Genomic DNA, 144,179 nt, shown 5'->3' with positions numbered 1-144,179 from the left:
TGCCAGCAGATCAAGGGAAGTGATTATGCCCCTCTATTCAGCACTGGTGAGGCCACATCTGGAGTACTGTGTTCAGTTTTGGGCCCCCCACTACAGAAGGGATGTGGACAAATTGGAAAGAGTCCAGCAGAGGGGAAAAATAGGGGACTGGGAAACATGTCTTCGGAGGATAGGCTGCGGAAGCTGGATTTACTGAGTCTGGAGAAGAGAAGACTGAGGGGGGATTTAATAACAGACTTCAAATACCTGAAGTCAGGGTTCCAGAGAGGATGGAGCTAGACTGTTCTCAGTGGTGGCAGATAACAGGACAAGGAGCAATGAACTCAAGTTGCAGCAAGGGAAGTTTAGGTTAGATCATAGGAAAAAGTCTCTCACCAGGAGGGTAGTAAAGCACTGGAACAGGTTATTCAGAGACGTTGTGGAATCTCCATCCTTGGAGGTTTTCAAGACTGGACTAAACAAAGCTTTGGCTGGGATAATTTAATTGTGGATGGTCCTCCTTTGAGCAGGGGGTTGGACTAGATGACTTTCTGAGGTTCCTGCCAACCCTTATTTTCTATGATTCTCTGGTTCTGGAACATTAATCAGGGTGGCTTTGCTTGATCACTCGTAGTGTGACCTTGTGGGTGGAACACTGGATTGGGGCTCAGAAGACCTGGATTTTAGTCCTTGTCCCTTAGTCAACTGGTTGACTTTAGGCAAGTTCTTTCCCATCTCTGTATCTCATTTCCCTTACTTATAATATGGGGTAAGATGCTGATTCCTTTGCAATGTGCTTTGAGGCTTAAAGTTAAAATGTGCTGCATAAAAGCTAGAGCTGCTAGTACTTTAGTTGGTGAATATGGCTCAGTATCAGACCCAGAACTTCCGCTTGCTTGGTGCATTCCTGTTCCTTAAGAGAGACCTGCCATATATTTCTTATACTCCTGTAAGCCTCTGAGTATTTTAATGCTCTGCTACTTTAATGCTCTGCTACATCTGGAGGTAACACTGGAAAAACTGACAGACTGGGAAGAAAACAGCTGAGATTGATCCAGGCATTGGCTGGAGATGTTTGAACATAAAAGTATCAAGGGCACTGCCACGTACTTCTAATAAAGCATACAGGTTTCAGTCTTACAAGCTAATTCTACATGTGTTTGTCTGAGTGTGGGCACACAATGGAATGGCAGTGCCTGACTCAAAGAACTCGCAATTTTAAGTTTACAAAATGTCCAGGTTATTCATGTTCCTAACCAGAGCATACTAGTACAACTTTCTGGCTGGCTCGCAATATGGGGGGAGGAGGGGGCAGACCAAGGAAGAAATGCAGCTTTATTTCAATGATTACATCTTCATTCCACTAAATGTCTGGCATATGGGCAAGAGTATTTAAATAAGCTCTCAACAGCTGCATGTTTTCAGGACTGAATAATCCCACCTCTCACAAAATAAACCCAGCCAGTAACTCCCTGCTGTGCTGTGTGCATGCGTGTGTTTGTTTATTTACCATTCACCTAAAATCCAGCTCTGTTAGCACCGAAATCCAAGGATTCCCTTGGGAGTCCCACACAAAGGGAGCCTGTTTGCTGACCAAGCCTGTGCCTGAGTTAGACAAGCAAGCAGGCTCCTCAGTATGTTAATTCTTGTGTGCACAAGTGTTCATTCTCATTCCAGCCCCCCAAGATTGACAGTTTCTTTCTGACACGGTCACTACCCCCAGGGCATCAGCTACATGCCTGCCTCCCACACTTACAAGCTATCACTGGATTTGGCCCAGACCCCACAGGAGACTCATTAATAACTTCTAAGGCACTGAAAGCCTGAGAGGTGGAAAGACAAACAGCGCTTGGAGGGGCAGCTTCCATGATGCAGCTTGTAACCAGGAGGGGAAAGAGGCAAATTCTATCCTATGCTACTGAACTAAATTGTCCCACTTCTTTGAACTCAAGGGCCATGTCCACATGACAGTGGATGTTTGGTTTCCTGGGCACAACTAGCAGTAGGGTACCTCATGCCACTGCTAGTTGTCCCCAGGGAACGCCCTGCCACACACTTCCTGGCGTGTGGCAGATTATCCTGGGTGGGGTAGGGGAAGCTGGGGCCAGTGCTCTGCTGGCCCCAGCAGCCCTGCCTGGGGGCCCTCTGGGGCTGCAGCAGCACTAATCCTGCTGCTCAGAGCCTGGTCAGCAGTTGCAGTGCAGCTCCAGCTGGTCAGGCTCCAGTTTTGAGTGGTATGTGCTGCCCTTGCGTGTGCCACTTTGCCTTTTTTGTGTGTTTGTGGGGTTTTTTGACCCCTGGATATCCTGGGCAGACAATCGTAGCACAGTGATATTTACTGGTATAATTATACCAGGCCCCTGGATGGGCCTGCTTATTCAGGATAGCAATTAGACATTCTGTCAGCATAGCTCCAGCAGTATATTTACACCTGTGAAGTAACACCAGGAAATTTCCCTGTGTAGACAAGCTCCTAAAAGTAAACTTGTGACCAGTTTCACAGAAGCTGTAAATCTCCCCTCTGTGCCCAGGGAAAGGGCAAGCACTGTTGCTATCTCTCTCCTTGAAGAAAATGTACAAGTAGTCACTGGGGTCAGGGCCACTGCCTGTGCCTTGTGATGGGCACAATAACCTTTGTAATTCCAACTCACACCAAGTGCCTATGGCCAGAGGAGAAGGATCAGGCTCTTGCCCACACTCCCTATCCTATTTACATAGCCAATTCAGCAGCTCAGCCTTTTAGAGGAAAAACATAGGGCTGTAGCTTGTGCTGTCTTGAACAAGCTTCTGTGCCTTGCTTTCTCTGGGCATACTGGGAATAATCCTCCTCACTCCACACATACAGTAGGAGGCAGGGAAGTTGAGAGGCAAAGCTAATTAAAATGGAGCTCCCAATGCAAAGTGCTCATATTATTGCTCATTGTCCTTTGCAGGTGCCCATTAAGAGGTCTAAAAGCCTAATTAGAAATTGATGCCAGGAGTAAATAGCAGAGCGTTTCTCATTTGGAGATTTGCATGGGGATTAAGTTTTATAATCTGTTCTCATCTCACACTGAGCTTTCAACTAGGAAACATGCCAGCAAGGATTCCTATGAGGATACAAGAAAAGGCCTGTTCTGGGTATTCGTACTTCCCCATGAGCTGGCACAAAACCCCAGCTCCTACTGACCAAGAATAAATTGCCAGGCATTGGCCTACAAGACTGCAACCAGAGCAGAAGATTGCATCAAGCAACTATCAGTCCCTACGGGCATGCCACCTCGGCTGTATCCTTTTGCAATACTGGTTGTGTAATATAACCTATCTGATGGATGTAAACTGCCCAACAGAAAGTCTGGCCTCACCACAGCTCGGCAGTGGATCAAAGAAACATTTATAACTAAGACATGTGTGATCACACTGTGATCAGAGACACCAGCTGTCCTGGAAGAGGACCACGCTGTCAGTGTCAGCCCATTTTATACCTCCCACCCTGTGTTAGTCTTATACTGAATCAGATTCCACTGCTTGCATCAGTGTTGGAAAAAGGTGTAAATCAACTCTCCCTGCAACATTATGGGTGTAGATATTCTTTTACATGGAGATAATCAGCAGGGTAAGCATCTATCTATTCACAATCAGTGAAAAAGAAAAAAGGAAGTAACATGATATTAGTAAGTGTGAACCTATGGAAACAAGGGGCAGAAGCATAATGGTTGGGCTCTGTTGAATCTTACAGTCATGATGGGTACGAGACAGGGTGGTTCTCTCTATTATTTTCCTTAGGGTCCTCCACCTGACTTGCCGTGGGAGATTATTAATATAAACATAAGGGAGTCTTTCTCTCCTTTGTCTTGTCTCCCCCCGAGTTGCTTTAGTCATAGCTGGACCTTCTACCTTTTTAGTTGGACCTGCCGTCTGGGTTTGGCACGGTTCCTTTTGCTTCACAGAGCTGGGTAGCTCTGCTCTAGGGTAGAGCTTGGGATGCACCTCTCCTTCCCCCTTAGCTTCCTTGGGGTTTCGGTTTCTCTGGTCCTCTTCAGGCCTCTGGACTCTTCTCTCACCAGGAGATTCTATCGCCTTCTCCCCTATAGCAGCCGCCCCTTGTCTGCTATACACCTGAATCTGAGCTGTCTCCGGCCCCTGGTCTAGTTTCTTCTGTTGCTTTTGTTTTAGGGCTGCCAATCTTGCAGCATCACCCCCACTAGCAACTTTTCCCAGCTTTTCCCGGAGGTCACTTATCTCAGTAGTGTATTGGACCACCCACTGACTCCATCTCTGATTGAGACCCTCCATAACTGCAGTGGTGATCTCTTCTTTCAAATTGATGGGGTTCACCCATAAGACTGCTTCCACCTTTGCATTCTTTTCTCGCTGCTCAGGATCCTTTCCTTCTCTAAGGATCTCTAAACTTTCTGTTCTAGGTGGCTCCTGACTCTTTGCCTCTTTCAGGAGCATGGGCTGCACTGCTTTTAGCATTTTTTCTGCATCTACTAAAACCTCCTTCAGGCCTTTAAGCTCCTGAAGGTGCTCCTCATATCCTGCCTTGACCCTGGAGGCATGTCCCTCCAACTGACTGCTTATTGTGGCTAGTCTTCCGCAAGGTATCTGAGTGGTCTGTGCTGGCTGTTGTACCACCCTCTCTTGCAATGCCAGTTCCCTGGCTATGCTTTCTTTTAACAGAGTCTTTAGGGATTGGATCTCTTCCCCCTTTTGGTTGGTGTCCTTTTCTGCGTCTTGCAATGGAGCTTGCAATTCTACACCCTCCTTGGTGCCGGCTGCTGCCTCTTTAGCCGCACTCTCTTCTAGAAGGGCTTTAAGGCGCTGTACTTGGTCTTCCAGGCAGTCGTTTTCCACCTCTGCGGTCTGCAGCTGAGACTGCAGCTTCATGTGCTCTGCTGCTTTGTCCTCCAGGTGGGTTTTGAGGGCCCGTATCTGTTCTTCACAGAGGTCCTTTTCCACTGCCCCTTTTTCCAACTGGGCCCGCAACTCTTCAGTCTCTCTCACCTTGGCTTCTAATTCTTTCTCTCCCTTTTGACACTGGGCCTGCAGCTTTATATGCTCCTCTATTTTAGCTTTCATCCCGGCCTCAAGGGACTGCTTCTGTGCTTCTAAAGCCTCATAACTAGACATATACTCTTTCACTTTCTCCATTTCTTTTGTTATTGCTTTCCTGGTTTCTTCTGCCTGGGTATGATTCTCTGTAATCTTTTCTCTGAGCTCCACAACCAAGCGTTCAGCCTGTTCAGATCTCTCCCGCCAAATTTCCTCATTCTCATGCATGGTCTCTATCTGCTCCGCTTGGTCGCGGATTTCTTCCTGGAGGGCTGCTATGAGGTTCTTGGATACCTCTAGCCATTGCCTCGCTTCTTTTTGTTCCCCCGTCTGGCCTATATCAGGCTCTGGGGACTTCTTCTCCCATGCTGCTAACCGTTTCTGCATCTCTCGGAGTTTTTCCTCCCGTTGCCTACTTCTCTTAGTCTCCTCTGCCACGAGCCGCTCTATTGCTCGGGTCTTCTCCGCCTCTGCTGCCAATAGGCGCCTAGTTTCTTTGGAGCCTTCCTTTTTCCCGGGTTGTCCCCGCAGTTCCCTGCTGCGCCTTCCCTGGCGCTATGTAGATAATGCACCCTCGTGGCGCTAGGGCACCCCACACTCTCTGGGGTCCCTGTGATTGAGGCCTCCTCCAACCCCTACAGCCTCGCCCAAGCCTCCGGGTGTAATAACACGAACACAAAGCAAAACCACAAGCCCCTAGGCTGTAACACAAATGCAAGCCGCCTGGCCATAACTCCTCATCATAGCTCAAGCCTCCAGGGCTATCATGAGCTGTACTTGCTACTTAGGCTCCTTCCCATATCTCAGCCGAGGGAGCTCCTGCCTCTCTGGCTGCTGGCAGGGAACTGCCAGCCTGGCCTCAGCCCTGAGCTTTATAAGGGCCAGGCCCTGCCCCCTACAGGCAGCTGGCTCCACTTGGTTGCTCCGGCAACCCGCAGCTGCTCTCATTACCTGAGCCAGCCTCAGCTGGGCTCGTTATGTCAGGCCAGGGCACGCTCACTCGCTCCCTGGCAGTTTCTCCTCTATAGGAGCAGGGGCACCGAGGTGCCCTGCGACAGTGGGATTTTTTAAATTTAGGAGTTGGGTATCTAGCTGTCTTAGGTACTTTTAAAAATCCCATTGGGCACTTATTTGCATCTTTTATGGGGGGGGGGTGTTATTATTTACACACACACACATTCACTCACTCACTCACTCACCTGGTGCCTTTAGATGCATATTATATACATTATATGAATCTAACAGCGCCAAATCTGGGATGGTATTGTGCATAATTCCTGCCTTAGGATAACAATGCCTCGGACGGCCAGAGCCGACTTGAGGTGATTTTAGAAATTACTCATTCGCTGGGCAGGCTGGTGAATGGAGAGGCAGACAAAGCTTAATGGTTGCAAAACCTTTACTTACGCCGCTTGTAGCCGCGACGCAGATGATCCGGTCGTTTGAACAACTATGTGAGTTGCTCCAGCTGGCAGGGCTCAGGCCAGCTAATCCGTCCACAAGTTAAGCCGGCGGGGAAAGGGTACGTCGAGGATTGCGCTCGGCGACGGGGAGAAGAATCGATAGGTGATCAGTCTATCGATCAGCTAAGCTGCAAGTCAGATCTCTTTTGAGGCACTCTGCAGCGTGCTCAAAGTTCTCCGACTTGGGCAGAAGTCGCACGAAATTTTAAACGGCCAGCAAGCCAATTACTAGCCGCCACGTAGGAATAATTTAGAACTGGCCAATAGCGGGACACAAATTTGCATTCAAATGGCGGGAACTCTCTTGCACCGAGGTTTTTCTGTTGCAACAAAAACCTTTGCTGTGCAAGAGGCTCTCATGTGGCGGGAAAATTCCATTGTGCCGAGGCACCAAAATCACTGGGTTGTGACATGCCCCCTTGCCGACGGCACAACTGGAATTTTAGACACATGAGCACATCATAAGGCATCTTTGTTTCAGGATTTACTGACCTGGCGAAGCTTAAACAACCTATATATATATATATATATATATATATATATATATATATATATAAACAAACAATTTTATAGACCGGTCTTCTTAACAAACTATAAAATATAATAACTTGAACATGTAACAACAACTATTGATCATCATCTGATTGGAGAACATCTGCTTGGGACTCCCCTCGTTTATTAGTCAGTCCGCCTTCTCCTATAACAGACAATGTCAATTAAAATATTTAATAAAATGAGAGAAAATAGTGTCATAGCAAGTCCTGAGCGAATGGACATTCGCTGTCTCAGTGTGTCCTTTATAGCTGTCACTCTGTTGACGTGAACGAACTGTAGTCTGATGCTCGACGGATCTCACAATCGAGCGGCTGCGGATTACTGCTTTGCTGAGGTTAGACCTGTAAAGAAAAGAAACAACAACACAAAACAAAAGAGACTCATAATTGGATTCACTGTAAGGATACTGGGTGAACGTCAGAGCAGTGAGTCATCCAGTTGTGATGAACGATAATAGGAGGACGATCGGGCTTTTCTTCTAATTGGACAGAATAGGTATTAGGATATTGTCCTGACTGTTGAACAGTTCCTTTGTGAACTTGTGGATGAGACTGATGGGGGTGCGGTATTGAGATCCACACTAACTCATCTGGCTGGAACTTGGGTTCCCAAGGTGGGGGTTTCTGGACATTAGCTTCGTCCCATAACAGTTTAGCGGTGTTCAGTGAGATGAGAACGTCATGATTGAATTTGGTCCAGTTTTTAAATGTCCCTCCTCCTCTGAGGCGAAGTTGTTCTTTGTACAGGCCTATGTGTCTTTCCACAACGCCATTGGACTGCGGGTGATATGGCAGATGGAGATGCCAGGCTACATTGTGAAGACGAGCAAATTTGTCTAGAGCGTTAGAGTTAAAAGGGGGTCCCCCATCAGACTGAATCTCATGAGGAGGTTGCCAGGTGGCAAATACAGCAGTTAAGGCAGAAATAACAGCAGTGGCATTGCTTTTTCGTAAGGGAATAACTTGTAACTGTCTTGTTCCCAAGTCAACAACAACTAATCCTTTATTTGGCGGCTTAGACCCTGGAAGGGGTCCTAGCAGATCTACCTGCCAGACTTTTCCTGCCTGAAAATGTGAAGAATCGAAAGCTCCGAGTCGATGCTTGGTTCTATGGCACTTTTCTTTAGCACATCTCTCACAGGCCTGAGCTACCTTTTCCCAATTGCGCCTAGCTCCGTATGAGGCCAGCTCCGTAATGGTTTGGCACCAACGTTGATGGCAAGCCCATGGTCCTGGGTGACCCCAATTCCCGTGAAGCCACGCAAGGAGTGGATTTACTTCAGGACCGGAGGTAGATGTGATAGGCAAGACTATGTCAGTCCGGAGTGGATCTTCTAAGAGCTTATCAATGACCTCATGTACTGGATCAGTATCCGGATGGTGGGACTTAGTGTGCCTAACCAACGGGAGGCGTGCAAATTTAGTTAACGTTTTCCAGATGTCTTGCCAATCATTCAAATTTTCAGAGGGAAAGGCTGTACCAGTAAGAATTTTATAAATGTATTGCGAATCAATTGCGATGATTGGAATGGGGAGCGAGTCATTATGATGGGTCAGACAATGCTCCAGTACCTTGAGGAATCCTAACAACTCACATTTTTGGGCCGAATTATCATCTGGGTCGGCTTGAAGTATTTCCCTATCGTTACAAGCCTTGCAATAGTACCCATAGCCTCCGCCATGTCAGGAGGTTCCATCTGAAGCCATCCATGCTGGGGCAGAAGTTCCATACAGTATAGGGACCTTCTCCTCATCTTCTGGGCTTGGATCAGGTGCCGTGTCTTTCAACCTCCAGCAATACCAGTAGTAATGGTGGGTAAGCACTAGCGCATTCCAGGTCTTAGACTCCCCCTGAAAATGTGGGTCGACTTTTTCCGCATCCAGCAAGGGTAACAATGTGGCACCGGGAGCGCGTAACGTCCCATGCCCCCTTGCTAATGGCTCCACCAGTTGTTCAGCTAGGAGGATTTTTCCTACAGCTCCATATCGATGTTGTGCCGCTTGAAGCGTCTTATGGGCCATGTATACTAGCTCATCGTGAGGGTTATGCACGACAGCCCACACGTGGTTTGTGGTAAACCCAAGGGTTACGGTTAGTGACTCACCCAGATCGATGGCATGGAGCTGTGTATCTTTAACCGTGGCTAACAGGCGAAGCAGGTTCCGCTGATCTCCTTTCGTCCAGGGCGTGGACTTTCGGGATTTGTTACGGATCTGTCGCTGCAACTTGGTGAGGAATGCCAAATCACTGGGTCCAACATAATGCCGATACCAGTTCAAATGACCCAAAAGTTGTTGGAAATGCCTCTTAGTAACAGGGAGGAATGTTTTTAATGGATCGATGTTAGGACCATCATGCGAGATTCCGTGGCAGATGGAACCGATGTATCGAGTGCCAAGGAACGTGATGTCATCTACAGGATGTAGGCATGACTTTTCCTCGTTGATCATCCATCCCTCACTTTGAAGGTGAGCGACTAGTTGGTTGACTATACTAGTAACTACGGAACTATCACGACCCATGATGGCAATATCATCGACATAACTCCAGATTTTCAATTCTTCCTCTGAGGGAAGAGAGTGTGAGGCTTGAAAATTCTTTAGGGTATTATTCATGGCACCAGTAGCTAGCGACGGAGCATTGCAATATCCTTGTGGACAAACCGTCCACCTGTACATGGTGCCATCAATGCACATATTTAGTATTCCTTCCGGGTCAGTTATCGGGATGGAAAAGAACATGTTTTTTAGATCCAATGTGACTCTGACCCACTTACTTTGTTGAAACTGTGCCATCTCAAACATACATTGTGGCAGAGTAGAAGGATTAGGTTGTTGAAGTACTTGACATCTTTTATTAACCTCTCTATAGTCTACGACTAGCCGGGCTTCGTTAGGCTTTCCAGGTTTCGCAACTCCCCATCCTGATGACAGGTAGGTGCTGGCAGTTACGGTCTTAATACAGCCTCGTTGCTCGAGTCGCCGCAGGAGGTCAGTAAGGGACTTTTTTAGAGAACCTTTGGTTGGGATTGGTCGATATCGCCAGGTGGAGGTGTTACGAAGCGTTGGTCGATGCCAATCCTGTTCTGGGATAATAATGGGTAATGCTTGTAGCACTTGTTCTTTAAGGTCAAGCGCTTTTATCCCCGTGATTCCTAGAATGTTGATGCCCCCCTAGGACAGCCTCTAGGGTGTATCGGTGGCCTTGGACTGAGAATTTGACCTTTGTGGTGATTGCAATAGCGTTAAGCCCTTGTATCTTAATCGTTTTGGTGGTCTTTTGGTGAGGTATCGTTGAGGTAATCACATTGGTTTGAGCTCTAGTATCAAGAAGGAAGAATACTTGTTGTTGGTCATCCGGATTGGTAGGGTTGTAAACAGTGAGTTCGGTGTATGGACGAGGATCAGTGGGGTCAGGTTTGAATTGAAGAAGGCCACCGGCAGAGCCGACGGCCATTATTCATTTTTTGGTGGGTCTTCGAATTTGAATCTTAATACTTCGGCCAGACGACACTGGGCCCTTTCTCCCAAGACTCGCAACTGAGTCTTTGTAAGTCCAGAGCGGGCGAGAAGAAAACCAAACATATTCCTTTCCTTTGTAGTTCTTTCCTTCGGGGTTCTTGGAGGTGACCACCATGGCTCTCGCCTGGGGGTAAACTCTTGACGTCTGGGTCTCAGTGTTTCGGCTGGGTATGCTGAAGGTCAGTCTCTTATGTCATCAGAAATTTCTCCACTCTGTTTCATGAGTGCCTGCAGTTGTGGGAGATGGCCTAAGAGATTTCCCACTGGTTGACCCGCCATCGGGTTCAAAAAGAGTCGGAGTGTAATGGCATTTGCTCCTCCATATACCTCCACGCAGGTATCTATAGCTTCCAGGGGCGTTGGAATTGCCCCAGGGTTCGATAGGTGGCGATGAGCCCATCTCTCTTTGCGTTGGACTGCTGTTAGTCCCATTGGATTCGCTCTCGGACTCCATGAAAGATATGACACCCCGACTATGGCCAGGAGGAGTTGCTCTGCGGTGGCTTTCTGCGGGCGACCCTCATGCCAGGTGTGAAATTTGTGAGTTACCTGTCCCACTACAAGCGCTGGGAGAGGGATGGGCCAGTGGGCACTGTCCGTGACCACATTCAAGTCGGTAGCATGCCCTCCACTCCATGCCGCTTGTCGGGTCAGGGCACTCGCTTCTTCCTTGTCTAAAGTGTCAGATCCAAATTCCACTATTAATCATCCTAACCACATGGCCAAGGTTTCTTCTGGTTTTACTTTAGATTCTCTACAAAGTTCCTGAATTTCTGGTCAGGTGTGTGTGCAAGAGATAACAGTGGTACGCGTAGTACCTTCTTCATCCGCAATATGCTTCATCACAGCTATTGGGTGAGCTGCGGCAGAGAGAGAGTTAAATTCCTCATGTGGGAGTATTGGATACATCCCTCCTTCCATTGCCCCCTCCCCGTGGCAAGGAAGCGGGGCCGTTGGGAACAACGTCACCTCAGGGGGTGGAGTCGTTAGGCAGATCCCTGCCGGGTCTTCTGAAACTCCGTCCCTCTTTTCCGGGTTCCCCGGATGGCTCGCGCTTCTTTCGGCGCCATTTTCTGCTAGCGGCATCATGCGGCCAGTGCTATTGATAAGCGTCGCTCCAGAGCTCTTTGCTGTCCGCTCCAGCGACTCCTTACCCGCCGTATGCATCTGTGCCTCTAAATTTGCATATTCCCTTAGTAGACCCGCTACTGTACGGAACAGCACATTCATCATCTTTCCCTTCTTCCATTTGGTTAGACCCCATTTCGGCACATGACGGCCCTTAGTTTCCAGATCCTCCCGGAGCTGAATGAGGAGCTCATGGCCCCGCGACCCAGGCACCAAATCCGGACAATTGAACCAGTCCGTGGGGGTGGGTTCCCCTCCTTCCCTTAAGTATCGGGTGCATTGAGCGAACTCCTGAGCGGGGGTCAGCTTTTCTGCCTTCCGCGCCTTCACCCCGGCTAGGGATATGGCTGATGTTTCCACCGGGGGCCGATAATAGACCCGGTCACTCCCCATTATGCATCCGAACTCCCCAAGGGATAGCTTAGTTCTCCATTCTTTTACGACTGCTTCTTCTCTCTTTACGGAGAAGTAGCCATCAATATTTCTTTCATCCCCTTCTACCGCCTGGTGGTAAGCAATATGCGCCCACAGGTCGTTTGCATTCTCCACGCAGTGGGTCCCGGTGCGCCAGGGGCAGCACCCGATTAGGTTCATCTCCATCACCGTGCCCTTAGATCCCATCCTCGTTGCCATGTCTCGGACGGCCGGAGCCAACTCGAGGTGATTTTAGAAATTACTTGTTTGCTGGGCGGGCTGGTGAATGGAGAGGCAGACAAAGCTTAATGGTTGCAAAACCTTTACTTACGCCGCTTGTAGCCGCAACGCAGATGATCCGGTCGTTTGAACAACTATGTGAGTTGCTCCAGCTGGCAGGGCTCTGGCCAGCTAATCCGTCCACAAATTAAGCCGGCGGGGAAAGGGTACGTCGAGGATTGCGCTCGGCGACGGGGAGAAGAATCGATAGGTGATCAGTCTATCAATCAGCTAAGCCGCAAGTCAGATCTCTTTTGAGGCACTCTACAGTGTGCTCAAAGTTCTCCAACTTGGGCGGAAGTCGCACGAAATTTTAAACGGCCAGCAAGCCAATTACTAGCCGCCACGTAGGAATAATTTAGAACTGGCTAATAGCGGGACACAAATTTGCATTCAAATGGTGGGAACTCTCTTGCACCGGGGGTTTTCTGTTGCAACAAAAACCTTTGCTGTGCAAGAGACTCTCATGTGGCGGGAAAATTCCATTGTGCCGAGGCACCAAAATCACTGGGTTGTGACAAACAACAGAGACAGAGCTCAGCAATGCCACAGGAATTAACAGTAGAAGCAGGCCAAGCTAACTTTATATATATATACGTATGTATGTGTGTGTATATATAACTGACCCTTTGTAGTATCTCTGGAAAAGATCCTTAAATGTATTTAAGCCCCTGACTCTAGTTTGTCACCTAAATATTTTGAAGAAATTGAGCCTCTGGGCTTTAATTCCCCATCTGTACTATGGAGGTAAAAGCCCTCTGTCCAATAGAGTGTGTTAAGAATATAACATCTCTATTAAAGAGGAACTCAAATAGTAATAAACCAGCTGAGGCCAGTCTCTTAACTGGCCCTTGGCCGCAGTATGTGAACTGCTTGCAGGGAGAAGGCAAGCCCTGTGTGGTCTGCAGAGATTGGGGTGTTTGTGAATACAGCTGCTGCTTAGTAACACTGTAATGAGATGGGCTCAGCCAACAAAGACCCCAGTCCTGGACCTTGTTCTGTCTCAGCAGCCCCACCTGAGCAGCCACAGAGCCTGCCTGTGCCCACTCGAAGATTAAGGACTGAAGTTCTGTCTAAAAATGTTTTGCCCTGGGTCTTGTCCGTTGCTAGAAGTCAGTTGGCCACAAGTTTCCTAGCACACTACTACATTCTTCTTGTAAGCTGAGTTGTTTGGCCTGGAGTTGTCCAGATTTTTGCTGAGTGTTTATGAGCCACAGCAGTGATGACTGACAGGGCTCTGTGCTTGAGTGCAGCTATTCACCCTCCAGCTTAGTTTCTGTGACAACTGATCCCAGAGCATTTCACTTTCATCCCTTGTAACTACAATCTCCCTTTACTGGAATGTTTTCAGATGGAGGTTGGCAGATTTCCAAATGCTAGACTTTTCCATAGATCTCAGCAGCCAGAAGAAATATTTTCTTGCTTTAACGGGACCCTGGTAGCCTTTTTTATCTTACCCCCTTGCAGATGTTTTTAAGGATTTATAGACTTTTTTTTTCAAAATAGACCACTCTTAAAGCAATAATACCTCTGCATTCATGGAGCACTATGTGGTTATATACCATCTTTCACAGACTAGTGCTCATGAGCATATGCTGGATGTACATAGCCATCATAGGAGCAACCCCATTAAACAAACCAGCCCGGTGCTTGCAAGCCTCTGCACAACAACAAATAGGTATCAGGACTCAGGGGCAACCAGAGTGGAATTTAGCCCAGCAGCAATGCTTCCAGAAGTACTGGGAATTGCTGCTGTCAGTGTCCTCACTGGAGTGGAAGTGGAGGTCAGGGAGAAATCAAGGCAAGGGCCCACTGACAGAAAGGAAAATAAGCAGCTTTCTTCAAAGAAGAGAGGGAAAGGGAAACATCACAAGAGGGAGTGGAGCCTAGAGAGACAGGGGCCCTTACAGGGTGCCAGAGGCTCAGGATGCTTTGGACAAGCAACCTAGCTCTATACCTGACCTGGGCCAACACCTGCTTCTTTCTTATGTGTTTGCTTTTCTTTAAAAAAAGCAAATAGGCTATACCAGCATTGGTCAGGCTCTGAAAAATCAACCCCCCTTTCACCTGTTTTGGCAGCCAGGGCTGTTCTTTCCAGGATGTAGACCTGGATTTGTTATGCTGGCAGCTGCCACAGTGGAACCTGCCTATGTAGCCAAGTGGATGTGGCAGGGGATGATGTTATCACACAACCCTGTCCTAAATGTGCAGTGACATGGCTTAGGATTGCTTGTTCACCTGGGTTGTACTCAGGCAAGGGAAATATAGTAGCCAGACCCAGCTGTGTTATTTTACTGTCTAAGCAAAGCTTAAGGTGAATTGGGTTGTAAATCAGGGCAAATAAAGATAGGGGTTGGCCACTGCAGGTCATGAGTGGGATATTTGGTTTGCTCTAAGAGAAACCTTTTCACCTGGCTAACAGGGATCATAGCACTGATCATCCTCACCCCAGATCAGCACTGGACAGTTAGTTCCCCTGTCTTCATGCAGATGAAGCAGAGGGAGCCCACATCAGCCTGGAAATCAAACTATCTATATTCAGCACAGTTGGGGAAAGCTGGGAAGGAGTTGTATTTGACATCTGATATGCGATAAGGACCCTTTCTTCCCAGTTGCCATGCTTTCTCTCCCTCCCTTCCCCTGACCAGGAAGGAGAAGGCTTCTATTTCTACATCAATTAAAGGCTTAATGCAGAATGCATTGGGTGAGGGTGAAAGAGTGAATTTAGGGAAGTCTCAGGAGCTGCATGCAGGAGGTTATAACCACATGTAGTCTTTTCTGGCTTTATAACTAAAGAATCCTTTAAAGAAGCCAGAACTACCCCACAGAGATATCTTCCAGCAATTTCATCAGCTACTATGTGACTCAGATGGGCTCGCAGCATGATTAAACTGAACACTTAAGGTAAGACAGATGGTTAATTATGCATAATAAAAGGACCACATCATCAATCCCAGGTGCCTAACAACAGAAAGCAAATGCCTCAGTAGCAACCTGCTTCTCAAATTTCGAATGAGAGACAACTTATTTTGTATTATTATTAGAAATGTTTAGTACCCAGGACCCCGTGCTATGGACCAAGATCCTACAGAACAAAAAGAGATGGTCTCTGCCCCTAGGAGCTTATAGCATATAAGTAAGAGAGAACAGGTTGCTTGAGTAAAAACAAGCAACTTATTGTTGGTGCTTGAGAAAAGAAGGAGCCACTGGTGGAGGGATGCCATAATCAGAGTACTGAGCACTGAAAATGACCTTGGTAGCAGCATTCTGGATGGAAATGTGCAAATCTAGACTGCATTCATCAAGGCCAGAGGAAAGGATGTCACAATGATCAAGACGAGGTAATGAGAGTGTGAATGGGGGCTTTAGCTGCATGGATGGGTGGGAAAGGCTATGATGGCATGCAGAGATAATCTACAAGGTTTAGACGTTAGTGGATTGAGAGGGAGCTCTAGGCTGATGGTGTCTCCCAGATTATGGGCCTGTGTAACAGGCAGGATGGTGGGGTTATCCACAGTGACTGAAAAGGGGTGGCAGAAAGGGCTTGTTGAGACACCATGGAGAGCTGTGTTTTAGCCAGGCTGAGCCTGAGCTGGTAATTAAATATCCTAAAAGAGATATCAGAGAGACATGCTGTGATTTTAGAAGGGCAAAGGACTGAAGTAGAGTCAAATTCCATGCGAGTTCGGTGCTTAACTACCCTTGAGGATTTGGGCCACAGTCCATGCTGGCTATCCTGCATTACCTTCCAACCCTGTGAACTACCAGCTGATTCTAAATTTGTCCTGTCTGAGGCAAGATTAAAGTACTTCATCTGAGGTGCCCTGACCCACTAATTTCTAGGCTATTAGGTTTGCCTTAACCCACCTGTCTATAAAATCTTGTTCAAACTCCTCTGCAAGCCTATGTCCTGCCTAAAGCCCTATTCCTATGCTGGTTCTACCCTTGACTGGGGCTATGTTTGGACATACTGGGCATGTCTACATGTGCAATTAATGTGACTGAGTATTACTCCAGCTCAGTTGTGAGCCAGAGTAAACTAATCCTGACATCATACCACCATAGTCCTGTATCTGACAAGACTATCCAGCAGTGAAGTAAATTAATCTATTGTGCCCTGATTGTGATGCACATGTAGACGGTGATGCTTTACTGTGCAGCAAATTAGTCTGCTGCATAGTAAAGTGTCTTATGTAGCTCTGCCCACTGTGATACACTAAGTGAAGTGAGAGAAGCCAGCAAAAGAGGAGACAGAGCATGAGAGAGAAATTGGTATGCGCTTGTCTCAATTTTTTTAGTTTGTCGGGGGGTGGTGGCCAAAAGATAGACTGAGACAAGGAGCCTTGGAGTCACTGACTTTTGGGGGGGCACCCAGAGAGGTCAATTTAGTTGGGAGCTAGTGGGTCCAGACACCATGAGTGGGACAGTGAGCAGCTGAAAATCAGGATGGAGGAACAAGGTAGAGTGGATAATGAGCTGAAAGGGAAAACTTGGCTGGCTGAGCAAAGAAATTGGCATTGGGTGTGAGATGAAGAGTTGGACTGGGAATGTGTAGACTTGAAACTTAGGACTTGCTGGGCTATGAGACTGGGTCTGGGAACAGAAACCTGAAGATTGGGGGTAGGGCCTGGGTTGGAGAAGAAAATAAGACTAGGATGGGGAGCCAGGATGCTGGGAAATAGGATTGGGACAGGAATGGGTTAGTGGGGACAGCAAAGTAGGGTAATGCTTCAGGGAGAACAGGCAGAAGAGTTGGTGACCCCTAGAACTCACACTCCTCCAGAGGCTGGACTGCAACCCAGCACTCCTAAGTCTCACCTTTCCTCTGCTGTCAGCACATATCTGTGAAACTCACTGGCAAAACGCCCCACACCCTTTAACGTTGGTCCACAGAGAAGGTGACTACATAGTGCCACTATCAGTTACTCTGTTAGCTCAAGTGGCAGAGGTCTGCAGTAGGTCAGAAGGATCCACCTCAACTGATAACCTGCTTGCATGTCAATATGATGCCAAATTGAGGCAGGTATACTTTGTAGTTTGTTTCTTGTAAAAACCCTAAGAAATTACAGGTGAACACTAAGTTAAAAGGACATAATTAAGGCTGCAAAATCAAGCACTCAGAAATTGGGAAATGCTATCATTAAGCTTGTCTATGCAACCGTAGGTGCACTTACGATCATCATCTTTAATTAAATGGTCACATACTACTTTTTCCACAAGACCCTGCCTCAGGATGGAGATGAAACAGGGTTGGGTAGTAAATGGGCTTGTTGTTTGTAGTACACCTGCCTCTCTGGTAGCTGGGGTTGGAAGATGTGAAGTGTTTAAGGCAGGGAACAGCAGCATGAGAGGGTGATCTTCTGGTTGTAGCAGCTGCCTGGGAACACCGGAGTCCTCTGCCACAGTTTCTGTGTGATGCTGGACAACTTGCTTAAAACTTTTCTGAAGCGGTCATGTGTTGGGTGCTCCTCATAGTCTGGGTGCCTGACTTGAGATCCTGGGACCTGATTTCTAGTGCGGAGCACTCAGCTGCAGCAACTGAGGTCAGCAAAACCTGTGCTGTGAACATATGAAGTGCTTTACAATGCTAAATATTTTCAAAAATCAGTTTCTTTGCATCTGAAAGTGGACATCCAAAATTAGGGACTATTTTGACCTCTTTTTGCTCCAACTCCCCATTTGTAAAATGGGGAGAACGGTACCCTGTCACTTTACTTTGCACATTCTTTGTTGTAAAGCCCTCTGATACTGTACAATGATGAGTAGGGCCTAATGTTTTAAAATTTGGTTGGAGGGATGACGGGTGTTTTGCTGGCAAGTCAGTCCAATGATGACAAAGTTATTTTTCTTGGAATTTCTTGATGGTCTATGGGCTCTGCTAAGCATAAGCAACTTACCCGTGGATTGATAATTCTGCTGACAGGTTCACAAGTGCTAGAGCATAGTTTACTAGATGCTATTTTGATGCTCAGAAAATAGATCAGACATTTATCTGACAGGTGTCTGAGACAAAACTTTGCCAAAAAATGAGGAGGGTGTTGACATTACTCTCACTTTGCTGACAATTCCCAATACTTTGAGAGGAGGAAAGTGAGTACCCACCCCGCCCCATTGCACTCACACTCCCTTGCTCCTAATAGTAAGCACCATAGAACAGCCCATAAAGAGAATAGTATTTCTGCCTTCAGATTAGGATATGAATGTTGGGTAGTAAATAAGGCGTGAAGCCACAACTTGATCAGTGAGGAGGAAGAAAATATTGTCTTGCTGCTCAGCTGAGAAAAAATAATAGGCAGTGAAAATTATATAATATATGTTTCTTGCAAGGTTTTTACAGTATGTTGGATGCTCATACCCCAGCCCCCATTCTCCTGGAGATATTTTTACTTTTTAGCTACGTGCAATCGAAGATGGAAATAGATAAGGGGATATTTGAGGAAGTGGAATATGCAAACTGGTTGGCTGTTTTAGAAGGTGTGAATATTACTATTTCAGAAATATGAGTTTAAATCATTCCTCTGGTGGAAAAAGATATTTTCTGCCTTCCATGTGTCTGTGTAAATGCAATGCAAACCATGCAGAGAGATCCACAAAGTGCTGAGTTTACCAGTGCCATATTATTATCCAGACTTCTCTTAATCCCTGTAGGATTTCACAGGTTTTGTACTTCTCTGACACTACAGTGAGTTTATACTCTTCAGCTGTCTCCATTAATGTCCTTCAAACTTTGTTCAGCTGCAGATAGAAGATGGGCAAGGGAGCTATGCTAGTTCTAACAAAAGCCTTGTTTGTTTGTTTGTTTGTTTTTTCTAACAACCAACCACTTTAATCCTTTTCCTTTTTGCTTTTTTCTCCTCCTCATCTTCCTAGTCCTACCATAAGGTCATATTCTCCCCAATGTAATTCCAGCAAGTTCAGCAGAATTACACCAAGGATGTGATCACAGAGATAAATTGTTGACTTGTGCTTGTGTTCCTCGCTGCCCAGCTAACTCTGTGATTAAGGCAGGTTGTAAATTCCCAGTGGAAAGGCATCATTCGACTGGTCTCCAGCAGTCAACTCTTCTGATCTTGTTCAAATGATGACTGCATTTTCAGAGAGGCTTTAAATGAATTCTTTCACCAGTTCACCTGTACATGAGTACTGAAGTGTTATTTATTCACAGTATAATGAATAATATTGTCGTATCCTTTCACCCTTTTCCCATCTTCCCAGCAAATAAATGCTTATTAGAGACATAGGATATTCTTTCAATGAAAAGACGCATTGTTTTAAGAAAAGCAAATTGCACCATGAGCTTCAAAGCACAGGATCTGATCCTGCAAGTATTGCACTTCCATGTTTACAGGAAGCCCCTTGAAATCAATGGAGATACTTGCATGCTTGGCAAGGTGACTTTGTAAGCTGCTGGTGTGCTTTGGGGTCTGAGCCAGTGACAAAACCAAGTCTTGTTTCACAGCAGGAACATGTGAAACACCAGTGAAAGCAGCTTGTCTTGCACGACAGGGGAAATTGGAACCAGGAGGGCCCCTGTAGTCTGAGGCAGCAAAGGGACCCTGTTTGTTGCCAAGTCACAAGATGCCTGAGGAATGTGGCTCCTAGTAGGAAGAGCCCTGTGGGTTATAGTAACCTGCTTTTCTATTTTTAAATCTCTTCTTTGGAGACAGGAGAATTGAAATTTGGTTAACTTTAGTGCTCATGGAAATGGGAATGTGAAAAACTGATACCTTAGCACTGCCCAATGTACATCAGTTCTGACCCACAACTTCTGCTAGTATTTCAGGCCTACCTCCACCCATCTTTGCCAATGCCCCTCAGTCCTGCCTTTGCTGTACCCTTTCCCATTGGTTCCTGAGCACAGGCACATCTTGTCAAGGGAAATAAGGAAGAGTTTCTGAAATATCACATCTAACTCTTATATAGTGCTTTTTGGACCTCAAAACATTTTGGCAAATGAGGTCACTGTCATTACTCCTATTTTACATCTGGGGAAACTTGAGGCATGGAACTGGATTGTGACTTGTCCAAGGACCATCTAGCAGGCCAGCAACAGAGCTAGATCTGTCTGAGTCCCAGTCTGGTGCTCTATCACCTTCTTTTAGAAAAAGCCTAAAAGAAGGTGAACACATGTTTGTAGTACCTCATGCCTTAGGAAGCTAATCCCCGACTGAGCCCTCTAGAATCTAGAATAAAAATCAACATAATCTAATCAGTGAGGAAGATAAGACTAATGATCCTTCAAAAATGCCCCTTTAAAATTCTCTTGAAAATAGTGTGAACAGCTTTTTGATTTTGTTGGTGTTTTTGTGTTTTTGTTGTTGTTTGTGGGGTTTTTTGAAGAAGTAATTTCCTGTGGGGGGAAAAAAAGAACAGCAAAGCAGTGTGAAGAGTATTTGAAAACCTTGGAATCATATGGGTCATGCCTCCTAGGGTGTTTAAGAGAGTTACCTAATGATCTTACAGACACCCCTGGTACTTATGATAGATAAGTACATCCCTACATCAAAGACACATGGGTGATAATGTCTACAGCTTTGGCTTGAAGTGGTGCATTCTGGGCTATCTCCTGAAGGAGAACTTACTGGAAAGCATTTTAATTACATGTTTAACTTTTTGCCTTTTGAACAAAGCACTTAAGCACATGCTTAACTGTAAGCCCATGATTAAGTTCCATCAATGTCAATGGGCTTTCTGAGAGTGCGGGTGTTCAGAAATCACTCGGGGACCAGGACTCTGACAAGAGCTTGCTCAGTCACGTTCAGCTGGACCTGCAGAACAAGAGCCACTGAGCCACACAACTACCACTTGCAGCCAGTTCTTTACAAGAGCCCCTCTAATGCACCGCTCCCTATACCTTCCTTCTCTAGTTAAAAATAACTCATAGAATCAATAATATAAATTGTCAACACATGTAAACAAGCTACTAACACCATTCATGTAGTCTGCAAGGTGCCCCATGCTGTCATTTGGACCTGGTGATTTTGTTAGAGACTTCAGCACCACTGTTATCAAGTAATGGTATATTGACTAGTTCTGATGGTATCTTGTCCTGGGGCTCATGAATCTCTGTCTGCAAATCTCTCCTGGATTTGTATTCAATTTACATATCAGACATTGGTAATGGAAACAAATCTCCTCTGCATTCTTGGGACTTGGTCATGAGGCCCTGTTGGCAATGGTAATGAGTGGGTTCCAGTCAGTTTCACATCACACAAAAATAAACCCATGAAACTTCTTACACGCACGGGCTAAAGCCAAGCCTCCTCTTTTTGTGCAGAGAAACTTCCAGCTTCTTGTTTGTACCCATGATGTAGAAGACATTGATCTCCAATTTTGACTGTACTATTGTAAGAGAATTGTACTGATTATTCTTCTGAGAGGTTTCTTTTGAGCTTACTGCCATAGTAACTGCAGACTGGGACCTCTTTCTTGGCTCTCAAATGCCTTAATAGGATTACATCCCAAGCCATTGGATGTCTTTGTACAGTAACATTCTCAGATTGCTGGTTCTGGTGTATGGGTTACACACAAATTTCCCTATATAGCTTGCCAAGCCAGGGAATCTGTGGACTCCTCCCCTGCCTGCTGCGGTTACCAGGCTGGGGAAGGTCTCCACCATACTGTGATCTCCCTGTACACCTTGCTGTAGTATGGTATCTCCCAGGTGTGTTCTTTCCATTACATTGTTGTTTGTTTAGCATTAGCCCAACAGCTGTTGCTCTTCCCAGAGCTGCCCCAAACCTCTGTTCATGTCTTTCTACACGTCCTTCCTCAAACCAAAACTTCCTCTAAATAGATAACGTAGCCTCTATACCATCAAAAATGTGTTGTATTTTCCTGAGAAACACCTGTGGTGCCAAACTCAACCCAAAAGTCTGCCTGAGGAAACAGCCTTTCTCAAAAGGAGTGTTGAATGTGCATTAACACATGCTCTGTTTTTGTTGGGGCCTCTGTCAAAAGCTGCTGAGCTAGCCAGCACAGATAAATATCTGGCCTCAGCCCTCTTTTTCACAGAATTTCTTCCCTGGTGGGCAGTGAGAAAATTTGTAATTCATTTGTTTAATAATTTTGGGTCTATACATATGCACAGCACAGGATGCTGCCCTTTTCCCCCTACAAATGACCAGTGAATCCATTGACTTCATTGGTTCTCCTGCTTGATGGTGTCCAGACCACTGAGTCTAGCCAGACTTTTCTTCAGTCCCTGCCTGAGGCAAGAGGGATTTCCCTAAGAACATGAATTGCAGCTTTTGTTGAAACTGCTTTATCCCCTGCAAGATGTTTTTGAGCTCTTTAACTATTTTGGTCCCCCCTTCCTTGCCAAAAAGGACATCTTGATGAGACCAAGAGCGTGATCCATTTTTAATGAAATGATGGTTGCTATTTTTTTGTTGAATAATATTGTAATTGTGCCTTCTCTAATGTGTGGTTTACCCTTACAATTGGTTGTCATACTCCATTAGCAAAGAACTCATTGCCATGTACCCTGCATTTTACCTGTTTATCTTTTACTGCCTGTGGCTTTTCTCCTGGTGCTAATATCACTGGGGCTGGTATAATGACTTCTGCACTGGTGTTCAGCTAACAATGATTAAATGTCCCTTTTACTTTCAAGCTGATATTCCATTTATCCTCTGCAACAATGTCTGTTGTCCCTATCCCAACAACTTTGCTGTCACTTGTAATCTCTTATTAAGTGAATCATCCCAAAGAGCGGGGATTGTCTTGCCTTGTGGTGTTTGCCCTAGTGTTTGCAGGTTTGTGTGCTGAGTTTTATGGACTCTGGCTCTGACATTTATTTTTTGGCAAATTGTAGTTGTTTGGTCAAGGGTTAACTCTGAGTTCTCCCATGGCATCTTTCTCAGTGCTTTGTCCAATGATCTGTTGGTTGTTTTGTTGTTTTTCAGTTGTAAGCCCCCAAAATTGCAAGATTGGCTCTTCAGCCTTAGTTTGTGCTAAACCCATCTGCATGATCACATCTTTTAGTATTCTATTTGGAAATACTCCTCCTTTATATTTCATTTTGCTGTGGAGTACTGTACTCCTCCAGTTTCAGGACTGCTGTTTTGTAATTAGTCTTCTCTGGCTGCGTAACTGAGAACTGTCAGAAACACCCCAGACTTCAGAACCAGCTAATGTCAGAAATAAGGCTCCCTTGTGACTGTTTTGTCATTCAACTGGGACCCCTTGCTTGCTGATGTCAAGCAAATCCTCTTTAAACTTTCCCCAGTTGTTCACATTTCTGGAGATTCAATTCTGATGAGGCTTTTAACTGCTCCACTCTTTCAATCAGGGTATTTTCTTAGTTTATTTTCTATCGGGTACCATGTGTGGCTCAGTGGTCACTTGGAGTCCAGGAATCTGTCAGAGGTCTACTTCATTCATAGTCTGAACTCTAACTGATTGGGCTTGCGTGACAAGCGTCTGTACAGCACCACATCTGGTTCTAGTGAGCTCAGCTGATATCCTCTAAAAGCTACAGCTCCCTACAGTAAGGGTGTTTTCTTGAATCTGGGGTCTTTTAGTGCCATACTGGGCAAGGATGGATTTGTGAACTGGGACCTATATTGGGAAATGACAAGGAGATTTCACAGAGGAGAAACAGTCATTTGAAAAGTGCTAGCACAGAATTCTCCAAGTGCATCTACTTGTCAAGCTCTTGTATGGGTAAGAAGTAGGCACTGGACTCATGGTTCCTAATCCTAAGTCTTCAGGGTTAGTTTAGGTAAGTAGTCCCCAGGTCTGGGGATTCCAGTTAGCTTCTTCTGAGTGCAAGCATCCACATTTCAAAGGCCTACCTTGGTGACATTGTTATCACTGGTGCTGCATTCTCCTTATGAGTTACAAGGATCTTATTTTGTAGTTCTTTGTTCTCTAGCAAACTAAGCTGCTCTATGACTCTTTCCTAAAGAATTATGGGAGGACTTGTCTGCCTTTCTGGACAAACTGAGGGAAATGTGGGAAGCCCTTGGAGGACAAACCATGTGAGTGGTTTGCTAACTTCCTCTGCAAGTGATCTGCAAAACTGGGGGTTTTACTCTATCCTTGCTGGGCCAAGAGCCAAGGCTGGAAGCACCATTAAACTTGGTAAGAGGGGTTTGTGTATGGATGGTAGGGAATTAGATGCAAAGTCCTGGGTAAAAGCCCACCCCTAGCCTGCCATGAAGATGCACGAGCAAGCACAGACTTCTTCTGCTTGCACTAACATCTACAGGGAGGGGCCTGGATTCATTTGTCAGCATGTTCCATTTAGAATCATCAGACTAGCTCCATCAGACATTGTTACCTTTTGTCTGGAGTCAATCCAGCATGCACGCAGTTTTGTACGGTGCATGCTCGAGTCTCATCCTCCTCCTGCTTCTAGCTGTGAAATCTGCTCATTTACAATAGCTACAGTGGCAGCTATTGTAGAGATGGCATTTTTATTTATTACTTTTTGGTCAGGAGAATTCCTGCTGATGGGGGCAGCTGGATGGTCATGGAATATCAGGACCTGTCAGTACCTAAATATCTGGTATCACCTTCACTGGGCAAAACAACTTCCTGAATGTGCCCTCCTGAATGTGCTGTGATACAGAAAACTGATCCGCTTGTTTTTCACATGGAATCCCCTTCCCAGCAAGCTAAGCAAACTTTTCAAACTGATTATCCTTTCTGTGTATGAAAAAAAAGGGATATCAGACAGTGGAGGTTTGCAGCAAAATAATAGAAATCCATTCAAAGTTAATCTTTGCTATAGTCATTTGCAGAGCCATTCTTTTGGACCCACTAGCTTTAGCAACTGATGTCTTGTTCCTGAGTCGTTGTCCTGCCTTCTAATATCAATGTATCCAAATAGCACTGTGGAAGTAGAGCACCCGAAAGACTAACTGGTTCAAGCCCATACTAACTGGGCTTTCATAGGCAACAGCTTACTTCATCAGATGCTAACAGCTACCTTGCCCTACCTCCTGCCTGATTTTAAAATAATACATGTAACCACCTCTGTGCTCAAAACCTAAATACTAATGACCCCAAGGAGCCATTACCAGCCATCCCTGTTGTGACCTCATTTGCTCTCAAAAATCAAAGAAGCATATGCCTGGGTCTGTTTTAGCTCTGAGAACGAGGAGCTAAGCTTTTTGCTGTCAAAAGTGATAGTGATGATCCAACAGGTGTGACTCTGGGTTGAACCTGTACTTTAGGGTGACAGCAGCTTGCCTTGAGTTGTTCGTGGCTCCATCCTTCAGAGGAAAGGCACACCTGAGATCTCTGACCATCTGTGGTTACTAAAGATCTCTTGAGACTTTGTAAGTATGCAGCAGGGTGGCAAAGATTCTTCACTTACTTCCTTTTGGGCATTAGTATCAGGAAACGGTTATATTACTGCTGCTTCACTGATGCAGGCAGGACTTACTAGATTCACCCTCAATGGAAGATAGGGAAGGGAAGCTAGGATCTGGGATAGGCACGTCTTGAAGGGATGGAAACCTAGATTCAGTCCAGGTGGAGTGAAATGCTGAGGTTGTGCTACTTAAGAATGACCTGCACAGCACATTGAGGAGGGGTGACTTTCCAGCTCTGCCAGTCTGTTGCTTTTGGCTCAAGCAAGATGAGGATTCCATCATCTCGCTGGATCACCCAACCAAGTCCCTATGGGGATACATTTCATTGTCCATCATAATTCCCCTCTGCCTTTTCAATTGGATGTATCATTCTTTCCTTTTTGCTCTAATCTGTCCCTTCATGTTGCTGAGTGTTACTGCCTTCCCTCAACCAGTGGCTACTTTTCATTGGCTGATGAAATTATCCCTGTGGATAGCCTGTGTATATATATCAATTTAAATTTATGCCTGGGTTCTGTTGGGATTCAAAATGCTATTGAAATATTTTATTTGAGTGTTTTTTTTCCCCCTAGATATGTTTGAAAAAAATGGGGTTAAAACAAAACATGCAACATTTTAGCCCAGGTTGAATCAATAACGTAAGAAACTAAAGCTGATTATGTAAAGGAGCTTCCTCCTGACACTTCCCATCTGTTTCTATATATGTATATGTATTTCTGCTATAGCTCTCCCCAGCTGGAGTTCAACATGCTGTTTGCAGCAGTATTGGGGTCAGCTGTCTGTGACACATCCCCTCTGATGCAGGTACCTTGTCAACGTGTGTATCAAAGTCCACCAGGCCACTGCAAGGTAAGTAAACTCAATTTACAGCAGCAGGAATGATGTAAGATATCATAAGGCTTCCTAGCTAACAATTAATACAACTGCAAATTAACAGAAGCACTTTGAACAGGCTCCCCACCCTAACAGCAGCCACAAACCCCCTTCATTCCAAACTACACAAACTCACTCCCCTTTGCAAGTGTAATAATTTCCAAGAAGAAGAGAAGAAGCTTTGAAGTGAGGTTTTCTTCATCAGCTTCTTTTCCCCTGTGGCTAATTTCTTCTCAAGCCTGGCAAGTAGCCCAACTTGCTGTAGTTAGAACTGGGCAAATAGCTTTCAGCAAAGTGTAAATTGACCCCCAAATGCAGTGTTTGGCAACTAAAACTATTTGAAACTGTAGGTCAGTGGTTTTCAACCTTTTTCATTTGTGGACCCCTAAAATTTTTTGAAAGGAGATGTAAACCCCTTTGGAAACTTCAAGTGGAGGGACAGACCCCTTTGAATTCTAAGTGTGGGTAGTCACATACTTTTGACTGATCATAGTAATCTTTTATGGACCCTTTAGACATAGTCTGCAGAACCCCAGGGGTCTGTGGACCATAGTTTGAAAACCACTACTACAGGTTAAATTTGGGAAACGGCTTCAGCTAGGAATAAAAGGTGAAAAAATATATATATTTTTTCCTTTTGAAATTGACCTTATATTAAATAAAAGTTAAAGAATGAGATAAATTACCTCAAAATTCAATGGAACAATCCATTTCAGATTAAACAAAATGTGTTGGCTCACCAGAAATGGTTTGGGGTTTTTTTTAGCTACAACAAAAACCCCAAACCATCACCATTTTAATTTTTTTTCATCAATCCAAACGGATCTGAATTTTTCCCAGTTCAGTCATTGAACTGAAAAATTAATTATTTGCCCAATTCCTGTTGCAAACGCTGTATAGTAGGCCTGGTATTGCTCTGCCCTGCTCTGTGAGATCCATGTAATTTCCCTGCTACAGAAAGGCTCTTCCCAGAAATCCTGGTTCCTATGCAGGGAAGCTACAATCATTCCACTTCTCTGGGATCCTCAGCAGAAAAAGGGCATCGTATTTTGGCCCTTGTGTCTTTTGTGTCCAATCTGCTGACCATTGTTCAAAATGAGCATTTCCTCTTCTTGGCTCTGTCCAGCCCCTGCAGCCATGAAAGAAGGAGCTGGGCTCTGTTTAGTTTTGTACAGCAACTGTACTGTCAGAGTAGGCGCCATCACAAAGACTTTATTATGGATGTTGATGGATGAACTAGAGTTCAGATCCCAGGTTTCACCTACAGCACCTGTGACTGCTAGCCAGGACACCTTTCAGTTTGCAAATGGAGTTAATTTGGTCTCAGATTCATGAGAGTGAAGCCAGATGGAACCTCTGAGATATGTTTCCAAAGTTGTTTCAGTAACTACCTCCCCATCAGGTCAAATCCCAAGGGAGGTGTGAATTCACTTAATGCCCTGCCATCATTGCCAGCTTTTATGGGTGTCCTGCAGTTCCTTTTATAGCATCTGATTAAGTAAGCCCTCTGCTTACAAAACTTTATATATTTCTGATTTAGTAGTCAATGAAGTGCACATCTACCCTGCCTTCTGCCTGACTTCAGACTAACAACCTCTATCAGCTTTATTTGAACAGCTCTTGAGTTTTAAGCAGATGAGTTTACAATTTGAAAAGCACCTAGGTGATGTAGGAGTCAAAGTCCCATTGGACTTGCACCCCTTTTTTGGCTCTGTCTTTTTCTTTGGCAGTTTTGAAAATCTTACCAAAGTTCAAGTGACTGGTATTGCCCTTGATTTTCCTCTGTACCTAGTGAAGAGGAATGCCATCAGTTCTGTGCTGCCCTGGGAGCTGCAGCTAGGTACAATAGGTGTGATCCTAAAGAACAAGAGGCCAGCTGAGCATAGCTGAGGGATATGATACTCTGTCCACATCCAAAGTGTTCTCCTGTTCTGGGGCCAAATAAGGGAGAGTTGTATCCACTGCCATGGCACCAGTTGGTATCTCCCACACAAGGGAATTCTTGGCAGCTCTGGCTATTTTCTGGACTCCTCAAGTGGTGCAAAGGGACCAATATCCAGTTTTGAATCTGTTCCACTGAATGAGGATAATCCAGGCCTTCCCCAAATAACCAACCTGCGTATAAAGTCAAAACTCTCTGTGTAACTCATAACACAAATTGCCCCAGGCTAGACGGCATGCCACAAACTACCTGGCTAGTTCCCATAGTAATATGCTGTGTGTCTGCCAGGGCATAGTCTTATATATGTGGATAAATCTTCAGTTTGGGTAATAACTTTTGCTTTTCTAGATAATTTTCTCTAGTGAGGTGTACCTGACAAGAAGCCATTTGCAGGCTTCAGATAAAGAGAAACAATATAATTTGCCAGCATAAATCCTTTAAAAGTTAAACAAGCTTGAGTCATCTGTATTCCACCAATGTATGTCCACCAGTGTATGTCCTATCTTTTCCATGACATTTCTTCTCCATGCTTATGGAGTGGAATTAATTCCAAGCTTCAGGAAAAAACAAAATCGAAAGCTGTCCTATCCCTTTCCATCCTGCTCCTTTGCTAAGACCTCCCCTTTATGGGCTGTTATTTGAGAAAAGACCACGTCCTGTGTGGAATGCCAGGGCTGCTTGGCAATGTCATCTGTGCCTACAAAATTAGGCATTTGTCCTGGAGGGGAAATATTTTGAATGGCTGAGAAGATCAAAGTGAACAGAAGCAGAAAGTACGGTCACTTCCCAGGAGAGCAGTGGAGTTAGAAGCAGACCTTTCCTTTTCACTCAGCCAAGGAATGAGCACTGCTGAGTGAGCTTCATGAATCGATCACTGACACACTAACTCTCTGGACACTGTGTGGTTCTACCTGTTAAATTCATGGTTGGGTGGTTAGGCCACTTACCAGTATGTATTTCTAATTGTTATTAAGGGTGTCTTAAGGCATTGTTGTTTTATGCAACGTGTCCTCTTTTATTTTGTGTAAAATGTAACGCATCTTTCTTTATAGGGGCAAGCTCTCTTGTATGTGACCTTTGCTGATGTCCTAGTTTACTTTTTGCACTGGATTATTTGGCATTATTTGGGGAGTTCACACTCTACTTTCCTGAGCAAACAGACCTTTATCTCCTTTGACACATGCTTGTTTAGGAGAATTTGTGTCAGGTTAGGAAAGCTGCAGCTGGGTGTTGACTAGTTCTGCCTAAGGCACTTGAAAGTTCATCTGTGGGTTTTGTCATTTGTGGAAAGCTACCTACACAAATGTTCATGCAACTGCATGTCTGAATGTGGGTTAATGCTGGTGAAACATTGATGGACCACCTTGAAATTGCTCTGATTTTTCTCCTTTTTATTATAATGTTTTCATCATCCAGTTAAGGAGATGAAGCAATAGTAGGTAGTTTAGGTGACCAATCACACACCACAAATAATGAATAGCTAGGACACAGAGCAGATAGTATTCTTCCTGAAGCAGACTGATAAACTTCAAATCATGAACCTTAAAATGAAAGGCCTGGATTCTCAAGCTAGAAACAGGTATTACATTTGTCCCTCGACAACTTGTGGTTATGTTTATCCTGGAACAGAAATATCCCAGGATTAGCATGTATACACATTACCCTTCTAGACAAGGTTTAGTGATAGACTGAATGCACGGCCACTTTTCTGCCCTTGATTCAATAATGTAGTACTAGGATAAGTGTTTATATATACTTTGTGATGTCCTGGGATAAAGTTAGTACTCCTTATCCCAGGAACCTTTTTGAAGATTTGACCTGGGACAATGCACATGGACACCTGAACAATTGCACTTCGTCCCAGAATGAAATGGTTTACCCCCTGGGAAAAATATGACGTTTGTTTGTAGCCTCAGTTACCCTCTTCCTGTGCTTGGGGAAGGCTCATAATGGGAGACGAAAGTGGATTTAAACCCCTATCATTCTTCCTGTATTTAGTGGCTATTCAAAGCTATGCTCACTCCTCTCCTAAATTAAAGCAGTAGCCAATTTGGTGCTGATGTATTTTATACCCTGTTTCTTCTGGCCCCAATATGTTCTCTCATGCAGAGAGTCATGAACCCCATTTCCTTTGACACCTATAACCCCTGCACTGGGACTGAGGGAATGATTAAGATTGAGCAGTTTTCTGACATCTGGGGAGGCCCCTTGAGTGGACATTTCCTTAGTGGTGTTTGTCATCCTTTACATTGGTAGAGGCATAAAAATGATCTGAAGGTAACTGAAACCGTCTCAAAGTCTGTTGCTGAGTATTTTGCAAGTAGCAAAAGAGTGGAATCCACTTGGTAAATTACTGACTCTACACAGCATCCTCATCTCAAGTTTTGGATCTCATCAGAGCTGGTCAAAAAATTCTCAGTGCAACATTTTCCATTACAAAGTGCCATTTCAATGAAATTTGAAATGTTATTTAACTCTGTTAAGTACAGAGTTTAGCAAAATTCCATTTTGGGGTGGGGGGAAAGTCTGAGAAAATGGTTGGGTTTTTTTGTTTGTTCATGGGTTTTTTGTTTCCCAATTACTTTTTTCATTTTTAAATTATTGTATGTAAAAAAAAAATTGAAAAGGATCAACAGAAAAACAATAGCAGAGACTGAGTCTCCCTATGCCTGAAGATGGGTGATTGCGCTCAAAAGCTTGCAAAGAAATTTTTCCAACTACTCAGTTGGTCTAATAAAAGATATCATATCTGCCCAAAGAACCTGGCCTGCCTATGTCCTTGGACCAACGTGGCTACAACCAAATACCCAGCAACAGCAAAACAAAACTTTTATCAAAATATGATATTTCAAATGACCCCAAAATCACCTTTTAAAAATTTTATTTAGCCAAAAGTTTTAAATGTGGTTATGTTTTTTTGTTCTGATTTAGGGTACAGAGAAGATCTAAGAATTGTTCATAGTAAAACAAAGTTAGCTTTCTGACCAGCTCTAGAGATAGGCAGGCTTGCTGGAGCCCTTTCAACACAAAAGAGCATTCCACAGTCGCATAGTTTTAAAGTCAGGACTTTGTCCTCCAGTGACCTTTCTGGGGAGCGTCAACCCACTAAAGATAGGGTGACCATACATCCTGTTTTCACTGGGCAGTCTTATCGTTTTAGTCAAATAAACACTTCTGCTGAAAAACAAAAACAGACAGGATGCCCAGGACAGGTGTTTGAAATGTCACTGTCCTAGCAAAAATGGGGCTGTTTTATTCCACGCCCCCCCCCCCCCTTTTATACACATAGAAACATTCGCTCTGGCCTTCAAATCTACTTTGCCTTCTGCTTGTGCTTAGCTGTGATCAGAGTTTAGGGATAGCTGAGTGTGCCAGAGAGTGGTTGGGTGGGGAATCGCAATGTCCTGTTTAAAGCCCAGGGAAATATGGCCACCCTAACTGAAAAGGGAGAGAGACCAAGTGGTGTCAAAGATGCTGCTTTCTCCAAGGAGAACAGCTGTAAAATCCACTCAGTGTCTGATCCTGCTATACCACATATGGGGATGCTTTGACTGTCCATTTACCTGTGTGCTTATCTGAAGTTACCCCCCTGAAAATTCCCTCCTTTTTCTTGTTAAAGGCACAAGTACATGAGCATGGAGTAAAAATCTGCCACAGGAAGGGTTCAAAGCTTTCACAAACTGGGTTTGGTTCAGCTGGCTGAGTATCAGGAGCGCTCCCTGCTCTCCTGAGGTCATACAGTCCCTGCCAAATGTTGGTAGTTGCATTTTTTTTTTTTTTGATCTCTGGGCCAAAAAGGAGGGGCTGGAAGTCATTTGGTCTGTGCTAGGCTTTTGTGTTATGAAGATTTTTGCTCCTGCTCAATTTAAAGCCACAGGGTACAAAAGTGGACTTGACTGCAGCTCTGTCACCAGGCCTTAAGAAGTAGGATGTAGCTGTGCTGCTTTAGGAGCAGACTGAAAACAGATTTCTTGTCTGAGAACTTCAGGCTGGTCCCTAGTTCTCTTCTTGCTCTGAATCTCTGAATGGCCTACAGTACTGTGGCAAGCAAGTTTAGCACCTGGGACAAAGCCTGCAGCGGCAGCCTGCCCTCACCCTGCACACAGATCCGGGGGCACATGCCCCTCCCCATGCTTGCCCGGGAGTGCATGCAATGGAGGGAGCCACCTTCCCCCGTCCCAGCGTCCCCCCAAATGAGCTGCTCGCAGCTCCATCCTATACCCCGCCATGGCTGGGCAGCACCTGTTGGCACCCCTTTGCTTCAGCGCCCAGGGTGGTCGCCCTGTTTGTCCCCCACTTGCTATGTCACTGATGGCCTGTATTATTTCTGCTGCTAGGTTGGCTGTGGAAGGGTGGGGCAATGCCATCGCTCTGATCACTCCCTTTCCCTGCCAGTAAGAGGAGAGACACATTCTATATAGATTGCCTATCAATGGGGCTGGACAGATACAGAATTTTGTAATAGGATTTGATGTCTTTCTTTTGGGTTGTCAGATGCACAGAAGATGGGTGGCAGCTCCTGAGAGGTTGCTCCCTTTGCCAGAGTGCTCTCTGTGGTGTAGGCAACCTGAGCCCAAGGAGTTAAGATGGAGCATTCTGCTCACTTACTGCCCTCCTTGGGAACATAGCCAAGGGCATGCTATGTTCTTCTGATAGTACCTTGTGTCTATTTGTTTTATGTATTAAGTTGCAACCCGAAGCATAAATGTTGGCTTCAGCCTGCTCCACAAACTGGAAATTGAGTAGCTGGATTGAGGCGGATACACATATTTTGTCAACTTAATTTATATCAAGTGAATTTAGTGTGGGCAGAAAGCATCAGAGAGAAATCCTCACAAAGCAAAGTCCTGTTTATTCATGGGCAGCACTGCGCAACAACATAGGTAGCCCTGCTGCAGGTCTCTCTTGCCCGGTCAATGTGACATCACGGGAACCCTCTCTACAGGCTAAGGAGCTCGCTCTGGACTTCTCTGCTAAGACAGTAAAACAAAAGGGCTGGTGTGAGCCACAGGTGCTGACACTAGCAGAAGAGGAGGGACTTATTCTGTAAAGCTCATCTCTCAATGGGACTGGACTCATGAAGGATTTTGTAATAGGATTTGTCTGTTTCTTTTGGATTATCCGATGAAATCAACTCCTCTCCAGTCTAGTAGCAGTAGACAGTTATGATGTACTGAAAGGTGCTAATGGATGTCTTGGATCTCAAGGCAGTCATAACCCTCATTAAAGGGGTTAGGTCATTGGTACTCGAGTGTCTGTGTGTACTTGGAAAAGCAAAGAGAGACTTGGATCTTGGGTACAGAACTTTCTGGAAGAGCAGACTTGGGGATTTGAGGGCAAAGAAACAGCCTGCTCTTTGTTTCAACTTCATCTAGGGAGAATGAACTTGGTGGACATCCTTTACCTGGGTCCAGTCTCTGATTTCTGACACTAATTGAATCTATCCTGCAAGGTCCTGAGTACTAGACTAACTGCTCAGAGGCAAGAATCAAGAAGATCAGGTGCCATTTTAACCTTTGTATAGCACCACTTTCCATGACATCAATCAGTTGTAGCTCAAGAAAAGAAATGTAATGACTGTAATGGTTGTTATAACAGCAGGTTAAAAAAATTATAGCCATAATTCTAGAAAGCATTAAATGGGTTGGACAGGGGCCTGGGGCAAAGGGGAAGGCTGGGAAACTGTCAAGGCAAATTTATAGCTATACTCAGAGTCTGTAATTTAATGCAATCGTGCATTAAAATAAACATATGAAAAATTCAAGCAGGGCAGATATTTAGATGACCTAGACTATGCTGTTTGCAGATTAATCAACTGGTCATGCTGACCATTGTTTTATATCCAGAACTGGTCATTCCAACAGTACCACATGACTGGTTACTGTGCCAGGAGTTTACTTGAAACTTGTAACATGAAAGAGAGTCGCCTCTTCATGCAAGAAGAAGATTTCAGGACCACACATTTGCATTAACACAGAAAAAATGATATCTGGGTCCAGATTTGAGAAGGTTCTAATACAAACAGGGTCTGTGGCAAATGATAATCAATATTCTTGTTGCAATTTAATCACTAGTGTTCACAGGCAGAAACCTTTACTTAAGTCAGAGTTAATTTCATCAAGAAAGAACAATTCTGCAGAGAATAAAAATATGGAATACTGAAGTTATAAAACAGAAACCCAGGTCCTGTTCTGCCTCCTAGATTTCCATAGCAGGCACTTGACCAAAAAATACATGCTTTACCTCAGGTGGGTGATCAAAGTCTACCCAGAGAGGCTGGATCCTGAAGTAACAGAAGCACATCAGGCTTCCTATGGGAGTAAAGGTGTAGCTGTGCTGCCGCCCCCAGATCCACCCCAGGACATGGGCCTTGATTCACCTTTTTATACTGAAGTCCATGCTGCTTGAAAAAGGGGAAGGTCCACCCTCCTTTTATCCAATAACCAAGTGGCTAGGCCACTTACTCAGGACTTGGAAAACATAGGTTTCAGGCCCTCCTCAGCCAGAAAAGATTTGAATCCATGTTTCCCAGGGTAGTGCCTAAACCACTCAACTACTGGCTTGGCAGGACTGTGAGCATCCTCCATCCCTCATGTTGAAGCTGACTTACTGGGTAGTCAAGAGCAAAAACCCTATGGGACAAGGACAACAAACACGGTATAGCCTGACTCAGTGGCCTAGTAAGGTAGATGCTCCCCTGGGAGAAAGGGAGACAGGCTTGCTTTGCAATTCATATTATCCAATGAATATTTAATGAAAATACACAAACAGCAGAAATAGGAGAATCCACTTGCATAATAGTACTTGGCATACATATAGCTCTTACAAATTCACAATATTTCTACATGTATGATCTAATTAATAGATTAATAAAGCCAGCAGGATCCACTGTGATCCTCTAGTCTGACTGTACACTAGCTATGATTGCCTCTGAAAATAATTTGAGGATTTGCTATTCACACATAAGGTTCTGAATAATGTGACTCCTCCTTCCTTATTAAACCTGCATTTCAGCTTGGATCCAGCACATTTGATCTGCCTCATGCTGACTTCCTTTACCTTTCAAAGCCCCAGAACTTTTCTGACGCAGTCTCTGACACAACTTTCTGACTTGTGACAGTTTCATAACAGGTTCAAATGGTAGAAATATGGGAACAGCCATACTGGAAGAAATCGGGTGCTAGTGCTATATACTAAAAGGAAAATGGATCCCAATGCACCCTGTTCCAGATGATACCTATAAATGTGTAATGTTATGGCCAATTCAGGCCACAGTTAAACTAGCACAAGTCATGGTGAATTCACTAAGGGCTGCACTGGCCCCTGCAATTTTATCAGATCCAAATGGATCTGCAGACTTATACATCTGACATATAATGGTTTAATTATTTTTAATAATCCCATTATTCAGTTTAATTTATAAATATCCTATGGTCAAGTGTTCCACAGGTAAATTATAGGCTGTAGTTGGAAAACTGGACCGATAATCCATTTTTTTAACTCTTGTATTATACTAACCATCTCATCAGGGTTCAACAAACAGTTACAACAGATTTAGTGAGTATTAAGTCACTGTGATATGACACAGAAAGTGTCATCAAATGTACATGAGCAGTGGCAAATCCAGGGACAAGGCAAAGGAAAAGTAGCCCCCCCTACTACACTTTGGCTGTGCTGTACATGTGCAGCAAGCTCTGAACTCACTGTCTCGTCAATGTGGGCTCCCACTGGAACTCCACCCAAGCAATGAGGTCTGAGCTCGCCAGGTGATTGGTGCAGGCACTGGCCAGAGCCCCTGCTTTTGCAAGGTTCCAGAGCCCAGGGGTGAATGCAACTGCTGTTTGCCATCCCTTCCCTTCCCACTGAATTTGGAAACAAGGGAAGGAGGGAATGAGTGTCAGTGCTCGCCTCTTGAGCTCTGAAGCCACACAAAAGCAGGAGTTCCAGTCTGACCCCTCACTGAGAGCTTATGTGCAGCACAGCCAAAACGTGTGCGTGGAAGGGGAATGGGAATAAAGGTGCAGCTGTGCTGCCACCCCCGGGTCCACCCAGGACATGGACCTCGATTCAGTGATCCTCTTTAAGCATGTGCCTACCATCAAACAGTTGTGTAGTCCCATTTAGACATGTGTTTACAATCCTTGCTGAGTCAGGGCCATAATCTCATTATCGACAGAATAGCACATAATCTGCCTGCTGGGTTTTTTGGATTGTGTTGGGGTTACCTTTCATTCATGTAGGATGAGCTTTTTATTTTTATCCCGCTGGAACTTAGGCTTTATAACTGCGCTTACCTCTAAACTCCCAGGAGGGAGACTCTTTCTGAGGGGCTGCTTGCTCCTTCGTTTTCTGGGTAGGTGGGGAAGGTTGGTTTTCCCTGTTGCCAACTACATCGGCTGCCACCACCTTCCACTTCTTCTTTGACTCCGGAGCTGGTTCCTTTGGAGGCAATAAGGTTCTCACCATCTTCCACAACAAAGAAATGGTGCCTTTTAGTAATACAGTTTTCCTTGGTTTTTTACCTATCTGCCACTGGACAAAAACTTCTTTTACCGTGGCAAGGGACCTGAGGTCCCTTACCCTAGAGGACTCCCATGGATGCACTTTTCTGCTAAGTTTAAAAAGATTTGTGTTTTTTTTCCCAGCGTGTGAACGTATCTACCGCTCCTCGGATGCAGCTGGCCAGGCTGCCCACAAGAAGGGGTCTTTATGCCTGCATTCTCCACCAGTTGTTGGGGTTTCCTCCTTTCCCAAGGGGGAAGGTGAGTAACTTACAAGTCACATGCTAAGGTAAAACAAAAGTATAATTCTTTATTGCAGAAAAAAAATAACACACACCAAGCTAATACAAGCTGCCTACGAGCTGCTAGCATGTTGGGTTGGAGGAAAGGCACTTCCCACCCTGTTCTATGTTGTTATTTGATAGGTCTCGGGAACCCCACCCTGTGTTCAGGGTGGCGAGACTACCTCGTTTATCGGGTCTTTAGCTTTGTCTTTCCCGAAGTCGTTCCACCCTGGGCTTAGTTCGCATAACTTTTATACCTTTTCTTCCTCTATTCCCTTTGGACCCCTTCGGATCCTCCAATCACACACCAGCTTTCAGCCTTATCACCTTTTAGGGGTTAGAGCAAAGTTTTGCTGCATGCTGCAAAGTAGGGTTACTTCGGGCCATGCCGCAGTTCCCCTTTTCCAAAGCCGTTATTTTGGGGCTTTCTAGAGCCGTTAAGTCATGCAAGAGCAGTTTCCCTTTCCAATATCAGCAAGTCAGCAGATGCATTAGGTCGTTATCTTGTGGCCTCCAGGTTTCACGAAACTGACCCCCACCCTGCTTCAGGGTGTCAGCTTGGCCTCTTTCCAGAAGCCTCTTCAGGATGGGCCTCACAGATTGCTGGGTTTTGCTTGGCTGAGATTGGTACTGACTGAAGGAAATTCTTAGTTCAGTTCCTAATTGACAGGGGTCCATCACAACAGACATTAATTAGGAACCTTATAGACAGCATCAGCAGAGCAACAAATTGGCTTACACTTGATGGTCGCTTCTTTAGACCACATTGGAGGCAGAGGAAGTTTGACCTGCTCTCTGTTTGAACAGAGGATTTTATTCTCCACAGCTGCTTGCCCTGCACACTTCACCAGTCCTAATTCACAAACAGAAAAACAGACATTGTTACAGACATGGTTTAAAACAGATATGGTTTAAAAACCAGGGCCACCTCTGCCTAGAGTGCATGCTCTTTTGTTTATCCCTAAATGTCAAGAGCATTGTACTTTTTTCTGCTTGAAACACATGGGAGCTCAGTCAGAGCAAACCAAGCGTTCTTCCCATACCTGTAAATGAAGTCTCTGGAGTGGAATGGCTGCTGGATTTTTTGACAACAGGTCTGTGCCTGCTAGGAGGCCTCTCGGCCCTGCCTCCTTTACCTGGATTATTTAGGCTTTAAGCCAAAAGAAAACTGGTATCTCTGCAGCAATATGATGAGTTCCACCCTGCCTGCCAGCCCGAAATCTTTCAACTACCATTTAACCTGTCATGCTTAATTTTAGCTCTGAGTAGTCTTTGGATAAGTTACTTCTTACATGCTTCCTATGAAGGCTCCATTCATAAATAATTTTGAAAGGGTCAATATATGATCAACACATATTTTAACAAATGACTAATCCATTGTTATGAAGCCCAACAATCAACCAGTTCCTTATTACCATGATTTACAGTCATTTATAAGCCTTTCTACTGATGTGGCACAGGGAAACGTGGGGCCACTGCAAGATATGCTGGGCAATCTGGTGGTTGCACCAGAGGAGAAAGCAGACCTCTTTAACAAATTCTTCACCTCCATTTTCTTGTGCAGGGACTGGGACTCCCCCACCATCATTCAAGATGGACTCGAGGGGAACACCTCCAGACCTAAGGTTGAGGAGGACCGGGTTAGAGTGCTTCTGGAGGGGCTGGATGTGTTCAAATCAGCAGGTCCAGATGCTCTCCACCCCAGGGTGTTGAGGGAGCTAGCAGGGGTTATTGCAGGGCCCTTGGCACAGCTTTACGAACGCTCGTGGTGCTCGGGCCAGGTGCCAGATAATTGGAAGATAGCCAATGTGGTCCCCATCTTTAAAAAAGGGAGGAGGGAGAACCCGGGCAACTATAGGCCCGTCAGTCTTACCTCAATCCCGGGGAAACTCTTTGAGAAGATCATCAAGGAGCACATCTGTGATGGGCCGGCATCGGGGATGATGCTCAGGGGCAACCAGCACGGTTTCATTAGGGGCAGGTCATGTCAAACCAACCTGATTGCCTTTTACGATCAGGTCACAAAAGCATTGGATGCAGGTGTCGCCGTGGATGTAGTCTTTCTGGACTTCAGCAAGGCCTTTGACACTGTCGACCACCCCATCCTCATTAAAAAACTAGGCGACTGTGGCATTGATGTCTACACAGTCAGATGGATTGCAAATTGGCTGAAGGGTCGTACTCAGAGGGTGGTGGTGGACAGGTCATATTCCACCTGGGGGGAAGTGGGCAGTGGAGTTCCCCAGGGCTCGGTCCTTGGGCCTGCGCTGTTCAATTTCTTTATCAGCGATTTGGATGACAGGGTGAAGAGCAACCTGTTTAAATTTGCTGATAATACCAAAATTTGGGGTGAGGTGGGCACGCTACTAGGGAGGGAAAGACCTGGATAGGTTGCAGGGGTGGGCTAACAAAAACAGGATGCGTTTCAATACTGACAAGTGCAGGGTGCTGCACTTGGGCAGTAGTAACCAGCAACACACTTATAAGATGGGAAACTCCCTTCTTGAGAGCACAGAGGCAGAAAGGGATCTTGGAGTTGTCATTGACTCCAAGATGAACATGGGCTGACAATGTGAGGTCACGGTCGGCAGGGCCAACTGGACCTTATCGTGCATCCACAGGTGCATCTCAAGTAGGCCAAGGAGGTGATCCTCCCCCTCTACACAGCAGTGGTCAGGCCACAGCTGGAGTACTGTGTCCAGTTCTAGGCACCCCACTTCAAGAGGGATGTGGGCAACATTGAGAGGGTCCAGAGGAGGGCCACCCGCATGATCCAGGGACTGCAGGGCAGACTCTACGATGAGAGGCTATGGGACCTGAACCTGTTCAGCCTTCACAAGAGAAGGCTGAGGGGGGACCTGGTGACCATGTATAAACTCACTAGGGGGGACGAGAAGGGTTTGGGGGAGACCTTGTTTCCCCTAGCGCCCCCCGGGATAACAAGGAATAATGGCCACAAGTTGTTGGAGAGTAGGTTTAGATTAGACATCAGTAAGAACTACTTCACAGTTAGGGCGGCTAGGTTCTGGAACCAACTTCCAAGGGAAGTGGTGCTGGCTCCTACCCTGGGGGTCTTTAAGAAGTGGCTTGATGCCTACCTGGCTGGGGTCACTTGAGCCCAGTTTTCTTCCTGCCCAGGCAGGGGGTCAGACTTGAAGATCTACAAGGTCCCTGCCGACCCTACTTCTGTGATTCTATGTGCTTCTAACCATCTCTGACCCTTGCTTCATGTTGTATGTGCTAGCACATATACCATTAGCAGTTGAATCAGTGAAATCCATCTAATTGCTATGGAGTATGGCTACACTGCCTTTGCAGAAAACCCTGGAGTGCTGTGGAGAAGCCCACCCTTCTCATTCAACCATGCTCTACTGTATGTGCCAAATCAAGACATTAGGTAGTACGGCCAGTTAAGGATGGTGCTGAGCGTGCACCCAGAGCTGTTATCAGCTTTTCTGTCTCAGGTGCGCTTCCTGGTTCACTTTCAGGACCACGCAAACCATTATACTACTTAATTCCAGGCCTTTGTGCATGTAGTGCTGGGGAAAAACTGTGCAGGGTGGGCTTCTCAGTAGCATTCCTCAGCTCGCCATGGAGGAAACATGGGTACCTCATCATTCAGGCTAAGACAAAGTTGGCCAGATGTGATGCTAGTCACACTTCACACCTGTGTGCTGTTGGCTGCAGAAACTAGCATATTTTCACCAAAGTAGTCTGAAGATCTTCTAGGCTTAGCAGTACCTTTGAAAGACACCAGATTGATGCATCAGATACAGTACCAGAAGACAAAGTGCCTCTTTTAGCCACAGAGTCCTCTTACTGAAGTTACTAAACAGCCACCGAATTGAAACAACTTTCAATCAAAAGTCAAACAGACAAGCTGGAGGTAAGAGGCTCTGTAATGGTGAATGCTTTACTCACTGAATAAAGCTGATGAAACAAGTGAGTCAACCTGTTACAAGTACAAACCCCCAAGAATGAAATACCTTCCAGGGAGATGTCTGTCTGATGTTAGTTTACAGGAGTACTCAAGATTACCTTGAGCTGTTATCACTATTAGAAATGAATTATCATTCAGGAAGCTAGAAGTTGGGTGTGTGTCTCAATTAGACGATTCTATCTTGTCTGGAATTACTAGGTGCTCAAAAAAAGCTTTGACTTGAAAGAGAAGATGCCCTGCTCCTGACACCACAGATGTTTCATGAAAGAAAGAGGCAAATACTTGGAGTGGGAAGGTTCTTATGGCCATACACCCTGCGAGCGCATGTGGCAGAGACAACATAACTCATGGAGGCAGTATTGCTTAAAGGATGCCTATAGGAGACTGAGCATTAGAAGTCCTGAGTTCCAAGGCTTCCATTAAGTCCAGACCACATTACACTCTTTAGCCATTTAGTGGCAAAGTTGGTGTCCAGTACCTAAATGGTTAAAAGTCAGCTTTGGCAGCTAATAGTGTTCTCACCCTAGCTAGCAATGTCAGGAAACTTAAGAACAGTCTAGTATGGATGCAACTTGACCAAGGTTACATGACAAGTCAGTAGTGAAACCCAGGAGTCCTTGCTCCCAGTCTCCTGCTACATCATCTATATCATCTAAGCTCATGAGTTGATGAAGTTGGTGATAAAAATACCAGTGGCTGATATGCTTCAGCAGTTCTAGAATAGCAGCATTGCTCTCACAGTGACTGGGGCTTCCCTAATTTACAGGGGCTTTGCTAAATTCCGCAGTGTAGCATAGGTGTTGGCACCCAGCAGTCTCCTGAAATTGCTTAGGCATAATGACTTTTTTTGGAGCATGAGCAGGAGCTCATCCAGTTTGTGTGACCAGTTTGGCCTGTACTTCCCTTCAGCTCCTTGTGTGGGAAGACATGCCCAGTTTTGCTACTGCTGCCCTGAGTATGTCTTGCAGACGTTGTGTCATTCTGCTGATACATTATGGGATAGCTGCCCAGCTTTAACTCAGAATGCATTTTTGCAAGCGTGGCTAAGCAGTAGGATAGGCATGAACATGCAATCATTTCTCTTTTACTACCTCTCTGTGCTTCCCACATGCTGCCTTAGCAATGTGGATTTACAGGAACAGCTCATGTGCTCAGAGTAGCTGAGGGTGAACCTTCAAGTGGCCCCAAAATAGAGTTCTAGGCATGCCTTAAAAAGCTTTGAGATCTTTGGGTGAAAGGTCCCATGGAAAACCAATGGATGGTTATGCCTACTGAATATCAGCAAGAGAAGCATGTGTTACGTGACCTTGTGCCTGCATTCTATTCATACTGCATCTGTGTCCCATAAAGCTTCTTTGCACAGGTGGTTTGAAATGGATGACATAGGATCCATCCAGGCATGTAGACTGGTGTTATCTTGATAAGGCTAGGGTATTTATGAATACATGTTACCTTTCCAGGACATTGGCAGAGTTTATGAAATATAGTGTACATTAATAAACTTTATTTGGTATGATACAAATCATCAGGGCTTCCTTACAGAAGAGCCACATTGATAACTTGCCAGAAGCCTAAATTTACCTCATTTGCAAAAATTGGAGCAAATTTCAATGTCCTTGTTTTTAGATATTGGTGTTCTGTCGCAATGTGTGATGGCCCATCTTTACATATACTGCTCCTTATCTATTGACTGCATGATGATGTGACATGTGTGAATGCAAACCCAATACCCTCCTTCTGACTCTATGCTGGGCTTAAGTACTGCAAATAATAATGCACAGAAAATTACACTTACAATACTAATTACAGCAATATGGCTTAGAAAAGCATTGTGAAGGCAGTCATTTCTCCTTGGCTTTATCTTGCCCAATGCTAATACCACACTGCTTCTCACTGGCCGTGTCAACATGAGATGCTATATTGCCGCAGTGATGAGCTATGGACTCGTAATTTATTGCTACAGCAATGTAGCATCGGCCAACATAAACCATGATGCCAACACTACTGTGCAGTAGAGTCAGACACCACCCATGTGCCACTGGGACTGTACAGTACTGGCAGATACTGTGCAGTCATTTAGTACTTGGTTTAGCCCAATGTCCAATGTGACTCCTGCTTTAGCAAGTACTAAATGACTGCACAGTACCAACTGCACAGTCAGGAGCACATGTAGACGTGCCCATAGAAGACCTACTACATTTCACAGGTGTAGATCCTATGATTCCATGTGACCTCCACTTATCTAATTGTCATTAGCATATTAGTATTCATATATCAACTTCATCTTCCTAGGGTCTGCTAGTAAAGTGTTAATTGGAGGAGAATGAAAACTAACGCAGGGACAAATCATTAGACCTAGACGTAATATCAGAGAGACATATGTATGAAAACAATGGTAAAATGAATGAGCCATGTTCTCAGAGGACAGATTTAAGCTGAATAACCAAGGAATGTTTTTGCAGGGAAATTTTCTGACTTACTATATGGGAAAGAAAGATGGTTGACCAGTATCTCTATAGGTGCCTTAGTTGTGAAGTGTGACTGTCCCTATAGTTTCTTAAGATTTGCCATTTGGTCTTTTTAGCTATAACATCCAGGAAAGGTAACATGTATTCAAAACAAAGATATGAACCTCTAATATTAACTTCAACATGACATGATTCTTTGTGTAGGAATATATACACACAAGTGCTACTGAGCTGGTGGATTGTTTTTTCTATACAGATTTTCATTTATTTTAGTAAAAAATCAAATGCCAAAAAATTTCATCCAAAAATGTTTTTAAAACATATTTTCAGACATGTTTATTTGCTAGTTTGACAAACTGTAAAAACTCATGAAAATCAAACCTTTTTTGTGAAAAAATGTGCCTAAATCTAAAAGATATATATATATTTTTTGTCAAAAACAGCTTTGGTGGAAATTTTTTGATTAGCCCTAAAACACACACATATCCAAAATAAATATTTCTTCATAGACAGCTGGAAATAGAAGAGAAGAACACACCTATCCATTGGGTACTCTGAGAATCAAAATAATCTTTATTTCTGTTAAAATAATATACTTTCGCCTAATTAAAGTGAATACTGAAACTAACAAGGTTTAATCAATTTACAAAGGATGTGTGTCTCAGGCATATCTCCTTAAACCGTCCAAACTCATCATGACATTCAGATCTAAATTTATAAAGAAGTTGAAACCAAGTGTGGAGTGGTATATTTTGTTTCAGTCTCTTTAATCATGTTTTTCTCTGATGTAACTCCACAGTTTTCAAAAGATACAGTGCATGGATTAATTTGGCCCTGAATATCAGTGTTTGTTTATTTCAAAGCTCTTCTTGGTATTAAAAGGTTAAATGGCAAGTCCATTTACAGAGACATATGCTATTCTTTTTGTAGTACATGATAAAGACATATAATGTTAATTTCTTTGGACACCTTAGTTAATTACTTTGCCATTAATGTTCATATGAAAGGGATTTTTCATGGAGCTTAATGCTTAAGAAGACCAATAGAGGGTTTTGGTCAGTTAATCAGTGCTTAAGAAGTGGGAGTCATTACTGAGATCTTTTCTTGCTAATAACAAGCACCTATGTGAGAGTGTCTGAAGCTATTAGGGTATATAAATCATAAATGATTGTAAGAAAGATGAAAGTAGAAGGTACCTTGCATGCTCGTAGCTCACAGTATTATGAGGGGTATTGGTCTCATTGTGTAGCATTAATACGATGCCACTGGAAGAACACTGAGTGTGGTCCTACCAGGGTTCTTAGGACCACCAATAATGCTTACTAATGGCTGCAGCAATTCAACTTGAGACACTCAGGCCTCACCCTCAGCTTCATTGAAACTGATTTGCATAATTCTACTAGCACAAAGCAAGTCTCCGAGCTGGACTGTCCAGTTGCAGGTGGACCATCCCGCAGTAGAGCAATCTACTAGCAGAGGAGATCTGTGTTGAACTTGCTAGTCTCTCTCAGTTGGCAGCAAAGAGGAGGTGGCCATGAGAGAAGTGGTGTGGTTAAGGTTTCACAGCACCCTGGTAATCTCTAGTTGCTCTATGAGCCCAGGGTTCAGGATACTATGGGTGTGTCTACATGTGCATTAAATCTAGTACCTCTGGGCATTTATAGACGTGCTCCAGGAAGCGGGGTAGTGTGTGTTTGTGTGGTGGGGGGGACGACACTTTAATTTGAGTGACTCTGAGAGCCACTCTAATTAAAGTGCCCGGAGCATCACGTGTATCAGCATCCCTGTGCTGAAAAATGGCAGTGGTGGCGCTTTAACTAAAGCTTGTCAAACCAGATTTAGTTTAAAGCACCCCCGCCACCATTTTTCAGTGTGGGGATGCTGATATATGTGATGCTGGAGTCTGCTGGAATGTGGTAATTGTCGAGGGCAGATCATGCCTGACAAACTTTGTGTTCTTCTACAACCAGGTAACTAGCCATCTGGATGGGGGACATGAGGTTGACATGATTTACTAAGACTTCAGTAAAGCCTTTGATTCGGTTTCCCACGGGATTCTCTCAAACAAACTGGAGGGTGCTGGACTGGACTAGTCTACAATGAGGTGGGTGGACAATTGGCTTAGAGGCCATTCCCAGAGGGTGGTAATTGATGAGATGGCCTCATCCTAGAGAGCTGTCTCCAGTAGTGTCCCCCAGGGATTGGTGCTCAGACCTGTGATGTTTGATATATTCATTAATGAGTTGGATGACGGGGTGGAAAGCTCAATGATTAAATTCGTGGATGATACCCAGCTGTGGGGAAATGCGGGCACATTGGAGGATAGGGTCAGGATCCAGGACAACTTTGACAGACTGGACTCATGGGTAGAATGGAATCAGATGAGATTTAACAGGGAGAAGTGCAAAGTCCTTCATCTGGGTGGGAAGAACCCTCACCATAACTACATGATGGGTGGTGGTCCACTGGCTGGCACAGCATCTGAATGAGACCTGGGGATCATGATCACCTGGAAGATAAACATGAGCCAACAGTGCAGTGAGGTTGCCGGAATGGCAAACAGCACTCTGGCGTGCATCAGCCGATGTGTGGCCAATAGATCCAGGGAGGTGCTCCTCCCTCTCTATTCAGCAATGGAGAGGCCTCAGCTAGAGTACTGTGTCCAGTTCTGGGCACTGCACTTCAAGAAGGACACAGATAAGTTTGAAAGGGTACAAAGAAGGGCCACCCATATGGTCAAGGGCACGAAGGATAGGCTCTACGAGGAGTAACTCTGGGAACTGGGCCTGTTCAGTCTGAGTAAGAGAAGGCTGAGAGATGACTTGAGAGCCGCCTACAAGTACATCAGGGGTGAACACCAAGCTCTAGGTGAGCAACTCTTCAGGAAGGCACCTCAAGGGAGGATGAGGACCAATGGGCATAAGCTGATAGAGGGTAAATTCAGCTAGATATAAGAAAGAACATTTCTCTGTAAGGGTCACCAGAATCTGGAACAGATTCACTCCTAGCAGAGATGATACAGTCACCCTCCTGGGAGGTGTTCAAGAAGAGGCTGGACAGGCACCTTGTTGAGCTTGTCTGAGCCCAATAACTTCCTGCCCATGGCAGGGGACCAGACTTGATGATCTTATAGGTTCCTTCTGGTTCTACAATTCTATGATTCTATGAGACTCAGTTAATGGAGTTTGCTCTGATGTGTTGTAATTACAATGTGTCAGAGCAGTCTTTCTCCATGTGGTACCCTCCTCCATTGTGAGATGCTAGGAAAATGCTCATTAACCTGTCTTAATGTGCATTAACTAAATAGCATTTTTGTGATGCTTTAATGCACATTAAAATAGGCTAATGTGTATTAAAGTACACTGGGGACCAGCCTGGCACAGTTAACCTAGAATCTTGTTGAAGAGGTAAAAGGCTTCAAAAGTGTTTCTGTCCCCACTGATACTGCCCTATTCTGGGCAGACTGCACCTTTCTCTGACAGAAAGTTGCATGCTCTCTTTCTGTCACAATAGTAGGTAGTTGTGCAGCTTGTTTTACAGCAGGCTATTGGCAAACTCATTCAAGGTACATGGAATGAAGTGTGGGCTCCTGTGCCTCTCACTGAATGACAGATAGGCTTTAACAACATGAATTTGGAGAAAGAGAAGATATTGGGATCTGCAGCAAGAGAGGATGCATATCAGGGAGTTATACTAGGTAGCTACTAGGGATGCTGCTACCAAACTTTGGGCTACTGAAGGAATCTTTTTGGACCTTGTCTGAGAAACATGGAGGATGATGAAGGATCACATAGAGGAGGAAGAATTGGTATCATCAGGGATTGTGTGGAGGAGATGTGGAAGAAGATACCACATGGAATTTGCTGAGGAAGCACCATAGACCATGAGGGAATAAGTATCAAGAGGGGCTGCAAGGAAATGTCTTGAAGAGGTGAAAGGGTCATCATTAGAGAGAGCAGGACAAGAAGGAAATGTGAGAAAAATAAGACATATGAGAATGGAGGAAAAACAATATGGAGAACAGAATATGCACATAAAGAAAATTGCTGGGAAAAGTGTCTTGGAGCATGTGTGGCCCTTTTATTTCCTTCTGTCTAATGTGAGCCAATCCCCTCAGGTGCAATGGATGAGCCAGTGCCTGGGGGTCACTCTTGGGCCTGGTTGTCTTGGTGGATAATAAAGGTTCCTCCAGTGTTCATGGACTAATCCATTGTGTGGTATTTCCTAGCCCTGGGAGTTGCTTGTTATGAAGGTTGGGCTTTACTGTTGTTCTACTTCTGACACAGGCTGTCCCAAACACTCCCTTCGATTCTGAATCCTTGGGCGATGATTTAGAGTTGATTGAGTTGTTTAGCTCTCAGTGGGCACATCTACAAAGGATGTTCACTGAGGAGTTGCCTAATTAGCTCCACAGTAAATGTCTTAGCGTCTACGCCGGGGCAGGCAAAATCCAGCCCACGGGCCAGCAGTGGACTCCATTTTACTCGGCCTTGGTGAGGCCACAGCTGGAGTACTGAGTCCATTTTTGGGCCCCTCCACTTCAGGAAGGATGTGGAAAAGCTTGAAAGAGTCCAGAGGAGAGCCACTTGTATGATCCAAGGCCTGGAGGGCAGGCTGTACGAGGAGAGGCTGAGGGATTTGGGACTCTTCAGTCTGGAAAAGAGAAGGCTCAGGGGGGACTTGGTAGCAGCCTACAATTATATAAGAGGGGTACATCAGGACCTGGGAGAATAGCTGTTCACCAGAGCTCCCTAAGGGATAACAAGGTCTAACAGCCACAAACTCCAGGAAGGCCGATTTAGACTAGTCATAAGGAAAAAATTCTTTAGGGTGTGTCCAGGGTCTGAACAGCCTCCCCCCTCCCAGCCCCCCTCCCCCACTGGAGATGGTGCAAGCACCTACTCTGGACTCTTTCAAAAAAGTCTGGATATTTTTCTTGCTGGGATCACTTGATCCCAGCTGACTTCCTGACTATGGGGGGGGCTGGACTTGATGATCTCACAAGGTCCCTTCCAGCCTCTAATGTCTATGAAATATATGAAATCTATTTCCCAGCAGCCCCTCCCCACATGGCTGGGGCCGGTTTCCATGGGGACCCCAGCTGCACCTGTACTGTGATAGTGCAAGGCTGGGGTTGACATGGAGACCAGCCTTAGCTGTTCTGGCAGAGCACATGGCAGGGCAGGTCAGGGGGCTGCTCTAGAGCCATTGGCACCTTGCAGCAAGGGCAGCTTGGTCCAGGGCCAGGGTAGAGCTGCAACCTGCAGCCTGCATTCTCCGAGCAGGGGTGCGCAGGTAGTGGCTTGTGGCTCTACCCTGTCTCGGGACCAGGCTGTCATTGCTACAAGGATCCGGGTCAGAGCCACAATACATTGCCTATGCACCCCTGCCCAAAGCATGCAGGCTGAAGATCACAGCTCTGCCCTGACCCTGAACCAAGCTGGCCCTGCTGCAAGATCCCAGTGACTCTGGAGCTGTCTCCTCCCCTGCCCTGCCACGTGCCCTGCCAGCATGGCTGGGGCCAGTCTCCATGGCAATCCCAGCCTTGTGCTATGGCAGTGCAGGTGCAGCTGGGGTCTCCATGGAGACTAGCCCAAGCCAAGCAGCCAGGGGCTGCTGGGAAATGGAGTCCAATTGCCAGCTAGATCTGCCATTTTGCCCACTCCTGGTCTACGTGCTCAGAGCTATCAGGACAGAGTAAACTAATTAAATACAAGTGCTATCCTATGGCAGAGTTTTTTACTCTGCAGCAACACACATGTAGATGCTAATGGGGCTGGCTGGGGCACAAGGGAGCTTCAGTGAGGGGGCTGCCTGCCAGCTAGCCCTGCACCGAAGCACCCTCATGCCCCAGCCAGCCCCTCCACAGCATGTTGAGCTAGGTTGGAGCAGCCCCAGGCTCAGAAGCTGACCCCCCGTGCCTCTTGCCAGCCGGGGCTGCTCCAACCCAACTCAATGCACTGCAGTCTGTGGTGTACATTCAAATATGGTGCCTGGGAGCAGTAAACTCTGGCACAAAGTATACTGGAGTTTATTGCTGTGCATTAATAACATGTGTAGATGTGCCCAGTGGGTGACATTCACCTCAAATGCAGCCAGCTCAGAGCTCTCTGCAAGTGACGAGTGTTGGAACTGGGAGCAGAAACCATCCCAAGCCCTACAGCAAAGCTGGCAGTAATTCCTGCTAAAACCTTTGAGTTGATACAGCATCCTCAGTACTCCCACACCATGCCTGGACCTGCTCAGCTGTGATCTCTTGAGTCATCCACCTTATCCAACAGCTATATGCCACATGCTGAGGAGCACACCCTTCCTGCACATCCCCAGTGAGGAACCTACATAGCTGTTGCATAAAACCTTGGCACCAGTGTGAACTGCATGCACATGCCTGGTATTTATTAGATTAATATAAAAAGGGGTTAATATTGTAATATTCATAATTATAGCATCCTGGATATAGTATCTGTAGTGGCAGCTGTGCCCCAGATACAGGGAAGTCCTTTTAACTGCATTGCCTCAGGACTGAGAAAAGGCATTAGCCAAAACCTAATGTAATAGACCCATATTATATACACAACACTGTCAATTCTGTGGGATTAGCATTCTTGAAATAGACTAGCTCCCTTCATTTTCAGAGCTCTTAAGCTCTTTGACAGCTGCTTCTCTTATATTGTTCTGGCACAGTTAAGCAGAGTATAATTAGTTGCAATGTTGGCAAGTTATAGTTAGTATTCAGTTAGCTGGAGTACAATTAAGTTACAGAGTAGTAGACAGTGGGGCTAAAAGATGCCATGCTGTTAAGCAGACTTTGCACTTATCCAACATGTAGTTAACTGATATTTATCGTAATGCAAGCAATAGGCAACAAATTGAGACAGGCATGGAGCAATGTAATTAAGCAATTTATGCATTTATCTAAACTGCACATAAAGGAAATATGCCATAAATGGTGGATTTGGGGTTTACAGTGATATAACACTAAACGCATCATTTCTAACTTTTTTCTTTCCTCTGACAAACCATTTCTCATCTCCCAAGGAAAAGTCAATTGGACAACTGAACAATTTGGAGCTCTTCCTTACCCTTCCTACATAAATTAATTCTGCTTCTATCCATGTGGGAGCATGCCTTCCGCTGTCCTGAAGAACACAGGATGGGGAACAAAGGGGGAAGCAGCACCGGACCCCAAGAGTAGGGCAGAGGGCCCAGGAAGGGCCAATAGAGCTGCTTACCTTGGGACAAGAGTCCTGGCACCATCAGGGGAGTGGCAGCCAGATCCTGAATGGCCCCAGACATGCTTTAAGAGCATGTGTTGGGTACAGGTGGGCAGTAGGGCTGTGCGAAACTACACTGTTTCGTTTCAACTTCTGTTTCGCTGTTTCATTGGGACAGTGTTTCATTTTGAGTTTCATTTAATTTCAAAAGCACTGTTCTGTTTTGTTTCGTCAAAACTGTTTCACTGTTTCAATGTTGTTTTGATGTTTTGGCCATAGTCTATAATGGGGAAGCACAAAACTGCCTATAACTTTGTAATTTCATGCCTGATTCAGATGAAACTTGTAGGGATGGTAGCCATGAAGCCTGCCAAGTTTCAAGGACATAGGTGCAGGGGTTTCTGGGAAACTGCACCTCAAAGTCTTGAAAGCAAAACTCGTGTCACGTGTGTGTGTGTGTTAAGGCACAGTGGGGTGAAAACTGCAGGGATGGTAGCCTCTGCTGAGGCCACAAAGCCTGCCAAGTTTCACGGAGATAAGTGCAGGGGTTTCTGGGAAACTGCACCTCAAGCTGCTGACAAGCAAAACTTGTGACATGTGTGACTCTGTGTGTGTTAAGGCGCAGCTGTTTTTCTGTCCCTCCCCCAAGAGCAATGGGATTGGAAGGGACCTCAGGGGAGGATCACAATCACTGGCCAGCTACACATGTCAATATCATTCTCCCTTTTTCCCCCTCCCTCTCCTTAGTTTGTTTCCCTGCAAGCAAGCCCAGCTTCAAAACTCGAAACATTTCGAAACTTTCGAAACATTTCAAGTGCCCTCATTTCATTTCGAGGCTGTTTCGAAGCCTTTCACTTCATTTTGATTTTGCTGTTTCAAGCTCAAAATGAGTCGAAACAGTGTCGAAACAAAACACCTGGCAAAATTTCACACCGCTCTAGTGGGCAGGCATGCCGCTGTTTTTGGTATATCCAGAAGCACCAAGCCAGCTCCAGCAGAAAGCTGGCAGCCAGCACACTGGAGAAGACCAGTATACACAGGGAGAGCAGGCATGCTGGGAAAAGCCTGCATGCCACGGAAGACCAGCACCAGGAAGAGAGCCTGCATGCTGGGGAAGATCAGCATTTTGAGCAGAGCAGGCAAGCCAAAGGGAGCAGGCACATCAGGGAGAGCCAGCAGCAGACTGAGCGCCAGTGAATTGAAGATAGTTAGCTTGGACAAAAAGGTTGGCTAGATGTGGGAAACCAGCCCCAGAGAGGGGACAGAAGAAAAGCGTTGTAAATCCAGACGGTTGGGGGAGTATCCAGTAATAGGGGCACCAGAGCAAGACCCCAGGCGGAGGAGTACAAGGGAAAGATTCCAGGATACGGAGCAAGTGTCCTGCATGAGAGAGCATTTAACTGTGAGTTTGTTTACATTATGGTCTCAGTTATAAATCTGCTATATTACTAGGGACTGGACTGGACTGATCATTTATAATTATTGACTCTGAATCTCTAGGAAGGGACTCTTGGTTCCTTCTGAAGACTTTCATCTTGTTTGCATCAGAAACAGCTAGTTGGTGAAAGGACAGGGTATAAGGGGAAATAGGAGCCCCAAGAAGATAACCACTGGTCTCGCCTGAGCATCTTAGATCCACGGTCAGCCTTCTGCTCATAATAGGATAAACCACAGTCATGGCAAGAAAGAAGAGAAGGACAACACACAGGCATAGACACAGAAAATCTTTATTGGTTGTTAGTAAGGCCCCAAGCAGCCAGGGAGGAATACACAGGCATGTATAGCTATACAATGCCAATTGTGCATCATATACAATCCATCATCTCCTCTATTAGCTTTCACCATTGCTGTCTGTCCTCCTTTCTCTACCAAGTCATAGACTCCGTCTAGTCACCATGTCATACCCTACAGCTGTTGCAATGCAGAGGTACTGTAGAAAGAATAGTATGGGATCATGTAATTACAAACTAAACCATAATGCACATGCGCATGTGCCCAAATTAAGACAGAGTAGACAAACTCAATTCTGGAATTTCTTTTCTTTTGAATATTGGACTTTGGAATCTGAGCATTCTTTAGATATAGTTGTGTATATGTTTGTGTGAGAGAGAGAGTGAGAGCATGTAAAGATTATTTTGGTGAATTTTCCCTCTACAAAATGGATCCAAGAGGTAAGTGGCCCATTTTCTTTGGTGTGCTCCATGAAAAAATTGTAGGACAGTGACTGCAAGGCTCTGCCTTTTATTTTATTTTAAGGCTGATTTCTGGAAGGTCTTTCAGAAGTTCCAAATATTGATGAAAAAAATAGGATCACAGGAAAATATGCTTGGAAGGTCATGAGTTCCCTGTTCAAGCAGGATTGTCCCGGACTAAATCATTCTAGCCAAGTATCTGTGAAACCTGTTCTTGAAAATTCCCAGGGATGAAGGTTTCACAACTTCTCCAGGTAACCTGTTCCAGGGAGCAGGGGGAAGGAAAGACAAGGTGAAGAAGAGCGGGGAAAAGAAAGAAAACAAGTTGACAAACAGTACCTTGGCCAGGTCAGGAGTAGTGGCCAGAGGCTAGCTAAGGAAAAATAGCTTAGTCCTTGCTCTGGTAGTTCCATGAACTCCACAATTAGCAGGGCAGCAATTAGCACATTCATCAGCAAATCCACCATGATTTTACATTAAATTTATGACTTCCATGGTGACTGCCAACATTCGTTTAGTAGTAGGTTAATGGATCCCAAATGATGAGTTTTAATTTTTTGGAAGAAATGGGAAGTCTGTCAAGGGTTCTGATCAGTTAAAGACTGTTAATTAATGCAGTGAATCATTTGTTCTTATTACTTGCTGCGTAAAGCTATTATTCCCAGTGCAGCATTCTGATGTGCTGAATTAAATTTCAATGCAAATCAGTCATGACTAATTCACCAGTTAATGTTTCAGTTCTTTTGCAATATACTGATGTCTGTTTTAGATAGGACCGGAAAGTTTTCTTGCCAATTGTGTTGGCCTTGTTATTTCTTTTCACGACTGTGTCTACACAGCTCAAGCTGTGAGAACCTGAGAGATCTTTAGCATCTCTGAAGATGATGTCCAAGATTAGCAAGGACTGTGTTTAAATATAGTTGGCTACTGTAGGTAGGAGCTTATCATGTTAATAAACCATTTTACAAAATCATGCTGTAGATTTGGCTTTATACCAGAGTTAAGTCTCATTAATCAGGAAGATTGCTAAACTTTTGCTAGTAAGAACAATGTTTAAACATAAATATGCCTAAGTGTTGTGGGTTATTTCCAACTCCTTATTTCCATTATTGTAGTAAAAATCTCAGATCCCTGTTTATTTTTCTTTTGGTTTTTTGGAGTATCTCAGGGAACTGTTTGTGAAACCCATAGGATTAAATATTCCATTGGTCTTGTAGCATTCTATTTCCTTCAAGGTGGAAGTATTAGGAGAAAAATCACAATATTGTTTCCATAAATAACTGCACAAAGAAATAAATGCCAGTTTAAAATAGATATGTAGATATACTTGCTAACTTAGACTACTCCAATTTGTTCGCTGAGTTTTCAGTTTGTTGATTTTATTCCTCTTTAACTGTTCCAAAAAGAATGAGATGGTTACTGTGCTCATGTGAGTTTCCTGTCATGAACAACCGACTGATACTTTGGAGTTGCTAGGCACAATGGCAGAGAAGGGTATTAATAGGTATGTGCCAGTATACTGTATATACTGGCACATCCAGTTAGTAGTTGCTCTTGCAAAAAATAGGGATTGAGACTTGTCTACCAGAGTATCAACAAACAAGATGTGTTTAGGTGGTGAGGTATTCCCACTCGTTGGATGCACCTCAGTAGTCTGTAATCACAGTGCTGAACGTGGCTAGGTCTGGTCTAACCCTGACCAGACATGGTTGGTATCATTATCAGCTTAACATCATAGCTACAGATGACAAAGCCTACACCATCCTATACCTAATACTTATGAAAGTCCTAGCTGAACCACATGACCCACCATTCTTTGGAGGACAAACACACACTAGAAAAAACAGACAGTACATTTAGAAGATATCTTTTAGAAGGTATTTTCAAACATGAGCAACAAACTACTGAGATTGAAAACCAACAAACAGTACAAGATAAGGATTCCAGTGTCCAAAAAAACCAAAAACATCATAGCACTTATGGAAAAAACTTCCAGCAAGTGACCTCCTTCAGCACTTCCTGAATTTAACTCCACAGAGATTTGGCAGCAACTAGGTAACTGGCTCTACAAGTTGTTGTCATTTGCTAAATTGCATTAAAGAAGCTAAAATACTTCAAATTATTTCCCAATATTACTTGTCCAGGTAAGAGTTTGCTGTCCTTGCCATAAAGATGTTGTTTTATCATGGGTGGCAGAAGCAGGTGTAGTTAGGAATAGAGGTTTTTTTAGGGTTTGGTCCATTACTACAGAAATGCTTGAGAACCTCACCCTACTGCACGAACAAACAGACTACCACCAACCTTCCTTTGGCGCATATTTAATTAGTTATGCCATAATACATTATGAGGGGAAGGCTTATGATAAAACACCTGATAGCAATTTAAGCATGTAACTTTCACTTTCAATCTATCCTGAGCATACTGGCACATCTATAATCACTTAGTCCATATAATTATTGTTAATGGAGGTATAACTAGGGACTTACTTAAATCACAGTTTTGCGATTTTCATGGAAACCACAAAAACCAGTGACCTCTGCAATTGCCACAAAAAATGGCATTTGCTGTGATTTCCAAGAAAAACAACCCCCCCCCGCCCCCCCCCCAAACAAAAACAACCTTTAATAAAAATAAAATGTTGGCTCCCCAGTGGGGGCCAGCAATTTTTGCTGCCAGTGCAACTCAGCCTTGCAGCCTGCCCGGGAGGGGAAGATGCCAGCTTGCAGGGCGGCACAAAGGGCAGCTTCCAAGTTGGCAGCTGCCCTTTCATGCCTCTCTGCCAATCAAAGGGCAGGCAGTAGTCAAGATGGCAGCCACCCCCTTGTCCCTCCTCCCACTGGGGCATCTTCACCAATTCATAGATTCATAGCTGTAGGGTCGGAAGGGACCTTGCAGATCTTCTAGTCTGACCCCCTGCCTGGGCAGGAGAGAAAACTGGGATCAAATGACCCCAGGTAGGTAATTGTCAAGCCTCCTCTTAAAGACCCCCAGGGTAGGAGCCAGCACCACTTCCCTTGGAAGTTGGTTCCAGATCCTAGCCGCCCTGACTGTGAAGTAGTGCCTCCTGATGTCTAGTCTGAGCCTACTGTCTAACAACATATGGCCATTATTCCTTGTTACTCCGGAGGCGCTTGGGGGAACAGGGTCTCTCCCATTCCCTGCTGGTCCCCCCAGTAAGTTTATAGATGGCCACCAGGTCCCCTCTCAGCCTTCTCTTGTGGAGGCTGAACAGGTTCAGGTCCTGTAGCCTCTCCTCATAGGGTCTGCCCTGCTGTCCCCGGATCATGTGAGTGGCCCTCCTTCGGACCCTCTCAATGCTGTCCACATCCCTCCTGAAGTGCAGCACCCAGAGCATCTGGACCTGCTGATTTGAACACATCCAGCCCCTCCAGAAGTTCTCTCAGTCCTCCCTGACCCTAGGCCTGGCAGAGTCTATCCTGAGTCTGTCCTGAATCCTGCACAAAAAAATGGAGGCAAAGAAATTGTTAAAAAGGTCTGCTTTTCCCTCTGGTGCAACCACCAGATTGCCTAGCGTATCCTGCAGGGGTCCCACATTACCCAGTGCCTTCTTCATATTCCCTGTGTATTTAAAAAAGGACTTTTTGTTGTCCTTGACCCTTGATGCTAGCCCTAGCTCCATATCTGCCTTAGCTTTCCTGACAGCCCCCTATAGACCTGAGCAATGGAGGTATACTCCTCTTTGGTGATAGCCCCTCCCTTCTACAGGGTGTACGCCTCCTTTTTGGCAATCAGGCATTCCCGAATGCCCTTGGTAAGGCAGGGTGGCTTTTGAGCACTCTTGCCCCCTTTGATTCTCGTTGGGATTGTCACCCCTTGGGCTCTGAGTATCGTTTCCTTAAGGAATGACCACTCATCTTGTGCACTCAGTTCCCCTATTCTCCAGGATCCCAGGGCCTCACCTACGAATCTCCTCAACTCATTGAAGCTGGCCCTTTTGAAGTCAAGGGCTACTGCCTTGCTGCAGGCCCTTGACACCCTGCACTGGGTGGTGAATTCCAGCAGGTGATGATCACTGTCACCCAGGTGGTCTGTGCACCTCCTGGGTTAAGTGGAGGTCCTGTATCTTGGCAAGGAACTGAATACACTGAACAATCAGTGCCGAGGGGCAAGGCCTCTTCATCAATCAGTGCTGAGGGGCAGGGATGCCATGAAATCACTGTGAAATTGACTCTTCAGGTTGCAACCAAGCCATAAAATTTGCTATCTCTCTCTGTGAGTTAGTTAGGTCCCTAGTTATAACACTGCTAATGTATCAAAACTGCATGAGGTCCTTAATGGCACATCTGATTTCTCCCCTATGTTAATCATTTTTGTACAGTTATTTAATAGACCAAACCACCATAAATGGTTTCTGAGACTATGGGAATTTAAGAATCCTAATGACACATAAAGGGACAATTTATTCTGGACTTCAAAGAAGATGAATAGTCAGAAGAGGACAGCATAGCAGAGAGAATATCACCGTAGAGCCTGAAGATTCTGTGGACTGTGATTTTCATAAGTGAATTTATTGTGACACAAAAAAATATGAAATTATAAAAAAAGAAAGCATATAGGAGGCCATGTGGAATTCTCTATTGTTCTAGCACGGAACTTATAGAAATAAACATCAACACCTGGAATTAAGGATGGTCATTTCCAGCCACACAGCTGTGTGCATGACTGTCTCCACTCAAAATTGCTGAATTTAGTACTAAGCAATACACTTTGAATGCTCAGAATTGTTTACAGTAGAAGGGCTATGTCAAGAGCCCTAGGTAAAAGTAGGTTTACTAACTGGCTAATGTTTTGGTAAATTGATTTCTTTTGATTATCTTACATTTTAATGTTGGCAGCAAAATAGATCTTACAGGCTTGTTTCTAAGGGATATTCATCTACCTCACAAATGAAACCATGCAAAGTTGACAGGAAGAATTTTCCTTACTTTCCGTGTCCTTTTCAGCCCTGAAACTGAGAACTCAGATGTAATCAATGCAGCTGCACAGTAAGACTTGCACAACTTGCCTCCATTTTTCTAATTATACCCTGTGTTGTTTGTACCGAGTTTGGATGCACATTTTAAAGAGAAATAAATACTTGCAAGGGTGGCTTTGACCTGGAAGTGTCCATCTGTATATGGGATTTTGATCTGAGATCATTTAGGAAGTTCAGCTCTTACCTGATATTCTATGAAAAATGTGGGATACTTGTTTCCAGAGTTCTGGTTCAGCTCACTATATACAGGCACCTGCAAAATTTAGATTTATACAGCATTCAGCAGTACTCAGTTAGAGATTTGTTTCTTGCTCATTTCTCTATTATCAACTGGTGGCTAGCTGCCAAATGATATACATGCTGAAGATACCTCATAGACTCCAATTTTCAAGTACACAGGGCTCACTAGGATGTCCAAATCAGAACTTCCATCTAAAAATACCTTCTTTACAAGCCTAAGTGCTTATCTGAGGTTTCAAATACAACATCTGTATAGCCTATTAAAGAACCTTCATTTGACAAACGAGGCCACGGAGTACTTTTAAACCTATTGGAGGAGTTGTCTAAGGTGAAGCAGCACAGTGAATCCATTAACTTGAAAAATAATCTTCCACAGTAACACCCAAGGATCATTAAAGCTCTGCTAAAACAGGTTGAGATTAAGCATCTTGCTTCATTACTAAATACAACAAATTTGACATTAAAATGGTTTTAAAACAAGATAAGCAAAACACTAGTTAACGTGGGGGCAGCTGTCAGCCATAGTTAGGGGCAGCGTCAGCATCAGCGATGCGCTGCTCTATGCATGTCCTTGAGCCCATGGGCATATCTAGGATTCTGAAAAAGGGGATGCAGATGGTGTGGTGCATCATCACATATAACACAACATGCATTTTTCTCTCAGGAAAAAGAAACTGGAAGTTTCACTAATAAGTTATGGGCCTAGAGCTATACTATTCAGCTTAAGATTGAAACAAAACAAAACCAACCAAACAAAAAACCCTTTATTGGAATGTGTATTCATTTGCAATATCATTTACAAAAACACAACAAACAAGGGAAAAATAATCAAAAGATGTTGTTTCATTAGTCCTGTCATTATAGTTAAATGTAGGTTTCTCAGATTCAGAAAACACAACCTTGCTTTCTTGAGCATCTTAACTTTCAATGAAGCATTGGATATACTGTCATCTCCATGCCTGGGCTAACATTTACCCGAGTGAATGATTCTAGCTAAAGTTAAAAACAGTCAGATGAGCTGTAAAATGGGAGCTACGTTATCCAGGAACAGCTACTAGGCAGCAGAAACACAGAAGAAAAGGATAATTTGGGTAGTGAAACCACTGAAGACCATTTAAGGGGGTGATTAACACATATGGAATGAAGAGTCTAGAAGGTAGGTGATACGAGCCAGGCAGTCAAGTGACTTCCTCAGCCCTGCCTGACTAGAAATACTGCTGCCACTGCCAGGCAGGTGACCTTAAACTGTGGGTGGAACATAGGTGTGCCAATTCTGACTGGAGCTATTCCAGGAGAATTTTTTCCAACATGACATAATGTCATTAATTGTACTGTTCACAATATCCATCTCCTGGATTGCTTTCAATGCCAATTCTGGTAGACTCCCGGCCAATCCAGGAGGGTTGGCAACCCTAGTGCAACAGGACTCAAGAGGGAGGGGCGGGTACAGAAGTGCACCACTGCACCGCCCTGGATCCACCCCCGCTTGTGCTGCACCTGTGGAAGCGCGCTCCAGCTGGCGTGAACCACCTCGGTTGGAGCTAGTCTACTAGAGCATTTCTCAATCCGTGGGCCACCACCCAAAAGTAGGTTGCAAGAATATATGAAAGGGTCATGGCTAAACATTAAAAACAGATCAAGTATCCAGCTTGTAGCCCTGATGGTCTAGAGGCAAAGGGAATCAAAACCCGTGGCAGAGGTGATCTCTTTCATTAGACCTACTACACATTTAAAAAAAAAAAAATCTGTTCAGACATAGATCAACACACTTTAAAAATGGTTTTGCATTGAAAGGAGAAAAAGGTGAGAACCTCTGGCTTTTTCCTTGCAGGCTGGCACAGCTCCATGGCCCACACCTGTCCCCAGCTCCCGCACACGGAGGGGGGCCTCGGGCCTAAGGGGCACTGGGTCTGGACCGGCCATCCACGTTTACAAATGGGACAAAAATGTCGAGAACCACTGGGCTAGGTAGGCTGTGCAAATCTCCCCTGCCTTGGGCCCATGGCTGAGCCGAGCCCTGTGGTAGACTTGACACCAAGCCTGGATCTACTGTTTACACTGCGCTGCCTGCGGGGGAAGCACGTGGAAACGCTCCTGCGCGCCCGCCCCGCTGGGTAACACGCAACGGTCCTGGGTTAACAGCGGACTCGGGGAGGCTGCCCACGAGCCCTCCAGGGCGTCCAGGCTGTTGCCTATGGAGCCCTGCACTGGCAGCATCAAAGCCCTGAGAGCCCCGGGGGGTCCCAGCAGCCCGTCTCCGGCGCCGCTCCTCCCTCCCTCAGCAGCGTCTGGGCGAAGCTCCTCCGCCTCCACCGGCAGCACTGGGTCCCTGGCACACTACAACTCCCGGCATGCACTACAGAGCCCCGGCCTGGAGCTCCCTGGCTTGCGGCGGCAACGGTGCATGCTGGGAATCGTATTTCCTGACGCCTAGACAAACGCCGCGACAGTACTCCTCCGAGGCTCTCCACCTAAGCCCCCTCCGTGGGCGGGTCAACTTGCCTGCTTCCTATCCAATCCAAGGCAAGTCGCTCTCTGAGGACCTCGCCACGCACCAATCAGCGCTCTGCTTTCTCAGGGCAGCCTCGAAAGAAAGCCTGACTAAAAATTCGTCAATAAAGTGAAGCCCTGCTTGTGCGCGCGGGCAGAACTCATGGCTGGGTTTTGGTTTTAATTGCGCTGCTTTTCCTCATCGCCGGGCTTTTCCGATTCAGGATTTTGCTCATGAACTGAGGGCGAGACACAGGCGCGGGATCGGGCGCCGCGGGGTCGTTGCTAAGGGGGTTAAAGGAGCGAACCAATGGCCGCTGGGGGGAGGGGTGAGTGTTCCATTGCGCAGGTGCTTTGTGCCCTCACGGGGAGGGGGCGGGCCGAGCCGTGACGCGTATCCTTCCAGCTCAGCGCGCGAGGGCCAGCGGCGGGTGGGGGAGGGGCGGGAGGGGTGGGGGTGGCTCGGCTCGGCTCGGCTCGGCTAGGTCAGGGGCGCGCGCCGGCGGCGGGAGCGGAGCGAGCGGCCTCTCCCTCCCTCTCTCCGCGCGGGGACCCGACCCCCGGGCGGCAGCCGGGAGGATGCGCCGCCGCCTCGCGGCCGGGGCAGGCAGAAGGGGGAGACGATGAGGAGGCCGCCCCGCCGGCTCCTGGCCCTGGGCTCCTGCCTCGTCTTCTGCCTCCTGCTGTGGTGAGTGCGGACGGGCGCGCTGGTGCTGGGCTGGGCCTGCCCCTGGGAGCGGGGCCGCCGAGATGGGCTCCCCGAGGCGAGTAGGATCCTTCCCCTCCACGGGGGCAGCCCGGGCGGCCGCGTCTCGCTAGCCCCCGTGGGCGCCCGCCCGGGGCAGCGCTTGAATTGCGCTCCATTCTTGGCGCGGGGGCGTGCCAAAAAACTGGGCTGCCCCCATGATGCCCCTAATAAACCCCAGGGTATGACTTCCACATCTTACAGGGGTGTTCTCATCTCTTATGGGGGGCTCAGCCCCCAGCTCCCCTGTAACTTGAACCCTGCTGGGAAGGGTCTGGCCTCTCCTGTGCCCTACCACCTTTGTGGCCAGGCACTTTGACAAGGCAGATGATCCGTGTGGGCAGCTTGTGGCGCCCTCCTCCGCACAGAGCGAGTGGCACTTTTAGCCAGGCTCCTCCACGGGCCCCAGGCCCAGGCTGCATCCATTGCACAGCTTCTGTGTTTGTTTCCAGCACCCAACTTTTCTCCATCCCTCCGAGTCGTTGCCTCTGTCTGGGTCCCTTTTGCCCCCCTGGATTGTGGGGACGGCTCTCACAGGCTTTACTAGCACCCACCCCTCTTCTGCTTGTGCTCCCTGCGGCCTTGGTTATCAGGAGCTGAAGTCACCCTGTTCTGTTTCAGTTGTCGCTTCCTTCGTCCGTTGCGTCCCAATACTAAGCTTCGCCTTTAATGTTCAAGGGGGTGCATAGGACAGCCTGCCTGCTGACCTGCACCTCAGTTGTCTTGTGTTGGTTCCTGCTCCCTTGGCTCCAGCAGCGTTGCTGGCTGCTGTCTCACCTCCTACAGCCTTGTGTTTGCGCTGAACAGGCTCCCTCAATTCATCCCAGGGATATCATTAGAAGCCTTGAACATGACAGGAACTAGCAACTTTTGGGGCAATAGTACCATGATGCTGACTGTGTACTAAAGAAGCAATGCTTACAGCACTGTCTCATCAGCACTGTGATATTATCACCCCTGAAATGGATTAGTTCCTGTCATTTCTCAAGACTTATAACAGCGGTCAGGAAATGAGCTATTTGAAGGTTTGAAAATTCCAGTTTCAAGCCAGATAATACCACCGCGCTATGTAATTAATGTGCGTTACATTTGGATTAGTGGATGCTCCAGGTAAGTGCATGGCCTTTGTTCAGTCCTGACATTATGCACCTAAGCAGAATACACTCAAGATCAACATGGTTTTGATGCTACAAACAGAAGTGAATAATGTGGGCTGATACAATAAGCTAAGAAGCTTCACCAAAAGTTACAGAATTTACTATCTTCCATATGCATAATACCTCGTAAGGTGGATATTAAGGGAAAGGAGATTAGCAGGGGAGAGAACTTGGAGAAGAACTATTTTCCTGGATTTCTTTTGCATCTTATAAATAATAGCAAGGTTTACCTTAAATCACTTCTCTCTCACTCTTTACCAGGTTGCCAGAAGGGGTATACTAGTACTCCCCAAATATATGCAGATTGCATGGAAACTTCCTGCTGTAGTAATCATCTTTTTATGCATATTGTTGTCAGCTAATCACAACTTCCTTACCGTCATTATGATTTCTTAAAAACTTTTGCCAGTAATTTTTTTCTTTTCCTTTAAAATTCCCTGGGGCTTTTCTTTTTTGCGGACGGTGCTGTTTTTGTTGGACTGTTTTCAAAGTTCTGCAGTCAGTGAGATTTCACTTCTTTTAATACAACTGCAAGGTTATTCTCATTTTAAACGCACAACGAAAATTCTATATACCATGATCTCTTATAATAAAGTTGAGCAAGTTCCTTCTTGCCTTTTTAGTTCTGAACAGTTGCAGTGTAACGCATTACACTTTTGCAGTTACACTTCTTATTTTTTTAATACCACACAGTTGCGCTCATGGAGTTCCATTAGTGGCATTTTGTTGCATTATAGGGGTTTGTTTATGAAGCCAATAATAATATTGGGGCTGAAGTGCATAACTTTACAAGAAAACACTTGGACAAACTGTACTGAAATCTTGAAGTATGCTTGGTACAAATCTTGTCTCATCTCTCAAGGTTTAGGGGGCTCATGTTTAAACTTTGAGTTATTATTTGTTGCAGAGTCTGAAAAGTTGGTGACTGTTTTGTTTGTTTGTTTGTTTGTTTGTTTGTTTTTTGTTCAGTAGGTCAAACTATCTCACCCCCATGGAAGTGTGGCTTATTTCTTTCCAAAAGATTTCCCCCCCCCTGTCTTAAGGGAAAATTCCTTTATTCAGTAAAGGTAGAATTTTTTTCTTTCCTTAATATATTTGTGGCTGATGATTTTTGGTCTGAGGGCTTTTTTGTTGTAGGAGCAGGGGTCTTTAAGAATGAAGCTGCAAAAGCTGACAGGAACTTCTTGTTTTTGTTTTTGAAGTAGGATGTTATCAGTTGAAAAAGGTAAATAAGAATGAAATTTCCCTCCTCCCTGCCCCCCTCCCAGTTGCAACAGGATATTGAAAAGCCTGAATTATGGGGGAAATTAGTATATTATTACAGCTGCTCAATAAATCTTGCTGGGGAAAAACTTGCTCTGTGCCAAACATTAGAGAAATGTATGTCAAACAATTATCCTAATCAGGATTGGAGGTAGCACTATGGTATCTATTAACTTCAGCAAGAACAACACCTCCTTTTTTTTTTTTTTTTTTTTTTACTGTCCTAGCTTGAACCAGTGGATTTATATATCTATATGTAGGAAGGGATTATGTGTGCAACTCTCTCAAAAAATAAAAATAAAAAAAATCTTTTTGAATTATATTAGATGGTATTAGTTAGGGACTAGTAGAGACTAAAACCTGTCTGAAATGTGACAACACAACTTTTTCAGTCTTTCAGTAAGTCTGTCATACCATTTCTAACTTGTCTGATGAAATTTATATGACGGTGTTTCTCATAGTTTTTAGGCTCCAGTCACCACTAGATTGGCTAGAGGCACCCCTCGGAAACGACTCTTAATTCTCACTCGTGTTTTTTTGATTTTTCTGTTCCAAGAAACCTGGGAAGACCATAAAATGTCTTGCGTGTTTTTAATACGGTGTTTCCTATTTGAAATCTCAGGATTTATCTTGTGAACCATGTCCATGCTAACATTGGGTGGCACCTGGCAGCACTCTTAAAAGGATCTTGAGGCACTCCAGGTTGCTTTGGTGCCCAGGCTTTGGACCATTGCTATATGCTGTAGTCAAACTGTGCTACAGGTGCTTAAAGAATAAGAAATTGACTAGGGTCATTAGCTTATTTTATATTAACCACTAAACTTTCTAACTAATGAGGGGACAAGATGTTGTATATATAAGCATGTACCTATGAGAGTTGAGGGGGCGGGGGGAGATGCTGGAAACACATTTACCTTGACATTTCCACTTATTTTCTTCTCTAGCATTTAAGAACTACTCAGCTGAGTACTAACCTTGTATTTGTGATCCTTCTCCAAATACTTTTTGGTAAGGATATTTTTATCACTTGGATATGGACATTTCAAAAGCAAAGGGCAATGAAGCTTTGGTTTTGGTTATCTGTGGACTGACTAAAACAGCAGTTTTTAAGTTTTGTTTTAATTGGGAGGTGGGGGCACTTTTTAAAAACCGTAATATGGAAATACATCTCCACAGATCTGCACAAAGCTTTAAGGTAAATTGTGTGCAATAGTTGGAGATATGTCTTTCTAAAAATAGAGTTCAAAAATAGTTTCAGCCAATGAAAGAATGTGTTTAGCTGGCATTTGATTGGTTTCCTTGTCCCATCAACAATCAAGGACAGCATGAACAAATTAGTACATTATTTTTTTTTTTTTACAAAAAAAAGTTGATATGCATCAGAGATGCTTGCTGGAAAAGCATAATCTTCATGTAATCTTTGGGGGAGTTTGAAGGGTTGCTTTGGAAGATGCCTTTCGTCTACTCATGGGCATGTCCCCAATAAGTGGAAACGTGCTTTCTCTGGGGACAACAAGCAGCAGCACTTATTTGTGCCTCTGCTGCTAGTTGTCCCTAGGGAATGCTCCTGCATGCATGCTCTGGTGCATGGCAAGTTGACCCAGGTGGGATAGGGGAGGCTGGCCCCAGCAGCACCTGGGGGCGGGCCCCCCAGGGCTCCAGCAGTGGCAATCTGGGTGCATGGAACCTGGCTGGCAGCTGGAGTGTGGCTCTGGCCAGCCAGGCTCTGGTTTCAGGTGGCATGTTCTGCCACCATGGACACCACCCTGCTTTGTTCTGGGGCAGGGGTTTTTTTTTGTTTTTTTTTGTTTTTTGTTGGTTGGTTGGTTTTTTTGACACTGGGATCTCCCAGTGTCAAAAAAACTTGCAGTGCTGCAAGTTAGCAGCAAATGCTGTCGTGTGGCAGGTGCGTTCTGTGGCACTGCAAACTGCACGTGTGCACTCATCAGAATGCGCTCTTGGTGTATTAAATGCATCATAGTAGATCTTGAGCTTTAACAGTTTAGTTCCCTATCTGTAGAGCCTTTAAAATTACGTGAATCACTTTGGGTGTAAGTGATATGCAGCTGCTCATTTTTAAAACTAACTTTGTTAGCTATTTAATAAGTAATGTAAACCACATAAATTTTCTTGACTCTTGAGAGTGTTACTGGCAGCAGAAAAAAAAGCAGATGTGGTTTTTGGGGGTTTTTTTTGTCTTTTGGTAGGGGTGCACCAATAAAGGATTTTTTGTGACAATTTATTAACCAGCCATGCTGGCCAGTACCAGACTGATAGCCAGTATGAAGCTCAGCAGCTTGGAGAGCATTGTCTGGTGGGTAAGTTGGGGGGTGCAGGGGTGGGGAGGCAGAACAGGCCCCCATGGTGAGGGAGGGAATGGGGCAGAGGCAGGCACTGCCTAGCCAGGATGGGGCATGGGACATAGCCATGGGGGTGGGAAGGGATAGCTCCCGCTGTGCGTGCAGCCCCAGGGGGGAGCATGTGCCCTTCAGATTTGTGTGCGGGACAAGGCGGGCTGAGGCTGGGGGTTGCACTGGCCTCTTCCTAGTTGTAGGGGCTGGGCTGGGGCTGTACTAAGAGGCAGGCTATGTGGGGAAGTTATGGGGACTTGGAGTGGCTGCAGCCCACCCCATAGGCCCCCCCTCCCAGCACTGCTGCTGCCCAGCCCAGCCTAGCCCCCCTGCCGGGGAGAGGCCAGTGCAGCCCTTGGCCCAAGCACATGCCTCCCCTGGGGCTGTGTGCAGCAGTAGGGAGTCTCTCTGCCCCTCCCTGTGCCCCCTAGATGAGGTATCCATGGCTCTGTCCTTTGCCTTGCCCCACCCCCACTCCCCACCATGGGGGCCCTGATTTGCTGGCCGGACTCTACTCTCCAAGCTGCTGGGCTGCATTCCTGGCCATGTGCATGCTACGGCTGTGCTCATGCACATGGCATTTATCAATGACATTATCGGCTACGCTGGCCAAAAAAAGCTGATTGCTGATGATGTCAATTTTCCTTTTTATTTGTACCGATCCACTATTAGCCAGTTATATCGGTGCACGTCTAGTTTTCGGACATTAAGTTGATAAAAGAAATTGACTGCTTTAAGGCACTTGCTTCATAGGTCAGTTCTCACTTTATAAATCCCTGCAAAGTTGGCACTGCTGTTTTTTAGATGTGGGTAAAAGCAGTGTGACGATTGAGTGTTTGCCTATATCAGAAGTTTTGCTTTGGTGTAACTATATTGGTAAAGACATCCCTATTCTAGGTATGCTGCAAATCCCCTAATAAATCACAGGTAAAGGCTCTCTTTTCTGCTGCAGTGTATCTGCATGCATCTGTGCTGGGACTTAAAACAGATGTAGCTACAGTGGTTAGGAAATCCCTGATGTGCACAAGCCCTAAAAAACTTTTTCAGTCATACATCAGCATTGGTGGCATGATAAAGTGTAGACTACAGGTGTGCAGACTCAATCCCAGAGGATTAATTACCTGAAAATTTGTAATGAGTCATAATTTTAAACACTTTCCTCCTGGGTTTCTTGTTTCTTTTTCTTGTTTTGTTTTGTTTTACTAACGGTTCATGGAAGGTTACATGGGGCTGTAAATCTGCTAGTTTATTGCAAGCTTTTATAACTGAAATAACCTAAAAATATTGTAAAACTTGGTATTCTAAATGTAAACTTTTTTTCCATGGCTGCCAGAGGTCATTCTAGCAAAGATGCTATACTGTGTCATATTACTTCAGTGTTGCTACATTTGTCCTGTACATCTTCTCACTTTCCATGGCTGGAATCAGACTCTAGACAAACTAATTAGAGATGTCTCCATTGCCTTGCTGTCTTTGACCTAACAAAACCAGTTCTGATGGTGAAGAAAGCCCATCCCAGTCACTGACACTCGGGGATAATTTTGACGTAACTGTGGACGGGACAGAGAGGTTTGCCACTTGCTTTTGGGGAACCTCTCTTCCAGCAGTCTATTTGTTACCTGTTCTTTCCCTGCCCTGGTCTCCAATAATATTCTAAAGTGTCCTCATGTGGGAATGTTTTTGCTGTGGGGTTCAGTGAACTATTTATTTTATATTGGTCCTTGGTTTTAATGCTGTTTTAGTGTGAACTAGGCATGCTCTGTGTGTGCCTGCTAAATCAAGCTCCTGTGTGCACTCGGGTAGTGTTTAAGATGCACTGAGTCTCAGATCTAAATGGCAGAGCTGCACCTTGGTAGGAGCCAGGTGGCTAGTAGCTCAGACAAGGACACTTCCGCATGCACGCAGAATCTGAGTTAAAGCACCAGAGGCACTATCCAATCCAAACTTAATAGGCACTAAATCAGTGATTCTCAATCAGGAGGTCATAGCACCCTAGAGTTTCCCTGAGATCCTTTTAAGGGTGCCATGTAGTGTTAGCACTGTTATATGTGCAAACATGGTTCACAAAATAAACCCCAAGATTTTGGGTAGAAATCTATAGTGTTAGAGACATTCTGACTTGTTCTGATCTTTCTGGAATCTTTGCAGCAGAAAAACAGCTGTATTATTTTTCTGAAGTTAAAAGAAGCAAGTGAAAACTAAGCTAGCACTTTCTGAGAGACCTCTTGAATCTATAAAGGTTGAGAAGCACTTCACTAAATGAATATGGGTAGCTAATGTATTTTGGGACTGCTGACATACGGGGGGTATATGTAGCTGGAATAGCTATGTTGGCTTATGTTATAGAGGAATGGTGATGATTCATAATTAAGAGTACTGTTAGGTTTTAATAGTAAACTCCTTTTTATTTTATTAACACTTTGTCCGACAGCTTGTCTGTTTAGTCCTCAGTTATTTTTCTTTTAACTTCTGAAGTGAATTGGACAAGCAGGTACTGAAATACTGAACTAAAAATTATTTGAAGATTGTACAAGTACTTTCATGTCACTTCAAAAAGGGCTTGTCCTAGAAACTTCAGGTTTGTTCAAGGCGTGTCTGAGAGAATCCTGTTTACTCACCCAGTTGTGGTACTTATTGCCATTGCTTTAAGACTGTCTGTTGCTGAGCAACACCCTTCAGCCTTTGGTACGATGCTTTTATCGTTAGCATTTTTACAGGTGGTCCTGTAAATACCTCTTAATTCTCTAAGTTGTTTGCCTTGCTGACTTTTTAGTCTTTCCCTTCCCTGTTTCTTTTTTGTGCCCCCCCCCTTCAGCTTGAAGCAATTTCAAGTGAAACAAATGTATTTGAATTAATTTTCAGCCTTAATTTAAACATTTATTTCTTCTTCTTCTTACCAAGAAACTTTTTACCAAGAAGTAGTGGAAGATTTCATAACCCTCATATTACATTAAAAATTTAATATTCTTGTCCTTGAAAGTGTTTGTCCGTGTCTGTCGTCATGTCCCCCCCCCCCCCATTAGTGGCTTTTGAAGAATGCTGGCTAGAATACATACTAGCTTTAATGCAAAGGATTCTAGAACCTGAAATCGGTGAAAATATTCCCACAATATTAAAACTACAGTGAAAATATTGCAGCAATATGTTAGTACAAGAAGTAGAAGCACAATAAGTAAAGGCAGCGACATAGCCAGTATTAATTTTCCAGCTTAAAGTTGGGGTGCTGGAGGTGGGCAGTCAACAGCAGTGGTAAAAACTATTAAGTATCTGGGATGATGATGATGAAGTAATACATTTTTAACTGAAAGGTCCTTCAAACTATTCTGAATCAGCTTACAGTGCTTGAAAAAGGGATCTCTAATTTGCAAAATTGTTACACTAGTTGGCCTGGTAAAAGACATTGCATACATCACAAGGCCAATTTTTTTCTATTTATAAACCTGTTTATATAAAGTGTCTGGGTGCCCTTTATATAGCACATCTTTTTTTTCACAGTCCATTCTGATTTAGCATAGACTTAATCCTAGCATTTTGAGACTACAGCACTCCAGTACTGGCATAAATAGCCTATTTCTACTTCCTTCATGGATAGCATTAAAAATAGTAGCTATTGGATTATTTCAGAGCCCTATCCTAGAATGGGTCACTATATTAGGGCCCCATCTAATATAGGACTCTTTATACACAGGGGAAATTACTGGGTAGTAAGCTAGGATGTGAGAGTTTTTTTCAGTATGCTAGCTACTATTTTAGCATGCAGCAAATGGTGTGTCTGCATGGGGAGCTAGTATGTAGTAGTTAGAACTTTAATTTATGGAGCGTTATCTTACTTCATAGTAACTTACATGTGTAGACAAGTCCACACAACTGTAAATTTTCTCCTGACCCAGCTATAGTGTGAATGAACTTAAAAAACCAAAATACCCCTTTGTTTATTAGATCTTAAGAGAGTTTGAAAATGGTGCTAAGTTATGCTTTGTCTGTATGTAATGGTAAAAATATTTGATGAAACTTATGTTTACAAGTTAATGCAATGGAGGAGTGCATTTGGTAGCAGTGTTGGTCTGAGACAAAAATAAATCCAAAAATCTAGTACTCTCATTCAGAGAATGATACCTTTTATTAGACCAACTAGAAAATTGCAAACAAATTATCTTTGTCTGCAAGTTTTGGGGCTCAAATGACTTTCATCAGGCTCAGGAAAAATGTAAAGATGGGGGGGGGGGCAGAGGAAGTCCCCATAAGTAGGAAATAAACTTCATTTTTGTACAGAGGAAGCTGGAAGTGGAAATCTGTCCCTCTGGGTGCATGAGAGTGTCTTTGTGAGTTGTTCTCAGTTGCTCTTTGCTAATATGTTGGAGAGAATCCATGCTTTATTACCTTCCTGTATTCCTGAGTCAGTATGAGCCTCTGTAGGGCTTTGTTTTGGTTTGTTTTTTTTTTTGTTTTGTTTGGGGGGGGGGGGGTTGTTTGCTTTTTCCCTAGCCAGATGTATTCTGTATTTATGTATTTAATGTTGTATGACTTGAACAGTTGGAGTCCCCTCTCTACGCTTTCAGTTTTACTATTGTACTATTACTTCAAGAATAACTAGACTAGAGTTTGTGCGCCTTACTTCAGACACCTTAAAATGACCAGATTTTTCAGTGTGCCAAGGAAGGCACTACATTTTAACTTGCCTATCATAGGTGTCTAAGTTGGGGCACCCAGGTGCTCTGTGACAATAAATACAAGCTCAGAGCTTTAGCATTAGGTCACAACAGTTTGTTCTGGTATAGTCCAATTGAGGAAGTATTTTCACTTCATATGTAGTTACAGTGCCTTAAAATTAGCTGCTCCACCCTTAGCTGCCATGTTGAGCAGTGACAAGACAAGATATTGGCAACAATGTGCCAATCCTGGTAAGAATTTTCTAATTGCTGCATGTTCTGTTTCGTTTTCATGGATTTTCCCGTGGGCTAATTTATTTATCTACTAAAGGAGGGGAAAAGTAGAAAAAGTATTTACAATGTACTGTAAGGCTGTGTAAGAAATTTTATATCCAAGTTATCACGGTTACCTTAAACTTTCACCTGCATTACTGTGCAGACACAGCACATACTATTCCTGCTTAAAATTCCAGTTTTGGGAACATATCCAAGAATTCTTGCTTACAGTGTGAAGAACTCTAGTAAACAAGCTTTAAAATGCCCAGAGCTGAGTACAAAAAGAAAATTCTAGTTAGTAGTGAATTCATAGGCAAAGTTTTCTACTGTAATCTGTTTTTTCAGTGTTTAAAGTTAAGCAATAAAAATACTGGTCTGCTCTCAAAATGAGCAATGAAGAGGTATGTCATGGCAAGAAATGGAAGGCTTGTACTGTAGCATTCTGACTTTTTTTCCTCGCAGCGTTCTTGCTCCTCCTAGTTCTGTGTATTCTGTGGTCCTGCCCTGAAGGAAACGCTTAATGAAAATTGATTTTTGTCTTGTTGTATCCTGCTGTACAATAATTGCGGTCCTCTAAATCAGTCAAATTTTGTTCTGTTCTAGTTGGGTGATCTTTAAAACATCTTCTTTATGGTATGGTAGGCACAAAGTACCCCCAAAAAAGTCTGAGGAAAAACTGTTTCTGGGGGTGGTGTGGGCACCTACCCTGGAGATCTTCAAAAGGAGCCTGGATGCACACCTTGCTGGGGTTATTTGACCCCAGCACTCTTTCCTGCCCAGAGCAGGTGGGCTGGACCTGATGATTTCACGAGGTCCCTTCCCTAAACTTCTGTGCATCTGTAAAAAGTTAATCAATTATGTGGAAAATTAATGGTGAAAGGGGAATGGTCATCTATCATTTATCTGGCAGTTCATAGTTGAACAAGCTAATACATCACAGATAGATACCAAAACATATTGGTATAAAAGCCCTTTACAAGGAAAACCTTTGGTTTTCTTTGAGGAAGAATAGAGTCATCTAATACAATATGGCAAATGTCTTGGTACTTGTCAGGGACGTTAGTGTCCTCTAATACTGAAGTTGGGTTTTTTTCTGGCTAGCTTTTAATTTTGGATAATAGTCTTCTGGACCAAAAACCAGATAGATGAGAAGGAATTAATGGAAAAAAACTTTTTAGTAATTTTGAAATAATGTAAAACTTGTCAACCTGCTTAGATCGAATCTACATCGCAACTTAAGCTGTTTGGATTTTGTATGCATAACACCTTAATGTGGCTCTGCTGTGGATGCCAGGCTATCAGTGGAACATGGCTAAATTGCATATTATAGCATGTGTTATTGAGAAGTGGCAAACAGATGTCGCACTCCTTTATTGAAAGAGTAGCACACGCCTATCCATAAAGAATAAAGTATATGTGATGTAGAAATAGGCTTGCTGTCCATACTCAGAATTTTCTTTCTTGTTAACTTTGGCTTTTTTAATGCTTTCTCAAAGTTGAATGTAAATAAAAAAATAGGCCAATGGAAATCCAGGCAGTGTCCTACTTAGTACCGTTGTTTGTTTTTTTGTGGGGGGGGGTTTGTGGGTGGGTTGTTTGTTTTTTGCGTGGGGGGGATGAGGAGTGGTCAGATTTAAGTAGCTTTCGTTGCCATTGCCACTGAAACCTCAATAGTAAAACTAGAATTTTTTTTTATAAAGTCATGGAAAATTGCAGATAATGTGTGTGTTTTGTTTTTTTTTATGGAACAGTTGGTTACCTATATGGACAGTATACTTTTTTGTTTTTATAGACAAGGATGGGGAATAGAGGGGGGGGGGGGGGAAAAAAAGCTTTAATGTTGACTTTGGAGCCTGAAGATTCAGTTTCTGTCCAGATAGTGTAGAAACACGTTTAATATTGTTAAAACAAGTGTCTCAAAATAGATATTTTTGCCATGGTAGCAAGGTATAACGACTGACCTCTTTTAGTTTCTGTGCTTCAGTGCATATAAAAGATAGTGTATTATGTCTCTGCTCTGAGGCAGTGGAAGTACTGGCATTTGTTCTGGGGAGCTAAAATGGGTTGGCTGTTTCTTGAAGACTGGTAGAGCAAATACTATTTTACCCTTCTGCTTTGCTTCTGCTATTTATTACAGGATGCATGTCCCAAAAGACTGACAGACTTGGTGCGTCGTTATACAGTACTTTAGCTGTAACTTTGTCATTCAAATCCGTTTAACATGAAGAAATGGAAACAGATAGGAAATAATGTGGAAAGAAAAATGAAATCCACAGTGGGATGAAGAACAATGCATCTTTGAGAGGAAATGCAGTTTGGTTTATTTTAATTTTAAACAAGTTTTGATGGATAGTAACTATATTAGTTGAAAGACGCTAAATCTTGGTGTGAAGGGTATACATTTTAAAATGTTATGCATAATTTTTCCATCTAAATGTAACTTATACAAATTGCAAGAATAGCGTAGGTATAGGTAACTAAGGTGCTTCATTCAGCAAACAAAACTTAAAAATTTGAATAAACACCTTAATTTAGCGTAACCTCTTGGGTTTTATTGTAATCAAAATAAGCCAGTTATACAAGGTACTATGAAAGAACTTGCTTTAGAAAAATGCAGATACAAAACAAGACTTTGAATTGTTTTTGATTTAAATAATTGCATACTGCTAGGAAGCATACTTTACTTGACCATCTCTTGAATAAATATTTATCATAAACAGAATTTTGTAGAGTAATGGAACAATTGTGCTCAACAGAACTAAAATGAGGACTTCTTCCTTCTTGCTGCCACTGCTGCCACGCCCCCCCCCAGCAGAACAGCAGCTGTCCTAGTGGGAAAACTCTTTTACATACCTTGCTGGGTAATAGCAGAGACTTGCTTGTCTCACACGCTCGTGCTCGCTCATGCTTGCGCTCTGTCTTGTCCAAAAGGAGAATCTCTATAACCATATGTTACAAATAGTAAAAGAACTGAAATGCAGAAGCTACAGGTCATTGCATACAGCAGTTCCAAGCAATCACTTGAAACACATACGCTCAGAGTAACTGGTGTGGGGAGGAGGATTGATGCTGAGTTGGGCAGCAGCCCTAGGCACCCACTTTGGGGTTAAGGAAGTTTACAAAAAACTGCAGCTGCCTGAGGGGGACACTACAGCAGCCAGTGCTGCTTCAGCCGTGGAACTGCCTTGCTATGCCTTTAAATTATACTATTTTTAGTCCATTTCTGGGAATAATTTTAAGAAAGGTGATGTTTTAATTTTTTAGCCTATGGTCAGTATTAAATTGAAAAGAATAGATTTTAATTGTACTAAACTTTTCTACATTTAGACCAGGGGTGGGCAGTTATTTTGGGTGGAGGGCCGCTCACTGACTTTTTGCAAGCCATCGAGAGCTACATGACAGGCAGCCAGGGACAGATAGATATTAATTTTTTAATTATTTTTTTTTTTTAGGGGCCCTGTGGGCCAGATAAAATGGCCTGGTGGGCTGCATTTTGCCCACCCCTGATTTTAGACTCTCTTGCAAAATACAAAACAAACAAATAAACTATTTGAAGCTTGTTCTGACACTTATGCATTTATGTCCTCTTTGGTTTGGTTTTTTGTTTTTTTTGTTTTGTTTTGTTTTTCTTCTCAAATTCAAACCATAAGTTGTTTCGATAAGATCCAAAAAGACTTTTTCTTACACATACACGTGTAGCCAGGGCTTTACCTGTGTATCAGAATATCTTAATTTATAGGAGGGGGAGTTGTGCTATTTTTTAGTTGGACAGAAGGCAAGGCACAGTGGCACCTTAGAGACCACAGAGGCATAGGCTTTCATGGATGACAGACTACTTCATCAGATAGTGTGATGGTAGCACAGTACTTGACAAAGTAGCATGTCACCTCAGAAAGCTTATGCCATTCTGAATGTGGTAGTCTCCAAAGTACCATCCTGCTCTGCCTTCTATTTTAATTTTATAGAAAGAAGGAAAAAATCCTTCTTGCTTGAACAACTAAAACATCCTGGTATTGTATACTAAAGTGACTTTCTGCTTACAATTATATCAGTGAAGCAGATGATGTGTGCTATCTTTCTGATTTAAACCCAAGCTACTATGGACACTACATTCCATACCCAAATATTGAGTAATGCTGTGTAGGCCATAGCTGCCCATAAGAAAACCACAAGCATTCTGAAATAAAGCATTTTTATTTTCTCTAAAAAGGGGTTTAATATCATAGTGGAGAGTTCATTGAATATCTGTGCTCAGACAAAATATTAGGTTTTATAGGGACAAGATGGAAAAAGAATAGAGAATGTCATTCTGTAATTCACTTGTTCACCTTTTACGTGGTGTATTGCATTCAGTGCTACTCAGTTCATCCTATAGCAGAGTTGGGAATTCAGGGATGATTACGAATCTAGAACTCAAGAGTAAAGTAAATGGAATTAGCTTGCTAGGATTTGTTCTTTGAAATAACTAGCAAGTGGTGTGCGGGGAGGCAGGGAAGCAGAGGTGGAGGAATTTGCTGTATCAGTTGACCTCAGTGTTTCTGCTCTTCCCCAGTGGTAAGGCTATAAATGGATGTCTCATCTGACCCAGGATTGATTGTCCTGGGATTTGACCTGGATCAAAACAGGAGCAGCATAATCATGTCACCTAAGCTGCGTTGCTGCTCCTTTGCCAATAGGTGGCCAGCAAGAGCATACAGCTTGACTGGCTTGTCCTTAGAATGAACTGCAGTGACTACAGATGCACAACAGGATATCCCCACTATGGTGTTAGTACATTTTATGCAATGTGCTTCAGAGGGACTTGAGGCAGGATAATGGACATGAATGTCTGCCCGATCTAGGGACAACAGGCTTTCTCCTTGGACAAATGCAGCATCTATTTGTGTCATGCCAAGGTAGCTTGACACGGGGGGGGGGGTTGGGTTTTTTTTTTAATGGTCTTGTCCCAGTTAGTGTTTACTTAATGTTGAGTAAAAGTGGACACACAACTAGAGCCAGTTTGCTTATTTCTTGGCAAGAGTTAGGAAATGTTTAGCCTCCTGTAAATTGTTCAGCCTAGATATTTGTCCTGTGCAGTGAATATTCTAGGGAATGAAATTTTGAGTTCTGTGAAAAATGCTTATACAATTTCCTTTTAATAGGACAAAGTAACAGCATTTGGTTGTGTGGGCAAATGTAGCAGTCCTTCCACTGTGCATCACATGTAGGGTTTGACCCTCCCTCCCCACCTTTTTTTATCACTGCTGCTTAAACTGCTACTGAGGAGAAGACTACTGGCTTGCTGGGTCCTAGTTGGACTCAGTTCTCCAATCACACAAACGGCTACATGGCAGCTTCCACAAATTCCTAGTACAGTGTTTCTTGTTGCCTTGGCAAAGGTTAAGCCTGTCCTTAGAATGTCTTCATTTGGCTTACAGCCAAACTTCACTCAAAGTACAAGTGAAAGGAGAAGAACAATTTATATCGCAACAAAAAGCCAGACGATTTCATGGGTCAGAGAAAAGTGTTTCTCAGTCCTCTGCCTGAAGAAGGGTGTTTGGACCTGAAAACTTGCAAAGAGAGAACTTTTTTTGCTACTATTTAGTTTGTCTAATAAAAGATATTGCCTCTGACCCAAGAGCTTTGTTTATCTCTCTTGGACCAACATGGCTATAACATATCTATAGTCCAAGAGCATTCGCTCTTCTGCATAAGGAATGTTTGGTTCCAATGATGAGTCAAGATCTTCTGAGATGAGACTGAGAGTCTCTTTCTTCATAGTGGAAAAGCATTCTTTCCTTCCCTATTTCATTCATCAACTTGGCAGCAATAATAGGACTTAAGAAATTCTTATTTATTTTCTCTGATGTGGTATTTGCTGAGTGTAGACGCATACAAGGGATATGGGTCAATTGTTCTTGGCATTCCAAAGTGACAAATATGGAATTCAAAGACTTTATGTAGAAAAAATATAATTTGATTATATTGAGACTAGAAGCTGAGCAAAATTCAATGGTGGATTGCATGTTTACATGGATGACAAGAATATCTGGTTAACATTGTTAATGAAGGGAATTTTAAAATACTATGTGTTCTGGCCTCAGACCTATCTCTGTGTTGCAAATTTAGAATGAGACCTTCATGGAGGTGTATATTTGTCCAACATTTGCTTAGGCTAGGGTTTCCTTCAACTTCCTCTGCCCCCTCTTCTCCCCTACCCTGGAGCTTGGGGCCCCTTGCTGCCTACACTAGGCAGGAACAGTTTGTACTCCTCCCCCCCACCCCCTGGTCAGCATCTATATGTGCACTTAGGTGCATTCATTTTGAAGTGCTGTTTTCTAGTATCTGTGTCTGTTGGTACTAGCAAATGGTACTTTAAATTGATCTACTGTGCAGTAATTGCTGCACACATGTAGATAGTGACACTTTACTGTGCCTTGGATTAGTCTAATGTGCAGTAAAGTACGTGTGTACATGTGCCCAGTTATTTACAAGGAAAGATCTCTTCCCTCATGCTGCTTTTCAAAAACAAGGTGTGGATTACATATGGGGGTACATTTATGCAAGAAGATATGAATATACAGATCACAGGCCTGATTATTGGCAGTTCCTGTATACCTAACATTTTTAAACAGTCAGCTAACAGACTTCTCTTACAAAAAGAAACCCCCCCCCTTAATCTCTCATAGTTCATAGCTATATTTTGACTTATCTACTATGCTTGAGTACATTGTATACTACATGAGTGCCCAATTTTTGCTTAACTGCATAATACAGTGCCACTTCCAATTTGCTGACTATTACTTACATTAACAAGTTAATTATCTGCATATGTGTGTATGTACATACGCATGTGTGCACGCGCACGTACACACCATAGCATTTCAGTCTTACTGTCCACTTAAAACACATTTAACAGGAGTATGACTAATTTAACTCTAACTGCTTGTGTTGTAACTTTAATACATTCCATTTAAGTAAATAAAGGGCTGTTGTTGGAAATCTTGAAGATGACAGGACCGAGTTTTCCAGCTGTGATCTTTCCCTCATTGTCAAGGTTTCTAATAGTCACTATTAGGACAGCTGTTAAGAGCCTTGAAAATGTCCAGAAATAGTCCAGTATTATTCATACCACAGTATCGAAAGGACGCTGCACTTACTGAGTATTGCTTGTTTACATAAAGCTTGGATATGAACATGGGTGGGGTGGGCAGATGTATTTTTTGTTTTGTTTTTTGTTTTTCTTTGTTTTTAAGTCCCAAGGCTACACATTTTTAAGTGGGCTACTCTGAATTATAGGGTATTCCATTGCATACATAACTTCCTGCATTCTCTTGCTGCTGTCTCTAGTGCTGACAGCATAGATGTCAAACCATGTTATATCACAAGGCTGCTGTAGCTAGACTTTCCCCAGAGCAGTTGTCTGTTCTTGCATGCTTCCAAAAATAAAGCAGAAGATAATGGTGCGGCACACTCCTGTTTCTGTTTTCGTTTTTGTTTTTTTTCAACATACCTCTTTGTGGTATTTCCTCTTTCATTTGTTTTTTATTTTTCTTTTTAGTAGTACAAAATCCTTGAGGGTGCTGATTTATACCTGGGGTACGATGTTCACCTAGTCCACATATAAAAGTAATTGGTGCAAATAGCTTTTTGGCTACTGAAGTATAAGACAACTTTGGGTTTTAGAGAGAGTTTTACTATACCTTAATTATAGTGAAGTAACTGTTAGTGACACTGAGAGGTATTTAATTACACTTCAAAAAATGCTTCAATGGAGCACCTAGACTTTTTATTTTTCACTGATGTGTATTGCTAAAGAGAATTTGTTTCTTTCTTTTGTAAAGCAATAAAATTGGTTTTGTATGTTCTAATGGTCACAATCCAGGTCCTTCTTGAGCATAACTGTACGTGGCTTGGTATGAACAGGTATCTCATTTTGTCCTAGGATCAATTGTTCCTCTGTTTGTCACAGAACAGAAGTCATGGGATTGGTGTGTACACAAATCACCCTTCCAGTTAAGGACAATGGAATAAATGTCTGAACAATCACAATTTGTCCCAGGAGAAATTGGATTCTCCCAGGTCAAATGTGATTACTTGTAGCTAAAGTATCTGATCTTCAAGCTTCCAGGCCTAAATATCCTCTCATGCAAATGTTACCTAGGACATTAAAGAGGTATTCCATCTAGTTGTGTAAATAAAGTAAAATATTTGCTTTGCCTTTTGTTATACTTACGTTTGGATCAGATGCGCTGACTGCAGAGCGTTTAGTTTATCCTGAAACTTCTTGACAGAATCAATACCCGAGAACACCAAAAAGTGTAGCTTCCTTGTAGGGGGGGAAAAAAATGGGAGCCTCATGGAACAAAATTGATAAAGCCAGCTACTGATTTACCACTTATTTGTTCATTGAGTAGCGCAAGATCTGTGCTGTTCTTCACCTGACGGATAACAGATTGAAAGTACATTTTTTTTTTTTTTTGATTCATCAGTTTGTCTATGACAATAAGTCCTCTTTTATATACGATAGTTATCTTTGCTATTTTGAATGTTATTGTTGGCTACTGCCCAAAGGCATGCTGTTTTTTGTCAGTTGACGTTCTGTGCATAGGCAGAGCGGAGTACTTTTTTTTTTTTTAACCCGGTACATTGATTTTTTTTCTTAGCAATAATCAGTGATGTAGCCACACTTTAAGCTGCTATGTGACTAAAGATGATTCAGTTTTTAGAGAGGAAGTCTTTATTAACTAAAGGTAACTGGTTTGTAGCTTGTCAGCTTCTGTTTAGGGTGTTTAGTTGTCTTTTTAAAGACCAACTCTGAAGTATCTCTTCACGTTTTAATGACTTTTTGCCTTTTTGTTGGTAGAGATTCATTGGATGGGTAGAAGTGCCCTACTTTGCACTGTCTTTTATCATTGGTATTAACATTTCTATAAAGGTATATAGATAGTACATTTAAAACTTCTGAGAACTACTCAAAATGAAGCAACTAAAATTTCTTTGAACAGAAATTTTCTGCCATCCATATTTGAGATACTTGATGACCTGACATAGATGCTTTGGTGTAAACTCAGTGCTTTATTTGGTTCAGAATGTAACGTTCTTGGAGCACAGCTAAGAAGACTAGAACACAGCAGATTGAAGGCACTGAACAGGAATTAACAGTTTCATCTGTAGATTCTATTTAATTGCAAATTTGTCTGCCTTCTTAAATATGGAGCTTATTTTCTAGGCCATTTTGCTATGAGATATTTCAACTTTTAAGATATCCTAATATTGCCAGCAAAACAGCATACGTAGCCAAACAAGACTTTTCGTACCTTGAAGTATCTCATGGGAATAAATGAAAAAACCTTAAGGGGGAGAGAGTGGTAAATATTTGTTAGTTTGAAACAGAGTTTCTTAGTTTCTGGTTTTTTGGATTTTTTGTTTTGTTTTGTTTTTATTTTTAACAGGCTTCCTAGCTGGCATGTCTTTTGTAAAGAGAGTTCTTCACCTACATTACGGTACTCACCAGATGATTGTGCCCTGGCAAATGAGGATGAGAACATCCAGGAAAAGGTACAGTAAACTGATTCCAAGCTATGCTTATTGCTAATAGGCTAGTTTTCTCAGAGCATTTGAAAAAAAAACTCCTGAATCACTGAATCACTTTAATGCTAGAGCTAGTTAATACACAAAGAAATGCTTTGGGTTATTCTACTTGCGGTCTGACAACTACATAACTGGTATATGACAAATGTTTATCAGCTTTTGTCTTCCTATGTTTAAACTTTGTTCTAATGGGAGAAGAACAGCTATGTTGGTTGATTGGACAAAGGCAGAAAGGTGGTTGTTGCAATATGTGAACTAGTGCTATTGTACACAGAATGCTTAGATTGGCATAATAAGTATTCATATGTTTTAATACTCTTACTTTTGCTGTGAGCTGCTTGTGCATCTCAAGTGTACAGTATTTAAAATGCCTGTATATGAAAGCATGGTGTTGTGTCCTTCTGTTATGTAGTAGTTTAGGCTGGTCCCTTTGTATGTTTTTTATTCTGTAGCCTTTGCAGTGGCGGGGTCAGGAAGACGACTGGTCAAGTTATGGCAGTGTAATTAAACTTAAACAATTAAAACTACCTACATAGAGACTATCCGAATAGCTTAATCTTCTTTGAAAACAATACTAGATGATACACAAGGTGCTGTTATATCACACTAACTCTGTCTGTATATGCCCTGTATGTGCCACTGTTGTTCAGTTTCTCTTGGGAGAGTTGCTGTCCCAGGAGAAACCATGAGTATACAGATGTTCATGGATCTTTTTGAGGACAAATAACATTGGAACAACAAGGTTTAAGCCTCTTCCATGTACATGGTTTTTCTTCTGAGAGAAGCCACAGCACAGTCTGCCAGCATCCCATGGTGCTTTGTTTCTCCCCCCTACTTCTGCCTTAGAGACAGGTATGTTGCTTGCTGGACTCTGTTGCTCCAGAATACACACCCTTCACAACCTCCACATTGTACTGCAGGGAAATACCGGCAGTCTGTTAGCCAGTCAGGGCTGCCCTGTGCATTGCTGCCACCTGTCTCCAGGCAGACTTGAAGGAGTCTGCAGAGTATGCTGAGATGTCTGCAAAGGGGCCCCCTCACTGCACAACATCAGTGCTACAAGCTCTCTGCTCTTCATGGGCTCAGCAATTGAATGTCTGTTTTGGTATCTCCACGTAAGTTTTTCTGCCAGGAGAATAAACCCAGGAAAATTCTCCCAGGTCATTTGAAGGTGTGTACATAACCAGTATAACTCTGTATAATTTCCATGAAGATTCCATGTAACACAAGCTAAATAGATTTAAGCAAGTGTTAAATCAGTTTGTCAGTTAGTACAAACCCCTTCCTGAACTGAATTGACAAACTGGCACTTTCTCCTGTACAAGCAAGAACTTAAAAGCCTATTATGCATAATTGTTTTACTGTGTGGAGAATTTCTCCAAATCTGCCATAACTCCAGGATTGATTGATTGATTGAGTGTTAGCAGTGGAAGTAAAATATTCCAAGGTGTGTCTTAAAACAGATTATCTTGAGTGTTTAGGTGACTATAAAAAGATGAATCATCATTGGTACACATGTTTATTAAATTGTTGTTTACTTTGTAATGTACTAGGAGGAAATGGGCAGACCCACTGGAACTCAATCATTAGAACATGTGGACTCAAGTGTACAGAGTTATCCCAGAGAAGATGTATTTGGCGATACAAAATATGACCAGGCAAGCTTTATTTCACTCATTTTCCTTGATGCATTTTTTTCAAAGGCTTCATGGACTTCAGAAGCTTCCATCTTGTGTCTCGAGTTTTATAATTATGGTGTTTCATTCCCATGAAAATATGGGGGCTGGGTCTGCTGAAAGCTTAATCTCAGATAAGAGAACCAGGGAGCTAGGCAATTTAGATTATTTAAATTACACCTATATAATAAGGCAGGTAATCATTGCAGTTACTCTCCCAGGAAATTGCAGGCTATACATCACCTAGAAACCTTTTTAAATCAAGATTGTATGCCTTTCTAAAACATGGTTAAACCTATAACTTGCTGAGCTAGATGCGGGAATTACTTGGCAATGATTTAAGGCCTCTGTATATAGGTCAGACTTAGATGTCTAAAGGTCCCTTCTGGCTTTCATCTATGACTCGACAATATTCTCTGTCTGCTTAAATTCCCTCTGTACTTGATAGGATGCAGTATTTCTTATGTTCTGAATGGATTTTTATGGTCCCATGTAAAGGGGGCTGAATTGCAATGGATAGTATAGTAGATCATGTACTCGAAATGGTTAGAATTGTTGCCAATACAAAAAATGATTTAAAAAAAAAATGTTACTTGATTTTGTTAGATAGACCTTGTATACGTTCTGAGCCAAAAGATAAAGCTTGATAAAAATACTCTTTCTTGTAGAGTTTAAAGGTAGGGCTATCAATCGCAGTTCATTTGCGCAAGTAATGCATTAATCGATTCCTGTTTTTTAATTTATTGTGTGCATGTTAATTAACACATGGTTTTGGAACCTGAACCTGGGCTCCACTCTGCAGAAGGCTGCCCAGCGGGGCAGGAGTGGCAGTGCAGAGCACCACAGGGCAGCCTGGGCATGAGCTCCAGGCTGTAGCAGCAGGGCAGGGTGAAGGAAAGGTGCTCACAGTCAGAGATGCACTTGAGCAGTCACAGCACGTATGCTGCGCCAGTAAACTTGTGAGTGGGAGGAGAAGGAAGGGATAGTAGGGGCAGATCGAGGCTTCCATGGTGAGGGAGGGAGTGGGCCAGGCACTGGGGTAAATGAGGCCCCAGGACCGGGGCAGGTCATGGGACGGAGTTGCAGGAGGCTCATCCAGTGGTGTTGGGGAGGGGGCGCATGGCTCTCTGCTGCTGCATGCACCCCTAGGGGAGGCATGGGGGGCATGTGCCCCCCAGACTTGTGGATGGGGCAGAGGCCAGCTGCCTGCTGCAGGCTGGGGCTCTCTACCCTGCTGCCTTTACCCCAGGAGCTGAGTGCTGGCCATGCTGTGTCCCCTGCCTGCCTGGTGTTGGGAGGCACAGCACAGCATGGTATCATGTGGCTCCTGGGGCAAAGGCAGTAGGCTGCAGAGCCCTAGCCTGCCTTTATCCCACGCACAAATCCAGGGGGCATGTACCTCCCTCCATGCCTTCCTGTGTGCACGAGTGGGAAGCTGCACCCTCCCACCCTGTGCCCCTAGACAAGCCTCCTGCAGCTCCCTCCTCCTGGCCCCAGGGCCTCATCCACTGCTGTGCCTGCCCCTGCCCCACCCCCTCCCTCACCAGCTTGGATCTGCCCTTCACAGACAGATAGCAACATGCTGGGGGGGGGGGGGGGGGGGGTGTTTGCATCTGCCTCTCACTCCAAAGCCCCGGTATCCTGCATCCTGCCAGGGTGTGTGAGAACCCCTCCCCAGGCCCCCCACACCTTCACAAATTCCCCCCAACACGCACGCATCCCACACCCACCCACCAACCATACACACTACCTGCATAACTTTGCATAATTTTGAGTTGTGCATAACTTTTTGAGGTTTTAGCTGTGCAACTGAAGTCACAATTAGTTACAGCTAATTTTTTTAATTGTGCAAATAACTTCAATCAAACTTTAATTGTGACAGCTGTATATTGCAAATCCTTCCTAACCTTTGTGATCGTTGTCCTGAGCCAAGATAATCTTATTGGTAACTTGTAACATTTGTCTGACAGTTGTTGATGTTGCTGAAGGAAATGGTCTGGTCTAATCCAGCAGTCTTTGCACTTATCAGATGCACACTTTCCTCATGCAGATAGTTTTGCATTCAGTTAAAACATAAATCAATTCTAAAGCAGAAGCTTTGGAGTTAGAATTCTAGGTAGTTCCCATCTGCATCACTGGCTGTGTGACTGACAAGTTTTATTTAACTCTCTCTCCTTTTCTTTATGCAAAATGGGTCTAAAATATGTTCTCCTCTGTTGAAGCATTACTTTGAACCAAATCTGTGACTTTTTTAATATGTTTATTCCTATAGAACTCAAATTCAGATCTATTTTTGTAATGGTCTTGATGATGATGACAAATATTTGAATGGGGATATTGTTGTTATTAATATTATTTCTAAGATTTGCAAAACAATATCCCTATTGTAATTTCTAAAGCTAGTTTTTAAATGTCCCAAAGGAACTTCTTTTTTTTTTTTTTTCATTCTTATTATGTCAGAGTTTTGCTCTGCCTGTACATTGGTGGGGGGGGGTGGTCATTGGTCCTTGAGTTTAGTAATACATGTTTTTAGGTTCTATTTTATATAATTAGAGGAAAAATGTACACTTAAACAAGCTTGTTTACCAGGAATGATTCAAACTTTTACTCTGATTGTTAATATTTCAAACAGACCACAGAAATGGGGGAATTAAGTCTGCCTGAGGCTGAGACACCACTACCTTCAGTAGACTTAAATGAAGCTGCTTCTAGTATAGCTGCAAGCATTGAAAACATTTCCAGTCCATCTACCTCAGAGATCTCTCCAGTCTCGCATCCTGAGTAAGCCGGTCTTTTTTTCCCCTACCATTTGGGTCTTTATAAGCATAAATGATATTTCCTCATTTAATAAGGCACCATTTTAAATGTACTAGAGAAGAATTAGTAACACTCTAAATGTTGGGGATTTAGTTTGATTTCAGTAATAATGTTCTCGCAACTCTATAGTTTTGTAAGAAAACATCATTTGAAAGCATGTAATCACTCTCAAATCTACATGGTAGCAGCTTTATTTTCATTGTGTTAAATTGGAGAAACTTGTTTTGCAAACTTAAGTACATGGGACACTTTATATGCTGGCTCATTGCAGCAAGGCTAGAGTAATACTGTCACTTCTAATAATGCATGTCTTCAGAATAGTTTGCTTGTCTCTAGTCAAAACTGTTCTGATTTATCACTACAATGATGAATACTGAGACGCAAGTAGACTCTTTTATCAAAGTAGCAGGCTTTAAATATGTTCTATGTAGATTAATCCATTTGAATAGTACAAGTCTTCCTTTCTTTCCTGTAAGGCCATTTTGCCTTCATAGGCTGCATCCAGATGAATGCAGTATGTGGTGCCACAGACCCGTCTGCAGTGCTACACACACAGCAGCGCAGGAAGCCCCTGCATGTGCACTTTCAGTGGTGGGATTTTGTTTTGGGTTTCTTGTTTTTTAGGTTTGTTTGGGGGTTTTTTTGGGGGGGGGTGCTGACCCTGGGAGAGCTTGGGGTCAAAAAAATCTACACCAAGAACAAGTGGGGGTGGTACATGTAGCAGCAGCAGCACATGCTGCCCAAAACTGGAGCCTGACTGGCCAGTCATGCTCTGGCTGCTGGCCAAGCTCCCTGTAGTGGCTACAGCCTTGGCAGGACCCCAGGTGAAGCTGCTGGGGCCAACACAGTTGCTGGCCCCAGCTTCCCCTACCCCATCCAGGGTAACCTGCCATGTGCCACAGCACACATGACACAGGTGTTCCCCAGGGACAAGTAGCAGCAGCACAAAGTGTGCCCCTGCTGCTTGTCCCAGGGGAAACAAATGGCTATCCTCTTGTGGATGCAACAATAAAGGGCTTTCATGTTTGTGCTGGTAAGTAGGGCAGGAACAGCACTTCAGCAGTTTCACTGGTGGGCTGTGCTTCCTTTTGAGGGTAAGTCTTTCAGATTTCCTACTTCTAAGCAACTCCAGTAGGGTAGTCCTAAATTGTACTGGTGGTAAAAGACCAAGTTTCCTCTTAAACCAAATTTCGAAATCCTGTGTAAAAATTGGGTAACACTTGTCCTGATGTTCAAACTCTCAGGGGAACGTGCATTGATTTGTTAATGGCTGTTGGAGCACTCACTGAACTACCAGAAGTTATGTGCCTTTGCTCTTCTCACTGCCTTCAATATGACATACAAGAAACTAGCAAGAAAAAAGTGAAGAGCATTATAAAACTCGCAATCTAAAATTCCAAGGCTAAGCCTGGTACACAAGCTTGATTTATCCCCCCCCCCCCCCCCCCCCCCCCCCCAAAGTACTCCTCGCTCCCCACCCATGTATCACAAGCTTAGACTAATTTTCTCTTAATCACTGACTATATACATTAAAAGAAATTTGGAAATAAACTGGTTTCATTAAATTTAACGAGTCAGAAAAAATATTCAGATACCTTAAGTTCCACTCTTTTTTTTTCTTTTTTTTAAAGACACGAAAAAATTCCAGCAAATTTCTTCTCTTGAAGGATAAAACCTATCTGCTGACCCATCATTGTTAGGTCTATTGGTGCTCATAAATTCTTTTATTGCAGTGGTTGGGGGAAGAAAAATCTTAGCAATTTGAGACGGTGGGGTAATTAAGCATTCAGAAATTGGCTTTAAAGTTCTTGTAAAGCAAACCTAAGCATAACAAATAACATTAATTTGAAATGTATCTTGGATCATTCTGTCTGATTCATCACTGTGAGATTTACAATTGTTAGTTCTTGTGAGGTATGGGGTTTTTTTGTTCGTTTTTGTTTTTTTTTTGTTTTTTGTAGGTCAGTTCTTGGAGGTTTAAAGAAAACCATCAGCTTTTGGAGTTAACTTCATAGAAAGTTTGTTTCACCTCTTAAAATTTTAGCTGTTACAATTGGGGAAATGCTGAAATTGAGCATAAAGACTCAAATTAGGGCATTTTTTAAGAAGCAATCTTAACTTCTGGAGGTGTGATTCTTTTGTTTTTGTATGCTGGGGTTTGGCAACACTGAACACAGGAGGCAGAACAAGGTGACTATCTTTTAATCAGAGGAGTATGTGCTTGCAGATTGGATTTGATTTGAAATGTGAGGGTGCAGTCAGTGGTAATACATTTTTTGACAATGTAAAAAAATGTGGGTGCATGGAAGCGGACAATAAAAGTCCTAAAGTTTGGTTTGTTTGGTTTTTTGGTTTTTTTGTTTTTAAGTTGTCTTTAAATTGCTGTTGGAAGAATTCTGGTCTGCAAACTTCCATTGTAGCTGCTCTTTCCATTCTTGTACTGGACCTTACAGCCTCCACATGCATACTTTTGAAAGCCATTCCTATTCCTCAGTCCTATTTTTACTGCTGAACAACTTGTCCCTTTTGGGCATGGAAGAGATCATGATGCAACTCTATTCTGAGATTAATTATAGAGAATTTTTCAGAAATACTATATGTACTATCTGGTTAAGACAAAAGATTATGATCCTATAAACTCAAGGATAGGTCCGTCTCTTCTGCCTTGCCTTCTACTGGCCCTCAGTGAGGAGAAGAGATGTGTATGCATTTGAAACTTGGTGGTGGGGAAGAGAAGGAGGGGGAAATGAAGTTGGTGTTACTCTTAGACATTTGCTATTGTAACTGGGAATTTTTCTGTTGAAACTTTTCATTTGAAGCTAATGGGAAATAATCTGCTTCCAGTTCTTGGTTAATATGCAAACCATAATTGATCAATTCCTAATTATCACTGTTAACATTTTGTATGTTAATTCATCTGGGCAATCTTTTAGAGGCAAGAATAGACCCAGCAATTTAATATTAAGATAATGTTCAACTTTAATAAAATTTAGGATTTAACAGTCCTGAGTGCCAAAGGCATGATGCATTTAGCTGTGTGAGCAAAGGATTTAAAAAAAAAAAAAAGCATCTGTTAAGTTCACATTAGATGTAAACTTTAACAGTGCTTGAACTCCATAAGGAGTTCATACTCTGTGCCCTAAAGAATCAAATCTCTTTACTCCTCAGCAAAAAAGTGAGGTTTGGGATGTCATATTCTCCCTGTTAGCTTCTTTCATATGGAATTTGCCATGTTTGCTCTGAATTTGTTTTGTTGCTGCTTTTATGATTGTGGCTGTAACAAATAGACTGGAAGGATCAGCATTTAAATTGCTGACATGCTTCTTGGTAAAGCATTTTGCAGCTTGGTGTCAGGATATTGGAGTGACAAGGTTCATGTTGCCCTGGGTGCAGAATTCTAGTGCAGAATTGAGCAAGACGGAGTAAAGGTTTTCTCTTCTGGTTTGTCCCCGTTCTAGACCAGTGTGAAACTTGAACTAAAACCCAACAGAAGTTGTCACTTGTCTCACTTTTTCCCCCGCTCCTTCTTTTGAAAGGCAGATAACTAGCCTTGCCACTCAATTTGTTTTGTCCTTCTTTGGACTCAGCAAGTGCAAATTCACATCCCAGTGATTGAAAACAAAACAAAAAGAAAATTTTGGGCAGGATTCTTTGGCTAGGTTGCAAACCCTTTCTGCTGCTCAGGTAGGATTTGGAAAGATTATAGACCTTTACTTAGTCAGAAGAGGGCTCTCCTTGTGTAGGAGAGAACTCTGGCTTTGTTGACATCCCTGTGCTGTCATGCTGCCTCTTGCAGACATAGCAGAACACTGCTTTATCTGTTTCTGACTTGTGATCCAGTAAGGACCCTATAATTATGTTAGGACTGGTGCCTGCAGTGGCTCTGAGTGGTGTTGTTGTTTTTTCTATCGGGGCTGGCCCTGAGAATTTCACGAATTAGCTGGCTACAGCTCCTTTCCTATATATTTAATGAAACATGTCTGACATAAGATTGAGTAGTTTGTCTTGTAAATGTACTGTCTGCTCTAGTATGAGTTGCCTTAAAGGAAACTTGGGATTTGAGAGTAGGTCTTGTGTGCTGCTGCTTGCACTGTGGCAAATGAGGGGAGAGGTGCATATTTTTCTTACGATTGGTAGGTTTGAGAATGTGGTTCAAAAAACATGTTGCAAGTCTCCATCCTCTTAAGCCTGACTGACATTTTTATGGTACTGTACATATTGGCTCTCAAATAGCTTAATTAATTTACCTCTTTGATTAGCATGTACTTATAATACCAGAAGGGTAAAAAGCATATTATTTCTTTCCCTTCAGTGCAATAGAAAATTCCAGTGCTGATATTCCTGTAGTCAGCTCTAATGAAGCTGAGCAGTCAGAACCTGACTGTGATATTGGTGGGGCACTTGAGGCTGACCCTCAGAGTGAGCCTTCCTCTTTTGTCAGTCCACCAGAGGGGTGAGTATTGAAGTAGGTTATGAGCTTGAATGACTTTAAAATAACATTTCCTTTGCTGTGCTGGCCTTGCAACATATAGTCCTTCACATGCTCTGCTTGCTTCTGTCTCCATCTCTGTATATATTTGTATTGTGTATAAAATACTATGTGAAGACTGAACAATGCTTTAATATGATTAGGTGCTAACTTCTAATATTGTTGTGTTTTCAGCCTTGTGGGTCAACATATAGAGAATATCTCCTCTTCACATGGTAAAGGAAAGAAGACTAAATCAGAGTTTGAATCAGAAGTTTCAGCAACTGAGAAAAGTGCAGATGAGCAGAAATCTGCTTTGAATGCTTCAGATAACTTAAAACGGGAGGTAAGCTATGTAACTTAAAATCCTTCCAAGGCATGAATGATAAGTAAATACAACCAGTTTTAAGATAAATTGCAAAACAACCTCTTTTTTTCTTTCCCTTTCTTGCTGTTCTTTTTAAAAGAGAAGGGGGGGGGGAAACCCTTCCCCTGCTTGTCCAGTAGAATTATCAGACTCTCATTTCCCTTCTTTTGTTGTAAAATGAAGAAAACATTAATTCTTAAGAAATAGTGCAGTCATCTGAGTTATAGCTTGTCTGATGTCCTTGAAGGTGTCTGATGTTCTTTGCAAGATGATTCAATAAAGACAAGACTGTGGACTGATGCTGTTGAAATTAAAAACAAAACAAAACAAAAAAACTTCCAAGGAGGGTGATGAATGAGGTGCTCTCTCCCTTTTTTTAATAATTAGAAGGACAGTACTGGGCAAAAAATGAGGCTTACTTCCAGCAGGCAAAGATTTTGGATGTTAAATGGTGTTTTTCCTTTTGTCCTGTTCAAAATGGATATTGGGGAAGGGATCTAGAAAGTGCTAGAGACATTTAGTTAGTGAGAAATGTGTCTGAATGGTACTTGAGTTGCTTTTACTTTTCAGATTTCATTTACAATTCTCTTCTTTAGCTGTCTTTGCAGTCAGCTGGGGTTCACAGCACGCTTACCACATGTTAGTTTTGGCCTAAAAATCATTTTAGCTGAACAAGAAAAATACCGTTCTTTCAGATGAGAAGCTTTTCTTTACCAGTTCAGATTTTTTTGGGCTAGAGTTCTTCTAAACAGCAACTAAAGATAAAACACAGATTTCTGATGACATACCCTCCCATCCAAGGGCCCAGCCTTATCACAGCCTTCAGCTGTTTCTAATGATTGAACATCATGCTTGGCAGGACATTTGTAGAAGGCAAGTAGTCTAAAGGAAGTCGTATGACTCCTTATAATCTATCCTATTCATCATATGCATTTTATCTATTGTTATACATTGTGTGGCTTAAATTTTTTTCTTGATTAATGTTTGTGATTCTTAGCTTTCTTCGAGAAATTGTATCTTGGAGTTTTCTATGTATGTGTAACATTTACTGGTGACACGGGAGAGAACAAATTAGACTGTAAATGAGTTTGCATAAAACTTAAAGGCAGGAATAAAATTATTGGTCCTGTTCCTTTTCAGTGTTCGGTTTTGGGTACTTACTTTTGTAAACCTTTTCTAAATATGGTGTCAGCAGCAATCCTGTAGAGTTTCCTGTTCCCATTTAAGAGAAGGGAATTTAACTTCATTAATACTCTTTTCAAACTTGGGGGGGGCAAATCAAATGAGTGATATGTGATGCACCATAGAAAACACTTTTCTGTAGCAGCCATGGCATTGCATTTTGACCTTGAGTAGGTCCCTAAATTTTTTCCTACCTAATTGAATATTCTTTGCAGTTTGCAAGCAAAAGTATAGAAGAGATTTGTATGATCTTCAGAGCATAGTTATTATAAGAATATTTTCCTTGTTGATAGACATGGATTTCTAATAGTTCTGAAATAATTTATTCAGAATGTTTAAGATAATGCTATCTTTAAAATATTTAATCACCTTAAAGACTGTGACATTGAACTTCACAGCCTTGATCTTTTTTTGGTTATGGTCATAGAAAATTTGTAGCTTGGGTTTTGGATTGAACATTGTACATTGCCAAAACCGAGTGGGAGGAGGAAGGGATTAATTTTATAAACTTCTTACTGTCCAAGGCAAACAGGAAGAATATTTAAGGGGAAATGGTGACATATCCCAAATAGATCATGTATGTAAAGATGTGCTTTGCGCTAATTTTTTAACAAAGTCCACCTAAGATGTTGCACACTTTCTCCTCTCCCCCCCCCCCCCCCCCCCAAGTTCAACAACTAAAAACATGACGTTGAAATGCAAACTGGAGTTATTTTAAAACCAGTGCTGTGGAACATAATTTATGACCCATTTTTGTTTTGAAGAGTTCTGGCTGTAAAAGACAGTTGCATGAAAATTCATAGTCAGCCTTTTTGCTTAAATTTAGACAGGGTGCATTTACAAAGCAACTGTTGAGGAATTACCTTGGAAATACTAGCAATAAAATGGAATTTCTGTGTACCTGCTTTGCATTTAACAGCATGGTCATATTCATTCATTATTTTCTAAGGATTTTATAGAAGTATACTTTTAAAGGAACTTTCTGTATAAAAATAAGCTGATAATTAAGCCATTTCGGGAATCTAGTAGAGTTTTACGTGTTTCTAACAAAGCTAAAATGTGTTTTCCATTTAGATTTATCAAACTTAATGGATAATAAAATTAACTGAAATATTTCCTGGTAATGAAAGGCTAAATAAAGTACTGTAAAGAATGTACTTACTACAATTTAGGTTTTAGCAAGATTTTTAGTTCCAAGGTTCTGAGTGGGCATGTCTACACAAGACTCTAAATGCAGAGTAGAGTAATTCTACTGTGTATTAAAACAGCAGGCAAAAACAGTGCTAACACACAGCAGAATCAGTGTCACAAAAAAGCATGTGCTGGTGCTACTGTGTAGTAGTGCTGATTACAGTGCATTAAGTTAGTACCTGTTACTACAGTGCAGTAATGAATGTGTAGACATGCCCGATGTCCCTTAAATGCAGGTCTTGACCAGTAAAAGCAAGGATTGTTTTGACTTAGATGGGAAGGAAATGCTCTCTTGGTAAGTGGAAATTGCATAGATTTGAATCAGGAAAATGTTAAGTGTTCATTGAGTAATACTTTGTAGTCCCCTTTTAAGTGTGTTTGTTCCATAGCCATAAAAAAGTACTTGGTGGGTGCGTTTACACATGCATTTAATTCGAAGCAAAAAACTCCAAAGCATTTTGAGCCAGAGTAAACTACTCCCAGGTGCAGTGTTTATACATGAGCCCAGGGCAGCAGCAATTTGAGCCGTGGCAGAGCAGCTTACGACAGGGCTGCTTCTGCCCTGCTCTGCCCTGTGCTCTGGGTGGTGGCTCCAGGTGATGGAGGGGCTGGCTGAGGCATGAGGGTGCTGAAAGTGCAGTCATGTGGCTAGGTGGCAGGCAGGAGTCTGAGATGCTGCTGGCTGGGCTTACTGGGCTCAATTTACACTTGTAGTCAGCATCCTATATATGTCTTTAATTGCAGTTAATTGCTTCTCCATAAAATAGTACTGTCCCAAACAGTACTGTATTACAGCAGTGTTAATTAGCTTATTGTGGCCTAATAGCATTGCACACGTAGAAGGTGATGCTTTACTCCACAGCTAATTGGTCTACTCCTCAGTAAAGCACATGTGTAGACATGGCCTGTATCACGAATGAATTTTTTTTAAGATTTATTTATTTAATAAATTTCATTCATTCATACAGGCTGCGACTACACGTGTGTGTGTAAAATGCACCTGAATGTGTAGTCCACTAAGAGTTGCTACCACTTTACTTGTGGGGTTTTATATTTTAAGAAACTTTTTTTTTTTTTTTTTTATCTCAATTACTTGGTTGAAATATTAGTTTGTCATTTTGAAAGCACTGCAGTTCATCTCTGTTTTAATGTTGGTATCTGGAAACAAATCCTGTGTGGCTTTTGCAGAAAGATTATAAAGCAGGCGAAGTTGACCCAAAGGATCCAGGAGACATTCCAACATTTGATGAATGGAAGAAGCAAGTTATGGAAGTAGAAAAAGAAAAGAGTAAGTTCCAGGATTAATTTCTTAGATCTAAATATGGAGGACTTATTCTGCTGCACCTTTTTACTCATTTTGTCTAGAATTAAAAGAAAATGGAAATCCACTCTGAATTTTGAGTAGTCATTTTAAGCTAAAAATTATTAATTGACTGAAGTTCTCTAAATCAAGAATGGATAACTTACTTTCTTATTAACTTTTTTAGTCATCCCTAAACAAAGTAGCAGGACCTTAGCACTTTGTCAGTGTATCTTTAAAAATATCAAAATCATAAGGATTTCAACTTAATTGTATTAGTTGGGGCTTTTGTGTGACACTGAAATCCATATGCTGGTGTAGGTTTACTATCATCTATAAATGCGGACCTACCTAATCTGTGGTCCTGCCTCCAGATTTCATGGTCCTGGCATGATGTCAGGTGCCACTTCCACAGTGGAGTGTGGTAGGCCCCCCCCCCCCCCCCCCCCCCCCCCCCATGCCTCTGGCCAAGGGGCCCTGGAAGTCCTGCCCCTCCCCAGAGATTGACATCTGTCAGTCTCCAGTGGGGGTCAGGACTTCTGGGGACTCTTGGCCAATTGGGGGGAGAGGTGGGAGGCAGGAGCGGGGGCCTACCATGCTCTGTCACAAAGCCAGCCGCCTCGCCCCTGTGTTTCAGGATGCCAGGACTTCACACCCTTTTCTCTTTCTGCAGAACTATGGCCCCCCGCCTCCGCAACTTGCTTGCTGGCCATTTGTATGCTTTTGCACAGGGACCTACCAATTTTATAGTTTCAATGAAAAAATCTCAAATTTGTTAGGTCCCTACCTATAAATTGATGGATGGCCTGGATGGCACCAGCTTTTTAAACTACTTTGAGAGTACATGCCCTTGCCTACCTTTTTACTTCTGATCCTCCCTGGTTGAACTAGTGTGTGTGTGTGTGTGTGTGTGTGTGTGTGTGTGTGTGTGTGTGTGTGTGTAACTTCTGTTGTTATAACTATATATTTGTTATAAAACTACAGTGACATTATGTACACAATTGGCATAAATGCCACACCTTTCTGTAGTCCTGTAGAATTGTGACAGGGGAATCCTTGTTTGCTCAAGTGACCTGGTGCTTCCTACCATCCTAGAAATACATGTCCAATAATAACTGGACTCTAAGGTTGCATCTCAAAGCTAACAAATATTTAGAAATTTTTCTGCCTGTCCCTAAGCCCTGTGTTGGTTCATCATTTGATGGTTAATCCTGGAATTTTCAGCTGGAGGGCTACAGAAGGACCAAGTAATATATATATAAAGTGTTTAACTGGCTCTTTTCTAAGAACGAATGCATAGAGGGTATTGGATGGAATAAACTTTATTGCCACTTGCTTTGATTGTCCTACATAATGCCTGTGGCATTGCAACTGAATAAGAAAGTGGCATCCATGAAAAGCTTCAACTTAAAATCCTATTTCCCCTCATATAAATAAGCAAGAAACTTTGAGGCATGTGTGGTTATTATTTGTTTTATTTTTCTTTGAGGCACCTCCTTCCCCCTCTACCAATTTATCTTCTTTCTGTAACCTGGTTTAAACTTCAGTACGCATTACTTGAAGGAAAAAAATATTATAACTTATACCCATGAAAGCTTGGAAGTTCTCAGTAATAGTGAACACTAGTGTTCAAGCATTTTCAGACTTGCCTCTCAGAAATGTGTACTGCTGTCTTACTTTCAAGAACACTGCCAGTTTCGTTACCACTTGTTGTTTATAGTGCACCAATTGCAGTAATCTCTGAAGTATTTTGGGCATTTCTGACAGCAAAAAACACTACTTGTATTTTTGCATCTGGGAAGGAGGAAAAGATGGGGAAGCCTGAATTTTGTCAGCAGTGTGTGACATCTTAAATTTTATTGTAGATCTTTGTGGGATATGGTTTCACTATTTGAATGGCCTTTTACAGTACCAAATTGCAGTGCTGATATAAGAACAAGATAGTTTTAAACTGCCAAGTTTCCTGTTTAAAAATGAAGATAGGATGCTAAGTTATTATATAAGAGCAGCATTTTTAGACTGGTTTACCAGTTAAACCTGTAAACCAGTTCCAGTAAGTCGTGAGCATTCTCTTCAATGTCTTTATCAGTGATGTGGATACTGGTGTCAGAAGTGGACTGGCCAAGTTTTCCAATGACACTAGTCTTAGGGGTAGAGTATCCACACTTGAGGATGGGCTGGTGATCCAGGCTGACTTGGATTGGCTCAAACAGTGGGCAGATACAAACCTGATGACATTCAGTACTGACAAATGCAAAGTACTCCACCTTGTGGGGGGGGGGGAACCCACAGCATGCTTATAGGCTTGGCAGAGCTGCTCTCGCTAGCACCATGGCCGAAAGACTTGAAGGTCATGATTGACCACAAGATGAACATGAGCCACCAATGCAGCATTGCAGCTGGTAAAGCAAACCAAACTCTGGCTTGCATCAGTAGATGCTTCTCAGGTAAATCCCAGGATGTCGTCCTCCCACTGTACTCGGCCTTGGTGAGGCTGCAGCTGGAGTACTGCATCCAATTCTGGGCTCCACAATTCAAGAAAGATGTGAAGAAGCTTGAGAGGGTCCAGAGGAGAGCCACGCACATGATAAGAGGACAAGAGAATAGGCCTTATGAAGAGAGGTTGAGAGTCATGTGACTTCAGCCTGGAAAAGCACAGGTTCAGGGGAGACCTGGTGGCAGCCTATAAGTATATCGGGGCAGGCATCAGGATCTGGGGGAATGCCTGTTCACCAGAGCACCCCAAGGGATGACAAGGTCCAACGGTCACAAACTCCTCCAAGACCATTTTAAGCTGGACGTAAGGAAAAACTTCTTACTGTCCAAGTCTCCAAGGCCTGGAATAGACTGCCTCCAGAGGTGGTGCAGGCATCCAAATGTTTCTTAAAAGTGTCCAGAGTAGATGCTTATCTTACTGGGATCCTTTGACCCTAGCTGACTTCCTGCCCCTGGGGCAGGGGGTTGGACTCTATCTTCTGAGGTCCCTTCCAGCCTTAATGTCTATAAAATCTGTATTTTTATTTTTTTTTTCCCCAATTAAAATGAAACACCACTATATGTATAGGTATCAATTGATAACTGTGGGGGCCAAGGGGGGATCAAGGACCGGGAATCCTCGGGAACGCTAGCTGGGGTTGCGGCTGTGATCCCGTAGCGGGCAGATGGGTACTCTCTATCACCGGAGCGGAATTAGGCACAGACGAGACACGTATCAATTGGAAAAACAGAGATGGCTTTACTTACACTGTAGAGTCGTATACAGCACAGGCAATTGTAGTTGCAACAATTCTAATCGCTAATCGGGGAGCTCTTGTAGACCGGGTAGCTCGGGTCTAACTTGGGCATGCAACACGGAGGATACGTTGGAAGGCTTCGCCGACGGGGAGTCGTTGGCAGGTGATCAAGCTGCCGGAGTTCCACTCCAGGGGGAATCGTGGAGTTCTCCAACTAGGGCAGAAATGCCCCTAACCTTTTATACGGCTAGCGAGCCAATTGCCAGCCGCCATGTAGGAATAATTTAACATCGGCCAATCGGAAATGCAGATTTGCATAATACTCGGTGGGAACTCTATCCATGCCAGAACTCTTCACTGTGTCGAGACTTCCCCTGCCTTACCATGCCTTGTGCTAGAAAGTTCCACTGTGTCGAGGCACTAATTCAAATCATCTCTGACAATAACAATGTTTTATTGATATATTTGCAAGCTTAAAGCAGTTTCACAGCCTACCAGTACCTCAGTCTTTTAAAGTAAGTTTTAAATACCTGTATATTTTTTTGGCATTTCCAGCCCTTCTCCTCCCCCCCCTTCCCCCTTTGCTCACCAAGACATGGGTCCAGATCTCCTCCTCCTCCTCCTCCTCCTCCCCCCTCTCCCCCCCCAACCACACACACTACTTTGGTGCTTGGAAGCCCTGCCTTACTCCCAAGTTGCAGGCCTGCCAGCTCTGCCAGTGCCCCCCACTCCTGACCCTCAGCCCCCATCCTTGGTGGTGCTCCTGCCAGTGCCCCTCACTCCCAATCCACAGCCCCTGCACCCCAGCCCTGCCAGAGGATGGGCCCCTAGCTGCTAGGGTTATGGGACTGCCCTGGAACTTTGCCAGCCTGCAAGGAGAACCTATGGCTTCCTTTACAGGAAAAAAATCTTCCTTTCTCCTTCAGAAGAGGAAATCATGTGGGGGGGTTTTTTCCACAGAGAATAGAAAACCTGGATCCCTGGACCTGATATGTTGCCCCAAGGATGTTACTTGCTTTGTATTGTTGTTTATTGGCCAGCAGTTTTCCCAGCTGCCTGCTGCTGTAGACAAACTTGTTCTAGTTCATTGAAACTTGCAACTTTCTGTTTAAACACATGTTGAATAACAAGACTTTTTCAAAGCTGAAAATATTCTTTCATCTTGTTCATTATATTCACAAGAGTGTTTTTTGTTTTCCAGGTCAGTCAATGCACCCATCTTCTAATGGTGGACAGCATTCCACAAAAAAGGTCCAGAAAAACAGAAATAATTATGCCTCAGTAGAGTGTGGTGCAAAAATACTTGCAGCAAATCCAGAAGCAAAGGTAGATTTTTTTTTTTATTTATTTATTTTTTTTAATCTTACTTTGAGACTGAATGTGAGCATGGTTTTTAAGTTTATTTTTTAATATAATCTTGTACTGAGTCCTAGCTACATCTCAGACATTGGATTTAAGGCAGAACCTTCAAGGTATTCTAGTATTTCTGGTCTCTGGGCTTATTACTCTTGGGCTTTTGAAACAGAATCCATAAAAATCACCAATGTTAGGGAGCATTAAGGGTTACTTTAGAGAAACTGAAAGCTATTAAATGAAGTTCAGTATAAGGAAAAACTACCTAGGATAGGGATTTATGTAGGTTGTTCTGGACAGGCTATAAAGCGCTGTAAATAAGCAGTTATTCTCTGCCAGTGCTCAGAGCATGATGTATTATTGTTGTCTTATCCTGCTGCTTAACTATTTCCATAACTTGATGTTTAGCTCCTATTATCTCATCTGTATAGAAGTACACACCAAAAGGACACTTATTTCAAGGGAAAACTGACCTGCTTTCTATTTAATACCTGTCGCAACTTAAACATTCTGTTTATTTTCTGTACAGAGTACATCAGCTATTCTAATGGAAAACATGGATCTCTACATGCTGAATCCATGCAGTACTAAAATCTGGTAAGTTAACATTGTGCTATTTTACAGGTGATTGTTTTGGTTGGCTGCCCTAAAGAAAATACGCAGGTACTACTTTACCATTGGCTTGATATTTGTATATTGCTTCTATAAGTCATTCTAACCCAGTGATTCTCAACCATGGTGCTATGGCACCCTGATGTACCTGGTGATGTGGGGTGCCACACAATCTTAGCACTATCAGGTATGCAAACATGGGTCACAAGAATAAACCCAGAGTTTTCAAACTGATGGTCTCATCTGTGTGAACTGCTGGAAGAGCAGTTAACACAGATGAGACCTGGTGTTTTTGGCACATGCTGTGATGCATTTACCTTAAAATAAACATGGAGACTCTTTATGTAAGGCTGGGAGCACAGGTGTACTCCTTCATGCCAACAGTAAACTTACACATTTTGAGCTACATTGTCTAGTTTCCAATTGAATTCCCTCGTCCTCCTTTTTAATTAGTGCTTTTAGTTGCCCCCTTTTTTAAATATGTATGTACATTTCAGTGAAATTTTATAACTGTTACATATGTAAAATATCTATACTTTAAGACTTGCACTTGTATGTAAGACACTTGAGCTGTAGATATCAGGATTCTGTTTAAAATAAGGGTTTGTATAGTGTTGCTCGGAGGAAGTAAGGGCCCTACCTCAGAAATAGAATACTGATCTCCTTTATTTAATGCTATACTTAATAATACAGTAGGTGCATTAGTTTAGTTGTCAGAATCCTGACTGACCAGGCAAAACCCCTGGACTGGGTAATTGAGCCCAAATTATAGAGTCTTACACTATTGTTCATATTGAGAAGTAGCTTGTTGCTTGAATGGTTTTCCCATTTTCAAGGCTTAACATCCTGAATATTGGAGGAAGAAGCTAACTCACACTGAGTGTCTCTTAAAGCCCATTCATTGGTAATGATGTACAATTCCTGTTAGTGAAATAAGGTCTGGATTGCCTTTTATTGTCTTGAAGTCCTCGCTCATTTTTAGCTATATTAAAATGGTTAAGGATACTTGTTTTCCATTGGTGATGTCTTGGGATTCTCAGTGTCCCTACACTGACATGGTTTAACCTTTATAAGTGACTGTACTAAACAAATGTTGAAGCCATTTTTACAATTTAAGAGCAACTCAATTCAGTTTACAGATTGTGTGGATGTCTTTCTGTTGGCTCTGCAAGCTCAGCCTGGAATCTGAAAGTAAAGATGTGTTCTTGCTGGTCCTAACTATCAGAATCCTGTAATTTGGAATCTACTTCATTCTGCTAATATGCAAGCTAGGATACAATCCAGCAGCTTCTAGATTCTGTTTTTGTAATACTAGTAACTACTTTCTGAGATACGTATACATAAATCACAGTACTCACAAAGAGCTGATCAATACTGTAAGCCTTGTTTGAATAGTTAAATAATTTCTATATTCTCCTCCAGATAAATGGCTTGGGAAATGTGTACTGAGTCACTGATCCAACATTTCTCCTATATTTAAAACAAGACATAAATTTAAGAATTCAGGATGCCAGCATGCAGGTGGATATGCTGGCAATGAGACTTTCTCAAACCTCCCATTTTATTTTAAGATTAGTAAAACACTCTTTTGCCTTAGAAACCTACCTGTCTATGGTGCAAAGCTACAAACAGTGAGGGTCCATTACTGTACTAGATTTAGATTCACTCTAATGAGATCTGCAGTTGTCATGGGCACACATTTAAACAGAATATTCTCTTGTGGGAAGGATAAGATGGGTGACTTGAAACAATTCCACAAATCATCTTTTTTCTTTGAAGAAATAAGAGAAAAAATGAATCTCTCCATTCATGGGAAATATTAGGTACTGGAAGGTGAAAAAGTCTGGCCTCTTTTTCTAATATTTCAGTGCCTGTCTTAGGTGGATTTGTACTATTTGCACAAAGAATAAAGGCCCAAATAAGATGGAAACTCCTGTTTTGTTTTATTGTCCTCTGCTTTATTTTACTTTCTCTCTTGTATTGTCATACAGTTCTATTTTGTTTTTAATTTTGTGTAAACTGGTAGAATGTGTGATCTCCCAATATGTTTTAGCAAAAGTTATCCTTTATATAAATGGTGCTTGTTTTATAAATATAAATTTGAGTGTGTGTATAATATTTTATTACTTGTACTGATTTGGCAAAAAGTTGTAAATAAATTAGTTCTGCTACTATTAGTATATGTATGGAAGGCACTTTTCAGATCTAAAACTTTATATGAAAAAGGAGCTACATTTTTCAGAAAAATGGCTTGTGGTGTGCATGTGGACTGTTGGTTATCTAGAACAGTGGTTTTTAACCCTTTTTCTTTTGTTGGACCCCTTTGGAAATTTCAAATCAAGGTGTGGACCCCTTTGAATTTATGCATGGGTATTCATATACTTTTGATCTTGGTCATTTTTCGTGGACCCCTTAAACATAGTCTGCAGTCCCCCAGGGGTTCATGGATCACAGGCTGAAAACCACTCATCTAGACCTTTCAATTATGCAGTAGCATAATAAATAAGTGTTGCAAGTGTGCATGTGAAAGCTACTTGTTTCTAATATCAAGTTTCTTTTTGCCTTCAAGGTTTGTTATTGAGCTCTGTGAACCAATTCAAGTAAAGCAACTTGACATTGCAAATCATGAATTATTCTCCTCTACTCCTAAAGATTTTCTGGTATCCATTAGTGACAGGTATGTCATGACTTGAATAAGTGATCATTTACATTCAGAAAGATCAATATATAAAGTAGGAATAATTTTCAGTTGCAATTATTTCATACTGAGCAGAATTTGGGGGGGTGGGAAAGGATACTTACGTGCCTCACAGCTGCTGTTAATTTTAAATGTTCTGAAATAACGTGGTTGATTCATTTTGTATGTATGAATAGCTATTTTTCTACAGTAGATGCGTTGGCAACTTCTTTCTCAGAAAACAAACAACCCAAAACAACTTTCTCTGTAGTATGTTTGTGTTTCTGTGATAGTTCCTATTTCTTGCACCTTTTTGTTTGCCTTATTAGAAATGGGAAGGGATAGCCCTGTTGGTCTCTGCCATAAATATAAAGCAGTAAGACAAGCATCCAAAATACTGGCATTCATTGAACCTTTAAATAGCTAAAATTTTCCTGCTTTGAAGCAAATTGCCCACTTCTAAACTCTCAAGTGATGTTCATATTGGAGCAGAACATGGATTCTTTTTAATAGATTCCATTTCGTATTTTTGCTATGCTGTTACTTTTTTTTTCCTTTTTATAAATGGCACCAATCAATCAATAATCCTTTCCTGCCCTTTGTCACTCGAGCCTTTTTTATAAAATTTCTGGTTGTACAGAAATCAGTTTTCAAAGGTGAGATCTGTCAGAGTATTTCCCCCACCTTTTTTCTCAAAACAAGAAGAAGTATAGTACAGTGGGTCTTGCATCCTTCTTCCTTCCTAGCTCTTGTGAAGTAGCAAAATGGTTTCTTTTTGGCAATTTTTGTCATTCTAGATTACCATTAGGGGTGTGTTCCAGTTTAGCCTTCATACTCATATGATTCTACCAAGTTTTAAGTATTGGCTTAGCTCCAAGCCATCCAACTTCTACATGGCTAGAGGGACCTGGAAACAAACCCCCAGCTGCATACTGTCCCTCGGCACCATGTGGAAGCTGCCCCCATTCCCCAAAACCTTCCACTCTCTTCCCCTCTGCAGCCCCACCACCACTGCATCATGTGCCCAGGCTTACTTTTACACTCCCCCCCCCCCCCCCCCCCCCCCCCCGGCACAGCTGTGTAGTGCTGCCACTTAATCCTTTGGTGCAGGGGCAGGCAACAGAAGTTGGAGGAAGGAGGGAGAGATTCCAGCTGCTGTTAAAGCCAAAATAGTGGGGAGAGCAGTGACTAGGCAGGAGCTCAGGTGCTGCATGTGGCCTACGGGTTGTCAATTGGACAGCCGTGAGCTAACTTATTTCCATATTTAGGCCAGGAGCCAGCTTTCTGCTTGGATTGTTACGTTCATTCACACTGTACATCTTGGCCTTTATAAGAAGACTAATCTCTCTTCTTGGTCTTTTAACACCTCAAGATCTGTCGGGGTGGGGCTGGTGATTTAAAATCCCAAATACTTTCTAGTACCCTACACTGGGGTTTTTTGGCTTTTTTGTTGTTTTTTTTTCCACACTCCAAAGGAGGGAAACATTTATAGCTACAGGGTATCCAAACTATTCTTTAGCAAGAAGCAGACAGAGGTATCTTACTGCAGTACTAAAGCAGGCACCTTTAATGTTTAAGCCTTGTTCAGCTAACTTTACTTGTGCTTATGGGGAGCTGGGGTGGTACGAGCGCTAAGGTGCACAATTGACAGTCCAGATGTCACAAGCTGAAGGCCGTAGCAGAAGCACTCTGTGTGGCCTGTCGGATTCCAGTGAATCTGAGAATTCTGCTAAATACCATGTCATAAGGACATGAATAAGGAAAGGATTTGTGCTTATTCTAAAATTAGCAGGTCTTGACCTAAAATTGACCATGAATCTGAATACTGTGAAGTGTCGTTCTAAAATTGGGCCCTGTCCTGCAAACATGGAGTAATAGTATAGTAGTATATTAAATCATTTCCCTGATGTGACTTTACACTTTATATTTTCCAGGTACCCGACGAGTAAGTGGATTAAACTGGGTACTTTTCATGCTAGAGATGAGAGGAATGTCCAGAGCTTTCCTTTGGATGAACAGATGTACGCAAAATACGTTAAGGTAATTCTTCTATGTAGTTAATGTACCTTTCTCCTTGTAAAAGGAATAATTTGAAGGACAGCTATGACTTTCTGTTCAACCAAGTGACCTTAGAACTAGGTAAAAAATGATCCTTACCATGAGTTGAAGTAACTTTAAATTAAAATTAGCTCTCAATGTGGTTCATCACATTTTTGTGATTTGTTGGCTTTTTTTTCCTGAGGAAGTATGGAGTTGTATAATAGAACATGTCAGCATTGTGCTAGTTTTTCTGAGCAAGAGTCCGTGTTAGTCTCAAATTGAATTTAAAGTTATTTATCCTTGTAACAATCAAATTTTGTTTACCAACATGCCCGACTAGTCAAATACAAAAGACGCTGCTAAAGAACAGGAAACGGGATAGATTGGTTTAGCAGACTTTTTTCAGCTATACTTGATTTTATAGAATTTGCTTTCAGTTGCTGTGTTTTTTGCTTTGTTTTTAATGAAGCTAATTGCTTTCAGAATTATTTTGGTTTTGTTTTTTATATACATACCAATTTGCATGGTATGTGGTTTTGTGAGTTTGAATAACGTGCAGTAGTTTACTATGCCTCTTGGCTATAAAATCCCCCACAATTATGTACTCTAGTATTTTTTTTTATATGTTTATCCAGGTGTAGACTTTAACAAATCAGATTTCCTAATCTGTAGAAACCAGGATGCAAGTTCTGATTTTGTCTGTGATTCACAGTACAGTCCTTGAGCTATATCTGCTGCCTGTCTTAATTCCCGTGAATTATTTAGGCTTGCTGCTCTAGAATCTGCATCTTAATAATTTATAAATTCACAAAAGCTTGTTCTGCATTGAGCATAAATTTAGATTTCAGGGGGAAAATGAAATTCAGAGCCTGCTTTTTTTTTTTTTCTTCTTAAAGAAAAAAATCCCCATAACTTTAACTTCATTGCTACAGATGAGCCATATTTTTGTGTGAAGTACATGCTAGTTTCTAAATTTGTTTTGATTTTTTTTTTAACAATTTTTAAGGGAAAAAATTCTCAGAGCATATAAAAATGATATCTGGGGCATTAATGAACATTTTCAGTCAATTTTTTTTTTTTTGGCAGGAGCATAATTAAATCACAAGTTTGAGAGACCTGTTTCTATATTTTGTCTTTCATTCCCCTAATGTTCAGTTACACTGCCACTTTTCAGAAAGAAGTGATCTGAGGAGCAAATACAAATCCACTCCAGTGGTTTCTGATGTGACATGCATAACTAGAACAGTACTGTCTGTCCCCTCACATATTTTTTAAATAATAATTTGCAATGTACTAGCTTTCCCCTGGGGCTTTACTCCTGTTCTTTCGAGTCTGTTTACATCATATATTACTTGCAGTAAGTAAATGTTGTCATGCAATGCTATAGCTGTTTATAAAATTAGATTTGTACCTTTCCCAAGAAACATACTCCTGAAACTGCTGCATTTTTTTCCTCATAATTTGTGTGTGCCACAATTTAAGAGGTCCAGTTTTCTGATATGGGAGAGATGACAATTTAATTGATGCCAATAGCTTTTTAAATCTTTTAATGTTTATGCATCAGATTTCTTGCACGAATCTGGACAATGCGACTTTAACTTTGCTTGCTGAACTTTGACACTGTATTGGTCAGTAAAGTGCTTAGAAGTATGCTAGATCAGTGGTTCTTAACTGATGGCCTGTAGGTGAGTTTTATAAGGGCAACCAAGTGATCCTCTCCTTGCATGTTGCTGCTTCTGAGCTGCTTTATGCTGGAGCTAGCGTGCTTGGGAATGAGCAGAGCTGCCTTAATGTAATGCTGCTTAGAAGCTAATGAAATAACCTTTGCTAAAAGGTGATACAGGTTTAGGCAGGGACAGAGCCATGTGAATTTGGGTGTATGGAGTAGTGGATTGGCAGCCTAGGTCATGGTACTGTTGGGGAAGTATGAAAGTGAATTGAACCGAACCATGGGATCAAAGGTTGAGAACCACATGGGATTTTTTAAAAGTCTCTTCTGCATGTACCAAGTTCCTCCTAAGGCAGTATAATATGGTGAAAAGATAATATGTTAAAGTACTGATTATTGTCAATGCATTGGCTTCATAACAAAGATGCCTATTCTTAGTATTTGTCTAATCTAAATTGGGGATATTTTGGAAAATTAATCCAAATTTTAACTAAATGTGAGGATTGAAAGCGGATTATTTAAACTGCATTAAATCATGATTTTTCACAAATGAAATGGCCTTGATTTAGCTTGGTTACTTTGGAGGCAGAATAAGTGGAAAACAAATTAAGAATATTTTAATCTTGAACAGATGTCCATTCAGAAAGTCCATGTGGTTTAACAAATTTAATTTTAAATTCATGCCTTTAATTATGATATAATTTTCTTGAGCATCCCTGTGTAGATCTAGATTCAATATAAACAGTGCTAAGTAGAAGACTTTTTTCCATTGGATCTGAAACTCTTCTTTCTTCTAAATTCCCTTGAAAAAAATTCTATAAAATGGAACATGTTATACTGAATTTAGAGCAGGAACAGTATAACGATCTTTAAAAATGGGGATATTTTTTGTAGGTGGCTTAATATTTTTCCTAATTTTAAGAATAATCATGTTAAGATTAACATGTTAAAGATTTTGTCTGGCATACTTTTAGCGTGCAATAACAGGAACATTAGAATAATCTGACTAAATCCTTTGCATAGAAATCTTTTATTTTTTTTATTATACTGTCTGTCTTTCAGCTTGAGCTAGAAGCTTTTGGATTTACCTAACACACTCGACAGTGTTGCAACTTCAGTCTCCACAACTTATTTCTTGTAAAGCATTTAGGCTTGGGACAGAAATTTAGGCATAAGCCAGTATAAGTGATCAGAAACTAGTTTAAAACTGTAACACAACAGAAGTTTGCACATAAACTGCTTTCAAAATGTCTGAAACTGGTTTAAGATAAACCTGGATGGATGTGGTATCAGACTTAACTGATTTAAGTTAAATTGATTTATTGAAATTCTCTCCCTTTCCAAATTCAAGCTGTTTGTTCCAGCCAAGCAGGGAGGTGTGCTCAAGCACCCTCTGGCTTCTGGCCTGGACCACTGTAGGCATGTGGCTGCATTTCTGGAATCAAAAGTGAATCTGTTCACTTGCTTATGGGTTCAATCTGCACAGTTTAGACTAACCTGCAAAGATTGAATCAGGTTAGCCTCGGGCTTTTTTACTGTATGTTCTTAGCCTTATAGTACTTAATTAAAATTGCTAGAGTTGCCTGTGGCATGTGTCCAGCTTTTGTACTGACATCTTTCTTTTCCTTTCTCTTGCTTCAGATGTTCATCAAATACATAAAGGTTAGCAATCTCCTCTTTCCAAATATTGAATACATAGGGCTTGGGGTATACTCTGCAACTCAGCATGTTGGCAAGAATAAAGCTTTCCAAGAACCTTTCTGTTATAAGCAAGCTGCACTCTGCTTAAGTAAACCTAACTTGCAAATTTGAAAACTAGATGTGCGTGTTGAGTAGAGATTTGATTTGATTCTTCCCTAGTCTTTCATTCTAAATGCTTCTTATTCTTTAGGTGGAGTTGGTGTCACATTTTGGATCAGAACATTTTTGTCCTCTAAGCCTTATAAGGTAATAACAAGTGAAATACTTTGAGCTGAAAGTTACCTTTTACTTTAGGGCTGAGAATGATTAGTGCATCTCATGTCAACTGGAAAACATTTCAGCTTCTTAACTTCAGCAGCAGTATTCTTGATTCTGTTTTATAAAAGGGATTACATGAGTTGGACATTGCTGACATGATGGTTCAAGTGATTATAAATTGCTTTAAAAATTCCTTAAATAGGGTGGTATCCATAAGGAAATGTCCTCCCTAAATTCCCTTATACATTCTGCTTCCATCTTTCCTCTTTCACTGCCCCTTCTCCAAGACTTTTCAGTCATCAAGGTTGCAACAAGATTTGAACCCTAGTATCTCTAAAGTAGTATAGCTCCAGGTTATTAAGCCAGTCTTGAAGGCGAGGACGAGACTGAATGTAGTGCACTAGAAACTTACACTATAGTGTAAGGATTTGAAGAGTGTCATGGGCAGTGTCAAGCCAGAAAGACTGTCCTAGAATTTCTATCCTAAATTAAATGAGGAGGATAAGACCTCTACACACTGCAAAAGCCAGAAGGTGGATGTTGCAGTAATTCAAGATGAAGAATAAGATGTGGATGAGAAGTCAAGTGATGAAAAAAGGTCTGACTTCTGTAAGGGAGGGGTTAAGGTGGAAAGAAGGTTAGAACCAAATAGTGCTACTAAGTCTAAATGCAACACTAATGGAAGCCTAACTAACCTTTCTAGAAATAAGTGTTTAAAAGAAAAGGCATTGGTCAGCTTATGTAAGATGCCAGTTTGGTGGTTGGCTAATCAAGGGCTAGTGTTGTTAATTTAATATGCTTGCTTCAGTCATTAAATCACCATTAGATTTTAGCCTGACTACTTAAATTTTGGTTTTAATTGAAATGTTGTTTATAGAGTGTTTGGCACTAGCATGGTTGAAGAATATGAAGAAATTGCTGATTCCCAGTATCAGTCAGAACGCCAAGAGCTGTTTGATGAAGATTACGGTAAGAAAACAAATAACTGTATTGCTTGTTAACTATCAAATCTCTTGTAACTTGGTCGCTGAAGTTTTTCATATGTTCTGAAATGATCAGTTTGGCAGTTAGGGACTACTTCACTTTTATATCCTCTAGGATGGGTTGGTAAGTCGCATCCAGCCAACAGATGTAGGGTTGTGAGGGGAGCTTTGGTAGAAGTTGCCCTCCCTGTGCCACTGTAAGTGCCGGTGGCATCTGTGTCCTAGTCACTTTGGTCTGCAGCCTAAAGACATTGCCAACCTCTGCTCTAGGATAACAGTATCTTTCTGCTTACAAAGAATGTCCAAATATCCTGTTAAGTCTCAAGCTGCTGTTCTGTAGTAAATCTCTGCAGATGTCGGCATACACAGGTGATTGTGAGAACTAAATAGCTGATTGGCGGAACATATGTAATGCTTCAGCCATCTTCAGGGGATCTCTGGCACTGTATCACCATCATGTTCTCCCTACGTGAAGCTTCCCTCTGCCCACACGCAGTCACATAGTGGTGGACTTGCTATCTTCTGGTATTGCTGTGAATAGAGCCTTCAGGTGGCTCAAATGTGTTAATCTAATACACGTAGTTACTGATCAATCTGGGATGGGCAACTATACTTCTCCTGTACCTAGCAAAAGTAGAAAAATTGAGATTGGGGTAGGTAAGCTCACAAATGAGCCTTCTTGGAAAAGAGAAATAAAGGACAAGAAATGACGCTAGTAAAAGGAAAGCAACCCACAAACCTAGCTTCACAAATACAGGGTAAGTTTTTTGGGTTTTTTTTTATAGTGAAGGAGTTGAAATTAGAGAAAATTAATAGAGATGTTTTTCAAAGGGAACCTTTTGATAGCTCTAACTGGATTGTGCAGGAATATTATGTGGCATGGTGAAAGGGTATTACTTGTCTGAAAAGAGGGAACATGGGCATCCTTTTCTCACTGTGCCCCCTAACTCCCTTAAAGACCCCTGTTTCCTGCTCCATTAATCATGTTTGCTTTTTGCTTTGAAAATCTAGTCACCTTACTGAATAACAATACTTGTAACAGAGTTCTGTTAATCTGCAGAGCTGTCACAAAACCCATGTTCTTTAAGAGGGTGCATAAGGCTCATTTCATTGATTCACTTCTTATGAAAAGGTTTTTTTGCTCAATGTTGAGCCACCTCATTTACTTGATACCTATTATGCAGAACTTAATTTTATCCTGTTACCTCTTCAGGACTAGATTGTCCTCTTCTTAATTTAGGATTCCATTGCTAATCAATATGCAATATAGAACAGTAAATGTAGCACAAGTAGATTGTATGTTCTGTTTCAGACATTGATGGCCCATGTATTAAGATCATATTTGGTCCATGAGTACCACAGGGACTTCAAAAAGTTCTGTTCTTAGTTAACACTTTCCTGAAACTGATCTCAAAAATTCATGCCTCCTGTGTTTTGATTAAACCTATTTTTTATAACATTTTGCTGCACCTTTTTTTCCTGTGCTGGAAAAGAGAAACATTTCAGTTGTAAGAATTATCTGGTTTATTATGCCTAAAGCTTGATATTCAAACACAGTATCATTTTTGTCTTTTTTAACCTCTCTAATTTTAGTTGTTAGGATGTTTTTTACCTTAATTTTAGGTTTGTAACTTGATATTGATATAGGAATAATTTATTTAATTTTAAACAGATTACCCATTGGATTACAATACAGGGGAAGAGAAATCTTCCAAAAATCTCCTTGGCTCTGCTACAAGTGAGTATAGCTGTATTTTTTTTCTCAGGAAACTTTAATAATACTATGTAATAATTAAGGTGTTTAACTTGAACATGATTCCATTTAATTAAGAGTGGTGTCTTGGATTTCAAATATCTGGGCAACTTCAAAAATTTTACCTTCTCTCCTCTTATTATGACTAAACAATAAGCATTTTAACCAAAATAAATGAAAAGTTAAAGCTACAATTAATAGCTGTTTAATGTAGCATGATGATCTTGATTCAAATAGTGTTAGTAGTTCCTGTAACTGACTGAGGAAACTGGCTGATAGAGGATTACATGAGGAGTTACCCTGAGGTAGTGGATGGTAGGAAAGGATGTGCAAAGTGCTTCTCAATATATGTGGAAGGCCTTATGTCCACGTAAGATTCCTCATCCCTTCTTAAACTAGTCTGTTTTTGAAGGAGGTGATGTCTCGGGTAGTTTTACTTACTACCTTCTTCTCTTTAGCTGGCAGCATTGGCAACACATAGAGGGTGCATGTGGGTGCACATGTACCCCCTGAGACTGGGTGCTGCCAGCAGTTGCCACTTACTGCCCCCCTTGTCATTTATGCTGCTGCCACTTGCAGGAGTTTGCCATGCCCTGCCCCCCTCCCCAGCCTCAGGAGGCATGAGGGAGGCATTCATGGCTGGCAGTGCACTAAACCATAATGGACCTCCTTACTCGGGAGGTCATGGGACTTGAATTTAAATAGATGTTGGAGGTGTTACTTCAGTTCTGATGGAAGCCCTTAATGCTACAGTTATTTAGGGTAGCATCAGCCATGCAATCCTTTTTGTCAAGATTAAGTGAATTATGCAGAATTTACATCAACAGTGAATGCCACTTCTCTGTTATTGCTTAAATAAATAAACCTAAGCCTTAAATCTGCAAAGTAAAACATTCCTTTTATCCCAGTTTCCCAAAGTTTTAGTGTGAAAGACACAGCCATGGCCATAAGTACTGCATAATATTTTAGTGTAGCTTTGGGGAAAGGCAACAAATAACGATATAAAGAGCAATCTGTTCCTAAATAAAGTTCCAGACTTGTTTGACTTTCAGTTCAAATGAGAAGATGTAGTGTTGAGGCACTATCAAGAAAAACTACTTCTTACCAATAATTTATACATGCCAAAGTCCTGTTGAAATACCTTTTAAAACTTGCAAAAACTTCTCAGACTGAGATCAGTGTTTTTTTTCTTTTAATGAATATAGAATTTGTTCTTATAGAAACAAGTATTCCAAAATAATTTAAAAAAACAAACAACCCCCCCCAATGACTGAGTATTAATGACAACAGTAATTCTTAATTGTGGCTAGCTGAATTGGTTGCCTACCCTGGAATTAAATGCACTTTATCTTTTTTTAAGCAGCAGGAGATCCTTTGTCTAGTCTAAACAACACCAACACAGACTTCCATTTAGCATGTCTCCTATGAATGAGGAATAGAGTGACGTTAAAGAGCTTACTGATTTTAGGGATTTTGATTAATGAAAAGTGGCTTGCAGTTTTGTGCCAAATAAACCAGTGTAGGTAGTGCCTCAGCCCTCCCTTCTTCTCTTATCAACTGACAGATTCACAGAGCAGCTTTAATCTCCCCTCTTCCTTTCTATTTCAACTCTTGGAAGGCATCCAGATCAGATGAGAACTCAACTATTTTGGTTACGATCTTTCTCTTGGCTTTTTAGGGCTTTCAAACTAAAATGATTGGGCATAGAATGAAACCTAAACAAAATTCATAGAGTTCTGGAGTATTCCTCAAGCTGCTTGGGAGAGACTATTCCACCAAGATAAAATTAAATCATCCTTTCTAGTGATTTTTGGATTCCAAACACTTCTGAGCCATTTATTTGTATTTGATCTTGGAGAACTCTGCTTCTGCTTTGTCTAGATCTGAATTAATGTTCTAGATGATGCATTGGCATTTATGAGACCACATGGGGAGAAATAAAGGTCAGTTACATGGCACCAACATTATATAGCAAACTTTTGAGGGTTAGATTTCCCTTGGTATCCTTTTTTTGACTGGCATGTATTACTACATCGCTTTATAGCTACTGTTTTATAACCTCTAGCACACTTCAGTCTCCATTTTAGTCTGGTTAAGAGACAGTTCCCTAAAAGTGTGACCTGGTGCAAACCAAAACAATTGTGGTTTGGCTTGCCCTGAAGATTCCCTTTGTGTGTGGCAGTGTACTTGGCATTGACCAGTACAGAAACTTAATTAGGAAGGCCCGGGAGTAATGTGAAATCGGACGCAATTTCTTGCGAAATGTCAGCAGCAGTGAATAAGTCTATTCTTTTTACAAACAAAATGTTGCTGAGAAGTCACAGTATGGCAAAGCTGACCATAGTGGATGTTGGCATTTGAGAAGGTTTAAGAGACTTTATGAAATCCAAGTACAGTAGAGGGTTAAATGAACTTATGATGCGTGCTACCAATTTGCTTGGTGTGTCTTCAGCTTGGATGTGATGCTCAGCACAGGTAGGCAAGGTAGAGGTGTGAGCTGTAGCTCCATGCAACCACAAATCATATCAGGGACTGAGTCAACCAGTATAGCACTTGGCTAATGGCCCCAAACTGGAGCAAAATTGCCAAATAGAAGAGTGAAGACGGATATCTGCGGTGAGTTTTTTAAATCTCCAAGTAGACTTAGTAAACTTGCCAAATATATTGCCAGGGCTTTTAGCAGCCTGCTTTATCATATCCTTGGCTTGCCATCATCCTCAGAAGGTGACACAGAAGGGATAAGTAGGAGGAGCTGAAGTGCCAGCCTCTGACTAAAATTGGAGAATAGGGATTGGAAAAGTTTTCTTCAAAATTCAGTTGGCTTGAAAGAGTTTTTCACAGGCTGTTGTACACCTGGGAGACGTGACTAGAATGAGTCACCCTAGAAATATGATATGCCCCTTGTAAAATAACACACGGTTAATAGTTTTGTGGGTTTTTTGCACTGACTTCCAAAAATGTAAAATCGGAACCCTTTCTAACTGAGAGTGTCATTGGTAAATGTCAGGATTTACCAGATAACCTGGAAACATTTGGAAATCCATCCAGAAAAAAGCCCAGTAATTCTTTTAAAATGGACAGGTAAGAAAGGAAGCAGGAAGGAAAGGAATAGATGACTTAATCTTAGGATTGATCAATACCTTCGTTATCTTCAAGGTCATAATGGCAAATCTTAGAATATCTGATGATGGCAGTGAAGTCTGATATTCTGGATGCATCCTAATCTCCATTTTGTTTTAGATGCCATTCTAAATATGGTAAACATTGCTGCTAATATACTTGGAGCAAAAACTGAAGAGATTTCTGAAGCTGAAGGTAAACTTCCTTAAAATCCTATTGTTATCTTAAATGTCAATTTCCTTGTTTTATCACCTTCACTTCTTTGAAAGATTTGGGTAACCCAAATACTGAATTTTTCTTTCGTATTCCTTTTCTGCAGCATCTTCCCTGTGATGGGTTACGCCATAGAAACCTGAGCAATTTGATTAGGGAAAAGTTGTTAGTGTTGCATCTAGGGCATCTTAGGGATTGAATAGAATGGGCTTCTGCCTGTTGGTCCAGCTGTCTTCTGATGTGGTGTTTAGTTTGTAGCTTGCATCATAATTTTAAATACTGAAAGAATAGCAGCTTTCTTCTGCACAGATACACTTCCAGATATGTACAAAGGCACACTTCTTCCTGCAAAACAGTCAACAGTTTTCAATTAACTGAAAATACTGAGCTCTGATCATAAAAGCGAAACAAGGCCTATTGTGTGGTTACTTTGGTATTTTTGCTTATAAAAATTTGGTATTGTTTAATTTCTTAGTGTTATAGAAAACAAATATGACTTGCTAGTGAAGAGTCAGACCTGTTAGGATACATTGTCACAGCATGCTGTTTTCTCATTCTTGCTTGTGGTTCTTTTCTGTTGAACTCTGATACTCAATCAGCTCAAAAATCCTATTGTACAGATTTTCTTCTTGTTTTGTGTACCATAATAGGAAAAAAGAGTCTCTCTGAAAATACCACTGCCATCAATGCTACTTCGACAGTTGCACCAAAACTGCCTGAGCCAACCCCTGTTCCTTCACCAGAGTAAGTGATTTTTGTGTATCACTTAGTGCCCAAGATTACTTCATTAGCAATAATCTTGGATCTTGTCTACAGTAGAAATAGATCATCTGAATACACTTACCACTGGTTTAAATCTGGCTTATCTGTAATGTGGCTTGACTTTAACCTAGTAATGAATGTTGTATATGGTAAAAAGGAAATTGGCATCAAAAGACTGTTGAGCATGGAAATTTGTCTTGATGGCAAGTGTAAGTTTTTTCTGGAGGACTTAATCATATTCCTTTCTGCCCCCTTAGGATCTCCCCTGAAGCAGGGATGTCAGATCTGTCCCACAGGCTATATGTCTGGCCTGTGGAGCCCTGTGACCTGGCCAGTGGCTGATCCCCATGTGTCTTGTGGCCAGTGGAGCCTGTCTGGTGTGTGGGCTGGACCCGGTACAGCATGCACACCAGACTAGCTCTGGTGCCCTGTGCTGGAGCCAGGATGCAGGACTGGTCTGGTGCGCTGGATGCAGCACATCCCTGTTGTCACCCTACAGTGTACTGTATGAAGTGCATGCAGCCAGTCTAGAAATTGGACAATGGGGATGGGAAAAGTTGGACATGCATCATGTGTCAGCCTCACCCCCAAGCATGGGCTGGACCCAGCACTGCAGGGGCTGTGTGCAGCACAAAGGGTCTAGGGCACAGGCTGCATGAGGCACCCCATGAGACTAGCCCTGCAGGCTGGTTCCAGTGCATAATATAGCCCTAATCCAGCCCATAGGCTGGCCTTTGGAGTTGGATGAGTTTGATGCTTCTATGCCTTAAACACTTTTTGTGGTCAGAATTTTTCTCAAGTGATTTAACAATAACTTTTTTAGAGGATAAAATGTCACTCTTGTGAACATCTTAATGAGCATTGATCAGCAAAATCCAGCACTGATGTTCTCCAAGAATTAATTATTTTCTGTCAGATGCTAGTTTCATCTAAACAAAAGTACTAGAAAGCAGTAGGAGCTTCTCACTTCTGATCTGGTTATCAAGCTGTGTGTGGAGATTGATATGCTATTCTGTCTAGTTGCACAGTTTTGTCTTGCAGAAACCAGTCTAACTAGAAATGTCTGTTATCAATAGAATTCGGAGGTGCTTGACCTCTGACCCTTGAGCTGAATGAATCTTGCAGGGCCATGTCATCCAGCTCCCAGGGCTCCCCATAGGTCTGGAAATATGGCAGCAAGGGAACAGCAACAGCCTTAACTGGCACAGCTTCCAAAACCACAGCAATAAACTCTGCACTGCTACCTTGCTGCTATATTTCTGGATTCCTGGAGAGCCCCACGGATTGGATGACATGCCCCTGTATGTAAGGTTCCACTGGTGCACAGGGTCACTCCTTGCCCATATAGGACCACTGACTGGCCCCTTGCCACTTTTCTGGCCTACAGGGCCAAAACATTGAATACCACTGTCTGTACCTAACACGGTATCAACCTGGAAACAACTTTGGTGTTAAGTTCCTATTTCTGCCATAACTTTTCCTTGATGAAAACAAGAACCTAGTCAGAAACAACAGTTTCACTTCTTCTGTCTGATCAGACTTTATTTTTAAAGGAGGGATATTATCTTTGTGTGCTTAACTTTCCCTACTTATATACTTAACGGGGTTTTTTTCTAATGTCTAACAGTTATTTGGAACAGTGATAAGTTTGTTTCTCCCCCCCATATGTATTTTCTCTTGAAGACTCTTTTGATTACTTTGGCTGTTTAAACATAGTTAATTGCAGAACCTCAGACCTATTAAATGAAGAACTGCTCCCCTTGTTAAATGTGATTTGGTGGGTGCAGCCTAAGAATTGCTTAAGAATATTTCAGACTGTAAATGTAGGTTGCTTCCCTCTCCTTGCTTTCATTTATAAAGCTTTTTTTTTTCGAAATAATTTCCCCATAAATACAGTTTCCATAACTTAACAGCATATCTGATTTTAAGACTGTCACTTGAAGTAAATATCTTACATTTTAGGATGTCATTCCTGTGTTGCAATTGTTTTTACCTGAGGAAGTGTATATACATAAAGAGTTTTCAAGACAAACTAAGCTGCTTCTAAATTAAAAAAAAAAGTACAATAAAGAGGATGGGAATCTGCCAAGAAGTCAAGCTCGGCATTAAACTGGCTTATGATCAATGAAATAGCTGAACAAATTACAAAGCTGTGGTTTAATTGCCTTACAAGCAATAGAAAACTAAAATTTCTGAAAATCCATGCCATTGCCTAAGCAGTGTATTGAATTAGTTTATTTTGTGTTCTGTGTTCAAATGTTTGCTTTATTACAACTGAATGAGCATTGATGAGTGTCTTTACATCGATAACCAGCATTAACCTCATAAGAAATTTTGGGGACAGAAGAGTTATGCTGTTTTCTTACCCTTTTTTGAGGGGGTTTTCTAGTTTGAATATTCAGGAAATCACACTTCCCTGGCAAATGGAACCATCCAACCAGGCTGTAAGCTATTTACTTTCCTTGAGTCATTAAAACAATCTTTAATTTTTTAGTTCTTCTGTTTAGGAAGGAAGTATGGAGTTTCCTCTTAAGATTCCCTGTGATTTTTAATGTCTGCTTTGTCGATATCATTATAGGTTACTTCTGTTTAGTTCCATAGAGGAAAACGATGGTTCCCTGAAGCTCATATATTTAGTTCTGTCAGTCTCCATATTTGAGAAACTGGTTGGGGGAAAATACGGATCCTAATGCATGAAAATATTTGATTTGTTTCAAATTAATATCTGTTCTTGTTACAAAATCACCAGAATATATATATATTTTTGCATGGTGAATAATCTGTATCCGAAGACCCTGTGAATTAAGGTAAGATAATTGGAGATCATACAAATTAAGATTAAAGTGCATTTCAGAAAAATCACTTAATTTCAGTGGTTCTTCATACCATATCTGACAGCTACTGCCATCGTCTTTCTTTCATGAGCATCAACTTTATGCATCCATTTAAAAAAAAAAATTACTGCATCTTATACAAAGAAGCAAAGAAACAACCTGGGTTTTTAACACACAACTTCTTCTTTTTGTAGGCTTGTAACTACAGAGATTCCTGAGATAGAAAAGGAGCAGCCAACCCTGGCTACCACACAAAGCCCCATTGTACAATTAGTGCAAGAGTATGAAGAAGAGGCAAGCCAGTCAACAGTAACCCTGCTGCCCAGTGATGAGCAAGAGGAAGAGACGACCCCGTGGTTTGAGTCAGAGACACAAACCTATTGCTATGACCTGGCAAACGTTTGCTGTATTTCTAGCTTTTCAGAATATCTGTACAAATGGTGTTCAGTTATAGTAGCTCTTCATCGGCAGCATAGCAAAACTGATGGCAAACAAGAAGGAGAATACTCTGCTATTGTTCAGTATCCACAGTTAGTTCCAACGGAATCTTTACATGTTGCAGTAGAGGAACCTCTGCCTGAGAAATTAGATGGCAAAATCATGGACAGATTGCCTGGATCTACAATTGCAAATGAATTAAATGTAATCCTTGAGGATGTGAGTAATCAGACTGTGGAGTCTATTGAACTGGAACCCAGTCTTCCTCAAACTGTCTCTCAGTCTCTTCTCGTAGAAGTTACTTCAGAAGTTAAGCCATTGCCTACAATAGAAGTATCTTTGGAGTCTACAAAAAAAGAAGTAGGGCAGGCTGTGTCACCAGTGACTCCCCAAGAGGATACTGTTGAGATGATTGATGAAGCAGAAAAAAGAGTTGACGGCTCCTTTACTGTTGAGAAACATTCTGTGGTCTCTGAAACAAACACTGTCACCGAATTCCAGGAAACTAGTACAAAATATATGACTCCTGTTCAGATCATCTCAAAGCCTACAGAGACTGTACCACAGCCTGAGTACACAACAACTGCAATACCTGTTACAATAGGTAACAATATTGGAGAAGGAAAAGCAAGCACTTCAGACACACACAAACAAGTTTTGCCTCCTGCTGAATCTTCTGTTACAGCAGAAATAAAAGAGGATGAGCAGACACCTGAGGAAGCTTTCCTAGCAATTCCTGTTTCTGGTGGACAGCAGAGAGCAGCAACAGACTTCTATGCTGAATTGCAGAATTCTACAGATCTAGGTTATGCTAACGGAAATCTTGTTCATGGATCTAATCAAAAGGAGTCTGTATTCATGCGGCTTAATAATCGTATTAAAGCCCTGGAAGTAAATATGTCTCTCAGCAGCCGCTATTTAGAAGAACTTAGTCAAAGGTAGGCCCCCAGTGGTTAGGAAAATCTGTGTGTAGATAGATAGTCTAACATTACACAGCCAGTTGTTGTATGCAGAGTCTTGTAAACTTGTACAGAAGTTTCTATACCAATGCCTGTAAACTTACAAGTTCAGTAACTACTTAGCAGTGTAAATATTTACACAAAACTGGGAATAACATACTTTAAAAGCTTTCCAAAGTTTGGATGTTATATAAATTTCTTTGGCATTCTTCAGCAGAATATAAATGTAATAACATCATGAAGTATAAAAGTGCCCCATTTTAAGGTGGTGGTTATTGCCAGGATGTGCTCTTTATAATCCTCTAATCCATAATCCTTTCAAACGGACTGTGATCCCTCTGCCATGTAATTGATGCAGTAGGATCCAAGTACGTGGCAACTTTTCCATTTACTGAACTGCCACAACTTTATAGAAATCTTTTTAGTATTTATTCTCACTTGTTAATGAAATTTAGTTCTCTGGTATTTGCATTTTAAAAAGGAATGATGTGGGAGGGATATGGTCTTCAGATAATAGTGGCAATTAAGGCCTCTGCATCTGTAATACTAGTAAGTATTTAGCTAATGTACTGTTGGAAAAGTAAAGTACAGGTCTGGTTTTGCTTTATATTGACTTTTGGAAATCAGTTTTAAGAAAAGGCTCACCTGCTTGTCTGTCTCGGCATCCAGAAGTTTGGGGGATATTCGCAAATCCAAGTAGCTACTGTAACCAGGGTCTGCTGATCCAGATCTTTTTGCTTAGTTGAATTAAATGTCTGTCTACAAGTTTTGTTGATGACAATCAGTAGGATCACCGTCATCATTGTTAACAGTGGGATGGGTTTTGGGAAAAGGTCTTAAGATCCTATTTTTAATTTAGATCTTGAAGGTACACATAAGGTAGGAAATCCTTTTTTTTTCTTTTCTCTTTTAAATTTCTCAACAACAACAAAAAAAGGCTAAAGAGAAAGTTAATACTAGATGAATTGAGGGTGCTGTGGAAACATGTTCGAAATATTATTGACATTTACAATAGGACCCAACTTTTTGTAGGTACCGAAAGCAAATGGAAGAAATGCAGAAGGCTTTCAATAAAACCATAATAAAACTTCAGAACACTTCACGAATAGCAGAAGAGCAGGTATGTTTTCTGTGTGTGTGTGTGTACGTTTCTGTTCTCAGAAAAATAAGCAACTTTTATAATGAATATTATTGTTAACACTGTTTTAGGTAATTAAGACCAAGATTTGCATAATGTTGAAATAAAAATGCAAACGCTGCACAACAAGCGTAGCCTCTGTATTTAAAGTAGTCCTATTCTCAGCTAACCCTTTTTAGACTTCTGTAGCAAAATCTAGGTGATAAATGTGTCTAAAAGCTAATCGGAAACAGATCCGTCTCTCCCTCCAAGCCATAAGTGTAGTTTTCAAAAGGGCCAAAGCATGATTTACACACTTGAAAAGCGAAGTGCTTAGGTTCACTTTGAAAATAGACTTGTGGAGCTCAATTTGAGTATTTTTATATTGTGTACTGGCTGTCTGTGTAGATCCATATATGCCCACCTTGTTTTCAGACCTTTTAGAAAAAATAGATGCTATGATTTATAAATGGATTTGAGGGGTCAGGAACCATAGGCAAAGGTTGCCTGTTTCTGCTCTAACTTGCATTGTCATTTTCTAAAGTTATTTAGACCTGGTCTTGGTCTGAAAATGGCATTCTAGGAAAAAAATTAGGATGAAAACCTGTTAAGAGCAAACCCTAAATTCATTTTAGTAGTTGTCCATATGCACATTCCTGTGTATTTGAGCTCAGACCTCTTGGCCTGCAGTACCCCCATGGTGCATGTACACCTTCAGACTTGTGCTTTGCACCAAGGGTGCAAGTACACTACCTCTTGGCTTGTGGCTGGTTTTGACTGAGTTAAGACAGTAAGAAAGAAATAGACCAGGAAGTTAAGCGATTCATTTTCTCGCTGAATTAGTAGTAACTTGGTGAACCCATTTGTAATCTGTCTTTTTTTCAAAACTTCTTCTGAATCTCATGGCTGCCTCAGTCACTTGGTTTTGAGTGTGGACAGTAGGGCTGTACAAGCTTACTGTGGCCATTGGGCAGGAAGTCCTGTCCTTTTACCTGTTGGGCTTGGGAAGCAGCTGTGAGCAGTGCAGCCTCCCCACCTGCTCTGTGCACCCCAGCCTAGACAGGCAGCACTGAGCTTCCCACTGCCTGGAGCCACCCAGCTGCTATGAGGGGAGGGGTTCAGGGGCTTCAAGTGCCTGCCAGCTGTGGCTGTTGATGGTCAGACCATGCACAGCCCAGCAGAATGGGTAGCGGGAACTGGCCTTGGGCTACCATGCTGCAGCTACCAAGCTGTGCCCTGTTTCAACTGCCCAGCCCTGCCAGGGCATGTCTGGGGCCTGGGAGCACAGGTACCAGGTGGGGGATGCACTTAACCGGAGCATGAGGGTAGGCGCAGTTTCAACTGTGAGTCAGTGGGAGGGCTGAGCACCAGCCTGCTGCCCCTATAGGCACTGCAGCCCAAATCTGGCCCAGGCATTCAGAGCAGCAAGCCAGTCTGGGAGGCACCACAACTGCCAGGTGCTCCAGAGCTGCAGCAAGGCAGCAACTCTGTGCCTGGCTCCACTGCACCCAGTGTCCCTGCTTACCCCTGCATCCTAGGATACCGGAGGACTTCAACTTGGGCAGAATAGCTGTGGGAATTGGCCATATGGTAATGGAGTAGGAAAAAATTAGGTGGATTGGAGATAATCGTGTCCTGGAGTGGCATAACTTTAAGGTAGATAATGAGCACTTTAAACCACTTAAGCTGTTAATGTGTAGCTAATTCAGGGGTTAGGAACTCCAGAAGCTGCCTAAAATTACTGTGTAACAAGGCCCTTGGTGATGTAATATTTATAGCACCCTGCTCCGTTTGAAATTGACCCCAAAGAAGTGTTTAAGAAGCATTGGATTGAAAGCAGAGCAGGGTGGCACCTTAAGGACCAACTCTTTCAGAAAGGGTAGAAGCTTTCATAGACAGCAGCCTATTTCGTTAGAGGCTAAGCAACGGATTGTCAGACTCATGGCAATTCAATTGCTGTTGTTGAAACACAAAAGCTAGATCCTCTCTTTATCATGCAGGACAGTGGGTTAGATTTTTATTCTTGTACTTCACAGATAAAATGACACAAATAGAAACCATCATAGTGAAATGCATTTTCTGTAAGATAGCTTTTTTGGATAAAGCCAATACTTGATCTGCTGCAGATTTCGGTAGTGTTCGTTTAAAAACTTGGCACGATCAAAATCCAATGGTACATGCTGCTTAAACTTTAAAGATTTTTGCAGAAAATCTTTCTGTTTTATAGAATCCAGATCCAATTATTTCGGTAAATATTTTCTTTGTATCTAATTGGAATATAAACAAAGCTTTCTTAACTCTGGCTCTACAGACTCTAATGTACTAGATTAGGTGGAATGTATTCTGATAAATCTAACAGCACATGGTGATAGAATTCTGCAAATTAAAATTAACTTATCCCCATTTTGTTTTAAACACAGGATCAGCGGCAAACAGAAGCCATCCAACTGCTACAGATGCAGCTCAACAACATGACTCAGATAGTTTCCAATTTGTCAACAACTGTAGCTGAACTAAAACGTGAGGTAATTATAACATCTCAGTGTGGCACAAGAAGCTGGGCATGGAAAACTTGTCTACAAATATTTCCTGGTTCTGTTGTGGCCGAGGATCTTCCTGAAATGCAGTTGCATCTGCAAAGAGATGCAGATAATGTTGTTTTCAGGCCCTTGGCAGTTAGTCAAAGCAGAGTAGTAGACTAGTATGGGAAGCGGTCTTGGATAACTGCTGAAGTATAGAGTATAGGGTCAGTAGCGCAGAACAAATTTAATAATGCTAGACTGCTATCATAGTTGGATTTGCCTACCTCCTGGAGGTCAGGACTTTTGGTTGAGTAAGGTGAAAAAGTTAGTTCCCGGTGCCTCTGTGCAATTAAAATGAGACTAGGTATCTGATACTTAAATCTTCGGTAATTGTCAAGACTTCAAAAATGTCAGGTCTGCTGGGTAAGTTATCAAATGTGATAGGGAAGTGAATTTACAGTGTGGCAGATGCCAGGATTTGACCTATTGGCTGTACAGTAAACACTCAGTTCAAAAAAAAAAAAAAAAAGGGAAAAGTGTTGGATATAGAAATGGAAAAAGAATCCCCAGAATGCACCAAAAACTAATCATGGTCTTAAGTTTTTAAAAGAAGTTGAACAACTGTTTAGTTTAACTATTATGCAGCAAACAAAGTACATTACTAGTCTTTTAACTTAAATTTTTTTTCTTCAGGTTTCTGATCGACAGAGCTATCTGGTGATTGCTTTGGTTCTGTGTCTCATCCTGGTTTTGATCCTCTGTATGCAGCGTTGCAGAAATGCATCTCAGTTCAGTGAAGATTACCACTCAAAAATTCCCCAAAGTAATAATTACCCTAGCCCCAAAAGGTAATCCTCTATTAAAATGTATCAATTTTTGCAGGCTTTATATGCACTCTTTATCTAGAAATTAGGAGCAAATGAGGGACTCCGTCCAGTTGGGAGGACATCATGTTTGTCCATTTCACTTGTACTAATTCTTTTCTGCAAGTTCAGAAGCTTAGCTTATGAAATGCAACAGAGAGACTTCTGTAGAAGAATCCTGTAACTGTGGGAATTGGATTTCCTTTTAAGATTTGAGTAACGCCTTGTTCTTGGAAGGGTTTATGGGCACTAGTGAAGACACTGCTCCAAATTCTGGATGTGAGGAGAACACTTCATGTTGCTCTTCAGGTGTCCTATGGCCATTTTTTGAAGGAGCCACCACCAATAAAGTCCAGAATAATTTCTGAGATGCCTGGCCACGGGAAAATCTGACTGCAGTACAAAGCACAAAGGGCATTAATAGAGACATGAATCAGATCATTTGTTAAATTGTAATTCATTGTGGATTTTGTTACTTACAGATGCTTTTCCTCCTATGATGATATGAATCTGAAAAGAAGAACTTCTCTTCCACTTGTCAGATCCCAGTCTTTTCAACTAACTGGCAAAGAAGGTACCATTTATGTACAATTAATTCTTTGCATTTTGTTAAATGTGTAAAATATGATTTCTGTATATGTATATTTATTAATGTCATCTTTTAAACCAGTTTTCAGAAGAGGAATCCAGCAACACTGTACTTTGTTTCCACTAATGAAGTGCATCATTGGGTACATTAGAAAACAATAAATTGCAGTAATTCAATGAGTTATAAAAGAGGATGGTGATTTAACTATTGTGTCCACAGTGGACAGGATAAAGTAACTGGTCATGTCTACACGAGACGTTTACTGCGTAGTAGATTTAATTAGCTGCACAGTACACGTCATACATCTACATGTGCACCCCTATTAGACTGGAGTAAACTAACTCCACAGGAGGATAGTACCTGGTTCAGGCAGTTGCAGTCCTGTGCACACATGAAGATGCTGTGCCTGGGAGCAGCTGACTTGAGCATAAACTGCACTGGAGTTTATTGCTACATGCTAATTGCACATGTAGATGCACCTACTGTAGGGAAAATACAGGTTGGTTAAATGCTATTGTTACTTATATTAGAACATGCATCTTTAATCTCAAAGCATTTTTTAAGACTTAAATATTTAAAGTGTTGGTACCTCTCTTAATGTCTCTTCCAGTATCCACAAAATTTCCCTAAGGCATGGGTTCAAAACTGTTTCATAGGGTAGTATTGCCCCCACTGTGCTGCAAATACAAGCCCTCCCAGGAAAATGTCCAATTCCTTAGTAACGTATCTGAAGTTACAGTACAGTCTGTTACTGCTGCCACTTGCCTGTTCTTTATCAGAAGAGTTCTTGAAGCCTTAGCAATGTTAACTCAAAAAGTAATGGAAAGATGCTGAATGTGGGTTTTGGAGTTTTTCATCTTTTTTGGTTTTTTTTAGAAGATAAATGAGTATCTCTTGCCAACAAGTGAGTTGGAATGTCTGCTTCTGAAAATACAGTTACAGAATATGTAAGCAGTGGAATGCAGCACTAGAGCTCTTGCAATTCAAGATTATTTATACTGAGTTGGTTTTCCACTTTTGGATAGCAGTCGAGTAATCCTACAGCAAATTTTGCTGAAAGATGGATGAGGACTTTTCTCTAAGCATAGGTCCTGGCCAGCAGCTATATTCTAAAAAAGATTGTTTTCTTGATCGTTCTAAAGTACGAGGAAGTTAATTGCTGTTTTCAAACCAATATATTCGGAAATGAATCTGGAGAATCCAGTGATTGGACACTAATTTTTGAACAATCAAGAGGGTGACAGAAACTTGTCACTGTAGAGTTATGATTGTTCTAGATTCTGTGAAAGAGATTTTATTTCTGAGGGTTTTTTTTAAGAACCCTTTTTCCATCTTGAAACTGTTTGGAGTAAACTGAATTGTGGTTCAAAGAATTTTATTAGGTATTCTGTACACCTATTATTTGAAAACAAACTAGCACTCTGTAAACCTGGAATAAACACCTACCAAATAAACCCTATTCTAATGGAGGCTTATTCTTACTTGGTTATCTTGGAGACAAATAACCAGGCATATATAAAGAAATCAATATTTAGGATTCTTTCAAGGTCCAAGATTTTTTTTCCGAACCAAAGGCCTAAAACTGCATCCCTAAAGCCATACCTGCTCACCCAAATCAGTGTCTAGATTTTTGTGATGAGCGTGCACAAACTCTCATTCAGTTGATCCATGTTGGTTTGTCAGAAATATACATTTTCATTTCTGTGCTGTTCCTTGTTAATAGCAATTTGTATAGTATTAGACAGCTGAATGTATTTATAAATGTAAGGTGGGATTAAAATAAGAAAGAAATATTCAATATAATACCGGGGAGCTGTTCTTCAAATCTGCTAGAAACCAAAGTTTTTTAATTTAAACCCTTTTGAATGCATTTTTATAACTACCCTTTAGTCTATCCTACAACATTTATTCAATTTGTGTATAAATAAGGTCAGTTGCCTTGATATCCTAGACAACACTAAAGTAAATAACTCCCTTCATCACTTCAGCCTGGCAACATAAATTGCAAACATGGTTCTTATTCCTTTGCAATTGTTACCTCATAATAACCATTCAGTTCTTAAACTTGATATGGCTAGGTCTAAAAGGCTATCATTAGCATCAACATCTGCATCTAGCAACTGAGGAATCTGGTATGCAGTCCTATTTGTAGAGGATTCCTTTTTCAAATCCACACATCATTTCTATTTGGTACTCCTAAAGTCAGTAACTATCAGCCATACTACACTAATACAATCTGCATGCAAAAAAAAGCCCAAAATGTTACCTTTTAAATTTACACTTGAATGCATTCACGTTGTGCATTAGAATGCCCTCAACATGTTTGTCCATGCAATGAAATTGTGAATGATATCATTCTTATAGTTCACAACATTCCTGGAAGATGTGTGTGTATATATGTATATGTAGAAACATGAGTCTTGCAAAGGCATGGTAGCCTGAATTTTCATAAATTGCTATTGATGTTTGAGTACCCAATTTAAAATGGCACTAGCGTCATTTAAACTTGGTGCTTAAATGCCTGCCTCAAATTGCCCTAAACTGGGCACTCAAAATATGGAGGCATCTAAATTTTGTTAGTTGCCTTCCAAAAATATGGGCCAGCTTTTGGTTCCCTCACAAGTAAAAATGTATTCCCTAGTATTCTGAACCTAGGGGCACTCTTACACATGCTCCAGGGGAGGGGCCAAGGGGACGGGACAAGCTTTAGTTCAGGCACCCCCACTACCATTTTTAAGCTTGGGAACACTGATGCACAAGACACAGGAGGCTGCTGGAGCAAGATAATTGCCATACTCCAGCAGACTGCTAATAGAGTCTGCTCCCTCATGCTGTAATTAGTGTTGGATCAGCCTCTGCTCTTGGATTAGCACTTTTTCCTAAAACAAATGAGGAACTACTAATGAACCAACAAGTATGGTTCTTTTCTTTGTTTGGGAGGAACAATTTTTTTCCTTGCTGTGTGAGCAAGTAGAAACCACATGAACAAACCTAAGGGATCAGCTAAGACCCGGATTACTGCCTCTACAAAAAAATGTTTTGCTGTCAGGATTCTGTGCTTCTGTTTGAATACAGTAGTTTGAGTGGTGATGTAGCCATGATGGTTCAGAAATTATGCAAGAAGCAAGGGCTTCTTAGGGTGATACCTTTTATTGGACCAACTATGTACATATGTGGGAACATGTAAATAGTTGGTGATTATATCTTTTAAATCTGACCATAATAAATCCTTGCCTTCTGCTTGGAAGCGTGACTATGAAAACACTGAAGCAATAGTAACTTTTAGCTTTAGGCTGGAATAGACAGCCTTCCTATTTAAGTTACGTTAGCTTGTATTTGCAATATTTTCTCTAATGTACTGTATTGTTCTGATTCAAATCTGTCATTTTTTCCTTCAGAGGAACAATAAACATCACATTCAGTTTATGTGGGGCAGTCTTAAAATAGGACTTTGGTATTTTTGTGCATGCAGTAAAAATATCAAGCCAGGATTCTTTTTCCAGTTTAAATTTAGTTATTAGTGTTTAATTCTGATTCTTCTTGTTGGTTACTTGATTCTCCAATGGGATTTTGTAATGACAGTAACAGTTCAATGTCTTTACCTGCAGTTATCAGCTGTTACATGTGGAGAGAAAGCAGGGGGGAGCTGTTTTTCCTAAAATTACATAATCCCACAATGTTTAGGTTCAATCTGAACAATTCAATATTTAGCTAATTATTATGCACGTTCTTCTTTTGGACTAACCTATCAATGAGATCTTTCAGTTCATACACAGTTACGTTGTTTTAAAATGAACCATTCTGAGTTGTTAAAGATTCGTCAAGCTGTTCAGTCTAGAGTCCTATTTTTTTTTCTCCTTACACATGCATCTCATTAAGAGGCAATGGGAGCTAGGGTATGTATTGAAAGCAGGATAACATAAGTTTGGATGAAGGAATAAGAACCACTATCTAGATTTGTATAGCCCTAGAAATATGAAGTGCCTGTAGTTGTAATTTCAAGTTTTTATTGTCCTTTTAATATATTAAATCTCTTCTTCCAGTGGATCCAGGTGACTTGTACATTGTAGAACCCCTGAAATTTTCACCGGAAAAAAAGGTAGAGTACCTCTTCCAGTAGGTGGTGCTTTTCTCGGACAAAAAAAAACCCTTACTGGTGCTTATACTTTTTTTTTTTTTTTTTTTTTTTTTTTTTTTTTGTCAAGTCAGATTGCATTGCATAGTCTAATTATTTCCTCCTCTTGTGGTTTAGAAAAAACGTTGCAAGTACAAAAGTGAAAAGATTGAAACTATCAAGCCAGCAGCAGAGCCTCTGCATCCGATAGCCAATGGGGAGATAAAAGGAGGGAAACCCTTTACGAACCAGAGAGACTTCTCTAATATTGGAGAGGTGTATCACTCTTCATATAAGGGTCCTCCATCAGAAGGAAGCTCAGAAACTTCATCGCAGTCTGAGGAGTCCTATTTTTGTGGCATTTCAGCTTGTACAAGTCTGTGCAATGGACAAACCCAAAAGACAAAAACTGAGAAGAGGGCTTTAAAACGAAGAAGATCGAAAGTACCAGACCAAGGGAAGCTTATAAAAACTTTAATACAGACTAAGTCGGGGTCAATGCCAAGCCTTCATGATCTAATCAAAGGAAACAAAGATATAACAGTGGGAACACTTGGTGTCACAACCGTTTCTGGACATGTCTAAAACTAGCTGAACTTTTTCATCAGGAGAGTTTTGTTCATCTGAACAGCCTGTGGTATTCTGTGGGAGGATGGTGGGAGACAAAGAACTCAACTAATTGGAAAGTATTCAGAAATGATGGTTTCTGCCTCTTTTGTACGTCAGTGGGATTGTGTCCGTCAGTTACAAGCTGCAATTTTGCAAAGCTGATAGTTTCCTTTGTGGACAGCTTGGGGGGAGGGGAGGAAGGGCTCATTTTATAAAGGGTTTTTTTCACAATTCCTGGGGCAAAGATTTTTTTGAAACCCAGTTTGGGTGGAATTAGGGATAAAAGCCTAATCCTCTTCCTTTTAGCTTTGTTCCTATTTCTTGCACCTTCCCATATTTATGTGCCTTTTGTCTATTTATAATGCCACTGGAAGCGGGGGCGACAGAACAATTTGTTTGTCATTTGATTTCTTTTGTAATTTCTCTAGCTTTTTTGAAGATGCAACACTACAGTGCTGTAAAAGGATATGTGTTGGCCTTCAGCTGGACTCAGTAAAGTGGGTTAGATATTGTAGAAATACTAACAAGGTAGACTGGCTGATTAGATCTTTGTTTTGCAAACTCACTTGGGCAAGACATCTTGTTACTTGAAGTCATAATGTCAAATTTCAGAGTTTCTTAATTAAAATGCATTGTAGTATTTGGGTATATTTAAATGAATGAGAACTTCCCAACAATTTCTGTGCTGTACATTACAGGATCTTGTAACAACTACCATGCCTTTGTCCCCAGATGGAATTTTTTGTAACTCTGAGATTTATTTTAGCCCCTTCATTTCCTATTTTAATTCAGAATATGGCAACTTCAGGATATCTAGCCAACAAAAAGATAAAGGTGACAGCAAAAAGCTGGAAATAGCTGTCCTAATCAGTCCTGGGTACAAATGCATCCGTGAGTTTGCCAGGCTTTGAAATCTAACTGGTCAAGTCTGTTCAAAAGTGGATATTTCCCTAAAGTTTGCTTTTGTATTGGCTAACCATTTGTGCAGTGTATGTATGTTCTGGTACTTTCATATCTGAGAGTGTGTGTGTGTGTTGACAGTAATTGTATATTTGGGTAAAATAGGATGTATGGCTGCATAAAATTTTGTGAATTTGAGTGAGTGGGACGAAAGGATATTCCTTTTTGAAAGATGTTACAGGTTCATGTTGTACAAATAAGTTAACTTATTGAGCACTTTTAGTGATACCCTTTTTTTTAATGGATCTAATGCCTTTCCTGGGTATTGTATGTAATGTGACTTATTTAAGGTCTTTGTTTTTGCTGCTTTCATGTTAGGTTTTGAATACTTTAAGGTGAGGTACTTTCAATGTCAGTCTGCACAATTAGCCAGTCAGAGCACATGGACCTGATTTTTAGAACATGTATTCAGAAGAGCTCCCATTTGGAATGAGGAAGAAGTTTTATACCATCTGAGTGCAGTATACAACATTGTGGAAGAAAGAGTATGTAACTACAGAGCTGTAGTGCCATTAGAAACTGTGAATTTCCAAATAAATCTGAACACTTGTCTTTATTTAGTGGCTTTTTCCTTTACAAATTGTATGGGTTGAAGTTCATAATACAAAAAGAAATGTGATGCAGTGCCGGGTAGGTGGGGAGGGAGGGAAGCAGTCGGGAAACCTGGTTTCTATTCCTGGCCGAGTCCCTGATTTGTTGTATGGTCCTGCATAAGTGCGTCTCTCGCTTCCCTCATTCATTTAGCTAGCAAATGCCTGTGATCTTCATGGTAAGCAAATAGCACACAGTATAAAAGAATCTGGATATTAGGGCCTGTAAGTGGTTTTTGTAAGGAACATGTTAATTTATCCACTTCAGCAAATAGCATTGACGATAATTCCTTGACCTTCATTGTTTTGTGTTGTGTTTTTTTTTCTTTTAAAAAGTACAGCCTCTATTGTTCCTCTGCCTTTTAACTGTAAGTTGGCTGGAGAATCCCTTGAAATGCTTGAACAACCTGAAAACCTTCAACCTACACAAACTTAGTAATAAACCCACTTGTAGAAGTAAGTTTTTTCTAGAGTTTGTTTGTTTGTTTGTTTGTTTGTTTGTTTGTTTAAAATGGAAGAAAGAGAAACTCACCCTTCTCTTAATCTTGGTATCTTACCAGCTACTACTCTGCTCTGTAGCCTTCCCTTTCCTTAGCAAGGGTTATTAACGTTGTGGTGAGGCAGCTGTGACCAGGAACTTTTGACTGCAGTCAAGTTGGCTTCAGGCATGAATACAACACAGGGATTTCTAGTTCTGTAAACCACTCTGGAGATGCAGCAAAAGAAAAAAAGCATCCCTGCTGATTCTTTAGCATTTTGATGTAGTTTGATCTCTAAATGGTTTCTGTTCTCCTGTAGACTTGGATCAGGGCATTTGAGATCAGAGTTCATCTCTTCTTAGATTCTAGGAAGTAGGGTTTTTTTTATGCTGCAGAGGCTGTCTTTCTACAGAAGGTGCAAGCTGCTGCGGGGTAGCTTTCTTGCAGGTAAGCTAAGGAAGTATGGGTTAGATGAGTAGTCTGTAAAGTTGATAGCAAACTGGCTGGATCATCAGGCTCAGAGGGAAATAGTCAATGGCTCAATGTCTAGTTGGCAGTCAGTATCAAGTGGAATGCCCCAGGGCTTGGTCCTGGGGCCAGTTTTGTTCAATATCTTCCAGGTCATTGATGAAAATGGGATGAAATGCACCCTCAGCAAGTTTACAGATGATACCAAGCTGGGGGGAGTAGTAGATATACTGGATGGTAGGGCTTGGATTGAGGAATCCGTCAACACATGGAGGACTGAACCAAAAGAAGTCTCATGAGATTCAATAAGGAGAAGTGCAAAGTCCTGCACTTGGGACCAGTACAACCCTCCCTGCCTGCCTGCCCCTGCAGAAAGGATATGAACAAAAATAGAGTTCATCAGAGGGCAATGAGAATGGTTCAGGGGCTGGGACACATGACTTGAGAGGAGGCTGAGGCAACTGGGCTTATTAAGTCTGCAGAAGAAAAGACGGGGGGGAGGGGGCATTTAATAGCAGCCTTCAGCTACCTGAAGCAGGGTTCAAAAGAGGATGGAGCTGGACTGTTCTTAGTGGTGGCAGATGACAGAACAAGGAGCAACGGTCTCAAGTTTCAGCAAGGGAAGTTCAGGTTAGATATTAGGAAACCACTTTCTTGCTAGGAGGGTAGTTAAGCACTGGAGCAGGTTACCCAGAGAGCTTGTGGAATCTCCATCCTTGGAGGTGTTTAACAGGGCTGTGCGCAGCTTCAGGTGCTGATTCGATTTGGAGGAGGTTCGGTGGCCAAATCTCCAAATCCAAATCGAATCAGAGGACCAATTAAGAAGTCCAAAATGATTTTTGAAGCTCTCCGAATCGATTCAGAAAAGGTTCGGAGAGCTTCAGCGATTTTTGGGGGGGGTGGTCCCCGCCCACTGCAGCAGGGAGCTAGACAGACCTGGACTCTGAGCTGGTAAGTAGGGGGCAGGGGAGGGGACCATGGTGGGAACCCTGCCAACTCCCCCTGCCCCCCCATGGCTGCCCTGCCTGCCCTAGCTCCCAGTGCTATAAAAAATAAAATTCCCACTCGTCAGGTGCTGCCTGGCAGGGGGAGAAATGGGGTGATCCCTACTGCCCCAACCTCCAGGACTCTGCCACAACCTCTGGATCCCCACCTGCTCTCCCAGCTCCCCCCCCACACAGCTGCCCCACCTGCCCCAGCTCCAGCCCTTTAAGAAAAACAAGCAAAAAAACCCCTGGATTCACCAGCAGCCTTGGCTTCGGGGGGCTTGTGCAGAGCCCCCCACATGGTGTGGTCCAGTGGGGATCACTCACTGCTGGGCAGGATCCAGTGAGTTCAGGGTGTTTTGTTTTTTGTTTTCAAAGCTTTAGAAGCTGGGGCAGGCGGGGCAGCCATTGAGTGGGTGTGCGGTAAGGCCTGGGTGATTCAGAGATTTGGCTGATTTTGGCAGCAGCTGAATCTCCGAATCTGGTTCAGCCAAATCGATTTGGGAGGGATTCAAATCACTGTCCCCCAAATCGGTTGAATCAGAATGTAAAGCGAATACTAGCTGCTTTACACAGGCCTAGTGTTTTAGACCCAGCTCATCAAAGTCTTGACTCAGATGATAGTCAGGGCTTGTCCTGCTTTGAGCAGGGGCTTGGACTAGATGATCTGAGGTCCCTTCAAACTCTAATTTCCTATGATTTCTGTATCCCACAGCATAAGTGTATGCACATTGGCAACTTTTCTTACAAATCAGATGACACTATAAATTCCCACTCCAGATAACTTCATGTCCCTGCTCTGAGACGTGACATTTCTCCATTTAATGTGCAAGCAAAACTAAGGAAATGTGACCAATGCTACCAGTAACATCCGACTCCTGTTTCTACCCTTTGCCTAACCATGTGTTCTTCCTCTGTAGCTCAAAGGCAACAACGCTCTGTAGGATTGAATATCTTTGTTCAGAGCCCTTGACCAATATGGATATGCTATAATTTCCAGGAAACTGGAGGCTATGGGATTTATTTATGAATGGCTGAATGAAATTGATTTATTTTTTTCCCCTCCTTGACAAATCTTGTTTTATGTTAGTTAAACTATTTGTCTAACATCTAGATTTGTGTGTGTCACATGTAAGAAGTAAATCAGGTATTTCCAGCCTGGGGTGTGAATAGCTCGCATATCTCAAACTATATTCCTCTAAAGCTGTAAGATAATTTGCATTTTCCTCAGCGCACATGTTCTAATTCTGGAAAGTACTTTGCAGTACTACTGGCTGCCATTTTATGAGATAACTAAAAGATGCATTTCCAGAGCCTTTTATTTCTAGGAAGTTGCTACATTTTTCTGGAAAACCGAAGTACCTCTGAGTGAAACTTTTTTTTCTTTTTAACAGAAAGAATGGAACAAGATGGGACCTCACTGGTACAAAAAAATCCCTCCATTGTGCTATTCCCAATTGGTGGCTGAACAAGAATTTGTGCTACATCTCTTTTAAATATTGCATACAGGATAATTTGTTTTGTTTTCTTTTCTGTCATGGGATGCAAACTGTCTTATTTAAAACTACCTGTGTCAGAGTGGAGGTTAAGTGGTTTATTATCAGAGATCTCGGTCTTCCCACTCCTGCCCCCTCAGTTTTCCAGTAGAAAGAGAGTTAGAATGACTTCAATTTTACCAGGTCTCCAACAGCAGGAGCTACTGGTACACACATGAGAACACCTGGCAAGTGGCTATGTTCCATTTCAGATTAGCATCTCTTATCTTTCAGGCTGTGTTCCTCCTCCACTACCTGAACACCTGCTAGAACATCCATTTATAAAGACTGCAAACCAGAGCTCATGCATGCAGCCCTGGCTGAATTTCACCACTGACTTGTTTTTAAGCTCTTAAGTGTACATGTTTACTTGTATTTGTGTCATAGCTGCACCCCTAACTATGGCCTTAACTTTTTAAAAAAGTGTAGTGGCCACTCAGAAGTATAAAGAAACAGTTTTAAAAGACTTTTTTTCCCCTTTAAAGTGGCAGTGTCTTGGAGAATGAAATACACTGACATTGGAACTATGTGTGTGACAAGGTTTCTCTCTACATTTAATCTTGCTTGCAAGATGGAGTTGGAGGATAAGGGATAGAAGCTGTCCTTTGGCATTGGGTGGGAGTTAAGTGGAAGCTGTAAGTCTGAAGTATGATAGAAAAACAGAAACTCTGGCTGTGCCTTATTTACTGATAGGCTATGGACAGAAGCCTGCAAAACAGCACACAGCAAAAACATTACAAAGCAACAATTCAAAGCCAGTTACAGGTGGACTTGCTTTTTCTGACATTGTCAGGCTGTTCCACTTCATGAAAACAATTGTGCTGGAAGCAACCAGAGGAAAACAAAGCTTTGTGAGGTGTGCTCTCAGTCTCTGAAAGGAGCATCAGTATCTGCTGTCAGATGCACCACATGGAGCAAACACCCAGGTGGTTTGATACCAAAACCACCATTGTTTAATCTGGTAGAGGAAGCAACTAACCATATGTGCCACAGGTACAGAATGGCAAAGTAGTACAATCATTTTGGGAATGGTATTGGATTGGCTTAAGTTACTACCATATGCAATGTATCCAAAAGAGCTTATAATTAAGGAGAAAAATGATACCCTGAATCATGGTAAAAGCTTGGTAAAATGGTTGGGTTGCTGATATAATCATTGACAGTTTGGGGCTGTGAGCAGCTGAGTTAAAAGGCAACTCAAAGGGCTGCTGTAAGAACACTCGCCACTCGTGCTTAGCAACTACAGAGGGCTCCTAACAGATACAGGTGAGAATAAGCTACAGGTAGCACATACTGACATTATCTTTTTGGAAGAATGACCAGCACATCAAAACACTTGAATGTTGTGGTCAATGATCTGTTCCAAACAGCAGTTTACCATTGCTGCTCTGAATGGGTAACAACAAATGACCACAAGAAAACACTATAAAAAGTTTTGTCAACATAGCTAGAGGTAGAGTAGGCCCAAGAACTCTAATCCTTTGGATGTGTTTGGCTTCTCTAGTAGTTAGAAGGGCCACTACTTAAGAGACTCACAAATGGTGAGAACATGTTGACAAGTTGTCTTGGTGCACTCTTGAAAGAAAGAGAGCAGACCACAACTTCCTCTGCTGGTAGTTTTTTAATAATTTGTAATACCACTTTGATATGAAACATCTTATGCAGTGACAGAGCTTCAAAATCTGGCATCTCCCTTCATGTGGGCTTTTGAGTCATCTTTCGCTTCTCTTTTCTCTGTTTTAATATAATGCTATAACTCCCACTTTCAAAACTTGTTTCTTCTCTGGATCAAGCAGGCCTGTCCTTCAAAACTGTCATAACTTTAGTTTGTTATTACACTTCTTCCTTCAGGAACTCTACAATGGTTGACACTTCTTTCCTGGTGGTATAGCTATTACTTTAAAAACAGGATCTCATTCATCTTGTGATATCTCACAAGTGACGCATGACAAGGCTGGGTCAGTACTTGAATGAAATACCAATAAATGTCTGTGCAGTAGAGAAGACTACACTTTCCCTCCCAGTTATGTCTGCCTGAAAGGGAATTGGGGAGAAATCAAACCCTCAGTGAGCTAGCTGATTAAGAGGAATTTGTCACCTGACTTTTTCAATGCCACTTCATACATGTCAAAACCAGAAGGTACTTCTGAGTCATCGAATCCAGTATCCTTTTCACACCAGTTCTGGCTCTCTCCTTCCATGTTTGGATTTTCTTTTTCCCCTCTGTGTTTGTGTCTGTTTCCATGCTCTGCCAACCTTCACACCCACCCCCCCCAAAGTATGGGTTTTCAAGCTATCGGGGCTATTTTGCCTAAGCTCTGGGTAAGTGAGTGCTTCCCAGAACCACCCATCCGAGCCTTTAAATGAGCACCAAACCATCACCATAAGAAAACTTCCTATGGATTTGAGTGGATCCAGATCATGCCATGACAAGAAATGTAAAACCTGCCACCCCATATTCATCACCCCCACAATAACCACTCTCTATAATAAAACCATCGCCATTCCTGGATCTTACACTTGCACCTCCGGAAGTGTTACACATTTCATCCAGTGCACCAGCTGACCTGATGGAAAGAATGTAGGAGAAACCAAACAACAGCTGCACACCAGAATGAACAAGCCTATCAAAGACAAGAATACCCAGTTACGTGTGGGGGGCACATTTCTCACAAGAAAACCTCTCTCTCTCTCTCTCTCTCTCCAATCTCTCAGTTCTAATCCCTAAAGGGAATTTACAAAACACCTTTCACACACAAGCCTACAAACTTCACTTCAACCTACTGGATACAAAAAGATCATGGACTAAATATAGACACTGGATTTATGACACATTAGAAACTAGGCCTGTGCAAAGTAGCTAGTATTTGCTTTGGAGTCAGCCGATTTGGGGGACAGTGATTCAGTTCAGTGATTTGAATCACTGCCCCCAATTAATTCAGCCAAATCTGACTCAAAGATCTGGCTGCTGCTGAATCTCCAAATCACACAGGCCTATTCCCTGCCTGCTCCCCCAGCCTGGCAGTGGCTGCCCCACTCACCCCAATTTTTTACTATTCCATCCAGGAAGAGTACAGATCAACTACAGACACTTCCTCAGCCTAAGTATTTGTACCCGAAAGCTTGCTAAGAAAATTTTTTCCAACTATTTGTTTTGATCTCATAAAAGCTACCAGATTCACCCAAAGAACCTTGTCTGCCTATGTCCTTACACCAACACAGCTACAACCTATACTCCTATAAACCAAACAACATTAGCAAGGATACTGTGCACTCAGGTCGAAGAGTGAGGACCTGTACCCTGAAAGCAGCGGAAAAGTGTAGAAAAATCTCAGAATGTGAATGTCTAAGAGAGAATTCACACTTAGCATTGGGGAAGCAAGGAAAAATAGAAGGGACCCGAGTGGAAATAGTCAAACATGGTGAACGATACAGTGAAGACTGATCAAATTGTCTTTCATCTTGTACTATGATAGAGAAAGAATGCACCTAATTCAGTTGGCTGTACCATCATTTAATGAAACAAAGAACATAGCCAAATTGAACTGTAGTTGTTGAGCAAGGGCAATCTAAGTATTCACTATAACTGCTGAGCAACTTTAATGTGACCGCTAGCATTTGTAATAGGGTGAGGCAAGATAGGAGAACCAAGTCTTATGGTTCAGAACATGCTTCTGGCAGTCACAGTTCAAGAAGGAGAATTCCACTAACACTTCAGGCTGTCCACAACAGGCTTAATTGTATTCAAATTAAGAGGAGGAGACTCGTTAGTGCATTAGGTATTAGCCATTGTCCAAAGAGAAGAAATGCACTAAATGTGGCAGTGGTAAGTTGCTTGCTCATAGTTTCATAGTTGGTAGGGTCAGAAGGGACCTGAGCAGATCATCAAGTCCGACCTCCTGCCATGGCAGGAAAGAGTCCTGGGGTCAAACGACCCCAGCAAGGTGTTCATCCAGCCTCCTCTTAAAGACCCCCAGGGTAGGAGTCAGCACCACTTCTCTTGGAATTTGGTTCCAGATCCTAGCCGCCCTGACAGTGAAGTAGCGCCTCCTGATGTCTAGCCTGAATCTACCCTCTGCTAGCTTGTGACCGTTATTTCTAGTCACTCCTGGTAGTGCTCGGGGGAACAGGGACTCCCCCAATGCCTGCTGGTCCCCCCTGACTAGTTTGTAAACAGCCACTAGATCCCCCCTCAGCCTTCTCTTGTGGAGGCTGAACAGGTTCAGGTTCCATAGCTTCTCCTAATAGGGCCTGCCCTGCTGCCCCCCGATCATGAGGGTGGTCCTCCTCTGGACCCTCTCCATGCTGTCCACATCCCTCCTGAAAACAGTGCCCGGAACTGGACGCAGTACTCCAGCTGCGGCCTGACCAGTGTCGCGTAGAGGGGGAGGATCACCTCCTTGGACCTGCTCGAGATGCATCTGTGGATGCATGACAAGGTGTGGTTGACCTTCCTGACCGCGTCCCCACACTGTCGGCCCATGTTCATTTTGGCATCAATAATGACTCCAAGATCCTTCTCTGCCTCGGCACTGATGAGAAGGGAGTTCCCCAGCCTGCAGGTCTGCTGCTGGTTCTTCCTCCCCAGGTGCAGCACCTTGCACTTATCAGTGTTGAAACCCATCCTGTTCTCATTCGCCCACCCCTGTAACCTGTCTAGGTCTGATTGCAGCCTATTCCTCCCTTCTAGCGTGCCCACATCCCCCCACATCTTAGTGTCATCTGTGAATTTGAACAGGGTGCTTTTTATCCCCTTGTCCAGGTCGCTGATGAAGATGTTGAACAGTGTGGGCCCGAGGACCGAGCCCTGGGGAACCCCACTGCCCACATTCCTGAAATCCAGAAAGACTAGGTCCACTGCTACACCTGCATCTAAGGATTTTGTGACCTGGTCATAGAAGGCCACCAGGTTGGTCTGACAGGACCTGCCTCTAATGAACCTGTGTTGGTTGCCCCTAAGTATAACCTCCCCTGCTGGCCCCTCGTGGACATGTGCCAGAATAATTCTCTCAAAAAGCTTCCCCAGGATCGAGGTAAGATTAACTGGCCTATCGTTTCCTGGGTCCTCTTTCCTCCTTTTTTTGAAAATGGGAACCACATTGGCCCTTTTCCAGTCCTCTGGCACCACACCAGAGCACCACAAGTGCTCGTAAAGCTGTGCCAGGGGTCCCGCAATGACCTCTGCTAATTCCCTCAGCACTCTGGGGTGGAGGTCGTCAGGACCAGCTGATTTCAACACGTCCAGTCCCTCCAGAAGTTCCCTGACAAGGTCCTCACTGACCCTAGGCCTAGGTGCACCTCCCCTGGGACCTATGACGGTCCTGTGGGGGGGTGACCCAGTCCCTGCTCAGGAAAATGGAAGCAAAGAAATTGTTAAATAGGTTAGCTTTGTCATCTGGTGTGACGACCGGATTTCCTAGTGTGTCTTGCAGAGGCCCCACGTTACCCAGTACCTTCTTTTTACCCCTAATGTATTTTAAAAAGGACTTTTTGTTGTCCTTGATCCAGGTACCTAGTCCCAGTTCCATCTCCGCCTTGGCCTTCCTGACCACCCCCCTGCAGCCCCAAGCAACAGAGGTATAGTCCTCCCTGGCGATGGCCCCTCCCTTCCATTGGGTATATGCCTCCCTTTTAGCCAGGAGATGTTCCCGTATGCTTTAGTGAGCCATGGGGGCTTTTGCGCCCTCTTGCCCCCTTTGATCCGTGTTGGGATTACCTCCCTTTGGACTTGGAGGATTGTCTCCTTAAGGAACGACCACTCTTCTTGGACCCCCAACTTCTCTCCCCTCCAGGACCTCAGTGCCTCCCTGACTATTCTTACCTCATTGAAGTCCACCCTCCTGAAGTCCAGGGCTGCTGCCTTGCTGCAGGCCTTTGCCACCTTGCACTGGATGGTGAATTCCAGTAGACGATGATCGCTGTTGCCCAGGTGGTCGAGCACCCACAGACCCCTCACCAGGTTGTCGCCCGTGGTCAGGATCAGATCCAGGGTCCTTGTCTAGGAAACCAAAGCCCACCTCGAGACACCATTCCCGAAGCTGCCAGTTGGTCTCCCTGATGCAGGTCTCGTGTTGTCTTCCACGTCCGCTCACTGGTAGGACGGAAGAGAATACCACCTGTGCCCCTCTCTCCCTCAGCACACCCCCCCAGAGCGTGGTAGTCTGTCATCAGGTGATCAGGGGTTCTCCTAGCCGTATCATTGCTATCCACATGGATTAGGACTATGGGGTGGTAATCGGTGGGCTGGATCATGGCCTGGATCATCCCCATCATGTCCTGAATCTTTGCTCTGGGCAGGTAGTAGACCTCATGTGTCGAGGGGTCCTGGCAACAGATGGGACCTTCTGTACCTCTCAGGATGGAATCACCTATGATGATCACTCAACGTTTCCTCCTCCGGGTCTGCTTATCTCCTTCGACCTGTTCAGAGTGTGGAGAGTGGAGAGTTGCCTCCTCGTGTGACCTTGGTTTCACATCTGGGAAGCAGTACTTGAATTTCTTCTTCAGCCTAAATTCTAAGGAGATCTTTGATGTTTTGTGTCACAGGGTACAATTTATGAATACCCTGGTCTGTGGGCAGCCTGCCCCACTCTCTCCTGCCATGCCTTGATGTTACTAGTGCAGGAGGCTGCCCTGATTTTATTATAACTGGCCACCTGAATTGTGGTTGTAGCCTTATGGGCCAATTACATGACTTGGTACCTCCTCCACATCATGTCCCATGCCTCACAGATGGCATCCTTACAGATGTTCAACTTATACAGCCCCTCACTGGGCCTTCCAACCCCTCGGCCTCTCTCAACCTGATTCAGACCCCTTGGTCTTGCTCAGCCCCACTCTTGTTGCCAGATCCCTTGGTTTCTCCTCTGGCTCCTGAGTCTCTTGCAACCACTCCCTAGGCTACCAGGACCCTTGGTCTCTCTTACAGCCCCTTTCCAGGCTGCTAGCCCTTTCTGGTTACTTGTCCTGGACCCATTCAGTTCTCCACTTTCCCTGGTGCTCTCCAGGCCCCTGCACTCTATTCCTGGCCCCTTGCTTCTCATGATACTTGCTGGGACCTACTGTGTGCCTTGGGCCCCTCACTGGGCCTCACTATCCAGGCCCTTAGACCAATCTGCACTGCATTCCCAGCCCCTTCATTGGGCCACTGGACTCCTTTTGGTATCACTATGCTTACTGGGCCTCACCAAGATCCCCAGGCCCTTCACTGGGCCTCTGGACCCATGTGGTCCTGGTCTTTCCTGGCCCCTCTCTGGACTTCCAGACCCCTGTGGTCCACATGCTCTTCCTTTGCCACGTGCTTTTCTGTTGGTGTGCTCCGTTAGCCTCAGCTCTCCCACTGCCTCATGGGTTATCCCATGGAGGGAAAACGCTTTCTGGCTTCCCATCCTCGCTTTTCCCTGGAGTGGCCTATGCGTGGCATTTCATGGAGGCTGCCCCACCACAGGCAGGCCCACCACTTTAACCACTCCAGTAGGGTGCAGTTTCAGGTCTTACCCAGGATCGGTCTTCAGGCCTACCTGATCTTGCTCAAGACCCTCTGTGCTCCCCCTTAAGTGTCCCAATGCGCTTCCTGGGCTAACCACCAGGCCCCCTGGCCTTGGTGCCAACTCCACTCTGCATCCCCCATCTCTGGCCCAAGCTCACTCTTGGACCCCTGTCTTTGATCCCTCTGCCTTAGATGGCCTAGCATCAGCCATCATCATCCTGGGCTGCCTGCCCCTTGACCCCTTCCTTTTGGCTGTGGCCACACAAGAAACTTCAGCCTCTCTTAGGTCCTGGCCCCGCCTCAGGCCAATCAAGACTCCAGGTTCTCTCAGTTCTGTGCCATGGTCTATTTTCACCCTTTTAGCCCCTCCTGGGCCCTGACCCCTTGCAGGCCAGTTGAGATTCCCAGGGTCAGTCCTCAGACTGCCAGCCCTCCCATCTCTGTGGGTCCACCTTGGGCCTCTCCATGGATTGCTTTCTCTCTCTGGGCTTGCCCTGAGCCCTCCATGGTTCTTCCTGCAAAGCCCCTCCTTCTCTGGACTCATCCAGACCTCTTAATAAGTCCCTGCCCCACTCGCTGGGTTCACCAAGACCCTCCACTAGGTCTCTCACACACCCAACCCCTCTCTCAGGCTCGCCTGCTTCTCAGTAGGCTCACTAACTCTCAGCCCCTCTTCCACGGCTTGCCTGGCTCCACACCAGGCCCATGTGCACTCAGCCCCTCACTCTCTGGGCTGGCCTGCCCTCTCACTAGGCCCCAGGCATTCAGCCCTCTTCTCAGGGCTCTGGATCCCACAGTGGGTGCCAGGAACCTCCTCCATCCCCTTAGTTCCTACCCAAACCTCCTGATGTCATTCTTTTTGCTGGCATTCAGGAGATGCAGCCTTCTTGCTGGGTGATGTTCTTCCACCAGCTCCCAGGATGTTACTGCCAACCTAGCTCTCAGGGTCTGGGCTTATACTGTGTCTATACCCAGCTCTCCTCCCATTAGGAGACTCCCTTGCAAGCAGGCGACTTCCTTGATCAGCCTCACCTGCTGGCCCTGGAGTCAGCTGACTCTGCAATTAGCCCTGAACCCCACCTGCTGGTGGCTTCACAGGCTGTCCGACCTCTTGACGTGGCAGGCACATCCAGTGTCCTGCCGCATTCTGTTCATGGCTTTGATACAGACTTTTCAGACAAACCATTTGTGTAAGCCACAGCCACCCCTATGGTGGTCTATCGCTGCAGTAATGGCTTGCTTACACATGGGGAATGAGTCCCCCATGCAAGAGCAGCAGAAAAGCCCTTTAAAACCTGTAGAAAACAGTTTTGTCTCTTCAGTAAAAATGGAGCTATTTTGGGACTCACGAACATGCCTGAGTTATATCACTGATATTTCTTTTTCCACACATAATTATTCATGTATAAATGTTTCATTATCTATACTCTGCAAAGTGGTTTTATAGAGGCATCAATTTTCACTGTAAATATGCAGCAGAATTAGTTCAAACTTTATATATACTAAGGCAAACCACACCAGTAATGTGGTGGTATTGATTAAATATAACTAAAATATGAAGTATTTTCTGTTGTGGGCTTTGCTCTTATCATCTTGCTGTGCAAGGTAAAACAACATGGAACAGCTTAATATCTGTTTCACTTGATTAGTATATATATGTTCCACTTCACTTGGAACACTTAAAGCGTAGACCTCAGACCACAAAGCATTGTGGGCAGATCATTAAGCAATGTCTCATCTGGAAATCCTGAGTTTCAAGCAGCCTCAGATCATCAGTAAAACAAAGTCTTATTGGGGTCATTTTTAAAAATCTTCAGCAGAAATCTTGCATAACTTGTGTTGGGTGAAACATTTTGCTTTATCGAGAGAGAAAAAAAGGCAAATGATGCCATAAGTTACAAAACAATGTATATAGTAAGAGAAAAGGGAAACCAAAAGCAAGTCCCTTGCTATTGCAGTATGATAGATGCCCGGGTCAGTCTTATTTAGTCAAAAGGTTGTAACCATCAGCCTTTTAAACATCCTTTGTAGTCTGTTCAAAGCCTGAGAGCTACAGCAGCTGATGCTCAGACTGTGGTTAAAATGAGTTGGCAGGAAATGTAAAAAGTATTTTTTTCCTTTTTTCAAGATAAGAACTCTCTTCTTCCCGAGAGACCTAACTCTAGGGACCAAGCAATTGTAAAGGAGACCCTTGTGCTCATTTAAAAAAGATCCTTCCTATCTTATTAATTTATATTTGCTGTAAGTGGAGGATAGAGTCTACATTCCAGTGGTGGAAACTTTTACAATCCCAGCAAATGTCCTTGCAAAGACGGCCTTGAAGCTACATGTCAATTGCTATGTCCGATTTGTAACCTTGTCAGGATGTTTCCTAGAGATCCCCGATTATTTACTTTTCTAATGGAACTACACCTTACTGTAGTTTCTCACAAGAATCATGCTGCTTGGCCCTTTGATGCTTTGTAGGTGGCAGTGATGGAACCTTAACCTGCCAAGAAAGCTGGGTCTACTCCTGTTGCAGCAGTTGGGCCGTGATCCAGAGGGAGCAGAGTAAGCAGAAAAAAGCTTCCGTAAATGGATTTGTGCAGTGCAGCAAATGTTAGTTGGCAAAAACTTCTAGTTATTATAGATTGGCAGAGTTTGAATTGGCCATGTAGAGAAAGCTCCTGAGATGCATTATTTACATAGGAAAATGGGACTGAAAGGGGCTGGTCATGCCACAGAATCCAGTCTCCTCCATTTGCAGATAACTTCTCTGGCATACTGTGACCATAAAACATCCAAATGGTGGGGAAGGGTCACAAATAAACAGCAGAGAAGACAAGGGCATTGTTGATGCCATGTCACGGAGTAGCTAAGGAGATCCTTGGAAGACACTCTCACCTGCTACAGATGAAGGCAAAAAAACCCTAATGCCCTATGCCAATCTGTCCAGCTACCACATAATTCTCCATTTATGTGAGAAGGTTTAGTTCAGGGATAAACATTCTTTTACACATATTTTAGAAGTGCCCCTTGTTAGTCCCTGGAGTCCCCACACACAGCTTATTCCATTACCCTCCATTGCTAATGTGTTCTGCAATGTTTAAATGATTCATTTTCTCACCCTGGTGTGTTCAAGTCATGGATTCCATTATGTCACCATAGCCTGTGCAAATAATTTAGTTTCCCTCATTTGATTACCTACAAAATATTGACACCATCCCCATACCCCAAGCCCTCCTTTCTTTCTAAGCTGCTAGTATTGGACTAGCTTATCATCCTCATTTTATTTTTGGCCATTTTTCACCTGTTCTAAATCAGAGGAGAGTTAGTAAGATATTGAATACAGCTGTACCAAGATGTGATGCCCCCTCTCCAGCCATCATGGGGAAGGGAACACTGACTTCTTGCCTTGTGG

General features: G+C 42.7%; 1 protein-coding gene and 2 long non-coding RNA genes across 5 annotated transcripts; 2 read left to right on the top strand and 1 right to left on the bottom strand.

Moving 5' to 3' along the window:
• The first annotated feature begins 36,817 nt into the window (after nt 1-36,817).
• Nucleotides 36,818-58,221, top strand: LOC132250802 (uncharacterized). The gene is made up of 2 exons (XR_009462420.1): nt 36,818-37,275; nt 57,452-58,221. It is a non-coding gene; the product is annotated as an uncharacterized LOC132250802 (long non-coding RNA).
• On the bottom strand, nt 52,632-61,145 carry LOC109282934 (uncharacterized). Its single transcript, XR_002089962.2, has 3 exons — nt 60,160-61,145; nt 58,293-58,361; nt 52,632-53,371 (listed from the first exon to the last, which is right to left on the bottom strand). It is a non-coding gene; the product is annotated as an uncharacterized LOC109282934 (long non-coding RNA).
• A 160-nt stretch (nt 61,146-61,305) lies between these two features.
• Nucleotides 61,306-129,788, top strand: SUCO (SUN domain containing ossification factor). 3 transcript variants are annotated; one of them, XM_059728279.1, is made up of 24 exons: nt 61,306-61,526; nt 80,714-80,819; nt 82,406-82,510; nt 85,161-85,309; nt 89,658-89,798; nt 90,009-90,159; nt 93,742-93,841; nt 98,288-98,412; nt 98,969-99,036; nt 101,621-101,728; nt 103,663-103,768; nt 107,079-107,099; nt 107,329-107,384; nt 108,274-108,365; nt 110,052-110,117; nt 113,373-113,447; nt 114,116-114,209; nt 117,256-118,437; nt 119,491-119,578; nt 121,996-122,100; nt 122,791-122,945; nt 123,443-123,534; nt 127,593-127,648; nt 127,802-129,788. In XM_059728279.1, the coding sequence occupies exons 1-24, from the start codon at nt 61,462-61,464 to the stop codon at nt 128,246-128,248; spliced, it is 3,753 nt and encodes a 1,250-aa protein (XP_059584262.1). In that variant the 5' UTR covers nt 61,306-61,461; the 3' UTR covers nt 128,249-129,788. The 3 variants fall into 3 exon arrangements, with proteins under 3 accessions (XP_059584262.1, XP_059584264.1, XP_059584263.1); XM_059728281.1 differs by lacking the exon at nt 89,658-89,798; XM_059728280.1 differs by lacking the exon at nt 107,079-107,099.
• The last annotated feature ends 14,391 nt before the right edge of the window (nt 129,789-144,179 follow it).

The sequence above is a fragment of the Alligator mississippiensis genome, chromosome 5, assembly GCF_030867095.1.
Source record: "Alligator mississippiensis isolate rAllMis1 chromosome 5, rAllMis1, whole genome shotgun sequence".
NCBI lineage: Eukaryota > Metazoa > Chordata > Crocodylia > Alligatoridae > Alligator > Alligator mississippiensis.
Note: the sequence above shows the minus strand (reverse complement) of the source record. Positions and strands in the feature narration are given on the sequence as shown.

Excerpts from the sequence above, each read along its gene's own strand:
- SUCO (XM_059728279.1), top strand. The coding sequence starts at position 61,462 with ATGAGGAGGCCGCCCCGCCGGCTCCTGGCCCTGGGCTCCTGCCTCGTC. Across the intron at positions 118,438-119,490 it reads TTAGAAGAACTTAGTCAAAG|GTACCGAAAGCAAATGGAAG; the intron begins GTAGGCCCCCAG and ends AACTTTTTGTAG. Across the intron at positions 123,535-127,592 it reads TCAACTAACTGGCAAAGAAG|TGGATCCAGGTGACTTGTAC; the intron begins GTACCATTTATG and ends CTCTTCTTCCAG.